This window comes from Rhinatrema bivittatum, chromosome 1 (genome assembly GCF_901001135.1).
Source record: "Rhinatrema bivittatum chromosome 1, aRhiBiv1.1, whole genome shotgun sequence".
Taxonomy (NCBI): domain Eukaryota; kingdom Metazoa; phylum Chordata; class Amphibia; order Gymnophiona; family Rhinatrematidae; genus Rhinatrema; species Rhinatrema bivittatum.
In genome coordinates this window covers 456,701,424-456,845,602 of record NC_042615.1, presented here as the reverse complement: position 1 = coordinate 456,845,602, position 144,179 = coordinate 456,701,424, and the positions used below count along the sequence as shown (strand labels likewise).

At 43.3% G+C, this 144,179-nt stretch overlaps 1 protein-coding gene across 1 annotated transcript; it reads right to left on the bottom strand.

The window, feature by feature from the left end:
• Window positions 1-54,315: 54,315 nt before the first annotated feature.
• LURAP1L (leucine rich adaptor protein 1 like) lies at window positions 54,316-134,087 on the bottom strand. Its single transcript, XM_029605494.1, has 3 exons — window positions 133,905-134,087; window positions 133,277-133,552; window positions 54,316-55,170 (listed from the first exon to the last, which is right to left on the bottom strand). The coding sequence occupies exons 2-3, from the start codon at window positions 133,496-133,498 to the stop codon at window positions 54,784-54,786; spliced, it is 609 nt and encodes a 202-aa protein (XP_029461354.1). The 5' UTR covers window positions 133,499-133,552; window positions 133,905-134,087; the 3' UTR covers window positions 54,316-54,783.
• Window positions 134,088-144,179: the final 10,092 nt, after the last annotated feature.

Sequence of the window (144,179 nt, the reverse complement as noted above, 5' to 3'; positions counted from 1 at the left end):
AAAGCCCTCCATTGCTGCCTGGTTGAGCAGAATGGCATCTCTGCTACAGATAGAGTACATGGACTTTTGCATTAGTAGGAGGAAACCAGATAAGATATATTGTGCTTGTTGGAATGCTTGCTATGCACTATTTCCCAATGCTGTTCAAACCGAGCTAAGCAATAATGACTATAAGCCGATTTGGTCTTAACTGAGGTCCGGGAGGTGGGGTGTGCGTGTAGAGGAGGTATGTGGTTTGTATGTGGTATGTATGTGGTGTGACTGGTGTTTGCTTAAGAGTCAGTTCTTAGATAAGGGGTGTGGGAAGGGTGTGGGAGGGAGGAAGGGGGGGGGGGGTAGTGAACAAATGCAAAAAGGGGAACATGCTTACAGTGGGATCACTCGCTGTGTAGTTAAACTTATGTTATGGTTCATATTGAGCACTGTTTGCTCTTTGTATTGTGTTATCATGGATCCCATGTTTGTATGTCGTTTTCCTGGCAATAAAAATTATTTTGACAAAAAAAATAAAATAAAAACAAATTAATTAATTAAATAATGTTATATGGTCCCTTAATGTGCACCCTGAAATACATTTTGGACTATCTCCATTCCCGGGAAACATTTCACAGGGAGTCTCAGGTGATAATGGATAAGTTAATGCAATCTTGGATTTACCTGCCTACATGCATACAATTATAATTCCAATTTTCAGTGATATACTTGATGGAGCTCTCAGGGGCTCCTGGGAACTCCTTGTTAAACTATTTTATATTAGTAAAGAGTATCTGAGTGAGTAGAGCAGAGCTGGTGAGAATCCCTTGATGAGAAATTAGTAGCGTATCACTGAGTTCCCAGGAAAATTAGAACTATAAAGGGCCAACAATTTTGGCAGGTTACCACCAGCGACTTACCAAAATGGATGTGATCAATCCAAAAAAAAAAAAAAAGGACCAATATCATGTGAGGTAATAAGATAACAAAATGTAAAAATCTTTGCAGTATTTTTAATGTGCTGCAAATCACTATAAGTGTTATCATGAAGTAAAAAGATTGTGGTATTTTTAATGAAAGGATTTCCTAGGAATCGTTTTTCAGAAAACACCACTCCCACAAGGAAAGTATTAAAACCAAGCCTTCACTGCCACTCAGTGTTAATATTGCAAGGAGGGTTATGGTGCACAACTGGAGGCAGGAGAGAAGGAGGGAAGATGAGGAGGAGGTAGAAGAAATAGAAGAGTAGGTGGAACAGATGGAGGAGAACAGGAAAGGAGATGTGAGAGAAGGAGGGAGGAATGCAGTAGAAGAGATTAGAAATGAGAGGGAACAGAGAAAAGAAGAAGAAGAAGGTGGCTGAAGAGGAAGGTGGTCCCTTAGCAACCTGAACCACACGATGTGAAAGTGGTATCCCAGACTAAAAGGAGCCCTGTTATACCCCAGCCTGGATCCAGGAAATGTAATATTCAATTCAGAGCAGAAAAGAATGACCTTCTTTTCATCAAGGTCCTGAAGCGCTATCCAGTACACCAGAGAAGAGCCCAGCAGGAGGTCCATGATGTCAAAGGACAAGTGGTGGAAGGCACTTGCCATGGCTACCAGCAATTTTGGGGTGTTCTGGCATGCAGTGGAACCACTGTGCGATGTGATATGGAGACTACAATTGACTACTTCAGAAGAAGGTAGCCAAAACCATGGGCTCATCAAAATAAAATTAGAAGAGGGAGGCCATGTTCCATCCGGCACAGAACCATGGAGGAAAAAGTAAAGGCTGTCCTGGGACCTGAAGGGGTCAAAGGCCCGGTAGTGTGGTCTAGGCCATAAAAATCCAGACCCTGTATGGCCTAGGTGAAGGGTTCCCTATGTTATCTTTTCCAAAAGCTGGATAAGTGGTATGCCCCAGAACAATCTGTTAGAACACCCTATTATTTTATTACCATACCACTGGTGGGAGGCATCATGTTGAAAAAAGAGAGGAATCAGACCTTTTGGATCTGCTACTGAAAAGTAGTCCCAGATTCTGGTTGAAATAAATTAGCTGGAAAAGGGAGATTATCTCCAAGTTTCTAACATGCCATTGAAATCTATCTGGCAGGAGTTATGCCTAGAGTCTCTGCAGACTGGGAAACAAAATTAACAACTGCAGCCTGTTTTCATTGTAAGCGCCACCCAATGGGATCCGTAAATAGAATCCCTCTGTGAGCGAGAGTTAAAGTTCTGTCTATGACTGTTCTGACATGAGATGAAGATGAAAGCATCCTAGAATCCTATGGGGTAATGTGGTTATGACTTAAGTGTTGGAGGTAGCCTGGAGTAGGCCACCTTCAGTTCTTGTGGACACCAAACCGCTCGAGAGAAGATGCATGACAGATATTCATCTTCAGTTGTATGAAAGTTTATCTCGTGCATCTTCATTAGGAATATCCTGAAAACCTAAGCAGATTGGTGTCCATGAGGATTGGACATCGCTTACCCCCTGGAGGTAACCGCTTAGATTGGAGCGATGGCAATTTCTCATACATCCATGTGTCAAGCATATTAATTCTGTCTACATATTGTTGTAACCCCTGAGATCTGAGACTGTATAAAGACTTTGTGCTGCAGTGATTAAACTGTAGTCTTTCATTCATAAGTATCTTTCAAAAAGAATAAAACAAACCCTAGGAGAGAGCAGTAATCGTGTGGGCAGCAGTTGCTCACCACAGCAGTGACACCCGCATAGTGAAGTGAGTTAACAGATAAATTTATGTAACATTGGTAGGTTGGAAACTCAGCCTAGAGAAACCAAATGACACCTGTGGGGCCTTCTTACAGTGTTGCTTGCAAAGGCTTCTCTTGCTGTCTCCCTTGTTGTTTCTGGGCTCCCTTTCTCTCTCTCTCTTCATTCTCTTTCTTTTTCTTTCTTGTTCCTCCCGTAAGCCTCTTCTGCTACCGCTGTAGCACAGTGAAAGTTACAACAGTTAGTGAAACAAGGTGCACTGACAATGTAAGGTATTCTCTATTTAATGCTACCCTCTAAGTCAGGGCATCCTAAACCTTGGGGGCCCCATCGACAGTTGAGTTTTCAGGATATCCACAATGAATATGCCCGAGATAAGTTTGCATATACTGAGTCTCCATAGTATGCACATTTATCTCATGCATATTCAGTGTGGCTTTCCTGAAAACCCAACTGGCTGTGGGTTCCCCAGGACAGGTTTGGGAAGCCCTGCTCTAAGTGGCAAGTGCCTCAGCTTGTCCATAATAATCTGGAGTCCTCTGATAACCTTCTTAATGCTTTTCACTTCCCAGAAAAATACCATTCTGTGACATATCACTTTAAATCCCAATGTCAATTGACCAAACTAATTCAGTGCATGCAAACAGAATGCAGTCTACTAGGACAACACTACTAGCCTCCTAGTGAAATGAAAACTTGTTTAAAATTTGATAAAATAAGAACAATGGTAAAGATTCATCCAATAAGGTTGACAAACCTTTTTTTTTTTTTTTTTTTTAAGAAAAAGTACAAAGCAAGTTGTACTTCACTGAACTGGCATATTTTTCAAAGATCCAAGGAAGCCTTTTTTTTTTTTTTTACTTTGCTTTATATTTGTGGCTTGTTAATTTGTCTTGTGCTATCTGAAAAGAGATTCTAGAGTTGGACTGTATATTTTGTTCAGTACTTCATAGAGCAGGGGTGGCTAACTCTGATATTTAAATACACTGGGGCACTACATGCAAATGTATCTCATGCATATTCATTGTGGATATCCTGAAAACCAGACCTGTTCATGGCTCTTGAGGACCAGAGTTGGCCACCTCTTTAATAGAGGGTCTTATTTACTAAACTGCACCGCCTTATGGCTGAATGCACATTAAAGCAAAGTTATTACACGCTATTTCATTAACACAAATGTTAACATTAAATGTTAATGAACTGATTAAATTAGAAAATTATGCTAATCAATTCATTTAAATGTAATGCAGACGTTGTTAATGCAAAACTCTGCTTTTATACCACCATTAATTAATGCAAAACTTCAACTATGTCTATAGAAGTATAATTAAGGTTTTTGTGTTACATGCACATAATAATGTGGGTTTTTTTTCATGTATTATTACTGCGCCTTAGCATGCTATTCACTAAAGCAGGGGTGCTCCAACTGGTCCTATGGGCCACCCCAGCCAGTCAGGTTTTCAGGATATCCCTAACGAAGATGCATGGGATTTATTTGCATACTCTACCTCCTGTGCATGCACATTTTTCTCATGCATATTCGTTAGGAATATCCTGAAAACCCGACTGGCTGGGGTGGCCCATAGGACCAATTTGAGCACCCCTGAATCAAAGAACAGAAATCCTTTAGTGAACAGTGCATTAAACATGCTGTAATGTGCATTACTGCATGTTTTCAACACAATTAAGCAACTGGGCCCTAGAGTCTCTCTTAAGCAAACTATTGCGGAATCGCTATAATATTTCCTGAGAGCAACAGTCTCAGATTTTGTGATGCCCTTTTGACCTGCTGGTCTGTAAAACTCCATGCTTCTTATAAGCTTGGAACTTATGCGCTGCTTTTCCCCGTAATTGTTAAAAACGTTCAATAACGAAATGATTTACAAAGAATAACATACTCCAGGCATCTGCAAAAAAAAAGTCTCTTGTTTGTCGGTTATGGATTCCCCCCTCTTTTCAATGGAAGACTCACGGAAATCTGAGGCAGGACATTAAAAATAAGTACAGATAGATAGATAGATAGACTGACAGAGCCATTTGGGACTTTATATCTATAGATATCTGTGAGTTGTTTACTCTTTAGTGCAGATCAGGGAAGACCCTACAGCACTTCTTTAAAATGAAGAAGGAATTCTTGTCTGAAATGGCTTCCTTCGTGTGATTTCATTCATGGCAATAGATCACTCACCCGACTGAGATTAGCGAGATCATTTTTCCCCAATAACAGGCTATTACAAATAAGAGATTAATGTGTCTCATGGTATCTTTGCCCAGACCTGTACGAGTAATTCTCTTGTCTGACAGACAGTACTGCTAGCAGTGTTTACAGACTTACAACACACTGTATTTACTACAAGGGATACAGCTCCTGGACAGGGCGTGCATATGGGAATGTTTAAAGCCTGGCTTTCTTCCCGCAGCTTTCATATCATTTACCTCAACTGGCATGTGATTTTTTTTTTCCACAACAACATGCAGTGACATGTGGATAAGTGGTGTCTCATACCTTCCAGACTATGTTCCCTCATCCTTGGATTTTCTCCAAAGACATATCTGCCTGCCCTCACATTCATACTCATTAGCCTTGGAATACCTCAAATGTATATTCCTGCTGTATCTTCATAATTGGCTTAAAGTTCTGATTAGTTGTAGAGAATGCTGAGCCATTTTAAATGTAACAATGAAAGGTGAGGGTAAATCTAACTATAATAAAGAGAAAGGTTGCACTGCACCTGCAAGCCGGTATGCAAACTGAGCTCTGCACCTCTCCCTCGCTCTATTCTCCAGCTCTGTCCCTCTCTCTCTATTGTCCAATCCACTCTCTACTACCCCATATGGAAACTGAGCTCCACTCCTCTCTCTGGCTGTACTCTCCAGCCCCCCCTCCCATCTCTGAATAATCAATCCATTCTCTACCATCACACAGTACACCCGAGCTTAGCATGCACTCTCTACTACTACATATCTCAATTATGCACTTTCTATGCACTTCACAGTATTTCCCCATCTTTGGATGAGCTTCTACTACTAATATTTAGAAAAATTATTTTATTTGGGATGCATGTGCATAGTTAGGATAGAAAGCAACACATACTTTTTTGTTTTACATCACTGTATGTAGGGTGTTACGCGCCCCGCCCGCAGCCGTCCCGTGCACGGGCCTGCTCTCCTTCATGGTTCCACGACGACCTCTCTCGTGGTAGTTGCCAGCCCTGCCAGGCCCCAGCATCCCGTGGCGGTGGTCGCTGGGCCTTCCACTGCGCGCCAGGCCTCACGCCGAGGCTCGACGTCCTCTGCCATGTTAGCCAAGCCCCTATGCGCGCGCGGACCGCCCGGACTCATGTAGGGCCAAGGGCAAGTCTTATCTCTGCAGCGCGCCCTGATTGATCCCTCGATATAAGGAAGTTCCTGTCTCTGCTTCCTTGCCTTTGCAATTGGGTCGTTTTGTTCTAAGATTGCCTCTGCGTTTGTTCTTGCTCTTGCCTGTTGATAGTCTCGTTCCAGGATCCTTCTGTTCCAGTTCTGTTCCTGACTTGTTCCTGCATCCTTGTTCCTTTATCCTGCTTGTTCCTGTGTTCGTCTATCTTTCTACCCAGGTAGTACCCTCGGACTGTCTTACTGGTACTGACCTCAGCTTGCTCCTGATCTGCCTGCCTACCTGCCGCCTGCCTCAAAGACCTCAGCTTGCTCCTGACCTGCCTGCCTGCCACCTGCCTCAAGACCTCAGTCTGCCTTTGACCTCGTCTGACCTCCGGTACCTGACCCTTGCTTTACTGACCATCCCTCGGACTGACCTCTGGATCTTGACCTTTGCCTGCCTGACCTCGTCTCCAGATTCTGACTCTGTTCCTCGCCTTGTCATCACCAACTCTGTCCTGGTTCTCCGTGTTCCAACTTCAAACCCGATCGTGCTCCCCCTGTGTCCGTGGGCACAACGGACTTTCATTCTCTCAGGAGACCCTGCGAGGCCCACCTAAGTCTAAGCAGCCTGAGTCCCTACGGGCTCCTCCCCGGGGGACCTCGGGCTTCCAGTGATGAAGCTTCACAGCCTCTGTCTCCTCCAGTGCTCTGCCCCCTGGGGGCTGTTACCTCCTGTTCCCTTTCAGGAGACGTTCCTTCACTGTCCCAGGACAAGGGTCCACCCCCGAGCGCAACATAGGGATATTAAATGTAGTATATGCATTTTTTTCAGCCAGCATACAGTACTGTTTTCTTTTGGTTATTTCATACCCTAAAATATGGCGCAACAGTGTTCCTCAGCACACATTCCCTGTAGAGCCCTACCTGCCACCTTATTCCATTTAAAACAATCACCACTAAATGTAACACTTTGCAGCCTCTCCTTCAGACATGTCCTAACCCACCTGCAAGTTCTAATAGCTGCACTGACACTGGGAAAAAAACCAAAACTAGAATCTTGGCTGTGGTACTTTTTTTTGAACTAACATGAATAATCAAAGATGTAATACATGAGCTTTTGAGAGCACAGGAGGCTCATCATTACATGTTTTCTAGTATTTTCAAATGTAATTAAAAAAAAACATTACAAAACAAGGCTGTTAGCCTTTTGGGTTTATTAACATGCATTTTTGGACACCCATATAGTCAAATATTTGCAGTGTGGTGCAGTGATTATGTAAGACTGCTTTCCTGCGCCTGACTGCATATTTTGTAAACAGGATGAATTACCTTTGCATGGCTATAAAAATAATGTGCCTTTTGGAGGAAGTTTGTTTTCTAAATACAAGCTTGGTTATTCATTAAGTCTCTTGTTCCCAGCATGAAGATTTACTGCTGATTAATAGTGATTCAACTAAAAAAAAGGATACGCATCCTTTAATTTCTGTAGTGCAGGGGTTCCCAGCCCTGTCCTGCAGCAGCACCTGACCTTGCTTTTCAGGATATCCAGAGTTAATAAGCAGAAGATGGATCTGTATACGTTAGATATCCACTGTATGCAAATTCATATAATGGTGCTTGGGTTTTTTTCTTATTATATTGAAATGAATGTATTATGGGCATTTTTAGTGTAACTCACTTTATACCTGATTCACTACGAGATTTTCCCATAGACACAAAATGGGAGAAAAACCTTAATGGGAGAAATCCAAATGAATAAATGAGGTGTGGGGGGAGGGAATATTGGGTGCTGCAGTGGGACAATGATTAAAAAACAAAAGAAACAGGAACTGAAAGGGAGGATCAGATACTTGGCATGTTTTTTGTTTGTTTCTTTTTTTTATGTCTGGAGCTTGAATGGCTGGCCAGATTTGGGACTGGTTTTGCAAAGCCATATTTGGCCAGTTAGCACTGAATACTGTGCTAGCTGAAGAAATACTGGAGCATGCCTCCATCATGCCCATTATTCCATCCTCTTTTTGCATGGCTAAATCTGTGCACCCAGTGATTTTTGAGAGCACAGATTTCTAACTGAACAAATTTGACCGTCTAAGGGGATTATTTTCCAAGCCGTGTTATGGGCTTTTCAAATGCGTAAAACACCATAATGCATGGTGCGATGCTAATTTGGAAAAGGGGGGGGGGGGGGTTTGGGGGCGGAATTTCTGTCCAAGTGGGCAGGCTTTGCAAATTGTGAAGCCATAGCGCACAGTTGTAGCGCCAGAAATAACTACACCTTTTTCATTTGCATTAAGCTGTGCAATATGGCACTTTGTGATCTTTTCACAAATAGTGTTTTCAGTATTTTAAACTGTTGGGGAGAGAGAGAGAGAGAGAGCACCGAGCTATAAAAGTGCACTCTTGTGAAGATTTGATGTCCTTCGGAGTGAGGAAACTCACACAAAGATGAGATTTGTACAATGTTCTCTCAACCTAGCTTGATGTTACCCAGGTAGAGAGTCCATCAAATCTTCACAAGAGTGTACTGTTCTGTTCATATGTCGCACTCTGAATGTCAAAGTGGCCCCTAACCACTACACTACTACCTAAACCTCACCTTGAGTAACTAGGTGGGCCTCATATAGAGGTATAAATAGCTAACTGCTATAAGGACCTTATAGCTAGGTTCTCTCTCTCTCTCTCTCTCTCTCTCTCTGTCTCTCTCTCTCTCTCTCTCTCTCTCTCTCTCTCTCTCTCTCTCTCAGCTAAGATAGCACACTTTGCAATAACTATCATATGTGATAGTTTGATGAATCCTGGCCTAAGCACCAAAGATAGCTAGTTAAATCTTTTATAAATTGGATGGTTTTGGCTGAATCAGGATCCTAGTAAATCAATTCTAATAGGCACAAAATAAGGGAACCTTATTTAACCAATCATTTTCTCATAAGTTGTGCCTGTTGCGTTTAAGGAACGGCACAAGCAAAAGTCTGTTTAGCTGTGCTGAATTCTAGACATTCACTGTATCCTCCTCAACTATTTTTGTTGTGGGATGATATATTCAGCAAATGAATGAAATCTTTTCTTTTACTAAATAGCACAAATAACTGAAACTTAAGATAGTTAGGATGCCTATTTCCTTTGTATGTGGCAGTTTTGTTGACACATTAGCTTATTGTGAGCAAAATAAGAAAACAAAAACTCCTTGAGAATCTAAATATTCGGTTGCCAAACTGAGACTCTGTACTTATTGTTGTGTACTATGTTCCCAGGAGAAGTTGCTGGAACTTCCAGCAGTGAGAAATTTAAAACTAGTTAGAACTGGGAAGCAAATTTCTTCATGGCCATTCCTCACTTATGGAACTTACTGCCACAGGAAATCAGGTTCACAGTTTCCTTGATGGGCTTTTAGACCTGCCCTTAGTACCTGGTTATTTTACATTTCTTGGGGTGGTTATTGTTTAAACATGAGGTGTCATAAAGGTTGGCTGACCTTTTGTGTTGTTAAATGTTTTTTAGACTTCCTTATTTTAGTTGATGTGGTTTAGGTGGTTTGTTCTTTTAAATCCTCCCAGTTATTGGGGAGGAAGGGGTATGTTTTGTTGTTTTTGATATTGTATGGTATATTTATAGTTACTGTATGACATTGTGAGCTGCCTTGATTGTTTTTAGAAAAACAGCATAACAAATATGGTTAAATAAATTTAAAAAATCAATAAAATGTTTACTTTTTAAAGTGAAATTCCACACTTTGGATCTTTTGAACACATGGCAATGCACAGAAAAGGGATTACAAATTTTGCAGATATGAAACCTCTGTATGAGGTATACTAAGACACAATTGATCACTCAATTTCAAGCAATGTGAATATAATCTAGTGAATAGAAATAAATAAATAAATAGAGCCATCAGAATTGTACCACAGCAGCATTCATAACTTCCTATGTTGTTATGTCTGGTGCATGGCAAATTCAATCACTTGGTCTTCATATGTGCATTATTCTTGGATACCCATTTTGTCACATCTTCATTCAGATGCTGAATTTTATTGTACATTGGGAAGTCTGGACATGTGTAAAAAAATTCCAAACTCATTGCTCTGAAAGAAAAGAAAAATGTTGATTTTGTCATATAGATCAGGTGCTATAATTGCAATTATTTTTGTTTCTTATTTTGTAAAATATGGTACTTAGGGATGTGCAGACAAAAAGTTTTCGTTGATAAGTTGATAAGTTGAAGTTGAGGGTCGATTTCGTTCAATATGGACATATGGAGAATTCCATAAGTTGAGGGTCTGTCCATATGTTCACCGGTACCTTAAATAAAAATTTAAACCCCTCACCCTCCTTAATCCCCCCCCCCAAGACTTACCAAAACTCCCTGGTGGTCCAGCGGGGAGTTAGGCAGCCATCCCTGCACTCGTCTGCGATTTCCTCATGGCGCCGATAGCCTGTGTCACAGGGGCTGCCGTGCCATTGGTCAGCCCCTGTCACATGGTCACCGGCGCCATCTTGTACTCCTACCACGTGACAGGTAGGTCATGTGGCAGGAGGTCGCTCCGGGACCCCCGTTGGACCCAACTGGAACTTTTGGCCAGCTTGGGGGGGCCTCCTGACCCCCCCAAGCTGGCCAAAAGTCACGTCGGAGTGGGTCAGGAGGCCCCCCCCAAGCTGGCCAAAAGTTCCGGTTGGGTCCAACAGGGGTCCCGGAGCGGAGGCGCGGAGGAGCACGTGACGTCGGCGTCACTCGACGTGACACCGACTTCACGTGCTCCTCGCAAAGGAATACAGGGATGGCTTCCTGACTCCCCGCTGGACCACCAGCGAGTTTTGGTAAGTCTTGGGGGGGTCAGGAGGGTGGGGGATTTAAGTGTTTATTTAGGTTCAAAGTATTCAACATAGCTATGTTGAATACGTTGGAACTCGCGATGCGTTTCTCCTCAAACCTTTTTTTTCTCTTTTAAAAATATAAGTTGCGTTTTACATATGCGTTCAAAACGAATGCACACCCCTAATGGTACTAGCGTCCTCTGAGATGAGGTAATGTTATATTTACTATGTAGAAATTACATTAAACAATTTTTGGAAATACAATAAAAATATATGAAATTATCTTGATGCAATTTTGTTTCAAAATCAATTAAAAGTAAAAATATATGAAAACAGAGGGGCGGATTTTCAGAGCCCTGCTCGCCTAAATCCGCCCAAAACTGGGCGGATTTAGGCGAGCAGGGCCCTGCGCGCCGGTGAGCCTATTTTACATAGGCCTACTGGCGCGCGCAGAGCCCCGGGACTCGCGTAAGTCCCGGGGTTCTCCGAGGGGGGCGTGTCAGGGCGTGTCGGGGGGCGGGCCCGGTCGTCGCGGCATTTAGGGGGCGTGTCGGCAGCGTTTTGGGGGCGGGTACGGGGGCATGGCTACGGCCCGGGGCGGTCCGGGGGCGTGGCCGCGCCCTCCGTACCCGCCCCCAGGTCGCGTCCTGGCGCGCAACAGGCCCGCTGGCGCGCGGGGATTTACTTCTCCCTCCGGGAGGCGTAAATCCCCGGAGAAAGGTAAGGGGGGGGGGGGGTAGACAGGGCCGGGCGGGTGGGTTAGGTAGAGGAAGGGAGGGGAAGGTGAGGGGAGGGCGTTAGAGGATTCCCTCCAAGGCCGCTCCGATTTCGGAGCGGCCTTGGAGGGAACGGGGGTAGGCTGCGCGGCTCGGCGCGCGCCGGCTATACAGAATTCATAGCCTTGCGCGCGCCGATCCAGGATTTTAGTGGATACGCGCGGCTCCGTGCGTATCTACTAAAATCCAGCGTACTTTTGCTTGCGCCTGATGCGCCAGCAAAAGTACGCCTATTCGCGTTTTTTGAAAATCTACCCCAGAATGCTGACATCTTGGCTGAGAGAATAGATTAGGTCAAAGAAGAAAATGTATCAATCAAATGGGCAAGGAATTGAGGAAAAAGGAAAACTGAATAAAGAAAGGCCAGAAAATAAGAAATATAAAAGAATACAGGTAAGAAAGTGAACAAGGACCATTAAAGAAACAACGGAAGAAAATAAGGAGACTAGAAATGTAATGATGTATGTCCATTTTAGAGACTCAGTATATGTAAATTTATCTCATGCATATTCAGTGTGGCTATCCTGAAAACCTGACTGGCTGTGGGGTCCCCAGGACAGGTTTGGGAAGCCCTGTCGTAGAGCCTGTGACTGGAAATACGTCATTATAAATATAATAAATAAATAAATACAAACAAGCTAATTTTTAAACAAGCAGATGGGTGTCTATATGCTGGAATTTTAAATCATGCGCATACTTGCTTGCGTACTTTATTATAGATTATCCGTTCACTTTATTCGATATGTTCCATGTTCCATGTATGTTCCATGTAAACCGCCTTCCCGGCGATAGTTATCTCTGTTAATTGTGAACCGGAGTGATATGTATTGTAAACAGGAACTTCCGGTATATAAAAACCAAAAATAAATAAATAAATAAATAAATGTGCTCCTAATTTTAAGACATTACTCAAGCAAACGAACTTTGCCTATTTTCCTTAGGACTCTGTATCGCTCCATGGTGAGACCGCACCTTGAATACTGTGTACAATTCTGGTCGCCGCATCTCAAAAAAGATATAATTGCGATGGAGAAGGTACAGAGAAGGGCTACCAAAATGATAAGGGGAATGGAACAACTCCCCTATGAGGAAAGACTAAAGAGGTTAGGACTTTTTAGCTTGGAGAAGAGACGACTGAGGGGGGATATGATAGAGGTGTTTAAAATCATGAGAGGTCTAGAACGGGTAGATGTGAATCGGTTATTTACTCTTTCGGATAGTAGAAAGACTAGGGGGCACTCCATGAAGTTAGCATGGGGCACATTTAAAACTAATCGGAGAAAGTTCTTTTTTACTCAACGCACAATTAAACTCTGGAATTTGTTGCCAGAGAATGTGGTTCGTGCAGTTAGTATAGCTGTGTTTAAAAAAGGATTGGATAAGTTCTTGGAGGAGAAGTCCATTACCTGCTATTAAGTTCACTTAGAGAATAGCCACTGCCATTAGCAATGGTTACATGGAATAGACTTAGTTTTTGGGTACTTGCCAGGTTCTTATGGCCTGGATTGGCCACTGTTGGAAACAGGATGCTGGGCTTGATGGACCCTTGGTCTGACCCAGTATGGCATTTTCTTATGTTCTTATGTTCTTATGTAGGTAAGTGGATTTTAAAACATGCTTGGACGAAGAAAATTCCCAGTTTTTCCAATTACTCCACCAGTTTGCCCAGTCCATCTTGAGTCCAGACCTCTCTGGTTCTTCATCCTGCATGCCTCCCAGTTGGCCCGGACTCTTCACCCTGTCATGCAAGGCCTAAAACGTGATTTTTGTAGACTTACACCTCATCAGGACCGGCGGGAAATATGCACGGCTAACAAGTTGTCACACACTGTGGTCTCTCTCTCTTCCCCCAATGGCATGTGCGATAAAAAATCTTTTCCTGGTAGCGCACCCGCGGTGTATTAATCAGTGCATGAAGCGAAAAATAGAGCAGGTGCGATACATTTATTGCCCCTTGCAGATTTTACCTGTGCGATGTGGGAACAGGGAAATTAGCCTAACCACGACCCCTTTTTATTGTGGGCATTATTTCTGCTATATTTATAGCATTTTGATAAATCTAAGGGTATGTTTGTTATTTTGTTAACTGCTTTGTACCTGGCCTTGAGCGGCATAAATAAATTACTAAAGGATTAGACGAATAAAAGACAGCACCCTCAAAATCTGAAACATTCCTCTCCCTCTCCAAGAAGAATTGTATCCTCCACATGGGTCCAATGGGTCACCTCTACGTCCTTCCATATGTAGTTTTGAAAGTCTGGCTTTTATACTTTTCTTGCAAGGTTGTGGTTTTCAGTGATGCTTCTCAGATCTTGTCTGGTCAAAATACCATGCGGTAATTTTTACGCCATGCAATATATAGTTATCATATCTTATAGCCCAGTAATTTTGATATCGCAATGCAAAAAAATATTAACCAGTAATTTTGCATAAATAATCTTTGCATTCAAGGCAAAAATGGCATATCTTTGTCATGCAATAAGTTTAGTACGTCACCTGCAGAAACTTACCAGAATTATTGTAGTTTAGTGCATTTGCTCTCATTCGTTCTCATTATCTCAGATATCCATTTAAAGGTGAATTTTCAAAGCGGTTCCATGCATAAAAATAGCATGAATGCATAGAAGTAGCACATACACACATATATGCTGTTTTATAAATATAAAAAAGTGAATCTTAAAAGGGTTGCATGCATACAAATTAGCATAGACCTGCACAAATAGCACATATTCCCAAAAGTGATATTTTATAAATCTCGAATATACAAACACGAGTAATGGTGTGTGAATAAATTTGCTCGTATAAAAAAGGTTTGGCCCAGGGGCATTCCAGGGTGGGGCCAACATTTACACGTATAAGTCACAATTTTACTGACTGTGAAATGACTCACGCACAGCTATTACGTCTGCATATTTACACCGGCTCATTTTCTGGTAGAAGAATATAATTACTTTATAGCCAAATGCTGACTGGGTGAGGGGGTCTGGGTAAACCTGGGGGGAGTTCAGGCTGAAGAACCAGGGCACTCTTGATGACCTAGAGATAGACTGGGCAAACTGGTAGACTATTTGGTAAAACTGGTAATGTCCTTCACGTTACAAAATGTGATGATTTACACGCGTAAAAGCCAAGTGCTAAGGAAAATATGAGTTAAATCTTCTCATGTAAATGATGAAAATTTGGGGTACAAACGTGCATAAAACTTTGCCTCCACTTATCTGTATTTTATATACCATGGCGCTCCTGCAGCGCATTTTATAAAAGACTCGCATTAATTTCTGCACGTCCACTCGTGCATGCAAATGCTGTTCGCAGATAGGTTTGAAAGTTGGGACTCTAAGGGGATACGTTTCAAAAAGATTTACACCTGTAAATGTAACTACTGTTATGGCAGTTTTCAAAAGCCTTTTAACCATGTAAAGTGCATTTACACATGTAAAAGTGAATTTTAAGCATGTAAATGCTTTTCAGATCAGGCCCTAGACTGTAATCTCTGTAGGGAAGGCAGTCATTGTACCTGGGGCTTAATTTGTAGACAAACAGGAAGTGGACCTCCGGAGGGGGTGAGATGGGCAGGGTCAGGGCCTGGGGTGACCTGTGCAATGGGGCAGAGCCAGGGCTGGATATGAAATCTCTGTCTCAAGCAAACATCCCCAAACATACTCCTCATCCTCTTAACATGCTCGATAAGCACTGCAAGGTGGAGGACGGCTGTGGGCTGGGGATGCAGGATTACTGAGGTAAGGAGGAGAAGGTGGATAGAGAGAATGGGACTCTCTCTCTCTAACCTCCTCCTCCTCTCTCCCCTAATGATTCTGATGCTGCATTCCCAGCCCCCCCCCCCCTAATAAATTTCCCAGTGGTTCTAAAGATCCTCTCCCGCCTATCCCTGGAGATCCTCGAGACCACCCTCTCCCTGCAAAATAATCCTCTCCAGCAACTCTCCTTCTCTCCATCCTCGGCCAGGAAGGTACAGGCCCCTCTCTTCAAGCCAGAATCAGCTGGCTCAGCTCTGCTTGGAGAATCGGGAGCAGACTGGTATGTGCACCGTCCGCTGCTCCCCCCCCCCCCCCAGTCTCCTTGGACAGGGGTGTGGGGCCTGGAATTCAAAAGCATGGCCTACTCTGCCTCCTTGGAAGTGGAAGTGAGCGAGGCCGCTTGTTCTCTTCTCCACATCACCCCCCACCACACTCAATCCTGTCCTCTCCTCTCCTCCACTTTCTCCACGCCCTCCGATCACTTCACTCACAGGCTGTCCTCCGCCTCGATCATCTCACTCACATCCCGCAGCACCTTTGATCCCCTGGCTCACTCTTCCCCCTCCTCCTCCCCCCACACAACTCACATCCTCTCCAATTCCTTTCCTCACTCTCCTGCCCTCCCGCCTACCACCCCACTCATCCTCCTTTCCCTTCGTCTGATCCTTTCACTCGCTCCCCCCCCCCCCCCCCCCCGTTCACATCCCCTCATTCGCTCTCACCAGTTATCACCAGTGTGGTCACCAGCGGCAGGACCTGGGATGAGGGTGTGATAAGCGGAAAGCCTGTGCACCCAGGAATGGTAGAAGCAGTGGGGGGTGATGGGCCATTCATCCCAGCCTCTTAAATTGTGCTGAGAAATTGCACAAAAACCAAAGCCAGGACCTTTGTCTCAGGATAAGCAGATCCAAACCTTTCTTTTCTTCTCTGCTTCCTTCAAGAGCTGGTGGGGGAGGGGACATAAATATGATCCATGCAATAATTTGCTTTATTCTGGTTTTCACAGGGTAGCCAGGATTGATATACGCTGCTGGGTCTCCGCTTTCTCGGGTCCCGGAAAGAAGGTCGCAGAACGCCGTTTTGGGGTGTTCTGCCTGAAATTGAGCCCATGGTAATGGACACAAAAAAGGGACTGAATTAGCAGGCTTGAAAGTTGTGAGCAGAAGCGGCACTCATCACGGCCAGGTTGATCACTGTCATTACTGCTCAAAAGTTTCAAACTTGTGCTAATTCAAACCTTTTTTTTTTTTGTGTCTTTTCTTTGCTCTGCAGTTTCAACCCCTTACTCTTCTGTTCCCTGCAATATAGGAGGATCAGGGAGCGGAATGGCTGTTATTCTCTGTGCTCCAGGCTCACCCCCCCCCCGCTCCTTCTCTTCCCTGCCTGAGGCTGCTCTGCCTCTTAAGCCTGAAAAGAAGTGCCAGAATTGTGTTCCTAGCTGTTCCTCCACAAATTAAGCCCTGATTATATCAGTATATAATTTGTTGTCAAGCTCTTTGGTTAGGGTACTCTATAAATGCTGAAATAATAATATGGTACCTGGCTAGTAATTAGACTGAGTTATAAGAGAGTTTGCAATGTGATGCAACCACCGTTGTACTATATATTATATGTATGATGTTGATGGTGGAGGAAGAGACGAGGGGTGGACAACACAGGCATCATATTTGGAGGGGCACATTGCTCCCTGCATAAGAAGCCTTCCTCAAGTGAGAAATCCTTGTGGTTCACATGGGTAACCAATGTACTCGCTGTGGATAAAAGCCAGAGTTTGTAAGGGCTACAAGTCAGGTAAGATCGTATAATAAGAAAACATTTGTAATGTGCCAGAAAAAAAATGTTATAGACTTTTTCCCTCTAATTGCTGTTCCAGTAGATTATAAAAGGCACAACATGTGCTCTGCTCATTCTATAGAGTTATAGTCACATCGCTGAATAATTCAAACATTTTTAGTCAAACACAGTGAGTTAAATTGATACTTTAGAATATATACTATGAGCAGAAAGTACCATGTGGTTCAGTCCACACCCCTTTACAGACTTTTTATCCTAAAGGGACATTCAGCATAATTTCAGTGCTAACTTGGCATACAGTATCTTTGATTAAAAAAAGAACAAGACTTTATTTAGTGGTTTCCTTAACATCACAGGCCTAGAAAATTAGCAGACAGAATTGGCAGGCTTTCTGGATCCACTGAAATATCCAAGTTAATGAATGTGGAGTTTTGTCATTAGTTAGTGGTTTCCTATACAATGCAATTTATTCATAAACTTCTACAGCCAATACCACTCCATCTCTGAACGTGTTCCACCATGTTCATGGGAAAAAAGGATTTTAATGTAAGCTACATGCATGCATGACTTTCATTGTACTGAATTATTTCTAGCAAATGCATGCAAGGCCCCATTGCCTATACAAGTCCTTGTGTGAGCACTTTATTTTGGATGCCTAAGAACTGATTCCCTTGGGCCTAGAAGTAGTGCTCCCACCCATTAGAAAAACTTTACCCTGGAGCTACAGCACATTTTTCACCATGATGCATTCCCTTATATTAATTTGTGGACAGTATATTTGGGAGCCTGGGAGGCTGCGCTGGAGTTAGTTACTAGAGTCTTTGTTGTCTCACTGTGGTGTATTCCTTGGAATTACTTGCTGGACTTTTGTTAGAAATCATCAGTTCATTCCTTGCAGTTGCTTACTATGGGGGGTCATTTATCAAATCGTGTTATGGTGTTTTCGCATGCGTTAAGTGCCCCTCTCCCTCTCTCTCTCTCTCTCTCATATAGCTAGGCTGACTCTCTGGGAGCTTCAAAACTACTAAAAATAGTCCACCCAGTGCAATAATTTTTGCATTTTGATAAATCCAGGCCTATGTTAGCAATCTTGTCATTTGATACTTGCACCTTGTTTTCTGTAGCAGTGATTTCCTGTAGTAGGTCACAATGTTTGTCTCTAAATTGATTAAAATAGGAGAGGTATACAAGACAGGAAAAGAAAAAAACAGAGGAACTCAGAAAAAGACAGGAGAGAGGAATATGGGAGGGGAGGAGGGAGATAGGGAGACTCCCTCCAGCCAACCCATCTTACATAAGTGGCCCAACAAGCACACTCTAGCACTAACCCAACTGCGTCAAGAACTTGGATATTCCAACAGAGGTTCAAAGATGAGAAGAATGATGTGGTGCTGGAAAAAGTGATGGAGATAGTATCATCTTTGCACAAATGTCTGCATGGAAGGCACTGCCACCAGTCTTAAGATTTGGAATTCCATATTAGTGGAGATCAGAAGCTTGGGGATCTGTTCCAGAACAGCAGATGCACTGAAATATCATCACTACTGCAATGCAAAAAGAAAGTTTTAAACAAAGCTGTTGATGATCAAGGCAGACAAGAAGATGGCATCCATGCTCTATTCATCTCTCCATCCTGGAGGAGTAGCTTGTGGCATTCACAGGGCTAGATGCCTTTGTGGGCCGTTTCAGGGACCCAGGCATGGCTGAAGACCAGAGTTGTGAGAGATAAGTACATACATGTCAGTCCTCTATGAAGTAGTTATTCACTGAAGAGGAATCCTCCCAACATCTAAGAGGTTTAGAGGAGGAGAACTAGTTCCAGGGTGAAGGAACACAAGTCCTGGTGGGGGAGGGAGGGGTGGAATGAAGCTGCAGTAGGGGGAAGGTAGCATAGATTTTTTCCTAGGGATTTGGTGTGTGTAGACTATAAGGGAATTGAATGTCTGGAAGAGAAGGAAAGCCTACATATAGAAGGTGATGGTGGAAAGACTGTTGTATCTGGTTGTTTGTGGGATATATGTGAGTACAGCCCAATACTTACCTGCTCTTCCTCTTGGTTTCACAGGTTACAGGCATCAGGAGCCCTCATGGACTGCTCCATCTGTCCCCATACTTTCAAATGTACCATAGACTATAGACTTCAGCCTTGGGGAATCTACAAAGTAAAAGGAAAAATAAATTGTGTCAGACAGCTATAGCTCTCTAATGAGGTAGACATGGAGTTGGAAGTTGAGGCAGTTATGATACAAAGATATTCTTAAAGCTTGTTATTATAAGTTTATTGAAACCTGGAAGTTCACTACCACTGGTTGTTGAGAGTCAGCCTGCCATACCTAATCCAATCACCCTTTCTCGTTGTACAAGAAAGATGGAAACAACATTGCTCATGAAGAATTGAAGGCTTCAGCATCATGTCATCCAGTATTTTGGTAAGAGAATGAGCAATCTGAAAATGTCACATTTCAAGTTTAAGACAGTAACTTTCAAGGTGCACATGGGCACACATTGACGCGTGTGCGTCAGCATGTGCCCAAATAATTGGCCATTTTATAACTTGCGTGCACATATGCACACGTTACAAAATAGCCAGGGAGCGCACACATGTACACACAATTATAAGTGTATATGAACCCAGTCACATCAAATGGGTTTCTAACATATAAGTCAAGGTATTTTAAAATGGGCTTGCATCCACGCCATAACCAGTTTCAGCAGTTCACCCAGTCTATAGTTAGGTCACCCACACCACCTTGGTTTAATAGCCTGCACTCCCCCTAGTTACCCCAGGACCCTTAAATCCCTCCAAAACAATGTTTTTGTTTTTTAAACTTAAACCTCCTCCATAGCAGAAGTAAAATTATGTAGCAGTGGACCTGAGCGTGCACCAGGGTACACATATCTTGGCCATGCCACGAAATGTCCATAACCCTTCCAGACCACACCTAGATCATGATCCGTTTTGAAATCAAGTGAGAGGTACACACTGTGGGAGATAAGCGTGCATTTGGACGGTTTTTAAAATTTGGTCGGGGCACACAAGCCTGACTTGTGCATGCATTCCCCAATTGATGTGTGTGCCAGGCTTCTAAAATCAAACTCTTAGAATGTAACAACAGAACTGGACAAAGTAACTGCCATTCTGATGGACCTGGGGTGTTCTTTATTACAGGGGATAAAGGACCTCTGACCACACGGACACCCTGTTCCCCATGTCCACCAAGTCTACCCTAACATTGACCACATCCCACAGGGGCAAATGACTGAAGATGCAGTAGAACAGAGATGAAAGGATCAAACCTGAAAGGAGCCATTGTTAGTGGGGATAAAGCTACTGGCAACATCTCTCCAATCAGCAACCAGGATTGGATGAGTGAAGTTCCCCATGCTGTTTATTTGCTGTCCCAAGGCTGAAGATCATTAGATGACAAGAAAGCCTCTCAGCCATCCAATGGCTTAAGATTCTGCCTGGTCCTCCTGTCAGGCCTGAAGATGAAGGGTTTTTTTTAGATGGCAAATGCAGAATAAATGGGGACTGACTATTCCTCTAGATTTCTCCATGCTGCTACCAGCTTTCTTCTTCATCATTTTGTTTCTCTTTATCCTACCTATACTTTTCCATACTTATTTCCCCTCGTTCCCTTCTCTCTCACATACACACACACATTTTATTCCTTCCCTTCTCACACTCATCCCTTCTACACACTCTCACCCTGTTTTCCTCTCAAATACTGCTCTACTCCTGCTTCTACACACAATCTTTATCTCTTTCCATTTTCATTTTCTCTACCCCTCCTTCCTTCCTTTATCTATCACACTCTCCCTTTTTATCTCCCATCTCTCTTCTTCCTTCATCTCTTCTCACCTCCTTACCTCCCTCTTGTCACTCATCCTCCTTCCTTTTTCCTTCCTTCTCCTTTAACTCTCCCTCCTCATTTCTCGCCTTTTCCCCCCCCTTCACGTCCTCTATCTCCCTCTTTTTTCAACTTCTCAGTCTTCCTAATTAAGCTCTGGAATTCATTGCCAGAGGATGTGGTGACAGCTATTAGTGTAGTTGGGTTTATAAAAGGTTTGGACAAGTTCCTGGAGGAGAAGTACAATAACAATTACTAAGGTAGAGTTGCAGAAATCCTCTGCTTATTCTTGGGATAAGCATCTTGGAATCTATCTACCCCCTTGGGATCCTGCCAGGTACTTGTGATCTGGCTTGGCTACTGTTGGAAACAGGATACCGGGTTTGATGGACCTTTTGGTTTGACCCAGTAAGGCAAGTCTTCTGTTCTTTCTCTCATGCTTGCACCCACCAACTCTACTACCTTCCTCCCTTTTCACTCCATCCCATCTCTCTTCTCTCTCATCCCTCTTCTCTTAGTTATTTCCCTCCTACTTCCCCCTCCCCTTCTTCCCTCTCTTTCCCCAGCACCCATTCAGTGTTCCATCACTCTCCTTTTCATCATTCTCCTTCTCCTCCTCCTCCATTTTTCCTTCTCTCTTGCCTTCCTGCAGAACCAGCAGCATAAACTGTGAGGACTCTTATGCACAGTACTGCCAGTCCCTGTACTAACTCCTCCTCCTTCTACATGGACACTTCTGCTTTGATACAGGAAGCACAATTATAGATGGAGGAAGAGGGATGATGTAATCGTCCCTAAGTCTGATGTCACCATTCCTGGAAACTTTAGAGTTCTGATTACCTGAAATTGATATAGATTAGCTGGGGATGGGTGTGGATGGTGAGAGGAAAGAGTGTGCAAAGTTTCTCTCTCACCCTTAAAAACAAACACATACTCCCTTCCCTTGTCTGACCTCAACCCTGTCCCCTTCTCCATTCTCCCAACCCCAGTGCTTTCCCCTGCCTTGCACTCTCCCCTTTTCCTACCCCACCTGTTCAGCTGCTTTCTACAGATGCCACCTGTGGGATTCGACTCAGGTCATCTCCTTCCAGTCACATGACTTGAGGCAGACTGCTTCCTTCTTCTGGCCTTGGCGGCTGATTTAGCTGAACTTGCCCCCAGAAATAATGACAACATATTCAAAATCTGACATCTCAAAGTGACATAACGGGAAACATTTGAGTTCTCTCCCACACCCTTACTCTCACATTTTTGCTCTTCCTCCATTCTTGATCTCCCCCTAAAGCTCTCACACACACACACAATCTCGTGCTCTCTCTTCTCTGTGACCTCCTCACTCACTCGCTTTCTTGCTCTCCACCTACCTACTCTCACCTTATTAAACCCCACCCCTCTTTTGCCTCTGCAAGAGCTAGAGAAATTGCTTCCCTATCCGCCGGTGCTGATTGGTTCTGGCCAGCAGAAAGAGCCAATCAGAGGTGCGAAGTGGAGCTTTAATAGCAGTAGTAAGCTGAGAGTTTCCACCCAGCTCCTGCCTCAGCCTCTGACCTAGTGCCTGCCTACTTCTCAGCCTACATGTATACTCTTCCAGAAATCTGAAGACCCTGGGTCAAACCCAGAGAGTTCCCAGGTATGCCAAGTGAAACCCAGAGCGTTCTCATGTCCATGCTTTCCACAGACCGAAAGAGCAGGCAGCAGGGAGTGCTGCAGTTCCTGCCTCTCCAAGCTTCTTACACGAGGTTCCTATACCTTTACTGTTTCCCTTCCTTTTGGCCTGTGTTTATCTGTTTGAATGTGCAAATGTTTCTGTTGGTTTGTCTTTTTCTTTTGTTGCTTTTGTTTTACTAGTGTTTGAGTTAAGTGTGTGTATGTGTCTGGTGCGCGACTGTGTGAAGTCGTGGAAGAGAGGAGCATAGGAGTGAGGAAAGAGGAAGGGGAAGAGGAGAATGGGGAGATAGAGGAAAAGACAGGAAGAGAGAGACCACCTTCTCTGTTATGAACCACTTGATATGAAGTGACAGATAGCAGTGTCAGAACATCCCAACCCAGATCCAGAATCTGCAACATCTGCTTCAGTGAAGAAGAAAATTAGCATCTTCTTGACAAGATCCTGGAGCATTATCCACACTGTTTGGCACATAATTCAGCACGAGATCCATGGTGAACATAGGTTGTAAAAGGGGATTGTCATGATTCTCTGAAGCTTGGAAGTCTGCCAGTGAACTGTGGATTATAATAAAATAAAGTAGAGGTAGTGAACAGTAATAGTCTGGGAAAAAGGTAGTCAATATATGAGCCTATCGAGCAATGACCAGAAGAGAGAGGCTATGCTCTGTGCAGCTCAGCATTATGATCAAAGGCATCTTTTGAGACTGAGACATGGCCACAGCCCAAGCTGCAGAGAAAAAAGTGAGAACATTCACTGTACCTACAAACCACCATTTCCACGAGACAGAAGTCTTCTACCTTACAAGAAGGGGGCAGTGGTGTGGACCGCAGTCATGTCAGGCATCACCCTTTCAATTTGGGTTGGTTAGCAAATGTGACAGCATTAGCATGGTCACACTGTCTTTAGTCATGGCAACATTGCCACGTTCCACAACTCATTAGTTTCAAGCAACAGGCATTAAAGCTCAGTGTGCTGGATAAGTGTTAAAACCAGCAGGTAACTGTTTTTTAGAAATCAATGTTACCAACTACAGGCAAAGGATTTTGATAACCTATAACTAATTCTCCTTCTCCATATTCCTGTTATATCCATCCACTCGCAATGTTTCTAAAATCTTTTTTTTCCATTTGAATATTTTAATAAGATGGCACTGCCAAATTATGCTGTCTAGAAATGAAAGGTGATTGCCAAACATTGTCGAGCAAATTTTCAAAGGGTCGCGTGCATAAAAATCGGGACTTACGTGCATGGCTGGACCCTGTGCGTGCCGTGCGCATTTTCAAAAGAGCCCAGTCACACATGAAAGTCCCGATATGCGCACAAGTGCTGGGCCCTGAAAAAGGGGTGAGCTGGGGGTGCAGGGTCGGAACTATGAGTAGGGCTTCCCCAGTTTGCTCCTTGACCCTGCATTCCTGGTCCTTGTCTCATCAGTGCTGGTCTGTGCTCCTGAGTTCCTCGCCTTCTGTTCTTCTTGTTCCTTCGTAGTCAGTTGGGAAGTTGAAGTAAATAGAAAAAGAAAAAAAAACAAACTAATAGGTAGGGATTAGGGGTCGGGGAGAAGAGGGGAAATGGTGGAAGGTTAGATAGGGGTATAGGGAATTCCCTCCTAGACCGCACATGTGCAGGCGGTGAATTTTCATGAATTATGCATGGCGACATGAGTAGGGCTTCCCCAGTTCCCTCCCAGTCTTCTCCCTAATTTTAAAATCTGGCGCAGATGTGCAAGTGGCCACCGGATTTTATAACCTGTGCGTGCCAGCGTGCGCATGTTACAAAATCGGTGCATCCATTGCGCACTCCTTTTAAAATCTACCCCTGTTTGTTTACTATGCTGTGCTGACTGTGCAAATAGGTTTGTGTACCTATATGCTGAACGTGAGGATCTGTGAAATGTTCACCACATTTCAGCATATGAACATTTAATGAAATGGAGCTGAAGTGGCTCTGTTCTCTAAATATTGCCTGCATATAGCAATGCAATCATGCTCTTATAGCAGTGGCAGTACTATCCCTTCCTTCAGAGTCTGTTGAAAACTCACAAGTGAGATTTAGCAGTGACAGTAAGGAAGTATTTTAGTCTCTCACTGAAATGAATAGTGAGATCCTGAAGAAAAAAAAGAATGCTTATCCTATATATATATATATAGATAGATAGATAGAGAGAGAGATATATTGTATATACTAGCAGTAAAAGACTATCCAAAAATGAGGAAATACAGTGACATGTAAGAAATACAGAATTCAGATATGTGGTAGTAGAGTGCAGACCGAGCTCAGGTGAAATGTGTGGTAGTAGATAGTGGATTTTCTATTCAGAGAGAGGAAGAGGGAGAGTACAGCCAGACAGAGGGGGTGGAGCTCAATTTTAATATTTGTAGTAGAGAGTGGATTGGACAATACAGCGAAACAAGAGCTGATGAGTACAGGGAAAGAGGGGGGCAGAGCTCAGTTCTCATACAGAGACAGAAGGGGTGGAGCTGGAAAGTACAGGGAGGGAGGGGTGGAGCTGAATTAGCATACCAGCTGTGGCACTCCGCAGTCTGTGGGCAGCTACCATGGATCGCCTCTCTTACCTCCGGGTTCAGTAATAGTCTGGCTAGGACTCCTTGGGATAATAGTGTGGCCTGCTGCCACACTCCAACGAGACCGATGCCACCTGCGGCGGGACATCGCTGACTCTACCGGATGCTGCTTAGGTGCATGTGTGCACATCTGTTACAAATTTAAAGGGCTTGAGGCGGTAATCTCTAATGGCACCCATTGATGATGTACTACCTCCAGCTCTTTAAAGGGCCGTGCTTCCTTCAGTTCAGTGCCTTGGCAATAGGTCAGCTACGTCCTGATAGGGCTAGTTGCCTCTACGTGCTCCTGTGGTCTTGGTTTGCTCCTTGACCCTGCATTCCTGGTCCTTGTCTCATCAGTGCTCCTGAGTTCCTCGTCTTCTGTTCTTCTTGTTCCTTCGTAGTCAGTCTTCAGTTCTTCATCATCTTCTTGTGGTCAGTCTTCAGTCCTTTGTCTTTAATGTCTTCCTCTGCCTGTGCTGATCCTCGCCTCCCTGCCTGCCTTTCTGCCCTGCGTTTCCTTCAGGCGGATCTCTGGCTTCACCTTAGCTTGGAACCTTGACTCTGACTGAAATCTGCCCGCCACTGACCACTGCCAGAACGATGACTCTGTTGATCATTGTCTGCCCCGACCACTGCCTAACTGTGTCTTCATCTGTATCTCCCTGCCTGGAACCCTGGCCTGTGTCTTGAATTCCTCTACGGATATTCATCTCAAAAGTAGAGGCCTGCGCCTAAGTCCTGCTGACCCTGGCCGATGAGGGCTCAACCTAAATGGAACGTGGGCTGGTATAGGTAAAGCTCCAGTTGGGCCTCTGCCACAGCCAGTTTTGCCAGCCAAAAGTGGGAACCTGCAGGGCTCCTCCCTGCAGATTGCACCAACTCCATCTTGGCCCAAAGGTCCACACCTGCAACACCAGCTAAGCAGGTGCAGGGCACCTTTCTTCTTTATTATAGTTTGATAGATAGAAAGAGATAGAGTGATTTTGTCATTATATATTGTGAGGAGAACAAAGGTTAATAAATCAGTGAGTTAGGATTCATAAGGCATAGATGAGTTTCATAGTTTCCCATAAGAGGACATAACCTGGATAGATGAAAACAAGCTATGGCGAAGTATGGAGCAACAAAGCTGATGGATAAACCAGGCCATGAGGAATTGAAGGCAACATGGGTGTAATATGGCAGCTGATGGATAATAAGACGTGTTATGCATATTTTATTTTAAATTAAATGTTTGAGTTGTTTTACTTATGTCAATATTAAAACACATGGTTTTAATTGTTTAGACACTTAATGTAGTTTTTTTATTCTTTTTTTTTTATTTTCATGTTTGTTTTAATATTAATGTTAGAGTTGTTTGTATACTTTTATTATTTTAGTCCTAAGTAACATATTTTACATGATTTTGTACGTAAAGATTGTTAGTCACCTAGGAATGGTTGACAGGCAATTTATAAATTCTGCAAATAAATAAATAAGATTCAGTGGAAGAAGAAAGGTTTGGGAGAGATAATTCAGAACACAGAATAGAAGCTAAAGGAAAGGGGGATAAGAGCACCCCAACTTTCAATCCCTCAGGAGCAAGATCAAAGGAAGTAGTGATGAGGAGTAAACAAAGGGTAAATATAGAAGCACAACCAAGTGACACAGCAGACCATGAGCTAGCCAGGCTGGAACTAAGAAAACACAACTCCCTAGAAACTAGCTGGGTCAAGGCCAGAAGGTTGGTGGTGGTCAGGTACCATTCAGCAAGGCAATGGAAACCCAACCATCTAAATGTTTGGATACCAGCCACATTAGTTTTCTGGCAACACCCTCACTGGTTTTATTAGCTCTACAGATTATTACAAAGCTTGGTAGTAAGACATAGAGGGGTGAGGGGCAAATAATAAATGTTTGCTATAGCTGGAATGGACTGATTCGGCATTTTCAAAATATGCAGTAAATATTCCTTAAACATTTCCCTAGGTGGAATCAGTTTCTGAAAGATTTTCTAAGTATTCTAACTTCTTAAAGTTAGATAACCCAGACTTAGCAAAATGTTTCCGGAAAGTCTCTACTTTTTCCAACCTTTCATCGTTAACTACCTCCCCCACAGGGCCTTCTTTCAGTTGAAGTCATCACAAATAGTTGGTTTATGCAGCTGACAACAGATCATCAACTAGTATACTTGCTGACATTGGGGATACAGTTGATAATCAAGAGGAGGAGGGTATTATTTGGTTTGGAGCTCAGTATAACAGTAAATTTGCAGCACATCTATTGAAGTCATTCAATAGATGTGTGTCAGTAGCCAGGTATGCCTGCTCCTGGAGAGCATCAGTCAATTGGTTGAGCCAAACTATATTGAAAAGGAGAAAAATAGCTAAAAATATTGCCTTTTAATGATTCTTATCCTCTTTTTAACTGCAGAAAGAATAAGAGTTAGCTACAGAAGCAGGTATTTTCTGTTATCCATTTGGCTTTGTCTGTAGCTCTGTGATCCATTCCCCTCAACCTCCATACAAACAAAATTTAATTTATTTTGCTTTATTTGGAATATCGCTGCCATAGCCAAACTATTAAAAAAAATCTCTGGGTCTGGTTTTTGGTCTCTCCTCTTGCCCACTAAACCCCACTTAAGAAAAGGATTCCTTCAACCCTAAGGACCTCCCGCACCAACTTCCTCCCACATCAGACTTTATCACATTGCGGATCTGTGGGTGTTTCAGTGGCAGGATTAATGTTGCGGGCGTGGACCCTTGGACCAAGGTAGAGCTGACGCAACCTGCAGGTCTCCATCATTGGCTGGCGGAGTTAGATGAGGCAGAGGGCCCAACTGGAGCTTCACCTATACCAGTTCATGTTCCCTTTAAGCGGAGCCCTTGGGTACTGGGGCCAGCAGGTTTTAGGTGGGGGCCTATACTGATGAGCTAGAGCTCTGTAGAGAAAGTTGAGAATCAGACAGTGTTCAGTGGCAGGAAGAGTTTAAGTGGAGTCTGAGGAGCAAGCTGAACTCAGATAGGTCCAAGGGAAGGCAGGATGGATAGGCAGGCAAGGAGGCAAAGAGAACCGCATAGATGGGCAGACAAGGAGACAGAGGACAGAGAATAACTGAACACTGACCACACAATGGAAGACAAAGACTGCTAGAACAGAAGACAAAGGAGATCAGAAACTGAAGACACAAAGATCAGGAACTGAAGCCACAGAGACCAGGCACTGAAGACACATAGACCAGGAACACTGGCAGGAACAGTGAGACAACTCCAGTCAAGTTCTGTCACCAGAGTCTGGAATTCGAAGGTGTATTCCACAAGGGACTGGGTGCTCTGACACAGGTGCAGAGGTTCTGAGTCAATAGTGGCCACCCAGCCTGGCTCTTCAAAGACAATCTTGAACGCAGTAGTGAACTGCTTTAGGTTGTGTAGTATTGGATCTGAGCACTCCTAGAGGGGAAAGGCCCAAGCCAGGGCCTTGCCGTCCAGGAGGGAGAGGATATATATATCATCTGGGAAAATTGTTGCTTGTAATGTAAAGTACATGTAGGACTGATTTAGGAACCCATGGCATTCTAGGGGTTACCAGAATACCAGGGTGGAGCTGGCAGCTGCGGAATGGGTTTCAGTGCTGAGGGTAATGGAGTTACAGGCAGTGAAGTCTCCGGGATGGTCAAAGCTGTGGCTGCATCTAGCCAGTTGGTGAGTCACTCCATGGAGGCTGCCTAAAGTTCTAGGAACCTCTGCTGTTCTTGCAGCTTGTGTGCAAGACCCAGAATGGCCTGTAGCGCTGTGACATCTGCCAAGTCCATGGCCTCGGCAATCTGTTGCGGGCATGGATCCTTGGACCGAGGTGGAATAGGCGCAAATTGCAGGGTGGGATCCCGCAGGTCCCCATCATCGGCTGGTGGACATGCAGGTAGGAAGGCAAGGAACAGTATAGATGGGCAGACAAGGAGACAGAGGACACCGAAAACTGAAGACTGACTACACAACAGAAGACCACTGGAACAGAAGACATGGAGAACAGGAACACAGGTAGGAATGCTGAGGCAACTCTCTCTACAAAAATGTAGTGGACCTATTGCTGAGGCAAGGACTGCAGGGTGGATGGGCTTTATATAGGCCAAGGCTCCTGATGCCATCTGGGGAAGCTGTGAGAGATTTCCCACCGTGGGCCCTTTAATTAACAGCAGGTCGGGCACACACATGCCATCTTGGATGCTGGCAGCCTCTCATCTAGTGTTGTGTCAGGATCTGGTTAAGCATGGCCACCCACTGCATGTCTACATGGGGGCATCCCCCAGCATCGAGACTTGCTGGTGATCGCTTGGTAATGGAGGTAAGCATGGCAGTTTGTGGGGTAGATTCACAGCCAGCCAGATGCAACAATTAATTCCAAGTCAATCCTGCCCCACTGCTATGGAGTTCCAAAATGGCTACTGGTCAACCTGAGGCAGGTTCCATTAAGTTGAGTGGCAGATTCTAACCTTCAGTTAGCTAGCAGCCATTTTGAAAGTTCAGAACAATGAGACAGATTTGACCGTCCAGGAGGGAGAAACCCTCCTGGACGGTCAAAACCCATAATCCTACAATAGGCTAGAAGTTGGGATGAGGGAAGGTTGGGGAGAGTCTTGGAGGCCAGGGAAGACTTTGCTTAAGTGAGTTGGGTAGACAGGGGGAGGGAGTTTATTGTCATTTCATTTTCATGCTTTTTTTTGTTTATTTTGAGTAAATTTAACCAAGCGCACTTGGTTTGTTTATAAGTTGCCTAGGCGGAACCATGTCAAAGGCCTTACTGAAATCTAAATACACTACACCTGATCTAACCCTCTGGTGACCCAGTCAAAGAAACTGATTAAATTTGTCAGACAAGCCTTACCTCTGGTAAATCCATGCTACTTCAGATCTTGTAATCCATTGGATTTGAGAAACTGCTCTATCCTCTCTTTTAGCAGCACTTCCTTTAATTTGCTCAACTCAAAGATCAGACTTAAGAGACTATAGTTCCCAGTATCCTCCTTATTTCCACTTTTGTGAAAAGGAAGCACATCTGCCTGTCTCCAGCACCCCAGAACTACTCCTGACTCTAAAAAAGTTCCCTTAATACTCTTGCATTATCCCATCTGACCCCATCACTTTATCTATTTTTAGTTTATGAAGAGCTAATTAGTCTTCTGAAAATCATTTGAGGTTTGCCTCACTTCTAATTGTATTTGTGTCCATTTCTGTGTTCCTAATCCTGGCCCTTCCTTAGTGAACAGAAATATTTGTTAAGCAGTTTGACTTTTTCCTCATTAGCCTTTGCATATTCCTCCTTTTCACCTCAGAGAAACACAATGCCACTTTTGCACTTCCTCCTTTCATTAACATATCTAAAAATATCTTGTTCCTTCGTTTTCTTTTCTTCCATTTGTACTTTCCCAGTTTCTCTAAGCTTTTACAGATATTATCAGCTGTCTTCCCTCGTTTTGTCATTAGCTGTAGTTTAAGAAAACCAACCTTTTTCTCTTATCTTTTTAGCCACTCCTTTAGAAAATCTTAAAAGACTCTCTTTCTTCTTGCCTTATTAGGTTTTGTACATCGCTTGGAGCAAAGGACAACGCCGCGCGGTTCGGACCCGCCCCCGACACGCCCCCTCCGAAAACCCCGGGACTTACGCGAGTCCCGGGGTTCTGCGCGCGCCGGTAGGCCTATGTAAAATAGGCTTACCGGCGCGCAGGGCCCTGCTCGCGTAAATCCGCCCGGTTTTGGGCGGATTTACGCGAGCAGGGCTCTGAAAATCCGCCCCAGAGTATATATTGCCTGTTGGACCTGGTAAGTCAGTTCAATATCTTCAGGTCTGCAGCTGAGGAGGCAAGTAAGTAAGGAAGTGAAAATAGAATATGAAGAGTTTAGATGTTTTTTTTGTTGTTTTAACTAAGATTCTGCATGTCAAAAAGAGAAAAGGCTCATATTACAGATGTTTGGAATCCTAAGCAATATATATCTGCTTTCCATATTATTACTATAAAGAATCCATGTCATTAAAGTTGACAAACAGGGACAAGAGACCAATCACATGACAAACATAATTTGATACTTCAAACTGTAATTTGCAGTGGTTTGTTCATCAAATCACAGGTTTCCACATTCCACAAAATGAACATATAACCTTCCAGAGGTCCATATTCAGAAGCATTTAGCCAGATAATTCATGTTAGCCATTTAAATGAATATTTGAGCCCTTATCTGGCTATATTCGAGCTGGATAACTTATTATCTTACTAAAATTTGGCCAGGTAAATTATGGATATTCCAGGGGCATAAATGGGCGGGGGGGGGGGGGAGGGAATCTGTTCGCTGGATACTTTATACAGCTAAATCTGTTCATCCCTTAGACCTGTCCTAAAGTTAGCCTGAAAGACTCATCCAGCTAATTTTGCAATAGCTGGATATATTTAGTGCTGCTGCTGATTATGCAAGCTAAGTTAGCAATTTTTTTATCTGGCAAATTAGCTGAGCCTGTGGGTAAATATAAACCCCTAAACATACACCAAAACTAGGGGCATAGGAAACCTGCTCAAGCAGAAAGGTTATATTTTTGTTTCACAATTTATTCTGCATTCAACATTCCAAAGGTGTGTGGGGGGGGGGGTGCTTAAATTAAGACTTCCCTGAGCTGTTTATTTCCCATGTAAAGGGGATTTATAAGATTAGACAAGTCAGTAAAAGATAATGGCATATATGGGTTTTTCTTGGCTACTAAAGCCTCTTCTTCACATTAAGACAGATAGAATGGGAACGATCTCTAGGTTTTAGATAATGGATCTTAGTTCAAAATCAAGATACATGTATTGCAAAGGTCACTGTCTGGATAGCCAAATTGGCTGGATAAGCTTATCTGGCTAACTTTGGAGGTATGTTCAATAGTACAAACCACACTCCTGCACATAGCCTGGTATCTTAAAGTTATCTGGCTAACTTTATCTGGCTAACTTTAGGTCAGCTCTTTGGCATAATCAGATTTAGTCAGATAAATTATCTTTAGCTTATGGAACAACAATTGCATGTCACCAGCATATAAAACACAAATCCAACGAGAGAATAATATTCCCCAGAGGACTAAAAAAAAGATGTGAAAATTGGTGAAAGTGATAATTGGGGAACTCTGCACTTGCTGAGTCTAATTGTAAAAGTAGCACCATTCATACACACCTATTGTTGTTGGTCTCCCAGAAAAGAGGAGATCCAGTTTTTCCTCACAGGCCAAGGGACTGTCATCTCTCCAGCAATATGACATAACTGACAAGAGCAAAGAGAGAGATCTAAAAGTACTATCAGGGAAAACCCATCCCAGTCAATCATCTTAATGCATTATCCAGTAGGGATGTGAATCGTTTTAGGACGATTAAAATTATCGTCCGATAATTTTAATATCGTCTTAAACCGTTATGGAACACAATACAATAGAGATTCTAACGATTTATCGTTATAAATCGTTAGAATCGTGAGCCGGCACACTAAAACCCCCTAAAACCCACCCCCGACCCTTTAAATTAAATCTCCCACCCTCCCGAACCCCCCCCAAATGACTTAAATAACCTGCGGGTCCAGCGGCGGTCCGGAACGGCAGCGGTCCGGAACGGGCTCCTGCTCCTCAATCTTGTTGTCTTCAGCCGGCGCCATTTTCCAAAATGGCGCCGAAAAATGGCGGCGGCCATAGACGAACACGATTGGACGGCAGGAGGTCCTTCCGGGCCCCCGCTGGACTTTTGGCAAGTCTCGTGGGGGTCAGGAGGCCCCCCACAAGCTGGCCAAAAGTTCCTGGAGGTCCAGCGGGGGTCAGGAAGCGATTTCCCGCCGCGAATCGTTTCCGTACGGAAAATGGCGCCGGCAGGAGATCGACTGCAGGAGGTTGTTCAGCGAGGCGCCGGAACCCTCGCTGAACGACCTCCTGCAGTCGATCTCCTGCCGGCGCCATTTTCCATACGAAAACGATTCGCGGCGGGAAATCGCTCCCTGACCCCCGCTGGACCTCCAGGAACTTTTGGCCAGCTTGTGGGGGGCCTCCTGACCCCCACGAGACTTGCCAAAAGTCCAGCGGGGGTCCGGAAGGACCTCCTGCCGTCCAATCGTGTTCGTCTATGGCCGCCGCCATTTTTCGGCGCCATTTTGGAAAATGGCGCCGGCTGAAGACAACAAGATTGAGGAGCAGGAGCCCGTTCCGGACCGCTGCCGTTCCGGACCGCCGCTGGACCCGCAGGTTATTTAAGTCATTTGGGGGGGGTTCGGGAGGGTGGGGGATTTAATTTAAAGGGTCGGGGGTGGGTTTTAGGGGGTTTTAATGTGCCGGTTTTGCGATTTTTCGATTTTTCACGATTTTTCACGATATTTTACCCCCCCAAACGGCAACAATACGATTCCCTCCCCCTCCCAGCTGAAATCGATCGTTAAGACGATCGAGGACACGATTCACATCCCTATTATCCAGCATGGATACCTAAACAGTCTTCGTATTGTGCCCCCATTTAAAACTTGACCAAGATTCTCAAGTCAGTCCTCAGGACTCACATAGACAGCCAGGATTTCAGAACATCCACAATGAATATGTATGAGATTGATTTGCAAAGGCAGTACATGCAAATCTATCTCATGCACATTCATTGCAAATATCTTGAAAATCTGACTGGCGAGGTGTGACCTGAGGAATGGGTTCAAAACCACTGGTCTAGACCATGTAACTCTTCAAGAAATGAGATGTGTTTAAGTGCTAACTTCTCTAACTGTTCTGCTAAAAAGGGAATGTTAACAGACTGGTTGATAATTCATTCATATTGTAGGGTCCAACTTAAAACATTTTCAAAACTGGAGTACCAAAACATCTCTTCAAAGAAATTGGATATATCCCTTCCCTCACCGACACCTTAACAATTTCAGTAATACACAGTAAAATATAATCTGGGAGAAGCTTCATAACCTTAGCTGGACAAATATTAGGGATGTGCATTTGTTTGAAATGAATGGGTAAAACACAATGAATGAGTCTATTTTTGTTTTATGCATGCCCCCCAAAATGAATAGCGGGAGTCTCACAAATGAGATTAGAAGTTTTGACTCATTTGTTTATGTTTCTCATTCAGATTTTTGCCCATTGAACTCTATAGCTGTGTACTGCTGATCAAAAAATCCCCCAAAGGTAACTATAGCAACCAACTCTTGCCTATGTGATCTCACAGCTTTGTCAGATCCAAAGTAGGACAAGTTGGCAAGGAAACCTCACAAAGGTCAAATCATAGTGCAGCATTTTTTTTTATCTAGCCTGTAGCTGCTATCTGGATCAAATTATGCTGACCTACTCCCACTATAAAATTTAGGCATGTGCAAAAAACTATATTTCCTTTCTAGCATTTGATAAAGAACATGCTTGGAGAAGATTTCTCGGAGTTTTAAAATAAAGCTAGAAACTTTGGGCTTTGGCATTGGTAAAGGGTTGGTTCTGATCTTCTATGTGTTGTAATGGACAAAAGCAGTGTCACTGTTGCTGTTTTTTTTATTTTTCTCTTCACTGGGGAGGGGCAGGGTAGGAAAGTGTGGAGATAGTAGCAGTATAGTGATTTTTCTGTCTCTGTATGACACCTGTGAGATGAAAGCACATTGGCAGATTAAAAAGAAGAGTCCTCCCAAGCCTCCCGTCTTTTTGACTCTGTTATTTTTTATTAGTTATTTTGTGTATGGAATGGAAAAGAAGTCAGCACTGAGTGCACACAGCACACACTGTGTATGTGTGTGTGTGTGTGAGACAGACAATTCTCCACATTGTGAGTGTGGGTACAGTTAGTTACAGTATCAATAAATAAATTCCTTTGTAATATCCAAACCCCAAGTAGGTAAGGCCCTTCAACAAATTATATCATGTCAGGAAAAGGAAGAGTAAGGAATGGCAGGCTTGGCAGCTTTGGAAGAGACAGAGGAGATGTGGAGAGCCAGCCCAGCCTAGCAGCAGGAATAAAAAAAGGCCCCTAAAATACAGAATTTTTTAAAGTGCAGAATGGCAGGAGAGAAAGGCATCTGAAGGCAGAAGCAATTGAAATTTGGAGAATATGTGCTACCGCTGTCTGTTCATCTCCCTCTTGTTTTAGAGCAGGGGCAAAAGGTGGGAGAACCATCTAGGGCAGGGGCATGGACAAGGGCAGCAAAAGGGCAACAGCCAAAATCAGCAGCATTCTCCTCTATATTAGTTACTGCTTATGTATTTTCAATAACTGATTTTGAGGAAGAATCTTGTCTGTGATTCCCTGAATGAGAAATTCAAAAGTCAGTAGCTGAAGAAAATTGGGAGAACTGGTCAGTAGCAGTTTTGCCTCAAGCCAGTGTAGTAATGGCAGAGATTCAGTATATGATGATATTGATGATGAGGAAAGCAACCCCTAGGAAGATCAGGCAGCACAGGTACAGAGTGCAATTGATACCCCTGGTATTTTTCCTCAGGGTCCATCCTCTATCTCTAACTCATGTCAGCATCAGCCCCAATGGATGTAGAGAATAAATTGTGGAAGACATCCCTGATCTGGAGGCACTTTAAAGTGAATGACAACCCACATTTCCTCAGTGTATTCAATGCAGTAAGGATAACAGTCGAGAGAAGCATGTGAGGCATCTGACAAATTCTGGTACACATCATCTGCAGAAGCAGCTAATGCTAATATTGCATCAAAAGAGAGAGAGAGAGAGAGTATTAGCTAGTCAAAGTAAAATCCAGATGTTGAAAAGAGTTAAGATTTTCCCCCACAGCCACTTCCAGCATCAGGGGGCAGGCTAGCAACCTTCTGCCAAGTATCCAAAATAACAACCCACTATACAGGAATTGGGGTGGTCCTTAGTATTGTCCTAGGTCAGGAGACAGGCAGCATCCAAAGTAGCAATGAGAAGCTTCAAGGAAATTATGCCCTGGATGAGCAGCCTTTACCGGAATGGAGAATGTGGACTTTAAGCATCTGCTGTATGTCTTAGCCCCCAATTATAAAATCCCATCCAGGACTACATTTAGTAGGCAGGCTATCTCCACCTTATAGAACCAGTGCAATAGTTGCATGCAGGCACAATTGGCTGAGGCAGAGGGGATTATTTCACCAGTGATATCTGGTGAGGCAGAGGGTGTGTATTTCACCAGTGATATCTGGACCAATGCGAACACTATACATTTACCTCTCCCTACTGGTACACTGGTGAGACCTGGCAAAGGCATGGGTGGGCAGTAGCTCTATCAGGAACCAAGCATCAGGGTGCAGGCAGGTGGACTGTGCTTCATACTCAGCTGATGGATACCCGCCCTACCTCATAACAATACCCTATCAGTTATAAAAAAGATGTTACAGGATTGGCAGCTAGACCAGAGAGGTAGGAGTGTTCAGGCAGGTTTCTTTGTGATATACAGTGGTGCAAATATGAGAAAGGCAGTAAAATATGGGGGCTTTAAGGTATCCATTTTTTTGCACACTTGCTGCACCTGGTAGTGAGATATGTGCTGAGGCTGGGGTCTAAGGACAACAGGAATCTATTCCTGAAGGACCTAATAGGGAGGTGTATGAAAATAGCAGGGTATTTCCATTAAAGCATGAAGGGTGGGCAGCTTTTCTGTGAGAAGCAAATATAATTCAGGTTGCTTCATAAGCATCTGGAACTCCACTTATATGGTGCTTGATCGGTAAGTGGAGCAGAAAACAAACATCCCTTCATGATCTGTCTCTAGAGTGCCCCATAAGGCACCATGATTATATAGTGATGAGGCAGCTGATTGAAATCCTGAAGCCCTTCAAGGATGGCACAGAGAATCAGCTCCAGCAGTGACACCATGGGTAGGGGTCATCCCTATATTAAATATTCTGGAGAAAAAATGAGAGGGTTTCAATGAGCAAGAGAGAATAGAAGCAGAGGTGTTGCAGTTTCTGGTCTCCTTATATCAGCAAGAACAAGAGAGACTGAAACCTCTTGACACAAAAGAATACATATATGCTATAGGGGTGTGCATTCGTTTTGAACTTAAATGTAAAACGCAACTTTTTTTTTTTTTAACTTAAAAAAGTGATGAGGCGAAAACGATCGGATTTCCAACTTATTCAACATAACTATGTTGAATACGTTGGAAATCGCGATTGTTGATCCTAAATAAAAATTTAAACCCCTCACCCTCCTTAATCCCTCCCCCCCCAAGACTTACCACAACTCCCTGGTGATCCAGCGGGGAGTCAGGACGCCATTTCTGAACTCCTTTGCGAGGAGCACGTGACGTCGGCGCCACGTCGGAGTGACGCGGCGTCACGTGATTCCCCGCGGGTTCGCTCCGGACCCTCGTTGGGCCCAAAAGGAACTTTTGGCCAGCTTGGGGGGGTCAGGAGGGTGAGGGGTTTAAATTTTTATTTGCACGTATGGACATAGACTCAACTTATGAAATTCTCCATATTGACCACAAATGGGACCCCCTTTCGACTTATGGACTTATGAACATAAACTTTTGCTCTGCACATCCCTAATATGCTATGCTTTATGAGTCACAGGTGAAAGCAAATCTTGTCCTCCAGATGCAGCATCTCAAATGCATGAAGCAGATGGTGGAAGCTAGGTTGTGTGAACAGAAACACCAGAGACACAGTGGAGATGTAGCACAGGAATGAGTGGCTACCTCAGATAGTAGTGCCGGCATAAACAGCATCTTGTCAATTATCACTTCCTCTCCCACCTCAATACTCCAAAGCTACATTGCCCACTAAGATGCATCTCTCTTGCACAAGTCATAACTAAAGCAGCTAGCAAGAGAGAGCCTTGGTTCACGCCAGGAAATGAGACCCCAGGAGAAATTTCCTTAATATGCTATTTTTCAAAGTCTATAGAGGACATGGGCACAAATGTGTTGGCATATTGGGCACACAGGTCAGCAGTCTGGCCAAATCTAGCCAAGGTAGCGCAGCAATTTCTTTCCTATCCACTGCCCAGCATGCCCAGTGAAAGTGTCTTCTCATGAACACTGTTCACTCAAAGCTGGCACCAGGGTGAATGGAAAAGTTGTTTTTTTTGAAAAATTAATCTGCCTTTGTCAGGCTTTCCAGAATTTCTATGTGAGTGGCAAGATGACTGAAAGTACCTTGAATGTCTCATTACTGTTCAGCCTAGCTGCCATGCTTTTGCTATAACAATTTAAGGATCTTGCTACCACTCTGCCTACCTGTCATGCCACCTTAGGGATTTTACTGGTACTCTGCTTATCTGCCCTGCCATAGATATACCACCTTAGATGTCATGCTATTAATATGCCTATCTGCCTTGCCTATGATGTTCCAGCAAGGGAGGTGCTGCCATGTTTGCTATTTGGATCTTAGCAGTTTTCCCACCCTGTTTCTTTGTTGGTTATGCTGGGGTTTGTGTCCCCAGAAAAAGGGATGCTAGCATTGCTAGGCTACACAATACACATACGTACAAGAATATCTGCTCTGCATCAGCAGCTAGATGACTGAGTGTATATGATGGCATGTGGTAATATAAATCATTTATAAAGAACATTAGAAAAAGATAGCGTCAACTGGTTAAGTTTAAATAAGTTGATAATATTTAAGTTAATTACAATTAAGATAATAAGATTTGAATACATAAAAACCGAAATGAGTAAAGGTGTTAAATGCAAGAGAACAGCTACATCATTTAAATCCGAATGGCTAGATGAGACTGTTGAAACTAATACCGCGAAGTCGCACGGCGTAACTCATGTAGCCCTGCGCGAACTTTTTTTCGTATGATGAAGATAAAGGAGTCATTTGTCTGATCTGCGCTGAAGTGAAAGCTGTAGGAGATTTTTCTACAGGTAAAAATTAGAAAGAGGTCTGGAAACTGGATTTCCTCAAAAGATATCTAGTAAGTAAATCTCACATTGAAAGTGTAATAAAATTGAAAAATATGAATCCACTATTTTGCGGTGGGTTGAAGAACCTGTTACTAGAGACTCCAGAAGAAAAGCAAAGGAGGCAAATTGTTGTAGAACGGAAGCGTTCAAATCCAGATGAGATAAAGGTCCTGATTCACAGCATCTTGCTAGCCATCAAATTGAACTCCTCTATGCTGGCTGTTACAGATATAAATGAACACATGGCCAAATTTGTAAAGCTGCCAGATAGTTGGAGAAGTAAAAATTACGCATTTGAATTTCTTGAAGTCATCAACAGCGTTGTTCAAAATGATATAATGCAAGAAATTTCTTCGGCATTGTTCCACACTTTAACTGTTGATGAAACCACTGACATATCTTTGACTAAATGCTTAATTCTTTACTTTAAGTATCGGCCTAGCAATGCTTTGGATTACAAAGTATCATTTGGTGGCATTTTGCGATTAGAACATTGCAATGCTACTTTAATCTTATCTGCCATCAAACTCTTTTATACAGCAAACAAGCTTGATTTAAGGAAGATAGTTATCTTTACATCGAACGGAGCCTCTGTTATGTTAGGAAGAAAAAATGGAGTAGCAGCACAGTTGAAAAAAGAAATCCTACACCTAACTCAGCAACACTGTGCAGCACATCGTGAAGATTTAGGAATAACCGATACATGGAAAGAAGTCAAACTGATGCAAGACATTGAAACTCTTATCAGAACTGTGTACTCAATGTTTAGTAGATCTATTTCAAAAAGAGTTAAATTTCAAGAAATCATTGACACCTCAGAGCATGATTCAGTGGCATTCAGACCTTTAAATGAAGTGCAATGGCTGTCGAGGCATTTTGCTGTACAAGCTATAGTTTGAAACTATGCTGTTTTGTTACAATATTTCGAGGAAGAGTGGGGAAAAGACCCAATTGCCAAATACTGTTTCAAGAAGCTGATCACTTCTGAGTTTAGGGTAGCTCTGGAAATTTTGAATGATGTTATATCAGATTTGGCTTCATTGTCTCTTCTTCTTCAGAAGGGTTTAACAACTCTAGAAGCTCACCATCTAGCTTGAGGCAAACTGAACAAGATCAGAAGTCAATATCTAACAAGCTCACCTCAGTGGAGTCAAAGTGTTAAAGCACTATTACAGGTACCAACCAATAGTGCAGTCGACACAAGCTCACTGATCACATTTATCAATCTCTTGTGTGTCCATCTGGATGAAAGGTTGCCAGAAGAGGAAGTATAGGCATAGGCTGCATTTGATATTGGGTTACTTGTCAATTGTGACTTTGATTTCGGAATTGATAACATAAAATCACTTTGTGCTCAATATAAAGAGTTTCTGCCTGAGGAGAAAACAGTAGTTGATCAATACAAATTCAAATTCGTTGTTGCTGAGAAAATCAAAGACAAATTTGTTTCAAATTTGTCATCCATATTGTCGTTTGTAACTCAAAATGAACAATTCAAAGACCTCGCTGTGTTGATGGATATTGGAGGAACATTCATGGCATCCAGTGTAGACTGTGAACGTGGCTTCAGTTTAATGAATGCTACGAAAACCAAATTGTGGAATCGGTTACAGACGGAGCATTTGGATATGATCATGCATGTGAAGAACTATCAACTAGGTGGCGGAAATATAGATCTTGACAGAATCTATAATGAATGGACAAATGTCAAAGACCGCAGGGAAAAAATGTAAATATTATGGACTGTGAAGTTGTGAACTGAGTAGTGAGTCGCTGTCACCCAGTATATATGGTATAAAACAAATAAACTGTTACACTTTCTACTTGCTATACCTTAGTAGCCTCTTTAGTTAAGAAGTATATAAACATGTTAACATTTCACTTGGTCTTCTCTTCTTTTTTAACTCCAGTAGGCTGAGTTGTAAATTTGGACACACAACATTAAGTTAAGTTTCAGAAAAGTTGCACACAACAAACTTTTTGTGCACATAACATGTCAGAAATTAGAGGGAACATTGACTCCAAGCCAGTCTTGGTACCTTAGGGTGCTTCTTCTGCTGCTCCAGCTGGCTTCTTTCAAAAGACACAGATGTAGACTTGACTAGGTTCCTTTAAACAAAGAGCTGAAAAATTCCAAATTAGGCTTATCAACTGATTAGCAGGTGGTTAATACAAATATTATACTTTGAATAACTATATACAAATGCTAGAAGTCTAAAAATATAAGATAAGAGAGCATGTATAGCACTGAATGAAGAGGTACATAAAACTGGCATCTCAGAAACTTGGTGGAATGAGGATAACCAATGAGACATTGTGATATCAGGATATAAATTATATTGACATGATAGGATGGATCAAATTGGTGGAGAGATGGTGCTCTATGCTAATGGGCATAGAGAAAGTTCTACAATAAACAAAATGGACTGGTACAACGTTTATGGATATTAATTCCAGGTGTGAAGGGGAATAGAATAGCAGTAGGGGTATATTACCATCCATCTTGTATGAACAGATGATGAAATGTTTGCTTCCCTAATTTCTGTTAACAAAATTAGCAATATAGTAATAATGAGTGATTTCATTTACCCCAATATTGACTAGGAGGTAAAGTTTCTAGCTAAAATCAAATTCTTCAGGGAGCAGATAGTATGAACCGACAAGAGGAGTTATTTTAAACATAATCCTTAGTGGAATACATGATTTGTTGTGAGAAGGAATGGTGCTGGGGCAACTTGCAATATCATAAGATGATCATATTTGACCTGATAACTGAAAGGAGAACAATAAGGAAACCTACTGTGATAGCATTTAACGTTTTAAAAGGAAATTCTGATACAATGATGAAAAAACTGAAAGATACAACTGCAAAGGTTAACCGTTACATCAACAAGGACTTTGTTTAAAAATTCTCTCTTAGAAGTCCCGACTCGATGTACTTCTTGCCTTAAAATAGGTAGAAGGTAGGCCAAATGACTAAGCTTCTTTTCAAATTCTGTCTTTGCCTTCTTTCTTTGCCTCTATTTTGTTAGTGCATATGTTATATCCTTTTTGGATCTCTTTTCCATTTTTTGAAAGAAATTCATTTGGCTAGAATAACCTCTCTCACCTTACCTTTTGTAAGTCCTGTAACTAGAAGATCATTGTTTTGTTGGTTAAAAAAAATATATCATTTTTTGGCAAATATTTTATTCACATCACTTAAAATTAGCAATAGTTTTTGCACTGTACTTTTTTGAACAGATATTCTGGTTTTAATGAACTTATGTTAATAATTAAGCAGTTCTCTGCCAACACTGAAAGAGAAAATTAAGGACCATAAGGCCTATCTAGTATGTTCAACTTAGTTCCTAGTGCAGTGATGGCCAACCTTTTGAGCTCAGTGTGTCAAAATTCATAAAAAAACCGAGCATAACTCGGGTGGTGTGTCACTTCTAGAAAAATCCATAATTGTGATATTCATAGCTCTAATTAATAACAAAGTTATAATTTTAATATATGTACTGTATTTATTAATAAAGCAAAAACAAATAATTCTCTACCTTACCTGCTTAGTGACTTTTTTGTTGCTGAATTTCATCGGCTAAATCTTCAATTAAAACACTCTCTCCCCCCCCCCCCCCCCCCCCAAACTCTTACTCCCCTGGATTTTCTCATACACACTCATGCTCTCACACTCACTGGCTACCTCACATACACACAAACACACACACCCAGGCAGGCTCCCATTCATTTTCACACCACTCCCGCTCCATCCTCCAGGCAGGCACCAATTCATTCTCACACACACAGACCCCCAGGCAGGCACCCATGCAGTCACACACACACACATACCCCCAGGTAGAGTCCCATTCATACACATGTACACACTAAAGGCAGACCCCCCTCTCTTTTGCCAGCAACCTCGGAACCTCTCTCATTCCTCTGCTGCCACTGTCACTGCTGCCACATGACTATTGGGGATGTTGCTATTCTTGCACATTCCCAAAGATTACATGTGCCAATCACTAAAAAGAATTTTTTTTTTACCTTTGCTGTCTGATCTTAGTTTTCTAATTGGTTAGTCACAGGCTTTTTTTTTTTTCCCACCTTCCCTTTCTTATTTTTTTTTTTTGCCAATTCCTTTTATATTGTCTTTTTTTCTGTTTCTTTTATCTCCATCTTCTTCCCTCAAACACACAGTCAGGTTCTCATTCTCACATGCATTTCTCTCTCTCACACACAGGCTCTCACTGTCACATGCTCTCTCTCATACAATCATTCATACACACAGTCTCTCAATAGCACTTGCTGTCTGACTCACACACACAGGCTCTCACATGCTGTCTCTGCAAACATTCAGGTCCTCACACACAATCTCTCAACTCATCTCATACACGCACACATACCCTCTACAGACCCTCAGCCTCTCTCTCACCTCTGGGCCTCCTCTTCGCGGGTCGCCGCAGGATGGACTCTGCAGCGGCCCTGCTACCGGGCCTCTTCCTCTTCTCGGGCCGCTGCGACTTGGGATTCGCGGCGGCCCGTAAGCGCAAGCGATGCTCCTCTTCTGCACGCGCTGATGCTTCCCCTTCTTCCTGCCCACGCGGCACCGGCAACATTTACTTCCGGGGCCGCACAGGCAGGAAGGAGGAGGAGCATCAGTGCATTGAAACACGATCTTTTTCTTTGGGCTGTGGTGACGTGAGCCTCACCACGGTCCTGCCTATCTGCCTGTTGCTGCGCCTCCCTGCGCCCGGGGGCATTGGGGAGGGGGTGGAGGGATACTAAAAAACTAATTTTAAAGGGTTGGCGCAGCGATAAAAAAAAGGCTCGGCACAGCTGATAAAAAAATTCGATAGTCCCGAAACGCTACGCGTGTCAGCAAAAACGGCTCGGCGTGTCATAGGTTAGCCATCACTGTCCTAGTGCAATGTCATCAACCTCAACTGATCTCTGGTTTTCCCTTCATAAGTAAGTATCCTCTTTGCTTGATCCATACATTCTAAAATTATGTTACTGTTTTTGCCTCTTCCATCTCCATTGGAAGGCAACTGTATATATATCCATTAGCCTTTCCACAAAATAATATTTTCTGATGTTATTCCTGAGTCTACCCTTTTCAGAGCTTTAACCCATAATCTCTAATTTTCAAAACTTTTTCTACAGTGAAAAAAAGATGTACTTCTTGTGCATTATTTACCAGAGAGATATTTGAATGTCTCTGTTCCATCCCTCTATCTCTCCTCGTCTCTATGATATATAAACTTAGAGGTAGATCTTAAAAAAGTACTCGTGCGCGAACAAAAGTATGCCGGATTTTATAAGATAAAATCCGGGGTCAGCGCGCGCAAGGCTGAGCAAAAAATCGGCATCCTGCGCGTGCTGAGCCGCGCAGCCTGCCTCGGAAATCAGAGCGGCCTCGGAGGGAACTTTCCTTCCCCGTCCCCCCACCTTCCCCTCCCTTCCCCTATCTACCCCACCCCCCAGCCCTACCTAAATCCCCCCTACCTTTTGTTTCCCGCACTGCCCCGGCATCCCCCGGCACAGACCGCCCTCCCGACCCACCCCCGACCCATCGCCACACCCCTGGACCTGCCCCGGACCGCCCCCTGACCCCAGACACACCCCCAGACTCCCGACATGCCCCCCCCCCCAGACATGCCCCCTCTCGCCCCTTTTACAAAGCCCCGGGACTTGCGCGCGCCTGGCTTTTAAAATCTAGCCCTTAGATTCTTGGCCCATCTCATAGAACTTTTGCTGCACACACTCCACCATTTTAGTAGTCTCTCTCTCTTTAACTTTTGTTGTTCTGATTCATTGCATTTCATAGATTTTACTATATGAACAACTTCTGTGTGTAAGATCTAAATTTTCATGCATGTGAACAAGTATTGCACTGTCAAAGAAATATTCCGTGGCCATCCCTAAACAAAAACAGGATGAAACAAAACAAGATAAGCAAAGAGATTCCATAATGGTGAATGGCAAAATATTTGAAAATTTTACAATAGCAAATTTGCTTAATGGGGACAATTTTTAAGGGATTCTCCATGGTTAAACAAGTGTTTACTAGCAGAGGAAGCCTGATTGAGAATTGCCTCTCCCACCTAAGGAGAAAGGGGCAGAGCTAGGGGCAGGGATAAGGCAGGACTCCACAATAACTCAATGAGATTTCATTTTGAAATCCTGGTGCATTCTTTATCCTGCATATTATACACTATGCAAAATACAAGGAGGTAAAGAATCACCACCAGATCAGCTGCTACTGGAATTTTCAAAGATAAACTCCATGGGGAGTTTCCCTCTGAAAATCAGCTTGCATGCCCATGACTACAAGATACCCCAGGGCCTGCAGGCACCAAGGCCACATTCAAAACTGGCCTCAATATTCTCACACTACAGTAAGGTAAATTTTCACATTCTGTGCATAAGAAAATAGTTACAATGTTCAGAGATTCTCAGAACACATTCCAAACAAACTTTTCAACAGTTTCACACAGCTTAGTCATTAATAACACCATCATTCAAAGTTTTGAATACTCAGGCTATTTCCATGTGACAATATTCAGATTGGAGCGTATATTATGTGCGTAACCCCGAAACCCCGCTCCTGCACACGCAGAACTAATTTTGATTAGGCCCCGGGACGCGTGTAAGTCCATGGGCTTGAAAAATAGGCAGGGCATGGCCAGAGGCCTCTCCACTGCCGCTGGGCCTGGGGATCACGCGGGCACTTGACCGGGACAGGCAGGCATAAATTTAAAAAATGAAGGTGAGGGGGGGTTTAGGTAGGGCTGGGGGGGGCGGAAGGAAAGTTTCCTCCGATGCCGCTCCGATTTTGGAGCGGCCTCGGAGGGAACGGGGAAAGCCATCGGGGCTCCCCTGGGGCTCGGTGCACGTAAAGTGCACGCGCATGTTATAAAATCGGGAGTAGATACGAATATCTGGCCCATTATTTCAAACTGTGATCCAGAATTTTCTTTTACTCATACATTTTAATAGTTGCTTAACTACAGTTGATGATGGGCTTAAATTGTTGAAACTCAAGGTCAAACTTGACAGATCCAAAACAAGCTGGACCTTATGGAAATATATTGCTGTTGCTGGTGATATCATTCAGACAACAGATGTTATTACCATACTAGGCACTGAAGTTGACTCATTAAAATGTACCAATAATATCACTTCCCAATGCAAATTAATTTTTCTCTTTGTTTATTCGTGGACTCAGCTGACCTCACGACACTCACTCGTTCTTTCTAGATTAGGCTACTGTAATGTCCTATTCTATTGGCTCACTTCTACACAATTGACATATTCAAATGGTTCAAAACATAACAGCCAAGTTGATCTTTGGGAAATCTAAATTCAATCATATTTCCTTTCCTTTTTGAATCACATTGTCTACCTATATCCCTGTGTATTCAATTTAAGATCAGTTTGAGTTTCAAAGGTGAAACCATGTCATGCACAGGTAGCAATCTTCCAAAGGTCTGACACACTAAGTGTGCTATAAGCCAGTCATAAGAGGCACTACCGGCAATATTTGCTTCTTTTTTGCCTTATAATTAATCAGCTTTTTATACACCACTCATATATACGTTTTTTAAATATATTTTTTTATGCAAGTAAAAACATATCTTAAAGGTCCTTCTATATATTTGACTACTTCTTAATTGCATCAAAACGCTCCAACACTGGCCGTGTTTCAAATGAACTGCTTCAGGGGGCCGACAAGACCTTCATCATAATGGTTCTTTGCCCTTCTTAATATTGCACAATACTCCATCTAAAAGAATATGTGCAAGTGAACATCTCTGCAAAATCTAACAATAGTGCACCACTATTTCCACTTCATCTCAGGCACATCCTAAATTGTTACTACTAGATAAAGACTTTCATGGATTTGGTCCTTACAGATATCAAAAAAATGGAGAAGAAAAAAATCTTGAGAGACATACAATTTATCTAAAACAGAAATAGAGGCTCTGAAATGTCTACGTAAAAACAATTTAATAATAAGACTAGCTGATAAGGGTAGTGCGATCGTTGTCTTACATCGAGATTAATATATTAATTAAGTCAATACACAATTGAACAACTCATTTCTATAAACCATTATCAATTGATCCAATAGTACAATTAAGTGATTCTATCAACAATATCCTTGAAGAAAAGGAATCTCAGCGGTTTTTGACCAGATGTGAAATACAGTTTTTCAAACCTTATTTTCCAAAAATAGTCTTTTACACTGTACCTAAAGTTCATAAAGATGCCCAAACCCCCCCCCCCAGTAGACGTATAGCTTTGTCAATGAAGTCAGTATTAGAAGTACTGTCTATATTTGAAGACCAATTTTTGAAAGAAAAGTTTCATTAGCCAAGTTTTATGTGAAAAACACCACTCATTTTCTGAACATTTTGATGAATTTACCACATATTTCATCTTCTACATTATTAGTGACATTAGATATTAGTGTGGAACTTGTGAGACTGGAAAATTGGGAATCCAAATGGCAGATGAAATTTAATGGGGATAAGTGCAAGGTCATGCACATAGGGAAAAATAACTCATGCTGTAGTTACACGATATTAGTTTCCATATTAAGAGCTGCCACCCAGGAAAGAGATCTAGGCATCATAGTGGATAATACATTGAAATTGTTGGCTCAGTGTGCTGTAGCAGTCAAAAAAGTAAAAGAAATATTAGTAATTATTAGGAAGTAGAGATGTGAACCGGAATCGGTTCGGTTCCGATTCAAATCATGCAATTTCTTTCATGCGGCCCGATCGCGGTTTTGTTTATCGGCTGTGCCCGATCCGATAAACAAAAAACCCACCCCGACCCTTTAAAACCGCTCCATTAGCCTCCACCACCCTCCCGATCCCCCCAAAAAATGTTTAAAATTACCTGGTGGTCCAGCGGGGGTCCCAGGAGCGTTCTCTCGCACTCGGGCTGTCGGCCAATAAACAAAAACCCCACCCCCGACCCTTTAAAACCGCTCCCTTAGCCTCTACCACCCTCCTGACCCCCCCAAAAAACGTTTTAAAATTACTTGGTGGTCCAGTGGGCCCCGGGAGCGACCTCCCACTCTCGGGCCGTCGGCTGCCACTAATAAAAATGGCGCCGATGGCCCTTACCATGTGACAGGGTAACCGTGCCATTGGCCAGCCCCTGTCACATAGTAGGAGCACTGGATGGCCGGCGCCATTTTTAAAGATGGTGCCGGCCGTCCACTGGATGGCCCACACCATTTATAAAGATGGCCCGTGCCATTTTTAAAGATGGCGCCGGCTGTCCAGTGCTCCTACCATGTCACAGGGGCAGGCCAATGGCACGGTTACCCTGTCACATGGTAAGGGCAAAGGGCCATCGGCACCATTTTTATTAGGGATGTGAATCGTTTTAGGACGATTAAAATTATCGTCCGATAATTTTAATATCGTCTTAAACCGTTATGGAACATAATACAATAGAGATTCTAACGATTTATCGTTATAAATCGTTAGAATCGTGAGCCGGCACACTAAAACCCCCTAAAACCCACCCCCGACCCTTTAAATTAAATCCCCCACCCTCCCGAACCCCCCCCAAATGAGTTAAATAACCTGCGGGTCCAGCGGCGGTCCGGAACGGCAGCGGTCCGGAACGGGCTCCTGCTCCTGAATCTTGTTGTCTTCAGCCGGCGCCATTTTCCAAAATGGCGCCGAAAAATGGCGGCGGCCATAGAAGAACACGATTGGACGGCAGGAGGTCCTTCCGGACCCCCGCTGGACTTTTGGCAAGTCTCGTGGGGGTCAGGAGGCCCCCCACAAGCTGGCCAAAAGTTCCTGGAGGTCCAGCGGGGGTCAGGGAGCGATTTCCCGCCGCGAATCGTTTTCGTACGGAAAATGGCGCCGGCAGGAGATCGACTGCAGGAGGTTGTTCAGCGAGGCGCCGGAACCCTCGCTGAACGACCTCCTGCAGTCGATCTCCTGCCGGCGCCATTTTCCGTACGAAAACGATTCGCGGCGGGAAATCGCTCCCTGACCCCCGCTGGACCTCCAGGAACTTTTGGCCAGCTTGTGGGGGGCCTCCTGACCCCCACGAGACTTGCCAAAAGTCCAGCGGGGGTCCGGAAGGACCTCCTGCCGTCCAATCGTGTTCGTCTATGGCCGCCGCCATTTTTCGGCGCCATTTTGGAAAATGGCGCCGGCTGAAGACAACAAGATTCAGGAGCAGGAGCCCGTTCCGGACCGCCGCTGGACCCGCAGGTTATTTAACTCATTTGGGGGGGGGGGTTCGGGAGGGTGGGGGATTTAATTTAAAGGGTCGGGGGTGGGTTTTAATGTGCCGGTTTTGCGATTTTTTGATTTTTCACGATTTTTCACGATATTTTACCCCCCCAAACGGCAACAATACGATTCCCTCCCCCTCCCAGCCGAAATCGATCGTTAAGACGATCGAGGACACGATTCACATCCCTAATTTTTATTAGTGGCAGCAGACGGCCCGAGAGCGGGAGGTTGCTCCCGGGGCCACTGGACCACCAGGTAATTTTAAAACTTTTTTTTTGGGGGGGGGGGGGGGTCGGGAGGGTGGTAGAGGCTAAGGGAGCGGTTTTAAAGGGTCAGGGTGGGTTTTTAGGTTGTGTCCTAACTCCCATTAGTGTGCACTAACCCGATTAATGATTTTTTCACGATAAATCGATGGAATTTCTATTGTATTGCACTCTTTAACGATTAATGACGATTTAAAAAAATATCGGACGATATTTTAAATCGTCAAAAAACGAGTCACATCCCTATTAGGAAGGGAATGGTGAATAAAATGGAAAGTGTCATAATGGCCCTGGGGCAGATCTTAAAACCTGCGCATGGGCGTAGATTTGTTCACGCAACCCGGCGCAAACAAATCTACACCTGATTTTATAACGTGCGTGCGCAGCCACGCATGTTATAAAATCCAGGATCAGTGCGCGCAAGGGGGTGCACAACTGTGCAACTTGTGTGCGCCAAGCCGCGCAGCCTTCCTCCATCCCCTCTGAGACGCTCCAAAATTGGGGCAGCCTCGGAGGGAACTTTCCTTCCACCTCCCCCCAGCCCTACCTAAATCCCCCCCCCCCCCCCACCTTGTGTTGTCAAAGTTATGCTTGCGCAAGGCAGGCGTAACTTGCGTGCGCCAGCCAGATGCCGACGAGCGAACCTCCGGCACGGCCTCTGCGCTGGAGGTCTTGGGAACACCCCCGGACCGCCCATTTTTGAAAGCCCTGGGAGATACGTGTATCTCGGGGCTTGCGAGCGCGCTGCCAAGCCTATACAAAATAGGCTCGGGGTAAGACCGCACCTTGAGTACTGTGTAGAATTCTGGTCACCGCATCTCAGAAAAGATATAGTTGTGATGGAGAAGGTACAGAGAAGGGTGACCAAAATGATAAAGGGAATGGAACAGCTCCCCTATGAGGAAAGGCTGAAGAGGGTAGGGCTGTTCAGCTTGGAGACGAGACAGCTGAGGGGGGATATGATAGAGGTCTTTAAAATCATGAGAGGTCTAGAACAGGTAAATGTGAATTGGTTATTTACTCTTTCAGATAATAGAAGGACCAGGGGGCACTCCATGAAGTTAGCATGTGGCACATTTAAAACTAATCGGAGAACGTTCTTTTTCACTCAACACACAATTAAACTCTGGAATTTGATGCCACAGGATGTGGTTAGTGCAGTTGGTACAGCTGGGTTTAAAAACGTTTTGGATAAGTTCTTAGATGAGAAGTCTATTACCTGCTATTAATCAAGTTGACTTAGAAAATAGCCACTACTCTTACTAGCAAGCATCAGTAGCATGAGATTTAGTTTTTGGGTACTTGCCAGGTTCTTATGGCCTGGATTGGCCACTGTTGAAAACAGGATGCTGGGCGTGATGGACCCTTGCTCTGACCCAGTATGGCAATTTCTTATGTTCTTATGTAGTGTGCTTTACACAAATATCCGCCACGATCAGACACTCCAAATAATGCAAAAGACCTTAGAAAAGCATCCAGTACACCTTCCGATTTCATAATGTGACTGGCTACCATAGTTTAAAAAATTATTATGTTTCATTCATGGACAAATTTTATTTACAACAAGGAGCAGCAAAGGGAGCCACCATGGCCCCAAGTATAGCCAGTTTGTATAAAACTTGCTTTGAAGATACTTACTTGTACAAATCACAAATTTTTAAACATATTGTTATATGGCTTCAATATATTGACAACATTTTTTCTTATGGACTTTGACTGTAGAACATCTTGAACAATTCTTTGTCTGGCTCAACATTCTTCATCCTCATTTATAATTCACTCATAACTTCAATTTTCACCAGATGTCTTACCTGGATATCCTAATTACAAAACACTAACATATTACACAGCACTAAGCCATGGAGAAAGACCTCTCTGCAAAAATGTCACTTAATAAATGAAGACTGTGTTGATCTCAAGTTTGATTTATTGAATACTTTAAAATTGGATCCATGAACCTTTACCCGACTATACCCTCTCCTATGGTGTTTACCTAACTGTATACCGCTCATCTCCTCCACTCTTTATTAGCTCGAGAAACACATTGTTACATTTTATTAGTTTCCATCCCTTTTATCTATGACATAATTTGCCAATAGGACAATTTCTCAGATTACGTCGCATTTGTTCCACTAAAGAGGAATTTAATAAGCAAGCCCAAGATCTGAGTGTCAGATTTCTTTGCAGAGGGTATCCTTTTTGCAGCATTAGGAAAGCATATAATCGGGCTTAAAACACTGAACGCACATGGCTTCTACGCGTTTCAACACACACTGAAGAAAATAAATTAACATGTGCTACTTTACTCTCATCTGGCTTCTACCGTTTCTTCCATTATCTTCAGACATTGGAACATTTTACAGCTGCACCATTTTTTGAAGCACTACCAGTTGTAGTGTACACTAGGGGGAAAAATAGTCGGGACTGGATAGTGAAATCTGATGTCTCAATTCCAAATAAACAAATTTTAAATATTTCACAAATGGGACTTTTTTCTGGTGATGCTTGTGCTATTTGTTCACTTGCCATCACAGGACAAGACATCAGGATTCCAGGTTACAACCGAGCTATTCATCTGTTCTCAAGAAAAGATTGCCAAACTACGGTTGTAGTATATTACCTCATTTGTCCGTGCCAGAAGCTTTATGTTGGAAAGCCTAAGAGGAAAATTAAAACCAGACTTATAGAACATAAAACTGCATTAAAAATCAAAGGATTCAAGCCCTTTTGGTGGCAGACTGTATTGAACATAATCATGCTTTTCAGGATCTCAGATGGGGTATTTTATAATATTTCCCCCCACCGGGACGTGCTCATGAGCTCTATCTCCTTACTCAAGAACAATTTGGATTTTTACTTCAAGTACAGAAGCCCCACAAGGTCTAAATCTTGAGCTTGAACGGTATTCTATTATTTAAAATGCTAAAATCTAAAAACCTAAATACCTAAATTGTTTAGGAATTCATTTCTGGTTCATTATATATTTGATGTCACAGGTCTTGAACTTCCGGTTGCATTATGGCACCAAATACTCGATGTCGCCACAGCACGTAAGCCTAAGAAGGTTGTGCTTTGTGGTGCGCTACTGTATAGATTTTGCAGAGATGTTCATGTGCACATATTCTTTTAGATGGATTATTGCGCAATACTAAGAAGTGCAAAGAACCATTATGATGAAGGTCTTGTCGGCCCCCTGAAGCAGTTCGTTTGAAATACACCCAGTATGAGATTTTGATGGACTTTAAGAAGTACTCAAATATACAGAAGGACTTTAAGATAAGTTTTTACTTGCATAAAAAAATATATAAAAAATGTATATATAAAAGAGTGGTGTATAAAAAGCCGATGATTAATTATAAGGCAAAAGAAGGCAAATATTGCCGGTAGTACCTATTATGACTGGCTTATAGCACACTTAGATGTGTCAGACTTTTGGAAGAGGACTACCTGTGCATGACAAGGTTTAACACTTAACCCTCTATTTCACCATATTAGATTTTTGTATCCAATGCTTTCAAAGGTCTACATTGGGGAGCATATTCCTCTCTCTCCATGCTCATGTCCCTTAGTTATCAACTCTCTTTCTACAATTGTCCCAGAAAGAATTTTTAGTGCTGGCTTCACTGAGGGAGATATGTTTTGAGAATACGAGGGAGATTTTTTTTTTTTTGAGCCCCTAGTTTTTTTGAACTCACTGCTGCTATACATAAGAATTGAGAAAAATTATTTAAAATAGCAAAAGGCTCTCAAGACATCTCTCTCTCAAAGCTTTTCACTTAATTTATCTAATCTTAGGAATTCTATCAAAGCTTTATCTAGTTAATTCATTTTAATTTAGTAATTTTATTTCTCCCGTTTTGTTGCCATTTACTTGCTTTTTACTAGGATTTCTGATTTCACAACTTGTTTTTTTCATGTTTAGCCATTTGTTTAGTTTTATCATGATATGTTTTAGCTGTCAATGTTAGCACATTTTTATTGTATATTTAGTTCTCTTGTTTATTATGGTATAATATAATTAATGTTAGCATATTTGGTTTTTTTTTTTTTTTTTTACTTGTACATCGCTGTTTTACAAATGTGATTAATCAAGAAATTGAAAAAAAACAAAACATTCCAAGAAAGACCTTATTCATTGTCTGCCACTAAAAGGCCTGCCTGTTGACATTTGCTTTAGTAACATAGATCTGAAATAGAATTGGTCTACTATATGTGGCACATTACCAAAACACGGGTTCAGTATGGACAGGGTACAGATAACTTGACTTTCACCATTTATAAATTCATTTTCCATTATTCTTGATCAGTGTCTTTGGTTTATACAAAGGTCAAAGTCACACTTTATATTGTATCTACAATTCTTTATACAGTATAATACAATTGTTAGCTCATCTGCCCATTTTCACCTATTTTAATGCCATATCTTTTATTACAACATAAAATATAATAAAAAAAATGCAATCATCGAAACCTTTAGGTTGGTTTCTCCTTAGCAAGAATATCTAAGATACTATTATATATAATACTATGCATTTGACAGTACACAAGGTTCACACATTGAGATACAACATAGAAAAATGCCCATTCCAATTCTGTTCATCCAAGTGGCTTTCTGAATATGACAAATATTTATGTTAAAGGTTGTTAAAGAATGAGAACTGCAAGATACAGGGATTATAGGCAGTTTTATTGTCAAACAGGAAAATGACAATTACTTGTAAATGAATCCCTGATGATTTAGAAATGATGCTTGTTTTCTTAATCTGGGAACTGCAGTGTGGCATTTTAAAATAAAGAAAATAATTACAGCAATAAATTAAGAAAACATACAGAAGAAAAATACTCAGAGTAAGAAACAGAAAGGACAATAGTTAGGTTCAGAATACCTTCTTCTCAGAGCTGCATTCTTTTGATCTTATATTTGTCCACAAAGTAGAGTTTCAATTAATATTTTTCAAGCAATATATAAAAACCTCCTAATGCCAGTTAAAGTATTTAACTTCCAAAAGGTTTTCCTTTTTTCCTTACCAACTTAAAGTTCAAATGAATTCAAGCCACAAAGCATAAGATAGCAGCAAGAAAGGGAATAAGTACAAATTATGTGCCCACAAGTTCCATTTTTAACAACTTTTTGTTAACCAAAACAGTAGTACTCGTCTGAATCATTTTTATTACGCTTGTGAAAGGACTGGCTATCTATGGAATTTCCTATAAGATGTGCATCGCTAAACTGGTCCAAATCAGAAGGGGTGCAATGACCGGGGACATCATCTGCCAAGGTATCCAGATAACTCCCCACCGATATTCCATCCATTCCATCACTGCAGTCCTGTAAGCTGTTGTAACTCCCCCGAAACGATGTGTCTTGACTCTCCAACAAGCTGCACAGGCTGCCGCTTAAACTGCTGCCCCTGCTAGTTATGATGCCTTTCTCTTCAATTATCCACTTGATGGACTCAATGCTTTCATTGATGATGAGCAGCTGGTGCATCAGTTTGACGTCAGTGGCTCTCAGAAGAACCTGTGTACGAGACAATGATGTTTGAGCTTCATTATAATTTGCAAGTGAACAATGATTGCAAAAATAGCAATAGTATGGATATGGCCATTGACTATCAGAATAAAACAAATAGGAGTTTCAAAGCTATACAGAGAATCCTCATTTGTTTTCAGGCAAATTAATTCATGAGATTATGGACATTCCAGTAAATACTCTAGGTATCACTTATTCAACAGAAGAGTTTCCATTGTCTTTCACTTTCCCTGAATGTTCTAGCGTATTATATAATATCAACAGAAAAGAGCCACCAAGCCCTATTTAAAATTAAACCTTACACTCTAAATAATAGATCAAGTTTTACTTCCTTCTCCCTCCCCCCCACCATAAAAAAAAAATGTTGCTTTGTCTCATTACAGGCCTTGAGTGTCATTCTCTTTGATAATGTATCATTGCCTTAGAAGCACACGCTGAAGTTTATAATTGTTTACCTAGACAGTACATGGTAAGTTTGTTGACTTTTTCACGTAACTGTTTTAGGAATGCAAGAATTCCAAAAAATGCATGTTGTTTGAACTGTTTAATGAAATCACATCCTAACATCAGATCGCAAAAAAAAAAAAAAAAAAAAATAATCACAATTTTGTCCAGTATTACATAAAAAGGTTGGATGCTATTTTATATTTCTGTTGTGATTCACCAAGAGAAACAAATGATAGGATCAGTGGAATATAAATATTCACAAATAAACAAACAAACATGGGCAGCTGTAACTTTTTGGCTCTCCTCTTCCCTTCACTCTTTCATATAATTTACGACAATATGATAAATTATCAAAAAAACTACAAATCAAGCAATCTTGGATAACAGAAGCTGCAATTTTATCTAATAATGAAAGAACAGATGACAGAAAATATCATGGGGGGGGGGCAAAAACTGGGGGAGTGTCATACAAACCCCTCCTTTATACTCTGCAATACAAAAGCAGCATCACATCAATTAATTTGTTTTGTAAAACAGCACATTTAAAAAAAAAAAAAGTATTCCTACAAGAAGGATCAACTTGACTACATGGAAAACTGAACCAAAGACCCACATCCAACTGTCCTGCACTTCCTGTGACTTACTCTTGCAATGGTAACATCCAAACCCTCAAGTTGCTTTAAGCAATAAAACAAATTAAACAATGATATAGGTAAAGCAAAATTTTACTAGATAGACAGCTTATTAAAACACAGGAAACAAAATCCAACTCCAACTTGGCTCAGAGTCGGTACCAGAGTATTAGGTGCCCTAGGCAAACCTTCAGCCCCTCTTCCTCCCACACACAAACTCACTCACTCAGGCACCTCTTAATCGCTCCCCACAGAATAAAATATATAACCATTTTAATTCTGTCCCATTAAACCATACACATGGTGTAATGGGACACAATGAAAAGGTTTAAGCATGGAGAAATAAAAGATTTTGATAAAGGCTTGTGATGAGACTACGTGTTGAAACAATTAATTTCGTGTGTGTGTTAACCGGAGAAAACAGTGATGCGAGATTTGCTTGAGAAGGGGATGATGAGCGTGCTCATTAGAAGGTTAAGTGACTGAAGCTAAGATTGGGAAAGTAAGACCACCACACCAGAACAGGTGTATGTTAGGTGGACCCATGCGAATAACAGGACTCATTGAAAGTATTCGCTGCCATCAACTCCTTACTTACCAACCTCCACCTTGCTCTAAACACTGCCAAAACTGAACTCCTCCTCATATCCCATCACCCTCCTACCAATCCCGCACTCACAATTGACTCTATCAAGATTCCTCATGTACAGCCCTGCGCAAGGAACCTGGGGGTCCTAATTGACCAACAACTGAACTTCAAAAAACATATCAGTGCCATACTCAAAGAGGGTTTCTTCAAACTTAAAGTCTTAAAAAACATGAAACCTCTCCTTCACGCTAGTGACATCCGCACTGTCGTCCAGTACTGTAACTCCCCAAGAGGGAGTTACAGTAATCCATCCAAGATGGATTACTGTAACTCCCTCTTACTTGGCCTACCCTACTCCTCCTTAAAGCCCCTCCAAATGCTACAGAACACTGTAGCTAGAACCCTCTCCAACGCTCACAAATATGACCATATTTCCCCTATACTGAAGGACCTACACTGGCTCCCTATTCCCTCCCGCATCCTCTTTAAATCCCTGACCATTATCCATAAAGCCTTATATTCCCATCACTCCAACTGGCTGGTAGATCCCCTCCAATTTGCCTGCTCGAATCGACCGACAAGGACCACTAACAAAGGGTTCCTCCATGTGCCATCTCTAAAGAAAGCACACCTCACAGCTACAAGGGATCGGGCGCTCTCCATTGCTGGACCTATGCACTGGAACTCACTCCCAACCCACCTCAGACTTGAACCTTGCATCACCAAATTCAGAGCCCAGCTCAAAACCTGGCTATTCAAACAAGCCTTTCCCCAACACCCTTGATGAATATTGAATTGTGATGGATCACGACCTGAATTTGACTATGTCCTTGTTCTTATGACATTATAGTTCACTTGTTGTTTGTTCCCATGCTTCTCTGCTCTCCTATTGGGTTTTTGTACCCCTTACCCTTCCCCTGTTACTTGTAATTTCCATTGCTTTTGTTCCATGTAAACCGAGGTGATGTTTCGACTAACATCGGTATAGAAGACTCTTTAAATAAATAAATAAGGAAATGTTTATTGAAAGCGTTTGGAGAAGTTAAGGAGGCATAGGGATTTATCTTTGGTTGTATGAATGAAAAAGGATTTGTGTTATCCCTGATGACGCCCCGAGGTGAGGGGTGAAACGAGGTTCTCATCAGACTACAGTATATAATCTTCAGTGTTAAGCACATTATGTTCAGGAAACATGTTTTAATATGTGATGGGGTTATTGGTTTTAGATGATATTTTGTGGAGAATGTGTGAGGTTTGAAGTATGTGTGGTATGAATGTGGGGTAAGGTATGAATGGGTATGAGGGTTTAAGGTTTCATATCTTTTATTGATATGCTTGTATGATCTATGACACATTGTTCAAAAGATGTTAATGGTCCGTGGGTTATATAAAAGTTGTTCTATGATAATTTTTATGTAGAATACAGTATAAATATTGCTGGAGACAGTGTGCACATTAAAGTATAAGTAAAGTTGAAAACAGTTTGTATAATAAAGTATAATGTAAAATTGCTAGATAGTTTATTCCTATTCCAAGAGCATAATTTCACTAAAAAGCGAGACCCAGACACTCTCCACATTGCTTTTATGCATGTACTTTCGGCATGGATTATTGGCGCGAATGCAGCCACTTATTACATAGGGCCTCACCACACATATGTGCACTCGTTTCTTCATGAGTGCGCTGATTTGTGCGCACAAATCATTTGCATAATTTTTTTTTTTTTTTTTTACATCCTGCGAAGGCACCGGCTTTAGCTGCACATGGTGATCAAAACCCCATGCTCACAACTAGCGCCCGTTTCGCTGCAGATCTTATTACATCGGCCCCATAGAAAGGAAACAGTAGAGTGGTTCCAACTCCAGTAGAGCAGCCCTTGTGCTGCTTTGGAAGAGCAAGGTCGCCTGGCAGAAGACCATCACCTTGCTGTTGCTAGACGTGATCTCGTAATTAGGGTCAGCCCTCCAAATGATGCTTTACCCTCTTGTGCCAAAAATGTATCTCCAGGGGTCCATGTCCAGGAAGGAAGGGTTAGGGCAGTCAGCGTAGTAGGCAATTTGAAATAATTTGCCTGCCTGGTGCAAAGGTAGCAGACATCACGCACAAGATTTGAGCGAGCACTGGGGAGGAACTGTTTGTTGTGGTACATGAGTGTGCCAATGGCACAGGAAGGTGCAGGAGGGAGGTTCTGGAGGCTAAATTTAAGTTTAAGTAATTGAAATCCAGAACCTCCAGGGTTGCACTCTCAGAAATGCTCCCTGTTCCACGCCCAGGACCCCAGAAGCAGGCTGCGCTCCAGAGTCTCAATGTGTGAAGATGGCGATAGTGCAGGGAAGAGGGTTTTAGATTGGTTAGGTAATGGCGAATATTCTGGGGAAGGGGAAGCCTATTCCAAATGGGAGGGGCTCCTTCCTCAACCAGGGTGGAATCAGACTGATGGTGCTAACAAAAAAAAAAAAAAAAGGAGAAAAAGCAGCTTTTAAACTAGAATATGGGGGAAAGCAGGCAGTCACTCAGCAGTGCATGGTCCGGAGGAAGGTTTCTGCAAAGGATACAGGCAAACTAAGTTAGAATGTCACAATAGAGAGGTGGTTGTAAAAGCTGAAAAAGTCCAGGTGCATTTAAATATACAATGTACAGCTACAAATGTTTCCAAGCTGCCTGATTCATCTGATAATAAGAAGATTGTGGGTACATATAAAAATAGAAATACCTTCTTTAAAATGTTTGTAGGAAAATGACAGAAGTTTGAAAAATAAGACTAGAGGGTTAGACTATATGGCGTAAAGGAAGATTACAGACATAACAGGCATCTCGGAGACCTGGTGGAAGGAACAAACAATGGGAAACTAACACCAGGGTACAAATTATAGCAAGATGACAGGACAGATAAAATTGGTGATGGGTCAGTTCTATATGCAAAGGATGGCATAGAGTCAAGCAGGATAAAAGTTGTGTAAGAAAAAAAACTGCACTCTGGAATCCTTATGGTCAGAAAGTGTACAGAGGAATCACATAGTAGTGGGCATATACTGTATTACTGCCTGCCTGGCCAGGATGAGGAAAAGGACTATGACATGCTAGCAGGGATTAGACTAGCTAGTAAAATGGGTAACACAATTATCTGAGCACTGATTGGGTAAAGGTCACATCAGGGCATGAAGGGAGGTAAAACATGCATGGAACCAATGGTGGGGGGAACCATAGAAGATCTCGTTCTCAATGGCATGTGGTGCAAGAGATAAAGGTGGTGAATCCGCATAGCCACAAGCGATCATAATGTAATAATATCTGGCATCATCAGTGGAGGCAAATACTACTTCCGTAGCATTTAAGTATAAAAATGGAGACTATGCTAAATATGTTAGAAAAAAAAAAAAGACCTAAAACGAGAAATTCACAAGGTTAAAAACTTGCAGAAGGTGAGGACAGTTTTTAAAATTACCACCCGTGAGGCCCAGACAAAACATATTCCATGCATTAAAAAAAAAGGTCGAAGGAAACCCAATTGACTGCTGGTGTAGTTTCATACTGAAGTGAAAGAGGCAATAAAAGGCAAAAGGGCATCATTCAAAAATGGAAAGTAGACCCAACTGAGGAAAACAGGGAACAGCATAAGCACTAGAAATCAGATGTTTTAAAAAAAGTAATCAGACAGGCTAAGGAGGTAACTTTCAGAGGAACGACGCGCAAAAATGTCACACACTATCGCAGCAATTTTCAAAAGCCATTTACTCGTTTAAGGTGCGCTTACATGAGAAAATCCTATGGACAAATTCAAAGGCATATATTGTAGCAATTTTGAAAAGTCCACTTTCGAGTAAAATGCATTTATAGGTGTAAAACCTAATTTTAAAAAGTGTGTAAATGCTTTTTGAAAGCAGGTCCTTAGAGAATTTGAAAAGATGCTTACCACCGAAGTACAAACTAATAAAAACTTTTCAAGTACATCCGAAGCAAAAAATCCTGTGAGGGAGTCAGTTGGCAGCTAGAAGACTGAGGGGTAAAGTAGGGTGCAGTTTTTGCATAGGGCATCCGCTAGCCTAGAGCCAGCTCCATGCACACATTTACACCTGCCAATGTGTGTGCATACCTTTTTTTTTTTTTTTTTTTTCAGAAAACTAAGCACATAATTTCAAACTCTGCCCCCAACCCTGCCCATAAAAACTCCTCTCCATATGTTGAGGGTAAAAAGCACATGCACATAGGCCTTGCATGCATAATTTTGACAGCATATTGGGTGGGTAATGTTGAAGAAGCCCATTTCTGTTTTATTTAAGGAAATGGCTTTGAAAAATACCCCCTCCCCCCAGGGCAATTTTCAAAAGAGTTTAGTTGGACAACTATCTGAGTAAAATTAGGGGCTGAAATTTGCCCTCCTCCTTTGAGGGTAGCAGTACCCCATGCTGTTTCACAGTGGGGATGTTTCTTAACTCTGCCTCAGAGGGGGTAGGGATGGGCACGGGGGTGGGAGGAGGGTAGAGCCAACAGACATCACAGGGAGATTTCACTGCCTGGTGCAAAGCAGGGGAAAAAAAAAATCTGTGAGCACTTTATATCCGTGGTGCTGCTGCGCATCTTGAAAGGGAAACTCTGTGGGGAGTTTCCTTCTGACAATGCGTTTTTCAGCCCAGGGGTGCCAGCTTAATACCCAGGGAACAGAGTCGTGACTTCCTTTCCTATCTGCTGTGCATCACACACACACGTGTTTTCTCAAGAACGTTCTCCAATACTTGTAAGAAACATAATGAAATATTCTTATTGTCTTTAAACGAGAGAAAGAGAGATCTATTTCACCTTGGTCTACTGACGCAAGTGTCTGGCTTACAATATGTAAACAAAATGTCTGAAGACATAACAAAAGTGCACCTGAACTGGCCTCCTTTCAGTCAGGAAGCTCAACAATCATCGTAGCCTGCACTTATAATGCCAGCCCTTCCAGACTTTAACAAATCTGAGGCATCTTGTGGATTTTACTGCGGGCTGTTGCGGCAACCTTCAACTGGCTCCGCTGAAGTCTACACATTGCTGGTAGTCTAAAAACATAGTTTCCCCAACCAGTGTGCCATGGCACGCGCCGCTCCGCTGTCAGGTGATGCCACGGAAAAGAAAAAAAAAAAAGTCACCACCGGCAGGTACTCAGGTGCAGACCAGAACCTGGGCTCTACTCTCAGCACCCTGCAACAAGGGACGCCTGCAATGGCCCTTACACATGCAGAAACTGCTTTCTGAGCACACGGCTGTCTCCGGAGGGTGGGAATTAACGGGCAGAATGAACAGCAGTTGCAACCGAGTCACCTAGTGCAGATTCTGGCAATTCTAACTCTATCTGCAGTGTCCAACACTCTTTGGCATCCTCCATACCAAACAGCAGGCAGACAGTGTCACAACTGCAAGGGCTGGTGATAATCCCACACCACCCCCCGTCCCCCTCCACAATTAGATTGGCACGCAACAACGTGGAAACTATGCATTCTGGTTTCACAGTGGGGCTGCTTGTCTCTTTCCAAAGGCGCTGAAACACCTTTTTTTTGAGGGAGCAATGCAAAATCTATAAACAAACCCAGGGAACCACCAAACCAAAAGATTCTACCAGGAAACTTTCCCTAGGGCTAACGGCAAGCCCGTCCCCAGAGAAGCCATTCATCATTATTAGAGTTCCTTTGGGCACTGTGCCAAAGAAAGAGTCAGGCAACATTTATTCCATTCACAAACTATCATACCCTGAAGGGGCATCGGTCAATGATTTTATTTCCCCTTAATTGTGCTCAGTGCAGTAAGCATCCGGAAGCAATTCTTGCAAAGGCTGATACTGAATCCGCCTTCAATGTCAGTCAGCCTTTGCCCGTCCAGCCTTCTTATATCTGGTTATTGGGTTTTGCATGCGACAAAAAAACCCCCGTAAAACTGAAACGCATGGCCAAGAGCTGTTCTGTGTGTACTTCCACATGCTCTGCACATTTGTCCACTGTACACCAAACTGTACTCAAAGTCCAAAAACACAAAAATCTCAGTCTCTTTCACACACTCCTTCCCAAAAAGGTAAGCTCTTTGGGACAGGAACCCTTCCACTCTGGGCCCTCCCAGTTCCTTATTTGTATTGCGGATCTTCACAGTTCCTTTCTTTGCTGAGCTTCTGGCCGAATTGCTTGATCAGCCAATACCCTGCATTTTCCCAGGCGGACTGTTCTCCCTTGGGTACCCTTCATCCTTTTCTCTAAGGCATTCCGCGGACCCTAAAACTTTCTCTGAAACACTTTTTCCCAATCACTCTGGTGAATCAGCTTGATCTTCCTCGGCTCTGGATCATCTTGCCCCTTTCAGGCATTCCTTCCCCAAAAGGATATCACAACTTCTTCAGGCCCTGTGACAGGTACAGACCACCCAAGTGTCCTCCGCAAGCAGAGACACCTGCTCCCTCAGCCTTGTGCTAAAGGCTGATTCCAGACTCCTCCTGCCCGCCCATATCACATGTAACATCTCAAAGTACTCCCAGCATTAACACGCCTACAGAGTGCCGACCTCACACTTCAGGGGCAGGATCTGGACGAAGGCCTCGGACTCACGCTGCTGGTAGGTGACCTGTTGAGGCCACAGATGCCGTGTCACTAAAAGGGCAAACACCGCTCATAAGAAGCAGAATTTGGGGGCCCCCTGCACTGAGGAGGTGCAGAGTAAAATGTTTGCTTACTATGTCGTTTCATATCCACACACGTCTTACTACTGCCACTCAAGCGTTATTAGCACAGTAAATGAGGGCAGGTAAAGATCGATCATTCAATAACATCATTTAATCCATCATAAGTGCGTGATCTCTTGTTAACCCCAAACTATACGAAACAGAACAGAACCCCTAGAGCAGGGCCTCCCAAACCTGTCCTGGGGACCCCCACAGCCAGCCGGGTTTTCAGGATATCCACCTTGAATATGCACAAGGTACGTTTACATACCATGGAGACGCGGCATATGTAAATTTACCTCATGCATATTCATGGTGGATATCCTGAAAACCCAGCTGGCTGTGGGGTCCCGAGGACTGGTGAGGGAAGCCCCACCCTATAGAAATCCTGCATCTCTGGTTCTGTAAACAATTACTCTGTGTTCACAGAAACACCCTAGGTGCAGAGCAGAAGGAAGATATTTCACCTTACTACTCACCATACAAAGATGAATATTCAAATTTTGGCATCATCTCAGAAACAAACTCCGTCCTGTACCAGGCCCTCTGGGAAGCAACACAAAACCCAATAAAAAGCACACTAAGTACCAATGTAGCAAATTTGCCATCCCCAAAGAGCACTAATATACCGAGAGCTCAAAGCAACAACCCTACCTCTGAAAAGGAGGCACTGCAAATACTGCAAACATTCCTCCAACTGGGAAAACAGAAGAAAAAACTATCAATCCCTGCACACTAGCAGTATACCTCATCTCAGCTACACATGCAGAACACAGACGGAACCCCACCAAATACAGAATACGTGACCCAGAAATTAGAAACGTGGAGACAAAACCTGAAATGGAAATCCTGAGAAGCCAGACTCCACATGTATTGCAACACTGAAGAAACAGAAATGTATTTCCCTCCTCTGCTGAGCAAAGTGAAAGGATATATATTTCTAATACAGACATATTCCAACCAATAAACAAAAAATAAAATGCTTTCTACTTTTATTATCTGGACATCTTGAGGTAGATATTAAGCCGTTGTGTGGCTGAGCTAGTTAGCTGGATAAACTTATTACTGCTGAACACACCCAGCTATCCTAAAGTCGGCCTGATAAGTTTATCCAACTAACTTTAGGATAGGTCTATTGGCCGACCAAATTATCTGGCTAACTCTGAATATGGGAGTTAGTTGGATAATTCAGCTCCTCCCCAGAATGCTCTCACCCCACCCACCATTTATCCAGCTAAGTCACTCAGAATATTGCCCTCCTTATTTTTCTAGGTTAAGCCGTCTGTTTTCTGCTTCTCTTACAGCCTTATGCAGGGTATCCTTTCATTTCTTCTCTCCTATCGTGTCTTCATTTCCTCCTGTACATATGTCTGACTTTTCACTTTCATCTCTTTTCTTCATTTCTTTTTTTCTGCCTCTAACTACTCATAGCTAATCTCACCCCTCATTCTCTCTCCTCACCTTTCAATCCTCAATCTTTATTTTCAACTCTCACCTATCCACCAGCTTTCCATCTCTTGCTCCCATCAACTTCCCAGTCCATCCTCTCACATTCTCCTTTCTTTCCCAGTCTATTTCCCCCAATCTCCAGTCATCTACTTCCACCCTTTACTCATTTCCTCTCCCATCCTCACTTTCCTCCTTTTCTAGTCCTCTCATCAGCACTCTCTCTACCTCTGTTTTTCCACATCTTACCCTGCCTCCAGCCCCTTTCTTCTGTCCTTTACCCTCCTACCTTCTTTTGCCATCTCCTCAACCCCATTCCTGCTATCTCACCCCTTCTTGCCCCATCCTTTTTCACTGCCTTTCACCCTCTCCCTAGTCTTCCAGGTCATTCACACCTCTTCTAAACCCCTCTCCCCCACACTCATTCATCCATGCATGCTCTCTATTCCCTCTCCCCACACGCATTCACCCACGTATGCTCTCTCTCCCCTCTCCCCACACGTATTCATACATGTTCTATCAGCCCTCCCCCACATGTACATGCATACTCTTCCCCCTCCCTCCACGCATGCATTTTCTCTCCCCATTCCTTGGCAGCACAGGCCTGGTGGCCACTGCTCTGTCTCTTCTGACTGGGTGAGAATAGAGGAGCCTGGCCACCACTGCTCTGTCTCTTCTGACTGGGTGAGAATAGAGGAGCCTGGCCACCACTGCTCTGTCTCTTCTGACTGGGTGAGAATAGAGGAGCCTGGCCACCACTGCTCTGTCTCTTCTGACTGGGTGAGAATAGAGGAGCCTGGCCACCACTGCTCTGTCTCTTCTGACTGGGTGAGAATAGAGGAGCCTGGCCACCACTGCTCTGTCTCTTCTGACTGGGTGAGAATAGAGGAGCCTGGCCACCACTGCTCTGTCTCTTCTGACTGGGTGAGAATAGAGGAGCCTGGCCACCACTGCTCTGTTTCTCCTCTTTGACTGGCAGAGGGGAGCCAGCTGTTGCTGCTGCTGCTCTGATTCTTCTCTTTAGCTGGAAGTGGGCCCACAAAAGTTTTCTTCCCAAGCTAATACTATCTAGGGATGTGAGCAGGTAAGAAGTTCCACGTGCTGGCCCGGCCGGCCTCACCCCCAGCCTGCGCCTTTCACAGACCCCAGCACTTCTGCGCATACCAGGAGATAAGCGCGTGGCTGGGCCGTTTCGGAAATGCGCTGGGCGTGCTCACGGCCCGGCCACGTGCGTATGTCCTGGTATTTGTGCGCGCCGGGCTTTAAAAACTTTGATGATAATTTCCCCGCAGTGGGATGAAGCGTTCCAGTGCACAGGGCTGGGAAAGCTTTGCGCACACGTGCATACGTTTGAATTTTCAGAAGTAGGTGCGTATTTCTCCATGCCAAAAAACAACCCCTCCACCCCCCATCACCACAAATTAGCAGGTGGAAATATGTGCGGGTGGTTTCCCTGAGATAATTTTCAAAGTGAACTCACACATGGAAATTCTGTTTGAGAACTGGCATAAATTCCTTGGATGAATATAGTCCAACAATGCAGGCAATGTTTCAAAGCCATTTAGGGGGATAAACAGTCCCTTTACCTGTCTACAAATTGCCCTCATCCAAGTAGCTGAAAAGTCCATGTGGGTTAATGCATGGCCCTATAAGCCGTGGTAGAAAGGAGCGGGTTTGGACTGGGAGTAAGTCGGCAGGCACGCTTGGCGATTTCATAAAGTGCACACAATATTTTACCGCCCCCCCCCAAACACACAAACAGGTGCAGAGCACCCAGGTGCTTTTGGGAGGGGTAATTCTGCAACTACTCAGATTCAAAGGCACTTACCCGTCAGCGTTACACCGATTTTCACAGGGGAATGTGCATGCGTCCATTCCCTTTGAAAAGGAGCTTTATCAAGAGACCCGCGCTCAATTACACCCACAAAAACTTGGGCACATACAAGTACACTTTTAAATGCCGGCGCACGCCAATACCATGAGATATGCGCGTGGCTGGGCCGTGCAACTTACTAGTGTTTGGGAGAGCAGGTAAGTTGAGAAAAAAAAAAAAAGGGTAGTTAGGGGAGTTTTTAAGAGTTGGGGGTGGGGAAAGCAGGCAGGTTAGTTAGGGGGTTAGGAAGGAGTGGGCTGGGAGGGACCTGGGGAAAACACCCGGTCGCGTCAGCGCGCGTTTCTTAAAAAGTCGTCCCCCCCGCCCTTGTGCGTGCGAGTCTGCACATCCACGTGCAGATATAAAATCGGGCGCACGTGCTATAAAACCGGCACGTCAATGTGCGCGTGCTGGGAACCTCGCGCGCATGGACCCCCCGCAAGCGGCTTTTAACATTTACCCTGGATTTTTCGAATGGCCAAATGCATAAGTGCAAGCTCTCCCCCAGACCCGCCTTCCCGGTGTGGGAGATGACACGCAGCTAATTCCACTACTCGAGCAAGCTTACCCGCACGCCTGGCACATTAAAGTCCCTTTCCATGCTCATTTTTGCCGGAAGAAATGGCTTTGAAAATGACCTTCTCTGGAGGGAAATTTTATGCTTCCCAGGGTAGTTTTCCCTTCGAAAATTACCTACCATATATGCCTGGTAAAATTACCCACATACTTACTCTCTAAAAACAGAGTCTACTATATTTTCATTTTAGACCAAGATGTCTATCTTTCAGTCATATTTGTTTTACATAAACACTTATGTCCAATGAGAAATAAGAATTGAGATCAACAAAAATACACTGCGTATAGAATGTCCTATTTAAACAGTGCTGCGAGGGATGCCGGCAAAAGTCAACCTAAAAGTTGAAAAAAAAGGTTCCTAGCTTGCAATCGAGGCCCTTCAAGGGTCATGCTCAATTATTTCTGGATGAACATTACATTTATTTCACTCAGGTGCTGACAGCAGTGAAATCAGTAAAACAAAAACATTTGCAGATGAATCAAGTGTAAAAAAAAAAAAGAAAAAAAATGGCCACAAGGCGAAAGCTGCTTAGCACCGTGGCTTCATGCATAATTTAATCCCATGACTTCCCAAGAGCGCCGAATAATTAGTATTTTATGAAAACAAAAAGGGTCTCAACAGCAAGTGGCCTGCGGCTGGCCAGAGTCCCTGGATAGGAAATTGGTAACCCATCCCTGGGCATTAGGGAGGAAAACATTCAGCAGTTCCTGGCCTTGCGACTGGACGGTGGCTTCCATTTAACGTGCTGGGCAATAAACGATACCCGTCCTTGCAGAAGGTCAAGCAAAATGTTTGCAGATTTTCAAATTATGTACCCTTTGTTTTAAACACTATTTTCAGCAAGCAGCCTCATATGGTTAGGAGGCCCCTCCCCTTGGACAATGAAGGGGGGGGGTGACAGTTGTGCCATGCTGTTTGTTTTTTTTCCCTCCTCCGGGCTGTAATTACAGTTAAACAATAAACGCTGGAGCAGTGAATGAGAGGCAGATTACCGTCATAGCCGACAAGGAATACAATTGTATACTGTGCTTTCTTAAACAGTCTATATTTGATCTTTTGGCATAACATACTATTGTTTTTGGCTTGGCTGTGTCCTCCCGCTCCACCGGGCTTCCAGCTCAGTCAGAACCAGCCTATTGGATCATGACCCCTCCCCCGGAGCCTTCATTCATACCTGCCAGAGATCCAGCCCAGTCCCTGCAGCGTTGGTCACTGGCCAGGGAAGTGTCACTGAGCTGTGAATGCTACCTCCACAGTGCCCCCCCCCCCCCCCCCTCGACCCAGTCGGTCCAACAGTACTTATTTATTTATTTAGAAATTTTTATATACCGGTATTAGTGGGGACATCATACCGGTTACTCTAGTTTAAAATCATTGCTCCTGATTAAAGGGGGGGAGGGGGCGTTATTTTGTAACTTTGAAATTTACAGAACCAAAAAGTTACCCACACACATTTACCCCTGCTAATTAGCGGACGGAATTTCTTTCTAGAAAATGCATGCTCGTGCTTTTGAAAATACAAAAGCTTAAGGGCAAGCGCAAATCCTCCCCCACCCAATCCTCGGGAGCACCTCTACTTACTGCAGGGCGAGCTACGCTCATGCAGGCTGCACCCAGGTGCATGCAAGTTTACCTGGATAGCGGGTGGGCTATTTTATAGCACGTCACTTCTGCAGGTAAAGCACTAATTTACCCTGGGGAAATGCTTTTGAGAATGACTCTCCCCGATTTCTGATTCTGCTTGTACTCTTTACTGTGAAAATGGAAAGATTAAGAAGGGAATAATAAAAATTGCAGTACTTTCCCCATATATGGTATATCTCTATTATATATCACACACTTGATTTATTTTTTTTTTTTTTTTAATAACATAAAAGTAAGAAAACTATGGTACTTTCACTGCTGACAGAATAAAAAAAAATCATAATCAAACAAAAATAGCTATAGATTACGTTACAAGAAGTAATTCAGCTGGCCAAAGCCTTGTTTGAAAAGCGTAACACGAAGCTGCTAATTTGCACATGCAGATCAGAAACACCAAATAGGATTTCAGTAGGAGGAAGACATATGCCTAGCATATATGTAGCAAAGAAGCCGCAGAAAATTCAGATGTCTGCCAATTAGTCTTACAATAAAACGCAGAAAATATAAATCAAGGGCGGGATTGGGTTTCAAAGTAATCCCAACTTCAAAAAGAAAACAGCCGTGACGTGCTGTGTTTCATACGCACATGGTTATTATAAAATACATTTATTGTTTTAGCAGCAATATCTCATATCATACTGACGTGGATATCACTGCCAAGCATGTGATTCCATGATTTGCTGGCAAACATGATAATGCCAAGTGTAAACACTTAGGTCGATATCCAGTGGCGAGAAATGGCTACTGGTGTCAAAAAGCATCACAGCAGATGATGCATGACTAAGCCATTAGAACAGGTTCTGGACATTTGACTAAACAGTAGTGTTCAATTCTACCCCTTTTTATATCATAAAATCAGTTTTTAGAACATCTACTTTGCTTGAGTGAGTGGAGTTTCTTGACTGACAAGCAAGGACAGGCAGGGCCCAGAAGCATCGACGGCTTTGCCAGCCTCACTGGGGCTTGAAGTGGCTTTAAGCAAGTGAGGCCTGGGAGGCAGCAGCAGAGCCATGGAAAGAAGAGTGGAGAGTAGGAAGGCTGCCTAGGGGTAGAGGAAGGGGGAGGGAGCGACAAGGTTGAAAGAGAGAGTTGAAGATGGCACAGTGTAAGTGCCTTTCTACCTCAGTGAGCAATTCTTGGATGAATTAAATCCCTAATCATAAGGCACTAGGATCCACTAAAAAAAGCATCTGTGTCCTCTAATAGATTTTTGCACATAGGGATCAAGTCACATTATTTGTAGGGACACATCACTTGGTTACCTCATTTCACAATATGCATTTAAGACTGAGTTTGTTTCCGTATAGCACAATATGCAGTTTGATATTTTAATCACTGAGGCAGCTCAAAGCAATCTGTTGCCTGACGGGAGGGAGGAGATGGCACTTCCCACACCCCCACCCTCCAAGGCGCAGCCCAGGTCAAATCATTTAGAGGGACAGGGGTCTGGCGTTTTTGGAATATTTTAAATGCTGGGGGAGGGGGAGATAGAGGCCAGGAGTGAAAGTGACAGGAAGCCAGAAGCCCTGCCACACTCCTGGGAACCCTACACCATCTCCTTCCCATCGTTCCCCCTGTATTTGCCCCTGGAAAGTAGGAAATAGGGTATATGGTGAAGGTCTGTACGTGGCGCACTCTCTCAGGGTATTACGTGCACTAAGCGAACTTTACAACGTTGCGCCACTCCTTCTCCCACCACACACGATTAAAAATTACATGAAAAAGGATATCTAAAAGTAGTCTTCTAAAGTAAAAATATCACTTACAATGATATGTGCATTATATTTACATGCAAGGTTGCAGTGCCAATGAGGAAACCCAGGAAGAATGATACTTGGAGCCCATATGGTATTAGGCCTATTGTAAAGGCATTGGAGTTTGGTTCAGCCTTCAGAAAGAAATGAGTAAACAGAACTACAATTACAATACAGTAAACCTCTCATACTAAAACAGCACTAACTGCTAGCACTCAAACAGCAACAACCCTCCCTTTGAAAATGCAGTACTGCAAATATTACACCAGGCCCTTAAACAACAATACACTTCCTATTAGGAAAACAGAACAAGCTATAGATCCCTATGCAGAAACAACACAGTACAGAATACTTTACACTTTGGTCATACCCCAGAACACAGATCTTCACCAAATACAGAATAAAGTGATAATAAAAGTATAAATAGAAACATGCAGATAAAAACTGAACTAGAAACCTCAAAAAAGCTGGAATCTGTATGTCGTGCAACACTGGAAAAACAAAAACATCACTTTTCCTTATTAATCAATAATATAATCAGGAAATACAACACATCAGTGATAACAGTAAAACCATACTAATAAAAAGAATAAATATTTAAAAACTGTTGATGAATACTATAATATTCTATTATTAAACTCAGAGGTTCATATTCAATCGACATGCGGCTCAGCAAGTTAGCCGAATAAACTTATCCAGCTAACTTAGCATATATATTCAGCATGTGAGCAATGCTGGATCTTTAATCTTAATTGGGTGGAGCATAAAGGAATGAAGTGAAGTGAAATGGTTCAGTCTAATTAATATATATACATTTTGATTCATCCAGTTAAGTGTTGATACCTGTCACTGGTTGAGATGTGCCCTACAGGAGGGAATAAAATGGTACCTCACATGAAGTGCTGAGAAAGAGTGAAATGTCACTGCCAGCTGATGTGCAGCAAGGCCATGATTAAGTGGTGCAAATAAATGGGGAATATATTTGGTACATATCTATATGTTTGGAAATTTTTATTTGATAAAACATGTGCTTTCTTTCCATATAGGTTTATGTGGATAATCAAGGTGCTAAAGTTGTTTTTATAAAATTGGCTGCTCATGCAAATGGCATATTCAACATGATTTTCAATAACTGAGTGACTCAGTGAAAGGATTTAAGTCTGCAAAGAAAGATTTTGAAGAAGGTGAATATTTTGAGAATGGAACAATCTGGTTCATCTGAAGACAGAGTTTAGGAAAGTATCATATACCATTTGGGAATATGCTTCCTGAGTTCTTCAGATATGAGTCTCACTTTATTCCTAATTGTTTTACATTTTTTCAAGTTTATTGCCATATTAAAATTGTTTTATGTTCAGAGGGGCGGGGGAGGGGAGGGGGGAGATAAGCAAGATGGCTGTTTGCACCTAGACGGTGAAGTTTTCCTGTGCCTGTTAATTTCTTCTCTCTCTCTATGGCTCCTAAACGTGAAGTCCTCACAGAACAGACTCACCTTCCAGGCCAACAAGTGATTACATCCTTCTTGTCTGCAATTTCTGTTTTACCCAGATGTGGGATCCCTGTTTTAGGTGAAGAGGTGCCAGCCCAGCCAGGGAAGGAGGTTTCCCTCAGCCCCCAGGATCAAGGCTACCCTATAGGGACTCCTATGGGCTGCAGATTCACTGAATCCTTTTAAGGCCCTGACCCCACACCAGCGCTAAAGTACAAACACCGCCCTTAGAAAACAATGCTAAATTCACAAAGTAAATCCAGTTTTGGAATAGAGCCAAGTCCCCTTTTGAACAATAAAGTGTTCACCGTTTAGTACAAATAATTCAAGAAACTGAAGCTGAACTTCAGTCTGAAGCTGCACAATCTAGTATGCCAGGTTCTTATGGCCTGGATTGTCCTCTGTTGGAAACAGGATGCTGGGCTTGATGGATCCTTGGTCTGACCCAGTATGGCATGTTCTTATAATGTGAATTGATCAGGACTTAACTTGTGACTTTTAACTCAATCTCTTGAGCAATGAGAATAACGACTGGTTTGGATGATCACTTTGGGCTCCATTCTGTAAAATTCTTCAGCCACATAAATGACTGATCATCAAGAGACAGTCAACATCTGGCATGTTTTTCTTTACCTTGCTCTGTATGCCTCTCACAAAAGAGCAGCCAGAGCACTGGAGATTCACTGCTGCTGGAGCCAAGTCAGAGCTTCAAAACAAGGCCTGCTTTAGCCTGCCATTGCATCATAGGACTGCACCATGCCTCAGGACATCTGAATCTAGGAGCCAATGGAGAAGGAGAAAAAAAAACAAACTTTGAAACAGCCAGGCTTGCTGGGAGTGACAAAGAGGATGACGACAGAAAAAACAGGCTGCTCTGTCTGAACTGGGGATCAGGTCAGTGAGTTTCCTGCTTAGTTACACAGAGAACAAACAGCATATTACTGAGTCTAAGGTGCTACGCTGAAAGCTGTTGTAGCTGTACCTTCAACAGAAGAGCTGGATTAAGGCTCAAAACAAAACAAGCAATATGAAACAGCTGCAGAAGAGAGAGTTACTGGATCTCGGAGAGCTATGCTGAATGTTGCTTCTGCAGTGTCTTCAGGCAGAAAGTTTGGTTAAAGACTATCTGATCCAGTAGTGGGAAGCGTGAGTTCTTTTGGGACCCGGGGACAGGGAATAAACTCTAGCACAAGATACTTTTAATTTCTGAGCTGTCTCCCTATTGTGACTTTCCTCATTATGTAACAGAAATTTAATTATCTGCCACGCCTATAAACCCTTGCATTACAAGCAAATCCAAGTCTGAGTTGTTTAACTGTTAACCCTTTATTCCCCAGCCTCATCTCTGTACCCCAAAATGCAGGGACACTTCCTCTTTCCGCATCTCATTTGGAATAGCATTATTCTACCATATTGCCTTCCACGTCCAGAAAATCAAGGGCACTTTATGTGGCTGCTAACCAGGGGCGGATTGCACGAAAATATCAACCTGGAGGATTTTTTCAAAAATCTGACTCCCTCATGCACTTTCCCTGCAACACATGAGTCAGTTCCCAAAAGCCCGCCAAGTCCATCCTGGCACCTGGCAGAACTGACCCAAAATATCTCCAAAATAAACTTCATCTTTCCTAAATAACTAAGAAGATGAGCACATTCTAGACCAGTCGTGAGCAGAGCTGCAGCTCCCGTTCTTATCCATGCAAATTGGTTGGGCCCCCTACACATCTGCTTATATTTCTTATAGCAATAACCTGGATTTCTGGACTGGCTCTTGAACCAGTTGCAAATGGCGACACTACCAGCCAGTGTCAGACACACACACACACACACACACCTCAATCACAAATAGATTTTTAGATTGCAGAAAATTCATTTTGACACATACACACTGAAAAAGACTTATCTATTTATTTATTTGTTTAAAGGCGCTTATTGCCCACCCTTCCTATGTTCAGAGCGGGGTACAATGTGGAACATATACAGACAATACAGATGAGGGAAGGTAATGCAAATTCTTGGGGGGGGGGGGGGTGAGGAGGAGGAGAGGCATCAATGGATTGAGATCAGATGGGACAAGATATTCTCTCTAGGACACAAAGACACACCCACATGCAGAGTGTAGGTGTGTGTCTGTGCCAGAAAGACCCCCCCCCTCCCCCACACACAAAGTGCATATGGGGGTGTGTCTCTCAGTCTCTCCGACATGCTACTGTTGTGCTGCTGCTTATGTGCTCACGTAACGAGTGCCCCCAGTCCAGCACTGCTGCATCATGGTGCAAAAGGTCTTGCTTGCTGCCAGCCCTTCCCCATTCTGCAGCAGACCAGTCCCTTTCCCAATCCCATTCTCTAGGAGACTCGCTGGTTCCACAGCCAGCTGCTTCTCTCAGAGCTCAATAGTCACCTCAGACAGAAGCCTCCCCAGCACTGCATTAGGCACTTCTTCCTGGTTTACCCCCTTCCTTCTTGTGCCTGTAGCTTGCCTTCACTTCTCCGCCACCCTCCCACCACTATAAACCGGAGATACTTTCTGTGAGCTTGGAATATCTCGATATGGGTGTAGGCATCTTTTAGGTCAAGGGAGCAAAGCCAATCACCTCTTTGAAGGAGAGGAATCAGGGAGCCCAGAGATACCATCTTGAACTTTTCTCTTTTTAGAAATGTGTTCAAGGCTCTCAAGTCTAGGATAGAGTCCCCATGTTCTCTTTGGAAACAGGAAATATCGGGAGTAGAACCCCCGCCCCTGCTGTTCCAGTGGAACAGGTTTGACAGCCCTGGCCATTACAAGGGTGCCGAACCTCTGGCTAGAATGTTGGTTACAGGGGCAACTGTAAACACAGCCTCAGATGTAACGATTGCCCTGAACAGCAAGATTTTAATAGAACAAAGGATTATCTAGAGTGTGATGGTAAATGGGCCCCAACCTGGAGAACTGGTCAGGGTAGTTTAGGGATACTGTTGACATGACAACCTATGTAAATGATACTCCGAGTGGTCACACAATTTAAGAATTTCTGACCTAGTACTGTATTGTATTTTACCTATAAAAGAAGGATCAGTTCATGTATACAAGAAGATGCTGGTAGTCAGTTTGTCAGAGAAATGGCATCCAGCATCTCCCAAGAATACTTATATTGCTCAAAAGAAAATTATACTTTCTACAAAATCTAAGTGTTCTTGTATCCATGGAGAAGCGTCATAAGCATGTTTGGCGCTTAACAACTCCTCCAAAAGTATTTCCTGATGAGAGGACTGACCCCAAGAAGGGCATGGGGAGAATCTGGAGGGATACCAAGCTAGTTCAGCCGGTACCCTTGACAAATGGACAGAACTCACCAGTGCAAGGTAACTGTGGGCAACGGTCCTGAAAGAACCGCAGCCGGCCCTTGATATGGGTGGTTGGCTTATGCTCCCTTGCAGCCAGTCAAAACCCCATAGTGGGGCTTGTCTGGAGCACTGATTGAGGCCTGGGGGCCCGCCTCTGTCTAGGGTGGGCCCTAGAGCTCACCCGCTGGAACCGGGTGCGAGAAGCTGGAGGATACTTTTCCTCTGGTGGTAAAAGGACCTCCTTGTGCCCTAATGCAAGGACTTTCTGGCCAAGGATGATGGGTCCGATATACACTGGCAGAGAGATGTTTCAGGGTCTCATGATGATCCTTTAACTGAGCAATGGCATCTCTCACCTTATCACCAAAGAGCTTTTTGCCAGTACACAGCAGGTCCACAAGCCTCTCGTGCACATCTGGGTGGAGATCAGACACCTGAAGCCAGTACTAACTGCTAGCACTCAAACAGTAATAACCTTAGCTATGAAAAGGCAACACTGTAAATATTACACCAGGCCCTAAAACACCAATACACCTGATATCAGAATAACAGAACAAGTCAAGCTGTTATAGATCCCTATACAGAAACTGCATGCTAACAGAATACCTCACCTCATTCACACATGAAGAGCACACAGATCTTTACCAAATGCAGAATAAAGACAAAGTATATCTAGAAGCATGCAGACAAAAACTGAATTGGAAACCACAAGACAGAATTGTATGCAGTGCAACAATGAAAAACAAATCATTCATTAAACATTAAGCAATAAAGTCAAGAGATATAATACATCATTCATAACATTAAAACCACTGTCAGCAGACAACAGCCAACAAACACCCAGTAATTAAAATAACACAATTTTTTCTAATATTTACCAAACATGAAATATTTCAAACAGCAGACATATGAAATAATATTCCAAAATTTAAAATAGGATTCAAAATCTCCAGCTCTCCATACCTGGGATCTTCTGTTTTCCAGTCACCCACTGATTGTTGTGGATTAGGGGTGGGAGGCCTCACACACAGTCTCTCTCTTACATACACCCACAGTCTGTTTCACTCTCAGAGACATAAGCAGGCTCTCTCGCTTTGTCATACATACGCAGTCTCTCAGACACACACCCAGGTTCGCTCGCTCTCGCATACATACAAGCATACACACAAAGCTTTCAGGCCTTCCCCTTTCTTCTAGCCTTGTTGTCCTTGGCCACTGTGGGATGGACGCGCTGCTTCTCATTGCTGAAAGGGAGGTAGAAGGAGACCACTGCTACGACCACTGCTACCTGCTGCTCCTGTAAGTGGGGGTGGGAAGGCCACGGCTGCACAAATGTAAAAGGGGTACCCAAAGAATAAATAAATAAAAATAAAAAGTTCCTGGGGCAGTGATGAGAAGGAAGTCTATCCCACAAAGAAGCTGACTTGAGGAGGCAGTAGGCTGCAGCAAGAAAGAGGGACACGATTAAGGGAAGGCCCACCTCGAGTGATGAGCGCTGGCAAGCCCCCTCGTGAAAGAAGATAGTGCAGAGGGAAGGCCGCACCAGTGAAGGCGATGGAGTGAGTGGAGCAGGAGGAAGGAGTCTTGCCTAAGCATTCAGTGAGGGTGGCGGACTTAAGCTGCAATGGCCAAGATTGGCGGCAGTAAACCAGGAAGGGAGAGAGAAGCCACAAAGGGTAGGCCGCGATTGAAAGAAATGGCAGGTGATTTTTAGGGAGAGAACCAAGGCAGCAAAAGAGGGCATTGGTCTGGTCTGAATAAAGAGGCTGAGTGTCACGGCAGGAGGTAATGAAAAGGCTGTGGGAGAGAGCATTAGGCTCCCCACAGCAGAAGGCAGCATCAGACAGTAATGAGCGTCAATGATAGGAGCGGCGGCAGCATAGGCCGTGATCACAGAGTGAGTCGCGAGGGATGCAAAGAGGTGCTAGAACAGCTCCGAAGGAAGGGCCTCTGTGATGCCTGATCGCTGTGATGATGACCACATTTGTGTGGGGCACACATCAGAAGGAGATAATCAGCAGTGAAGGAAATGACACCTAGTCGGGCCAGGAAGATGAATAAAAAAAAAAAAAGCACATGATTGGAGCGACCAGCCCACTGGGGGACGTCTGATCCCCCGATTGACCAATCCACCTCTGCTGCTAAATCTTGGAGTCGAGGAACATTATATTCTGCAGTGCATACCTGTGGAAAAGAGGGGAAGAGGCAAGAGTCTTTGCTTATGCATGAATAATACTGGGCTCAGTGAAAGAATTCAAAGGGGCATGGGATAAACCCTGTGGACTCCTAAAGGCTAGAGGATGGAAATGAAGAAAAGAGAGCATGGGGGTAACTTGCTGGTGTGGCGGTTACTACCCTTAATCAATAAGCCTTCATACTGTTGATGCAACTCCATCATTCTCTCTGCTTCAACGACGGAGGGAAAAGAGGAATTGGATTCAGACAGCAACCACCAAGGACCCTGACGTTTAAGTTCTGCGGAAGCAAATAAGCACAGGGGTAACTTGCTGATGCGGTTGTTCCTACCCTTTACTAATAAGCTTGATAGTTTTGATCCAACTCCAACATTGCTCTCTCTCTGCTTCAACGGTAAGAGGTAATGGGGAACTGGACTCAGACAGCAATAAATGAGGGCCCCATCGACGATCTGGGAAACTGGTAAGTAGAGATTCACATCTATAGAGATGTGAATCGGAACTGAAATCCGAACCGATTCTGGTTCCGATTCACATCTCTACTGGTAAGTATAAGAGTGATTTGTATGGTGCAACGGATACTACTATAAGCTTGCTGGGCAGACTGGATGAACTGTTTGGTCCTTTTCTGCTGACATTTCTATGTTTCTATATAGCAATTTCAAGTGAGGAACACTGCTCTCTAAAACGGTTTCTATTGTTTATGGTTGCGGGTATTTCTATCTGTGGTTTATGCATTGCTTTTAATACATTTTGCTCTTGCTGTAATAAAAACTGAATTGCTTATTTCAGTGTGTTTACTGATGCACAGGGAAACGGTTCTCCTCAGCAATCTATTCACAGAGGGGGGGGGGGGGAATCCACCCAGGCCACTCCCTTGGGTGGGGCTACAAATGCATAAAATATATTTGGGATGGCTGGAAGAATATCTATCAGTGTCCCACAGAAATGGTTTCAAGGGCATAATTCTCTCAGCACTTTACTTCTATTTTGTTGAACAAAGCAATCAGATCACAGCTAGCATGTACATCTAACAAAGTCATAGGTTTAGCTAAGAAGTTGATTATAGGCCCAAGACATCTTTCCTGCCCATGCCCTATATCAGGCTTGCCAGGCAAACTTGAGCAGAATTGCATTTACTGTGCATCATCTCAAAACAAAATGAAGTCAAGCCACGTTGGTCATAAAAATGTGGTCTCAGTTCTGTTCTGGCCAGAGAAAAGCCATAATAATAATAGTACTGGTAATAACTATGTTAACCTAGACCCTGAAATGTGTGTACAAATCCAAGATATGAGGAGCCCATTTGAGTCATAATGCAGCCAGCGTGCTCACCTCTAGCTAGAAGCACTGCCCCAGGCAAGAAACCAGTAGCAGGCTCACCTCCAGACAGCACTGCTCTTCTTGTTTGCTGTGCCCATGATGTACTTTAGCTGCTCGTTCTCTGTTTGTTTTGTGTGTAACTAACACACAGTGATACAAATGCCAATTTTATTTGCGCAAAAAAAAATCCTTGACATTTTTCCTGTTAACGTTACTTTCTAATCTTGCCACAAGACTGGTTTTTAGAGTTATATGACACCTACTGATGCAGTCTGTGCAGATGAGTTAAACATGTGCATAACACTTTTTAATATCATGATATAAAGCTAATTGTAAAAATCCAGTTTCTCACATGATGCTGACAAAATCTTTCCCATCTTTCTTTTGAAACATGGAACACGTTTATTATCTGTGAGCCCTTCTTTGATTCTTTTTAAGATACGTATAAAGATAGTTCTCCAGTACAAGAAATTAAGAAATGGAATTACTGCAATAGGTCTTTCAGATATTTGCCAATATAAGAAAACCTGGAACATGATTTTTCTCCACCAAATCAGAAACCATCCCCTTATCCTAGGTAATATTCAACTAAACTTTAGTACTCAGGATATCACATGGAAAAAAAAACCCAAGTAAAATGAAAATGTACTAGCAAAAATATGAAAAGAATTATGATTTGCATATATGCTTAATCTTTGCCTTTTTAGCCAAAAATTATTGAAACTATTTTCTAGCTCAGCTCACTGATTATGTCGAAGAAAACACCATCATTGACCATTTCCAATTTGGGTTCCGCAGGGCCCATAGTACAGAAACCTTACTTTTATCCAATCTTGACACTAACAATGATGCTCAATACATGCTAGTGTTACTGTATATTTCCGCAGCCTGTAACATCTTGGGCCAGAAGATTCTGTTATCAAGACTTTCATCCCTTGGTATCTCTAGCCTCGTTCTCCAATGGTTTACTTCTTTTTCTGTCAAACAGATCACAGCAAATCCAGTTAGGTGATGTACACTCTGACTGGAATGATACTGTCATAGGCGTCCCACAGGATTTAGCACTTTCTGCATTGCTTTCAATATTTACCTGGCTCTGATGTGCAAAACTGTTTCATGTCTTGTTGTAAATTATTGTATCTATGCCGACAACATTCAATTGTTTTGTCCAATATTCATCCTCTTGTAAAAATGTGTTGGAGATATGCCAATCATAAAACTACTGTTTCATAAACTACTGTTGAATATTTCCAAGACAGAGGTTATCTTAAGTACATTTTCATTGCATGATGCACCTTCAACTCTGATATTTAAAAAACACATCATTCCAATCAGCTACCACACTAGAAATTTAGGGCTTGTCGTTGACTCGGCGTTATCTTTCTCAGCACACAAGACCATAGTTAAATCTTCTTTTGTTCAAGTTGCGCATGATTAGGCACTTACGTTCTTTGGAATCTGACACTTTTCGTAACTTAATACGATCTCTTGTTTTAAGCAGCACTGATTACTGTAATTCACTTTATATAGGTCTTCCACATTACAGACTACAACTCTTACAGCTAGTTCAAAATGCCACGGCCTAAGTTCTTTGTATTATATCATCACCTGGACATAATTCTCCCGTTTTCAATTTTGTTGATTTGGCCTCCATATGAGATGGTGGATCAGATATAAAATCTTGAATTTAATTCATAAGATGGTGCATGACGACACAAAATGCTTGGACTAGCTCTGAATTGAGAATCTGTAGACCTGCATATTCCCCTCAGATCAGAAGGAAAATGCTCGTTGGAAATTCCATCAGTCAAAATGGCAAGATGAGAATTAACTAGAGACAGCTTGGGTGGCTTACTAATACATAGTCTCGATTTTGTATGTTTGTTGGTTAATAACATTTCGCTGTATTATATTAGTTATTACATCTTGGTATACCAACTCAGCTGTATGGTAAACTATGGGATAATGGAGTCCTTAAAGATGTCTTGGCCATTTTCCTGGAGTAACCCTATTGATTTATATGGAAATGTACCATTTGTTTTATTTGGCAATTTCTCTCGGGAGTGTGGAGGAATAGAATCTAACTAAGAAAGCAGGGGACCATCTCTATGTTGTCTTTAGGACAGCAGTATGTTTTCTATTTTGGTTTCAAAAATTTAGTGTATCTTTCATTTTGTAAACCATGTTTGAGATGGTGCTGTACTAGCACTGCCTTATATGTACTGTTATCTTAGATACAATAAAAGTGTTGATTACAAAAAACAAAAAGAAAAAAAACAAACCAAAGAGACAGCACTTTCCCTAGCAGGTCCATCCCTTTGAAACTCTCTATTGGACAGCATTAGAACAATGAGCAATACAAATCAGTTTAAAAAGGCATTAAAACCGTATTTATTTAAGCAGCCTTATTTGGATTCTCCAGCTAACTAAATATCAAGCCAATCTGAACAGAATATTATTAAACTTTACAATTTTAAAGATCTTCAACTGCACCCCATCTACTGTATAATTTGCTTTGAAATTGCCTGCATTTTGTTTTTATTATGAATGCTGACATGTAAGCTACCTTGAAACGGTTCACTTGTGAAAGTACAGCATATAAGCTTTTAGTAAATTCAAATTTCTAATATCTTCTGGGCTGGGAAAAATTCCATATCCCAGGTCGCCCAGGCACTTGAAATTTGGCACCTGGTACCGGACAGGAAAAGATGCCACCAACATTGGTGGCTTTAAAGAAATAAGAGGCTGCTGCCACCAGCAAAGTCTGGAGAGAGCTGAAACTATTGTTGCCGCTGGTAATCCCCACAGGACGGGCCGAAGCAAAGCTTCTGCCACCACCAACGGGCCCAGGCTCAGAGAGAGACGCTGTGGCCTGGAGCTGCCCCGTGTTGCTGGGCTGCATAGAAAGAGAGAGATGGGAAGGAGGGAAAGAAGCTGAAAGGGAAGAGAGCATCGAGAGTTGGAAGGGAAAACAGGATGGGCAGGAGACTGAAGGGGGAACCGTTCCTGGATGCATGGGTAAAAGAGTAGGAGGGAAGAAGGGAGGGATGGAAGGATTGTGAAACCCCTGGGTGGGAAATCCGAATAGTGGACCCAAAGGCTCACAGCTCAGTTCAGGTATTAAATTGCTCAGTCCTAAAAAAGGTGCCAACTCTCCTCTGATAGTCCAGGATTCCCTGCGAGGGGATGATTAACTTCTAGGCCTTTTCCACATTGCTTAGCCTTTAACTGTTCTTTTATGTCTTTTATAAACAGCACTGATAATCTCAGAATTAAATAGTGACAATAATAACTTTGGAAACTGTGTGGATTTATCATCAGTTTTACTGATAAGTTGTAAAATGAATGAATGGTTCTTTACAGGTCTTGATGAAATGTAGTCTAAGTCTTACAAGCTGAAATTTTATAAGTTTTGTGACCTTAACTCTTTCCACAAAAGTCTTCAGAATAATTAAGCCAATTTAAGTAATTTAGCTCTCATTTATTAGGTAAATAGATCTTCAATTTTTCCCAATAGGTAATGGCTGCAAATTTGATCCCAGGCAATTACCAGAATAAAACGTCCTAGATATCACACTTCTCCTGAAGTCTTCCTTATTCTCCTTTCCCTTGGCAGTGCCGAGTCAGTACTTCACTCCTCGAAATCCCAGGCGCTGCTCACCTGGGTCAGTAGTAAATTTCTCTTGAACGATATTCTAAATTCCTCCTTTCTGGTAATGAATGTGAACTCATTCCTCCTTGATGATACAGCTACTTTGGGGGGTTTTCCTACGTGAAAGGCACCTCTTTTTCTAAATGAGACAGAATCTGAGTCCCTGGAACCTAGGGCACTCAGTAAAAGCAATAAAGCAATTCTTATTCAAAAGGGAAAGCAAGAAGAGTGGAATAAACTTCCTCCTCAGATAAGAAAGTCTAAAAAAAAAAACTGGACCAAAAATAGGGGTCTCTAATTTCTTTACCCAGGTCTCTGTCAGCGAGAACCCCACAGTCCTTTTCCCAGGCAAAATAATCAGAAGTGGGGACTGCACAGAAAAGCTGTCCCACAGCAGGATAACTCAGGGCAAATCAAACTAAGAATGAAGCTTTGAAATGGTAGGGAGTATATATACACAGTCAGAGCATACCAACTGCTGGGGGAGTCTGAACCCCAACCACCACTCACTAATATCGCTATACCTCCCCAGACTTTTGGTTTAAACCTTTGGTTCCTTAAAATTGCGGGGGAGGGAAGTTTATTTGAAAGGAATGGAGAAGCTAGAAGAGACTGAGAGTACCTGGAGGAGACGGAATGGAACAGCCAATGTAACTGGATCGCAAAACTGCCCCTTTACTAGAGTAGTATCCATGCCTTCATACCCATTGCACGAGGTATATGATGTCAAAGTAGAGTAGGCAGTAATAGAAAAAGTTGACGCATCATGAGTGTCACAAAAATTTCTGTTCCCTTGTAGTTCAGCGTTCTTCTTTGGAGTATCTCACTCATGAGAGAGGTACTTGAGGATGCCTTCTATCCTAGAAAGATGGCTGGGGCCCCAAGGTCAGCATGCCCAGGCCTTCAAAATTAAGGACGTCTTGGCTTGGGATCCAAGAGTGGATTCCGGAGGCGTTCTGAAGATAAGGATAGATCTCTAAGAGGGAATTTAAGCTCTAATAGGGTCATTTCCCAAGGTGTGATAGCCCATTATCACGTACGATAATGGGCTTATCGCGGCGGTACAATTAAAATTAGGGGAAGGGGGTGGCAGCACTGCTGCCGGCGAAAATGTTTTGGACGTTATCGCCGGCAGTAGAGCGGGAAACAGCACCACCTTTTAGCGTGGCGCTATGAGGACGATAGTGTTCGGCACGGCCACACTGCAGCAGTTGAAACCGCACCGCCATGATGCGGCCGGCTGCACATTAGCGCCCCCCCACCCACTTTACCGCGGCAGCTCATCATTCCGCAGGGATTGATGAATCTAGCCCTAAGAGAGATGTCTTTAGAGGTTGGAGAAAGAGGATTGTCCTTTGTGGGAGTCCAAGGGAAGACTGCTTAACAGGGGAAGGTCCTAAGAGTTACTAACGAAAACATCAGTCAGAGACTCATCTACTGTTGGAGAGGGGGGGGGGGGGAGAGAGAGAGAGAGAGAGAGAAATGCATCCGGAGCAGCAGGTACAAGGGAGGGTGTGCCTGGCCCAGACTACCTACATGCCACACTTTGCAGCATCTGATATTGCTTAAGACTGATTTCTTTGAGGAATTTGTTTTCTGTACCTAATGTGCACTAAGTCTTAGTGTACCTGGTATGGATTTTTGTTTCCTGCAATCAAATGACCAATAAAGGCTTTTATTTTATTTATTTTAACAGCTATAGTGTGGCGTGTTTTCTTTCTTTGCTGGATTGATTATAGAGAGCTCCCAGAAATTTAAAAAAAAAAAAAAAAAACTCCTTAAGGACCTTAAAAGACTGACTCTTTCCTCCCTGTGCAGGAAGAACCCGGGTCTGTTCTGGTCCACGACTCCCCATGTAAACCCCAGCATGCCGGAACAAGCTGGGGCAGGGGTTACACAAAGAAAAGCAAAAAGCAAAAGAAAAGAAGCAATAAAGAAAAAACCCTAAAAAAATACAAGAGAGACAAAAATCTGAAAAATAAGAATAAAATCAAACAAAACAAGCAAACTATCCCCAGTCATCTATCCTCCCCCACCATTAAAAAAAAAAAAAAGAAATAAAATTGAGGACAATTAGTAACATCTGGCTTCTAAATATTTTGGGCTGGCGCCCACATTTTCTAAATATTTTTCAACCTTTGCATATATGAATTATGCATCAATCTTTAGTATGTTGGTGGATAAGACAGAAAGCAGTAGTTACTCACAGAAAAACAATTCCTTGGTAAGTGCAGATGTGAGATATGGTAAGAATACCAAGGATATAAAATAGTTCAAATTAGATGCTTATGGTTACATGGAATATGATAATCAGCTACTTTTTTAAATTGTCAGTCTGGTTCTATAATATGTTGCCTTAGATGTTTTACCTATTAAAATGTCAGCATGAAAACAAAGCCTTTGAAATACAGAAAGTAAACATCAGGGGTCAAAAAAAAAAATAGCCAATGCCAAAACAATTTGTGAATTGAATAATGGAAATGTGAACTTGCTGAGATTTAAAAGAATTGACTGGTTTGCCCTTCCAAACAGAGAAGATGATATTGCCAACATATTAAAACATTCATATCAGCGCGGACCTTAATGTCCACTCAAAAAGCTTGTATGAGAGACGGGTCAAGAGAAAGAGCCTTTTCCTACATGGCACTCTAACTTTGGGATGCATTTTAGAATCCAAGGAGGTAATTTTAAAAAAGATTTTATGCGCATAAAGGGCTTTTGAAAATTGCAACATTATATGCTACTTTTATGCACCTCCTTTGAAGATTTACTCCTAAATGCTTGGCATTTCAATCCCTAAGTCCTAGCTTTTTTAGTTCATTTACAATGTAAACGAGTGAACACCTAAAGGCTTGATCGTCTCTGTCTGTGACCCTATTTCAGCTACAAAACCTGAGGATAGACTGACTTGATATTAGAGATTTCAGAAGTGAAGAGCTAATACAGTCAAACCTGACATCAATTTTTCTTTTTTGTTGTAGGGAGAGAGGTTGTGTTACATTTGAGTCTGTTCCATTTTGGGAGCACTGACAGGTTTTAACATGTGCTGCTGAACTGTTCTGCATGTTTCATCCTCTTTTGGATGGAAGATAAAAAGGTATGTATGCCAGTTGCACCTCTTCCTGCAGAAACAAACACCAATCCTACATATGTACAGCCCAGGAGAGTATATCCTTTAGTCTTTTTAAACAACCCTTTGGTTATTAGTTTCCCATGATTCGCTAGGATTTCAATTAACTTTATCTGTTTTATTCTCATTGCTCTTAAGGGGTTTATATAAACTTTGGCACTCTGCTCTGTTAATGTGAATGCTGCTTATTATGAGGGTGATTTTCAAAGGTCTGTAACAAAAATTGCCTGCACATTAAGCAGGTAAACTTATATTCGTACTGCCTCTCCGCATCCAAAGCTTAGCTGGACTGAGCGGAGACATTCCTGGGGACAGAGTTGGGGGAAGGGTTTGGACTTGCGCACATAGGGCCAGATTTTAGTACCTACGCGCGGGCGTAGATTTGTGCGTGTAACTCGGCGCGCACAAATCTATGCCAAATTTTATAACATGTGCGCATGTTATAAAATCCGGGGTCGGCGCGCGCAAGGGGGTGCACACTTTTGCACCTTGCGCGCCAAGCCCTAGGGGAGCTCCGATTGCTTTCCCTGTTCCCGCCCCCCAGCCCTACCTAAAACCCCCCCTGACCTTTATTTTAGAAGTTGTGCCTGCCTCCGGGCAGGCATAGGTTGCTCCCGCAGGGCGAATGCTGGTGCGCGATCCCCCGGCTTAGCGGCCCTACGAAGGCCTCTGGCCACGCCCCTGCCCCGGACCGCCCACACCCTGCCCCTTTTTTTCAAGCCCTGGGACATGTGCGCGTCCAGACGACTTCAGAATAGTCCTGCAACTACTCATCTTTTCCAACCTGGATTATTGTAATATCCCATTTGGATTACTACTCTCCACCATCCGCCCACTACAAATCTTACAAAACACAGCCACCAGAATCCTCACAGGAACCAAAAAAAGCACAAACATATTACGCCAGTTCTCATAGCTCTACATTGATTCCCAATACAATTTCGATAGATTACAAAATACTGACCCTACTGCACAAAATATTATAATATACGAAGAACGAACCAACTGGTTAAGTTCAACAATAAAAATACACACACCTCAACAAAACCTCCGCTCAATCAACAAAGGCCATCTGAAAATCCCACCTGTGCGCTCCAAACAAATAACCTCAACTCGTGAAAGAGCCATATCCCTCGGCAGCCCCAAACTCTGGAACACCCTCCCAATGGAACTAAGAACTCAACCAAACCTAAAAACCTTCAAAAAGGAACTTAAAACCTGGATGTTCACCAAAGCCTACCAAAACACCCAATGACTCATACATATCCTTCCCAAAATATAACACAAATCTGGACTGAAACCTCCTCGCCCCTTGCTACATTAAGAACATCACTCTCAATCTTAATAATGCTATAAATGAACGCTGTATATCAATGCATCTAACCTAACACTTTATCTATCGAATACTTGTTAACCATTATGAAAACAATGTTAATGCCCCTCCTAACATCTTATCCGTCAAAACTTGTAAACCATTGTTATTGGCGAAACCGAATGACTGTATATAAAACTCAATAAATAAATAAAAAATAGGCTCGGCGCACATAGGGCTTTTTTGCATTTTCAAAAGTATGAGGCAGATATTCAGTGCCACTCAGCCAGATAAGTGGAGACTTAACTGATTAAGTGGTGGTGGCTGAATATCTGGCTCCATTCAGTGGCCGGCACTTAGTTAAGTTGTGGGTGGGAAATGGGCGATTCGGGGAGGAGCTACTTATCCAGTTAAAGCTGGATAAGTAGCCTGACATTCCTTTCTAGGCAGATCTCAGGATTGGTTTCCAAGAAAACAGTCACACTGCAGGGCAGCTAAATAGTTAACAGCTTTGGAAGCTCCTAAGCCAGTTGAACATGCGTGACTTCAATTTTAGCATCAGTTTTAGGGTTACCAAATAGCTCCAGAATTTCAAGTTAGGCTGATCCAGTTCTGGGTTTACTCCACTGCCTGCAGAGATTTAAAAAGACTGGCTTTATTTAGGGAACTAAATATATAGGGAGATCAGAACTACAGTTCCCTGGAGACAAAGGATAAAACCAAGACTGGATCAACCTACTCTGAAAAAAAAAAATTGGACCCAGTTGGCAACCTTAGAGCAAATAGAACCAATGTGATTGCATAAAGTCACACAGGCAGCTAGTGAAGAGAGGGGGTTTGAATGCATGTGTCTCAGTTTATTTATTTTGATTGATATATTCTGCCTTTCAGGCACTGGAGTAGCTCTGACTTAATGTTCACTGCTATAATCTCTAATCATCACTGCTCCTTCATGCTTGCCATTGAGCCTAAGAACATAAGAAACTGCCATACTGGGTCAGACCAAGGATCCATCAACCCCAGCATCCTGTTTCCAACAATAGCCAATCCAGGTTACAAGTACCTGGCAAGTCTCCAAGCATTAAGTAGATCCCATGCTACTGATGCAATTAATAGCAGTGGCTATTCCCTAAGTCAACTTGATTAATAGCAGGTAAGGGACTTCTCCACCAAGAACTTATCCAAACCTTTTTTAAACCCAACTACACTAACTGCACTAACCACATCCTCTGGCAAATAATTCCAGAGCTTAGCTGTGCATTGAGTGAAAGAATTTTCTACAATTAGTTTTAAATGTGCTACATGCTAACTTCATGGAGTGCCTCCTGGTCCTTCTAGTATCCAAAAGAGTAAATAACCAATGCATATTTACCCGCTCTATTTATTTATTTATTTTTGGGTTTTTTTTTATATACCGATCTTCTTGCATTGGATACAAATCAAATCGGTTTACATTGAAACAATTAAACTTGCCTGAGAGCATTAAATAGAACGAAGAACATATAAGAACTCTTATCAGTTCTTACCAGTTTTGACACGTTACTCCCCATGCTTAAGCTGTATCCAAGTTTTTCTCTCCCCCTGTTCTATGTAAGACAACTTTGTCACTGTTTTTCTTATGGTTGCAATGTAAACCGGAGTGATAATTAACTCTGTTATTTGAACTTCGGTATAGAAAAGTTATAAATAAATAAGAACATTAAAATAACATGGTAATTGAAGTATTCATCTTATACAGATGCCTTGCAAAAAGCCATTGAAAATTAACATTAAAAAAGTTAACTAACAGATGAATGCATCGAATGAAATTGGGCTAGAGTGCAAGGGGAGGACAGGCAGAGGGAGGATGCGGGGATGAGGGATAGGGGAAACAGAGGATCCAAAAATTGGTGGATTTAAAAGGAGGGTTAGAGGGTGGATTTATACCATAAGCAAAACAAATCATAGTTGCCAAGGGAAGTAGTCTGTGAGCAATCAGGGAAACGCTAGGCTGAATAGCCAAGTTTTCAGTTTTTTCTTGAAGGAATGCTGACAGGGGTCTTGTCTGAGGTCTGGTGGGAGCTCTAGACCTCTCATGATTTTAAATACCTCTATTATATCCCCCCTCAGCTGTCTCTTCTCCAAGTTCAACAGCCATAACCTCTTTAGCCTTTCCTCATAGGGGAGCTGTTCCATCCCCTTTATCATTTTGGCCACCCTTCTCTATACCTTCTCCATCACAACTATATCTTTTTTAAGATGTGGTGACCAAAACTGTACACAGTACTCAAGGTGCAGTCTTACCATGGAACGATACAGAGGCATTATGACATTTTCTGTTTTATTCACCATTCCCTGCCTAATAATTCCTAACATTCTGTTTGCTTTTCTGACTGCCACAGCACACTGAGTTGACAATTTCAATGTATCATCTACTATGACACCTAGATCTTTTTCCTGGGTGGTAGTTCCTAATATGGTACTACAGCATGAATTATTTTTCCCTATATGCATCACCTTGCACTGGTCCATGTTAAATTTCATCTGCCATTTGGATGCCCAATCTTCCAGTCTCACAAGGTCCTCTTGCAATTTATCACAATCCATTTGTGATTTAAATACTTGGAATAATTTTGTATCTGCAAATCCGATATCCTCACTCATCAAATTCCTTTCCAGATCATTTCTAAATATATTGAAAAGCACTGGTCCAAGTACAGATCCCTGAGGCACTCCACTGTTTACCCTTTTCCACTGAGAAAATTGACCATTTAATCCTACTCTGTTTCCGTATCACACAAGAAAACACAATTATAACACCAGCGGCAGAGCCAAGGAGCTCTAGTGTGCTCACTGCAATAATGTACAAAGTGCAACCATTAACCACATTCCTTAAACAAACATGCTATTTAGCGTTTCACACTCCGATTAATGATACACTATATTATTCACTTGTAACCTCTCAGAATCATTTACAGCTTTAATCGGTTTCCTCATCCTATGGTTCCCACACATCTGAATGGTAGTTTCAAGCAACCAGAAAAGTTACTGCCTTCATAATAACCTAGAGGCACCGCCTACAAGGAAATCACATTTTGCTTCACCAGACTCCTAAAACCTCTTGTGATTGCTCTTTGCCTCGTCTGCCTAATCCTTGCAATGCTTTTACTGTGTACCCAACCCTACGTTCCCAGGACCATTCATTAGTGTGGAAAGCCTATTGGAAATGACAAGGGAGGGACATCAGGATGCATGCAATACAATCATCTTAAGGCTCCACATCCATCACCTGGCTGAATGTCTACTACAAGTCCAGAAGCATTATTCCGGGGATTAATTTAATAGGATTCTTGTTAAAGTGATATACTTGGTCCCTATAAGCAAACAGTCATTGAAAGTCACTGTACTTAAAACATGGATACATGGTAGCCCACAAAGAAAAGTGGCTGACCGGGTGCTACTGTACTGAACTTAAGGAAGCCGATCATGTTAGAGGGCCATGTCCTTCCAGTTAATGGGGATTCTGTTAATTAGCACACCGTGCTGCAGTGCCCCGACCAACGTATAAGAAATACATCAAATGCCATTTCTAGGCAATAAAATAACCAAGTGGAATAGAAATTGCTCAGTCCACATGTTTTCCATGATCTCAGCAGTACAGTGCACATTCAGGCAGGCAAACCAGAAGGCAGCTACTGTTGAGGCACTTGTACCAACTGCTGGATCCAGTCAGGGTGCTTGGTTTTTTAATTCGTATGTTTTTCCAGAAACAAAAAAAAAAAAAAAAAGAGAAGCTACAGTTGCCAAAAGAATAACTTTTTTTAATGGTAAAAATGTCTTTAAAATCCTGCATAGAAATTCAGTAAGAATGTATGTATCCAAGTATTGGTATGGTTAAAAAAAAAAAAAAAAAAATCAAAGCGGGTCTGCGACTTTAAAATATACCACTTTTTTGCTTTCTAGATAATGCTTATAATAAATATTTTCCAGGTATGCATAAAACTACCAAAACTTACCTGAAGTGATATTGCAAAAGGCAGCAAAGAAATATTGGGTGGGGGGAGGGGGGAAATGGGTATTCAGTCACCCATTTCAAAGCTGAAAAGGAGGATCAGGTGCATGTCTTAACCGTTATCCTCAGGAACCCGAATAGAAGAAGTGACTAGGATAATGCACATAAGATGAGGGATTTTGGGCTGGCCCCTCTTCTCAGCACAGAGTGCTATTATCTGCCTCATTAAAATAAGCATTCCTTTTCAGGCATGTAAACTCACTTACTCAGCTCTGTTCACGGATATCGCATGTCATTAGGCATCTAATTAATCATGCCATGCACAAAGAAACTGACACCTCTGGAGACAGAAGAGTGAATGTTACACAGTACTAACATACAGGCCGATACAGTACAGTGCGCTCCGACGGAACACACAGTTAAACTGCCCTTGGACGCACATTTTCCCTTACCCCTTATTCAGTAAGGGGCGGAAAACGCGCGTCTAACCCGCGGCACCTATTAGCGCCCTCAACATGCAAATGCATGTTGATGGCCCTATTAGGTATGCTCGCGCGATACAGAAAGTAAAATGTGCAGCCAAGCCGCACATTTTACTTTAAGAAATTAGCGCCTACCTAAAGGTAGGCGTTAGTTTCTGCCGGCACAGAAAAGCAGTAAAAACTGCTTTTCTGTGCACACTCAGACTTAATATCATGGCGATATTAAGTCGGAGGTCCCGAAGAGTAAAAAAAAAAAAAAAGAAAAAAATTTCAAATGGGGTGGCGGCTGTCAGGCCGAAAACTGGACGCTCAATTTTGCCGGCATCCGGTTTCCGAGCCCATGGCTGTCAGCGGGCTCGAGAACAGACGCCAGCAAAATTGAGCGTCGGCTGTCAAACCCGCTGACAGCCACCGCTCTGGGTCAAAAGGAGGTGCTAGGTTTCTACCGCAGCACCTAATTTAAATACAGAATCGCACGCACAGGCGAGTGGCCTGTGTGTGCGCCGGGAGAGCGGGCGTTCGTCCATTCTAGGGATTCTTTGCATTTATCCCATGTTTTTTTTTTAATTCCGACACCGTTTTTGTCTCCATCACCTCTACTGGAAGAATATTCTAGAAATCCCCCCCCCCCCCCCTTTCCATGAAAAATTTTTTTTTTCTGATGCTGGTCCCGAGCTTATCCTCTTAGAGCTTTATATCAAGTCCCTAGAACTTTCTTCCCATAGAAAAAGGTTGGCTCTCATGCATTATCTTTCATGGGTTTAACAATCTGTATTGTATGCCCCAGCTCTAGGGTACACTTTTTAGATCCTCAAGTCTGAGGAAGAACCCCACACTATTTTGGTGGCCTCTCTCTGGACTGCTTCTAACTTCTCTCTGTCCTTTCTGAGATGCGGTCTCCAGAGCTGAACACAGTACTCCAGGTAAGTGCCATGATCACTTCTTTTTATTTCTGCTTTGTCACACAGTTTCACTACCTTTAGATCATCAGACACTATCACCCCGGGGTGTCTCTCTCCTGGTCGGTGCACCTCAGCTTCTCATTCACCATCTCATACAGTTCCTTCACTTTTTTTTGCATTGAATTTTAACTACCAAGTATTTGACCACTCCTATTTTCTTAGATCACTTCTCATTTTGGCTACTCCCTCAAGCATGTCCACTTTGATGCAGGTTTTAGTGTCATCTGTAAAAGACACACTTTCCCTTCTAATCTTCCACATCACTTACAAAAATACTGAGCATAACCAGCCCCAGGACTGAAGTACTCCACAAGTCACTGCTTCCCCTTCATTTACCACCATCATTCAACCAGATTCTGCTACAGTCCTCCACCTTGAGATCTACCCCTAGGCTGCTTAGTTATTCATGAGTCTCCTATGAGGGACTGCCTCTAAAGCAATGCCAAAATCAAAGTTACCCATATTCAGTGCATGCCATTGTTCTAATTCTTTGCTCACCCAACTGAAGAAATTAGTTAGGTTCTTCTGGTACGATCCACCTCTAGTGAAAAAAACTAAGCGGCCTTGAATCCTGCAACCCATTGGATTGCAGGTGGTTCACAATCCTTTACTTCAGGAGTCTCCCCAATAATCTTCCCACTACTGAGGTAAGACTAGCAAGTCTGTAGATTCCAACTACCTCTCTGGTACCACTTTTATGCTACTACTCACTCTTCCTTTCTGTTTCCAACAAGCTGCTGGTGATGCTCACAAAGAGGTAGAAGAGGTCTTTCAGCTCTTTAGTACTGCCTTGGCAGTTGTGCTGGTCACAACAGTGCAGATAAGAACATAAGAAATTGCCATGCTGGGTCAGACCAAGGGTCCATCAAGCCCAGCATCCTGACTGAGACCAATCACCTGGCAAGTGCTCTCACAGTAGCCAGTCCCCGGACTGCCTGCCTGCTTTCCTGAAGCTGGTTTTCCCACACCAGTTCTGGGACACAGACTATCACTGGTTGGGACCTTCTACCAGCTCCAAAAATTATCAGTTCCTTCCCTGTATTATTATTATGTATGTGGAACTTAAGGTTCTCAACACTTTATTGATGAGTCCAGTGTATAATGCACAGATGAAAGTAAACAGCGAAGGTTGACCTGAGGTTTTCTGTGACTGTCTAGGCTGTGACCTAAATGATACTCTTTTTTTTCATAAGGACCCAGACGCCATCACCATTATTCTACTTATCTCAGGTTTAGAATAGGGGAACTCCTCTTCCTGGTGATCAGGAGAATCAAATGGTAGACATGCAAGTGCTCCAATGGCTTAAGAAGGAAACCAGTGGCACAAGGAAGCATGAGACCAACTGTGGTTGGTAATGGCAAAGCCTCCATGAGTAATTTTCTTCATGTCTCTTGCTGTCCAGCATGAGGCTTGAGTGTGGCTACTCTTGCACGCATATTTGTGAGAACTTGTGCATGTCTATATATCTGTGGCTATGCCTACCTGTTCCTGTGTATGTAAGCATGAGAAATGTCTTCCCAGACAGCATATTAGTGGACACCAGGTTTACTTGGGTTGTCTGATCAATAACAGCTTGTATTTGTGCATTTGGAGGAGCCTGTGTATATGTCTTCAGGTGTGTGTGTGTGTGTGTGTGTGTGCACTGGTATGTGCTTGTGAAAGTGCTTTGCAGACAGAGCATAGTGTCTTTGCACATTGTACCTTCCACTGTTCTGGTGGCCACAGACAGAGCAGTGAGACAGAAACAACCAACTGACCAACAAAAGCCTTTTATAGATAGATAGCTGTATATATTTTAATGCTGTAACCTGCCTAGAATGCATTGTGGCAGTTTAGGTGGGATATAAAAACTTTAAAATGTCTTGTCTGTCTTGAATAGACCGCTCCAAAGACTGTCCATTTGTGTCTCTGTACAGCGCTGTATACATCTAGTATGCTCTATACAATTCATTAATAATGGTGATGGTGACTGTCTGGTATGCTGGAACGCTGTTGAGATGTCTTATTGTGTCTGCCAGAGATACAGATTTTACACACTGTATGTTTGCTGCTTCTTTGTCTACCCATTGTATCTGTTTCACTTATGTCTTTTTTTTTTCTGTGCATTAGGCATTGTTGCTCTTTTCATAAAAAGGAAAGGAACGTGCCCATCAGGGTGTACAAAAGAATTCAAAGGGCATGGTATAAACACTGAGCATCCCTAAAGGCTAGAGGATGGAAAGGAACTAAAGGGTTCATGGGGGTAACTTGCTGGTATAGTGGTTTCCACACTTAACAGAATGCATGAACATTATTACCCTTAACCAATAAGCCTGGATGCTTTGATTCAACTGCAACACTGCTCTCTGCTTCCATGGCAAGAGGAAAAGGGGAATTGGAATCTGACACAACCAACGAGGGCCCCCGACTTCTACGCTCTGAGGAACTGATAAGCATGGGGGGTAACCTGCATGGAGCAGCAGTTATTACCCTTAACAGAAGGCATGGGATTTCTACCCTTAACTAATAAACCTTGATGCCTTTGATACAAATGTAACATTACTCTCTGCCTTGATTGGGGAGGGGGGCAGGGAGGAGCAGGAGGACGAATTGGATTCAGATGACAACCAACACGGGCCTCGACTTTTACGGTCTGGTGTATCGATATGCAGACATAAAGCAAAAAGCACAGGACTGCTTCTATGGCAAAGTCCAAAAGGAAAGCACATCAAGCAGCACTGCCTGAATTTTCAAGAAAGCTCATCACTCAGTAAAAATGACGCTAGCAGTAAATTTTTTATGGGAACCATAAGGCTTGGGGATAACTGCACGGGGTGGCAGATACTACCATAAGAAGCTTGCCGGGTAGACTGGATGGACCATTTGCTCCTTTTCTGCCTTCGTTACTACGAGCAGCATTTATCATATGGCTACCCTATCCTGTATGATTTAAGTTTTCTGTATATTGTAGCATTCAATTTCTTGTCCACTGATATGTGTGTACTTATTTTGACCTTGTACATTCATTTTACCCTCTTTTACACTTCCTTTTCCCCCCAAGTGAGCAGATCAGGTAGTCCAGGTATACCATGACTGAATGAGCTGAAGACACAACTGTCATTTAATTTACCCTGGAATGGGGCCTCTCGATGTACTGCCTTCCGCCTTGTTCTGCACGCCCTGCGATCTGCCGTGTCTACGGAGTATCCTTTTCTGTTTCCACCCCACCCCAGACTCCACTGCTAGGACTAGCTGAAAGCAGAAAAAAAAATACCGTGGAGAAGGAGGTGGCCGCCACTTATCCCCCGAGGAAATGTCAAGTGCAGGGCAGCTAAGGAACAAGAAGTGTTTGTCCCCTTGGAACTCCAGGGGCAAGAAAATATCAAGCACAAGACAAATATTATACCATTGAGAATGCAGACACCTAATCTCACATATATAATTTGGTCTGCTTTGTCTTTTCTGTTAGATTTAATGGTGTGTAAACATGATTGAAAGAGTGTGTTTGCCTGTGTACAATGTTGGTACAGGAAGTGCATGCATGTAAGGTGAATCAGGGTGTAAGTTCAGTGGACTTAAAGGATCCTCTATTAGAAAGACTGATCCAGTCCTTTGGGAGGGGAGCAGAGTGATGGGGAGTCAAAATTATTACTAACTACGACTCCCCAAGTGGGAGAAGCAGGTGGTTTGCTCCGATTTTATATAAACCCCTGCCACACTCTTAGTTTGATTTTCCTGAGTTACCCTGCTGTGCAGTCCCTATTTCAGATTAAATGTTTTCAGGGAAGACTACTCTGGGGTTCCTGTGTTCAGAGACCTGGGGAAAGCTGTATTATCAAGGAGGAGATAATTCACATTCACTACCAGAGAGAAGGCGTTGACAGTGACAGATTCTCATATACAGAAAATATAAGCTCTGCTAGGAGGCAGACTGGACTTACTCTTGCTCTAGGCAGGAATAAATGTATTTGGGGTAGAAGCTTCTAGGAGGTGACTAAGCCCTTATGAGTGGAAGGAATTAATGGAGCATCGATGCATAACCCAAGGATATTTTGCCAGTAGGTGTTTTACAGCCTCAAATATCTCCTGAATAGGCCCCTTTAAGAAAATTGTTCTTCAGGATAACAGAAATATATGCTGCTATACACCTGAGGCTGAAAATAATAGGGGTGAATCGCCCCATGGATTGTTATGCAAGAGAGAGGTAAAAGAAAAAAAAAAAGTTATAAAAAAATGTTTCACCAAGACAGGGATATCCAAGACACATGTAGTGAGAGAGCATGTGTGTGCGCGAGGGGATGAGAGAAAGCATGTGTGTGTGAGAGTTAATGACAAAGCATATGAAGGTGGTAGGTGAGAGAAATTGCACATGCGTGTACAGCAATCCCTCTTCCTCTCTCCCTGCTAATCCATGAAAATTTCAGTGCATCTAGAAATCAAATTCCCAGATATAGTGCATGGGGAATTTTAAAAAATCATTACTAGTTTTAATTATTGGGTATTATTCAATGTATTTGTTTTGAAATATTTTATGGGTATATGGAACTTTTATACAAGTTTAATTCTTTGATGCTATTCTATTCATTAACTGTTTTGAATTATTCTTATTATTGGTATGATTGCTGGTTGGACCAGCTAATTAAAGAACCCTACAACCAATAAAAACAACCTCCCCCTAGGTAACCAGTTCATGAAGGCTGAGACAGGCCAGGGCAATATCAACATTTACCACCCTACTTCTAGTTTTGAACTGCAGACAAAAAATAAGCTTGCATACTATTTCTTTGTCTTCAGTTACCAAAGTATATCCCTGTGCCCTCAATTTTCTCTCTCTGTGTCAAAAAGTCTAAAGTTAGGGGAGTCCAAAATGGCCAAGACCAGCTCTTCCACCCCTTGACGGATACATTTTATTTCTCCTGTTTTGGTTACCTGTAAATGGGCCAGGAGAGAAAGGCTAAATTGGGACTATGTTCTGCTGCCGCAAAGCTACTTCCATCTGCCAAGCCGATGGATCACCACATTGTTCGTGGCCTGTGAGTACAACCAGGGAGAGGAGCCATTGAAGAGTATGGGTGGGGAAGCTGAGCTCATCAGCATTGCTGAGTCGGGTGCTGGAATGCCTCCATGGGAACCTGCTGCTCATCATGCCTCTCTCCAGTACCAGGGAGAGTTGATTAACGAGGAGGCGACTGCGTGAAACCCAGGGCCAGGATTTGCAGAGAGACGTGCTGGAGCAGAACTGTCTGGCTAAGTCATTGCTGTGGACCTCTGGTTGGATTGATTTCCAAGTGAGGAGGCTGGAATGGATGAAGTTCAAACTGTTGCACATAGAACTTCTGCCAGCTCTCCCCAGTTTGTCTCAAAAAACTTCCTACCAGTAAGACCATCTCAATTTACTTTGGAATCCATATTAGATGTTAGAGAAAAATTGTGTAATACCATTATTTCCCAAATAACCCTTCTGGTGGAAAAAAAGTTTAAATGTAGAGGAACAAATTCAGTTTTTGAGAAATTACAGTAGTCATATAATGTTCCAAACTGTTGAGAAGAAAAACTCAAAAATGGAATAGTTTAAATTGGTATAAGAATCTTCGGTAAAGGGAAATTCTTTTGCTCAGATTATACTGGAAAATTTGGAAGATATGGTTAGAAGTAGAAATTTAAGGTTTATTAATGTTCCTAAGCTATCACTGTTTTTTCCAAAAGATCTGTTTAAGAAATACTTAATTGAAATTTTGCAAGTTCCTGAATAGCCTATGCTACCTGCGTCTACCTTCCTCCATTTAAAAGAAGAGAAGATTTGGTAGAAGGACAAGAATTAGATCTTGTGGTTGAAGGGGAAAATCTTAATTTAACAATGATTTTGGAGACTTCTGACAGTTCTATGGCTATGCCCTCTACTATGATTGTTTCTTTGACTCTTGAACCAGACAGATTGGTTTTTGAGACTTTAGACACCAGAATGAAAATTTTTGATATCTTAAGTTGAAGGTGTTTCCATACATTTCCAAACAAACTCAGAAAAAGCGAAGACCGTTTCTTTCAATGAGACCTAGGGCATTTCAGATTTGTAGTATTTTTTTCTTTAAATTTCCCTGCAACTGTCTTATTAAATATAATAATGTTTCATATTTTTTTGAACCTGGTCAACTGTCTCACTTTTTAAGTGATAAGTTACAAGAGCACAATAAGATCAGATCTTTCTGATCTAGTTTAACTCACACTGCGTATTAGGTTACTCTTAAATCAGGCCATGATGCAGTATTTATTGCCTATTGTAATTTTCTTTTGGGTTATGTAATTGTATTCCCCTTTTTGGAGGACTTGAAACAAGAATTTAACATTTTTTTCTCTATTTTATTTCATTTCCTCTCTCTATGCTTAATTCTTGATTTTTCTTTCATGATTATATAGCTTGGATTTTATTTGAAAATCATAAATAAAGAGTTTTAAAAAGTCTAGAGCTATGACAAAGCTAAAAGGTCTCTACATTCTCTGTTATAATTTGATCTCTCTCACATTCAGAATACCAAACGTGAATTCTTCAAGTGCCTATCCCTTTTATTATGTCACAGCAAGTAGAGAGAAATAGAGCAGAACTTGACTCTTGTTTGGAAAACTGCCAAACCTTGTTAGAACAGGCCTACCATATATAAACAAATATCTGAAAAAATAAATTTCTGGGCAGAAAGATCACCATCCAAGAAAGGCGTATCTCCCAACTCTTCCCTAAATAACACTATTAATGCTCTTCAATGTGACCAGAAGCCTCTAGTCCACTTCCCCTGCTTGCTTTAATTCTTACAAACCTACTTTCCCTCCATCTTTACCACTGCCAAGACTCATCTGTGCTTCCCCACTTTGTGATATAGTTTATGCCTCTATTATCTTGACTGGAAGATTGTTCCATGCATCCAGCACCCTTCCTGTGAAGACATGCATTCTTATTCCTGATTTTATTTCTTTTAGCCCCATGTAATACCACATTGTTCTAGAACTTCCTTTCTTCCACCTAGATTAATTTTATTTATTTTTTTACTTTTCGCTTTTATATACCAACATTTTTTTTCACATCACATCAGTTTACAGTGTAACAAGTGGAAAGGGAAAGGAAATTACATCTGAAAATTATTTAAAAAGACTAAACCATAATACAGGGCAGGAGAGTTAATGAAAAGAAATAGAGGAATGGAGGAGAATAAGGGTAACTCGAGAACAAGGACAACAGAAACCATAATTCTAACAGGTATAGTCTAACATAATAGGAACAAGTAACAGTAAATCTGAATGATTATTTATACGAATATATCTCTTTATTACTGTCATTGCATTCAAACAAAATAAGGGGTAGGGAAAAGTAAAATTGTTCATGCCTTGATTCCTGCTAGGGATTTCCCGGTTCCTCAGCTGTCAGACTGATGGCATTACCTCACATCTGGTTATATAACGGTGAGTGGTCATAGGCTCTTGCCAGTAGCATCCTACCAAAGCAACCGGACAAGGATCCATTTTTTTCCTTCTATTTATTTTTTTAATTCTCTCATTACATTTTATTTTTGGTCCCTCAAGGTCACCCTTCCTCAGGGGAAAATGAAGACAGGATGGAAAGGAGGAAAAGAGAGAGAGAGTCTAGTCACTATGTATGACCCTGCTGTAGCCCCCTGTATTCCTAGGTAGAGTCTGGACTGGTCTAGCAGAACTCATGGAGAGAAAAGTATTAGGCAAGAACAATTTTACCTTCCTTTCATCTGCTAGACCAGTCCATTAGTTTTGGGAGATACAAAAGCTACCCCTTACGCCAGGTAGGAGTAAGCCAGGACTGCTTTAAAGGATCCTAGTCCTGAAGCCACTACCTGTAGTGCTTGGAAAGTTAGTGCAGGGATGACCAAGTGGTTATCCTGCAATTCCTCCTGGGGAGATTGACTATGTTTCTGCACAAGAAGATGCTTGTGTTTGTGTAGAGTGGACATGGAGTACTGCCAATGTTTGCCTTCTGTTCAACATATAGTCTAAAATGATGGCCTCTTTGATCCATCTCGCAATCATGGCCTTGGAGGCCACTTCTCAGTTTCAAAATCCATTGAACACCACGAACAGCTTATCACATTTCCTGACAGAAATCTTCACCTTCAAGCATCTTAGCATCACCCAATGTACATACACTAGGTAAAGACTTACTGTCTTCTGCTTTACTTTATTCTTTCTGAAAGCTGGCTGCACTATTGCCTGATTCAGATGGAAGGCAGACATTACCTTTGGAAGGAACAAGGGCATCAGCTTAAAGGAGATTGAATGAAGAGAAATTACTAAATAGGGATCTCCACATGAGACGGCCGGCAACTTTGAGATGCATCTGGCCAAGCAGACTGCTACCAAGAAAGTAGGCTTTAATGCCAGATCTTTGAGAGATGCTTGCTTCAAAGGCTCAAAGTACCAAGTTAAGGAACCTTAAGGAACATTCTGAAGGGTCATTGTATCCACTTTGCCCCCTCAAAAAACACAACAGATCCAGCTGGACAGCTACCTGGGTGCCTTTAATGAGATCCCTGTAGCAGGATATGGCCGCCACTTGTACCCTCAGAGTTCAGAGTTAAGCCCTTATCCAGACTTTTTTGTAAAAAGCTTAAGATTCATGAGATATCTACCTTGAATGGAGAAGTTCCATTTTCCTAGCAGTAGGGCTTGAACCATCTCCAGAGCCTAATATAGGAAATGAGGTTGAGTTTTTATGAGCTATCAGTAACTTGCCACTACTGTCTGTAGAGTGTCCTCTGCTTCCCAGGTGAACACTTTCAAAAGTCAGGCCGTAAAACAAACTAGAGTTCTTCCATGGGTTTGGTCCTTGCCAGAGCAATCCCTGGTCTCTGGGAAGCTGCAGAGCCCTGCTACTGACTGCTTTCCTCTCTAACCTGAGCAGGAAGGCTTGGCATGTCAATCTGGTTATCCTTCAACTCTAATCTATTGGCTACTGAGCTTTCACTTCTGTTCAGTTCCCTTGGCCCATCTGGCCCTGGCAATGTGCTGCCTATCCAAACATACTAGGGTCTGATAGAACCATCCAGCTAGGTCGTGCTAAGTGTACTCTTTTTGAGATGTCGCAAGGTTTCTGCTACCAGTCCAAGCTCTCTTCTGCCATCTGAGGGATCTGTAGGAGATGGTCATAGATCTGAGAAGCTGGCTACCAGCATGCCAGTAGATCCTGTTGCAACAGGCGCATTTGTGCATTGCCCATGGAACTAAATCTATCAGGCTGGAGGCCTCTAGGGTATGAAACATCCCCATTTGTTCTAATATCTTGGAGATTCTGAAGGGTGGCAGGTACACATACCTTTGTAGCAAAAAGCACATCTGAGAACTCTAGGGGCTGAGAAGACTCAGAGTTACTCTTTGCATAATTCACTACCCAATCTTCTCCTGGGCAGAATTTGCTCCGATGAGCTAGTCACCCCAGAAGGGATAACCTGTTATCCTTTGCATGCATAGAGCTGCTGCTATGACCATCATTTCCTTGATGAAAGTTCTTTATGCGATCACAAATCTAAAGGGCAGAGCCAGAAAATGAAAGTGTTGGCCTAAAACATAAAAATGAAGGAGCCCTTGAAATAACTATCTCATGGAAATATGAAGATGGGCCTCGGCCAAATCCAATGACACCAGAAATTCTCCTCTTCTTACTGCTGACATTACTGAGTAGAGGGTCTCCATCCCTTCAAACATCTGCTGACCTCTTTAAGGTACTAAAAAAAATAAATTGAATACCCCTTTGCTTGGGACGGCACTGGGACTATAGCCTTCAAGTTACATAGTCTTTTCAGAATCATTTTTACTGCATCCCTTTTGATCTGCAACATGAAGGGAGAACCCATAAATATGTCTGGTACTGGAGATGCATATCCCTTTGAAATTATATCCATGACTAATTGGTCCAGCGTGATCTCTGCACACTCCATGTAATGCCACACCATGCTGCCACCTACTGGTATTACCAGTGGAGGGGCCAGTCTAACATCATTGTGGAGAGTGACCGTTACCTGCAGTTGCAGTCTTGTCTGTCCTTGGCATTTTGGCCCTGTGAAAGGACTGGGTTTTACCTCTTGCTATGTATATTGCTATTATGTCTGATGTCTTACCTTTGCATTAGTATTTGAACTATTGTCTTTTAAAGCGGCATCTACTAGTGCACTTTCTGTCCTCTTCAGAGTCTTTAGGGCTTGGTTCTGCCCAAGTCCTTTACTAATTTCTCCAAGTTTTCCCTGATTAGGGGACCTTCCACAAAGAGATTAGACAGGTGCGACTTGGAAGCTGAGTTTGCTGTCCAGTCAGAATCGAAGAAACCTTCTGTTTGCCACCCAGGAGGTAATTGTCCTGAAGGCCAGTTTAACCAGATCATACTAGGTATCTGCTAAAATAAGGGCCAATGCTGATTCCAGTGCAGAGTTTCCTGACTCTCAGGCAATTGTTGAAGCCAGCGTATGGCTGCTCATGCCATGTAACCCCTGTAAATCGAGGCCTGAGGGTCCCTTAATGCATTACTTCCTTTTTCCAGGATGTTAGTTCTATAGGCTATCAGTGTGTCCAACTTAGGGACCCGTAATAGCTTACTCCTTTCCTCTGCAAGGAGGGGGTTAATTTCCCCATTATTCTGTTACCTCTTAGCACCCCACCCCCCAAGGGAGACCCTTTTTGCTAGAACAATCCATTTTAGGTCTTCATGCAAAAGAAAGGATCTGGACCACTTCCTTATTACTTGAAAGATAGGATAGGATAGGATTCCCCCCTCCATCTGTTGAATCGTCTGCCATGGAGCTTGAAGTTTTCAAGGCTGCCTGGAAATGAAGGCTGCAAGTTTTTCTTTTCAGAATAGCTTGGCTATCAAGGAATCCTCCTCTTCTGATGAGCGCTCCCCTTCCTCCTGGGAGCTTAGGGGTGCACTCAGCCCTGACTCATCTGCTAATCACTCTTCCTCACCTGAATCTGGTATTGTAATCACAGTGGGAGAAGCGCATCTTCCGTCAGCATTAAAGCTTTCCACTTATCTTCCAAGGAACTATGGCTCTGGAAATGTGGATACCTCAGGGAATTTGATTTCTGCATTGCACAAAAAGCACTGTATTACCAGGATAAAATCTGATGAAAAACCCCTAGCATTGACCCCTGCTGGACCCTTAGCGGGATCTAGAGAAAGACTCTGCTACGGGCCCCCCATCATAACCCCTGTGACATTCCCAGAGCCTCCTTCCTTCAGGAAGGGCACTCGCCCTAGTTGTCCTGGAGGCAATCTTATGGGTAAGGGATCAATGTTGACCACCAGTCCTACCGCCTCCTGTAGACCACCTTTCATGTATAGAAGATTCGATCTGGACCCCTCTGAAGGGTCCAGCTCTGGGCTGCCATCACAGGTGGGGCAGAAGTTGGCAGTCACACTGGGAACATTTTGGCCCCGCAGGAGCAGCACCTTCACCCTCGGATTATTCCCCTATATGCTCTAGCAGAGCTGTTGCAAGGTTTGCAGAGGTTGCTTAACTAATGGGGGGGCTGAAACACTGCTTCATCCCTTTTTTTTTTTGCTTAAAAATGCCCCACAATCAAGCTCCCTTCCTCCTGCACTTTTCCTACCCCCTCCCATACCTCTCCAGAATACTCACTACTGAACACTGGCAGCTGCAGCCATGTTACTTTATCTTTATTTATCTATATCTTAAATTTGTTTATTGCTTAAGCAATATGCCTTAAGCGATGTACAATAAAACAGCCATAATATTATAGCCCAAAATAAACACAAGCTAACGGACAAGTCTGAAGTGTTTGCTGCAGCCTGCCCCTCCTCCCTCTGAAAAGTTTTTTTTTTTCCAAGCTTTATTGTGGCTGCTCCAGAGGTGCACAATGTTCCTAGGACCAGGAGAGAGAGAAAGAGAGAGAAAGAGAAACAAGGAGAGAAAATAGAAAAAAAGAGAACAAACAAGAAACAGAAAAAAAAGAGAGACCTTAGGCCCCAAAAAAGATTTTCTGCCCTTTTGGGGTTTTTTTTTGTTTTGTTTTTAAGTAGGCCTAAGTTTTCTAGATATTTCCCAATGACTTATCTTTATAGTGTGGAGGTAAACATAACTTAAGTTGTTAGCTCCTCCCCTTTGGCTGTTCAATTGTTTTAAATTAGTACCACCACGCATGTGACCTCATGCACCATTTTTCAAGTTCAAGTGCTGCAGCTATCATTGTTGTGAAGGATAAATCAAGTTATTTTAGGGCAGAAAATATTGATACTAACCAGCAACTATGCACTGGGACTGAATCCAAACTCTAACTTATCACTACTGATAGATATAAAAACCCTTTGAAATATTGTAAAAATTAATATGATGAACATTGCTTATTTTGTATATTACTAATTACAAAAGAATTTTCTTGTTTCTCCCTTCTCAAACTCTTTAGGAGATGTTTAGAAAAGCATCAATATGATTTCTGCTTATGGAAAATACAAAATATGAAATCAAAAACACCAAACCTAACATTTCCAATCAATACTGTAGTTTAATATGTATTTTCAATGTGCTTGTAATCCTTTTATAAGGGATGGGGGGAGGAGGGTTAAGAGCATTCAGGCGAAAAACATAGCAGCCTAAATGCAAAGCATAAAGGGCCAAAAATCTGGCCCAAACTCCCCCTGTGCGCGCCGAGCCTATGTTGAGTAGGCTCGGCGACACGCGCAAGTCCCGAGGCTTTCCGGGGGGGGGGGGGGTGGCGTGTCGGGGCCAGCGCATCATCCGCAGCCTCCGGACCAGCCCCCAGACCGGACCATGGCGCGCCGGCGGTCGGTCCGGCGCGCACAAGTTACACCTGCCTCGAGCAGGCGTAACTTGTGCAACAAAGGTAGGGGGGGGAGGGGAAGGTGCAGGGGGGCGGAAGGAAAGTTCCCTCCGAGGCCGCTCCGATTTCGGAGCGGTCTCGGAGGGAACGGAGGCAGGCTGCGCGGCTCAGCGCATGCAGGCTGCCGATTTTGGGCAGCCTTGCGCACGCCGACCCCAGATTTTAGCGGCTACGCGCGTATCTATTAAAATCCCGCGTACTCGTTTGCGCCTGGTGCGTGAACAAAAGTACGCGCGGGCGCAGATTTATAAAGTCTACCCCAAAGTTTGCAAAACTTTGTTAGATATTCCTACTACAAAACTGGCACAGCCTGAAGACTCATTTATTCAAGCAGACTTACAAACACCACCCAGAGTCGGGCAGCGTTTCAGACTGTTCTTTTGTTTAAAGTGCTGGCCATTGTGTGAAATTTTATTTTGTTTTATTTTATGTATGTTTTAATCTGTACGCTGCATTTTCCATTTATTAATTTGCTAATAAATAAAACATTCAGTATAATATTTGACTTATAGAAAAAATTCCACTGGTGAAACTGCTTGGATTTATGGAAAATAAGTTACAAAACTATTTCAATGTTTTCATACTATTGTACCTAATACCAGTCAAACTGTTGCTTCCATTCCTGACTGGTGTCACAGTCCACTCTTTAAAAAGATGAGTGAATTCTGGTTGTTCATATACTAATTAGTCTCTGCTCTCCCCAAAAAGAATGACTGTAAAAATCCATAACCAACATCACCACAAAAAGGTCCATATTACTGTTATTGACAAAACGATTTAAAAGCCATCTCAGGAATGGTTATATTACATGTCCATAACTAAAATTCTTAATATAAAATACCTTAAACAGCAACAGCTGCTTTATCAAAAACATGAATTTGTAACATTATAAGTTCTATCACATATTTAGTGCTGTGTCTATAAATACAACATATTTATATAGCCCCTCTAAAAGCTCAAAGCAGTTTGCAACATGATAATCAAAATATAATAAAATAGCATATCACAAAATATCAACAAAATACAAAAAAAACCCCCAGATACAACAGTGAATATATAGAATGAATAACAGAATGTAAAAAAAAAAAAAAAAGAAGACATGGATGTCTCGTGTTGAATAAATTATCTCAGCTGATATAAAATAATCAACTTAAGTAGGTGAAATCACTATTTAATACTATCACCCATATAATACTAAAAACAAACCATACTGATTATTTCTAACTCAGGAATTATCATCACATGGAACAGGGAACATTCACATTTAGACTACCAGTGTAATGATTTTAACCAATAAGACAGTCTCATCATAGTTACCCTTTATGTAAGCAAACATTTTTAATGTTTTTATCTATGCATTTATAAAAATGTCTCTTCCTTTACATGTGCGTTTAAAAACTATCTTTTCAAAAGTTTGGCCCAAATTTTTATTTGGGCATTACTGGACATCAGCTAGAAGCGTCAGAATCCGTTTTGCTTAGACCAGTGCTTCTCAACATCGGGGCACCCCTGGCCATTCAGGTTTCAGTGTATCTGCAATGAATATGTATTAGACAGATTTGCATGCACTGCTTCCACTGTATGCAGAACTATTTCATGCATAATCACTATGAGTATCCTGAAACCTGACTGGGTAGGTGTGCCCAGAGGACTGGGTTGAGAAGCACTTGCCTAGAGCACCGTGACCAAGCTCAGCCAGCGATACCATCAAAAACGTTTGAAAGATAAGTTTTTACGAGCAGTCTTTTTAAAAAAGCGTTGTCCCCAGGAAACGTACATCTTTGTTATGCAGAGTTATTACTACTGCTTTGAAAGATGCGGATCTGCCCCTAGAATGTAACGACAGATGGAACAGAAATCTTTATTTGCATCTGGGCAGGGACGACTGGAAGCATATTGACAAAGAACACATTGCTTATCTATTTGATTTAATGTTTAAATTGCTTCACCGGATGTATAGACACCTTCTCTATTATGCCACTTTTTCTCCTGGGGCGTCTCGTTTATGCTGGCTGGGTTGTGGGTTGAAAGGATCTTATGTACCTTTTTGGTGACAATGTCCCTTGACTGATTTTTTTTATTTGGAGGGGGGGGGGGGGTGGAGGTTGGTTTCTACCATCTTTCAAGAGAACATTGGCAGATCATTTAATACATGCTGGGAGATTTACTATAGCCCTGATGTGGAAGACGACTCCTACTTTGGCAGCGAGGAAGCGAAAGGTGCATGAAATTGCTTTGATTGAACAGTTAACATAAGTTAAAGCATAAGGAGGTGCTTTATGACAAAATATGGAAAGACTACTGGGTCTGTCGTGTTGCAGCTCTTTTGTAATTGTATTAAGGAGCAGATATCCCTTAGTGATGTCTAATGCTCACGTGAAATGAAAAGTTTTATATTGGGGGATTCTGTACTGTCTCAATATTTTCTAATGTAACATTTGGGGATATGAGAGATCTGGGTGCCCACACTACGCGTGTTTGCATGTTATTCAATGGTCGTGTTTTTCTATGCCTTAAAGTCTATGGATGCTGTGTTGACATATAAAGGAATAGACATTTTCAAATGTATAGATAAAAACATTTAAACATTTTGGTTGCCAGAAAACATGGTACATGGGGTAACTACGATAAGACTGAAGCTTACCAGTTAAAATCACTACATTGGTAGACAAAACTTGAATGTTCCTTGGTACATGATAATTATTCCTGAGTTAGACATATTCAGTGTGGTTTGTTTTTAGTATAATATAGGTGATATATTAAACAAAACTTAATACTATTTGTGCCAAATTTATGGTATTAGGAACACTTCTTGAGTGTGATAATATGACTCATTAATGAGGCAACAATAAAATAGCAATACCCCCCCCATACGTTGCTACCCAATGTACATTATGGGAGCAATATTCAGCCACTGAGCAGCTCAGTTATTAGCCAGATAAACATATCTGACTAACTAGCAGGATATATTCAGCAGTTTGGTTGCACTGCTAAATATACCAGGCTATCTTAGTTAGCTGCATGTGTTTATCTGGCTAATTTTAGGGCATGTCAGTGGCACAACCAGAGTTAGTCACATAAATTAACCGACTAACTCAGGATATCGGAGTTAGCGGGATAATTTATGCAGGTAATCCAGCTCCTCCCAGAAACACTTTCCGCCTGCCCCCGGAACACCCCCAACTTATGTGGATAAATTCTGTTTAGCCGGATTAAGTCTCTCAATATGTCAGTTTTGCCATTTGGAGAACTGAAAAATTATCCATCTATCTGTATGACCTTTTGAATATCTATGTGTTACTTATATGGCCATCCTGACTGAACAAACTGGAAAAGGATGTACAACCCAGCCTATATTTAACTTTTCTCCAATGGGTTTGAATGGAACTCAATTTAAATTTCAAATATGTTTGGGTAAATGCATTTCAAACTCATTGCAGCAAAATTGAAAAAAAAAAAAAAGGACTGTATTATGGGAATTCTATAATACAAGGGAATTTTTCTCTATTTGTGTTGCTCTAGGAACCATCTTCAATAAGGAATTTTGACACACACAAACCGGGAGACTTTCTTTGTGAATATACTCACAGGGAGGATAATTTCATAACTGTGCATGTTGCAGTAATGTCTGTGCTTAGGGGCGGATTTTAAAAGCCCTGCACGTGTAAATCCTTCCGGATTTACGCACGCAGGGCACTCGCGCGCCGGCGCACCTATTTTGCATAGGCCGCCGGCACGCGTAAAGCCCTGGGGCGGCGTCGCGGGCGTGGTTTCGGCCCGGGGGTGTTCCAGGGGCGTGGCCGCGGCCTCCAGACCAGCACACGGAGCGGGGCTGCCGGCTGGCGCGCGCAAAGTTACCTTTGCCAACAAAGGTAGGGGAGGGGGGGGTGAAGGAAAGTTCCCTCCGAGGCCGCTCCGAAATCGGGTGGCCTCGGAGGGAACAGGCAGCACGCACTGGGCTCGGCGCGCGCAGGTTGCACAAATGTGCACGCCCCTTGCGCGCGCCGACCCCAGATTTTATAAGATACGCGCGTATCTTATAAAATCCAGCATACTTTTCTTCGCGCCTGGTGCGCGAACAAAAGTACACGATCGCGCAATTTTTTAAAATCTACCCCTTAGCTTTTACCCAAAATTTTCAAAATAAACTTATATGCACAATTGGCACATAATTGGTTTGGAACATGCCCAAATACACCCACAGAAAACCATTCCTGCTCTATCAAGGCCATAAATTTTGTGAGTGAACTTACATGCATGCATAATTTTTATAACACAAAAGTATTCATGTTAGATCCCAACTCCAACCCACTAGAATGCCTCTCCCCAGTGCATGTAAAGTGCACACACAGTCAGGTTCCATGCATCTTTCTACATGCAGTGAGTCCCAGGCTATTTTATAGCAGCTATTCGTGTGCATAAAACAGTGTTTTATATGCATGAATGGCTCTGAAAATCTGACCTCCGTGAGTAATGAAAGGCCCTTGAAGAGCACATGAGCACTTTCAACATCTGAACAGGCTGCCAACTTATGTCGATGTCATATTGAGATTGATACATTTTTAGTTTTTTCTCCTACCTTACAACACTAAGATGAAAATTAGTTTTCTAAAACTGAAACAAACTCTCATGATGGCAGCATAGGATTCCATTTATCATATTAAGACTTGCTCAATAAACTGAGATATTTCAGCTGTAATGTTCTATTTCTGTTACATGCTTTACAAGACGGCATTTTTCTCTTACCACAGGGTTTTTGAAAACCCATGTACCCTAGGTCTTTAACTTGGCAAGCAATTCCTGGGCAAATTTTCAAAGCCCTGTCACACCTAGCATTTTCTATGTAGAGTTTTCCAAGAAAGAAGGAGGGAGTAGGAAGGAATGGGTGATAGAGACAGATTCTAAATTTTTATTTTTTGACAAGTTGATGCATCATTAAGGATGGTTTTTCATCCAGGACACACCACACCTCAAAACTCCAGATTCTGATTTGCTAGTCGTCATGTCCCGGTATAGTTACAGTGGTGTAACCAGCAGAGTGGTATGCATTTCTAGCAATAGATACCACTGCCCTGGGTGAAAATATCATGAATACAGTTTCAGAGGAGAACTCTGTATAGAAGATCTTGTTCAAACACGATCATGGAAATTCACCAAAATCTTTCCTCCCGCCTTTAATGAGCTGCAGATGGGCAGCTGAGAAAAAAGTTCACTCTTAATGCTATCAGAAAGTACACAGTTAATACGAAATGCTGGAAACAGAATAGTAAAATTGTTCTCACCTGATAGTTTTATTTCCTTCCCAAATGTAAGGACTGGTCTAGCAGGAGTGATCTCCCTGCTCCTCAGGTGCCAGAAACACTCCCTTCTTGACCTCATTCCTGGCCATAAAAGGGGGCGTGGTTATAGGCCCTTGCCAGTAGACTGTCAAAGCAACCGCACAGGGACCCCCATTTCAGCCTCTTTCTCCCTTATATTTAATTATATTTCTCCCTTTTTTTTTTTTTTTTTTTTAATCTCTCAAGGCTATTCTCCCTCTCAGGGAGAGTGAAGGGGAGAAAAAGAGAGGAAGAGAGCCAGATTACCTTGGACATCTCTGCATGTGGCCCCTGTGTTCCTGGGTGGGGTCTGGATTGGATTAGCAGGACTCAAGGACTGAAAATGATCAGGCAAGAACAATTTTCCTTTCCTTTTCCTCCTGCTAGAGCAATCCTTCTGGGAGATACAAAAGCTACTCCTAGGCTAGGTGGGAAGACAGGGCTGCAATTCCAAGACAGGGCAGATTGCTACCAAAAAGGTATTTTTTTTAATGGCAGATTCTTAATGGATACTTGCTTCAAAGGGTTCTCCTATTAATCCTCTAAGAACCAGGTTAAGGTTCCACTGAGGAAAAACTGGTCTGAAGGGTAGTCATATATACATCAACCCTTTTAAAAAGTGCACCGCATCCATGTATGCAGCCACCTAGATACCGTTAAATGCCACCCCTGTAGCAGGATATGGCTGCCACTAGCACTCACAGTGAATTGAGTACCAAGCTTCTTGTCAGACTCCTCTGCAGGAAGTCTAGAATTTGTGGAAAATCTGACTTCCATAGGGAAGTTTTATACACCCAGTAGTAAGTTTTGAATAAACTCCAAACTCAAATGCAGGCTAACAAAATTGACCCCTTATGTGCATTGTTGCCACTGCTGACTGGGAGTACCCTGTGCCTTACAGCTATGCCCTTTCAAGGGCCTGGCTGTAAGACAAAATGGAGATGGGTCTTTCACTGGTACTGGGCCCTGCCATAGCAACCTCTGACTTCTAGGGAGTTACATGGGGGAGGGGGGGGGGGTGTCTCCACCATGATCCTTATTAGGTTTGCATTCCAAGGGCTACCAGTATCACCTTTGAGGTTGATCCTCTATCCTCTTTATCAAGTTTTCCTATCAGGGGCCAAGGTGGAAATACAGAGAAGGGCAACCAAAATGATAAAGGGAATGGAACAGCTCTCCTATGAGGAAAAGCTAAAGAGGATAGGGCTGATCAGCTTGGAGAAGAGACGGCTGAGGGGGGATATGATAGAGGTCTTTAAAATCATGAGAGGTCTAGAATGGGTAAAAGTGAATCGGTTATTTACTCTTTCGGATAATAGAAGGACTAGGGGACACTCCATGAAATTAGCATGTAGCACATTTAAAACTAATCGGAGAAAGTTCTTTTTCACTCAATGCAAAATTAAACTTTGGAATTTGTTGCCAGGGGATGTGGTTAGAACAGTTAGTGCTGTAAGTTTAAAAAATGTTTGGATAAGTTCTTGGAGGAGAAGTCCATAACCAGCTATTAATCAAGTTGAATTAGAAAATAGCCTCTGATATTACTAGCATTAGTAGTGTGGGATATACTTAGTGTTTGGGTACTTGCCAGGTACTTATAGCCTGGATTGGCCTCTGTTGGAAACAGGATGCTGGGATTGTTGGACCCTTGGTCTGACCCAGCATGGCAATTTCATGTGTTTCATTACAGGAGCCTGCTCTTTGGCCAGGGACAGATTAAGGTATGTATACCCTGGATCCTCTTTCCTTCTGCCAGCTGAAGAACCTGTCTTCTTTGGCATTTGCTCAGGCTGCCATTAAGGCCACAGCTGGCGGTTCTCATTGTTCTACTATCATCTGGAAGCTGTCCTGGCTGAGTTCCCATTCTCCTGGGTCCAGCCTGTTTCTGCTGAGAAAATCTGCTTGAACATTTTCTTTCGGCAATGTGAGTTGCTGAGAACTGGGGCAGATTCCTGTCTGTCTAGCTGAGTATCCCACTCACTTCCTCCACAAGCCTGGTGCTGCGAGTGCTCCCGGCTTGTTCACATATGCCACTGTCCGAGAGCTCTGACTGCCTTCCCCTTTATTTTTTGCTGGAAGGCCTGAAGTGCTAATTTGATGGTCCTTATCTCTAAACTGTTTATTGGCCAAAGAGCTTCCTCCTCCAACCAACTCCCTTAGAGCCAGACAGCCCTGGGAAACAGCTCCCCACCTGATCATGCTGGCAGCGGTGGTTAGGACAACCCAGTCCAGTGGTTCTAAGTCTACCCTTTTATAAGGTAAGAGGGATCCAGGCACCAGACGGTCCTCCGCCGCCTGCGTTGTCCTGAGAAGTTGGAGACCAGTGGGCTGGCAGCAGCTGCTGCAAAGGGTGCATGTGTCCTGGCCCAGGAAATTACATCTCTAGTGGTTGCCATTCGCTCCAATAGCTGGAGATAATCCAATAACTTGAGACAACTTAGGGTGCGAAAAACCCCTACTTGCTCTATTATTTTGGTGATCGTCTTGGGTGTGAGGGTCACATGTCCTTCCATCATGTCAAAGGTAGAACCTTAGAATTCTAGCGGCTGAGCGGGTTCTAAATTACTCTTCCCATAGTTCACCAATCAGTATTTCTAGAAGCCAGACTACCATGGCTGAAGCCTGTTGGGTTTTCTCTCTGATAAGCCAGTCATCAAATAAGGATGTACCACTATCCCCTGCTTGTGTAGAGCTGCTGCCACTACTACCATGACCTTGGTAAAGGTCCGCGGGGCAGCTGCAAGCCTGCAAATAGCAGCCTAGGATGCAAAAATGAAAGAGACTTTGGAAAGAAGGTCTGATGGGTATGGAAGTAGACCTCTGCCATATCTTTTCTTACTGTTGCCATGACAAAGCAGAGGGTCTCCATTTTGAAGTGGGGTATACTCAAGCTTGTGTTGACCCCTTTTAAATCTAAGGCAGGACAAGATATACCATCCTTCTTAGGATCTACAAGATAAATTGAGTGTTTTCCTTGCCCCTTTTCCTGGGAAGGGACTGGGACTATGGCCTTTAAGTCCTGTAACTTTTGCAGGGTTATTCTTACTGCCTCTTGATTTGCAACATGCAAGGGTAAATCATAAAGATATTTGGTACTGGGGAGACACATTTAAGTGTGTATCCCCTTAAAATTATATCCAGGAACCATTGATCTACAGTAACCTGGGCCCACCCTGCATAATACCACTATAGGTGTCGTGACTGCTTCCTACAACTGTGTTACTATCCTCTCTTTCTGGTTTTTTTTTGCAGGCTCCTTTTTCCTCTCATACAAAACCCGAGAGGAGCAGAGGCAGACTGTTAAGGTACAGAGAGAGAGAGAGAGAGAGAGAGAGAGAGCGAGCGCGAGCCCTACAGTTCCCTTAATATATATATGTTTTTTTGATAGGGCCAGGTCCTCTAGGATCCTCCTAGGATAGATCCTCAGTCCCTAGACAAAAACACGGATCCTCTCCTAAGTGCCTACTGCCAGGAACCTTCCTAGAGGCAGCTCCACTGGGGACAAGCAGCCCCAAAGAACTATTGTCCCAGGAGCTTCGAAGGCTCTATCAGCTGGGGCCACACCCTGCCTCTGGGACAAAATCCATCTACTCTTATCCACAGCTTGCAGGAGACAGAGATTACTGGCAAGGGCCTATGACCACTCCCCCTTTTATGGCCAAGAATGAGGTCATTAAGGGGGTGTGCCCTCTTTCTTCAGCAGTTGAGAAGCAGGGAGATCCCAAGTGTAAGGACTGATCTAGCAGGAGGAAAAGGAATGTATTGATTAAAGTTCAAGGTGAGGAGCAAACTTCCTGCCTGCCTTCAGTGCCACTTTGACCTTGACGAGGGGAGAGCATAGTTGAGGAAAAAATATAGGGGGAAAGAGAAAGAAGAGAGAATTAGAATTAAGAAAGGAAAGAAAGAATTAAAAAAAAATAAAAGCAGAAATAGCAAAAAGGGGGAGATATTTAAAATAACATTTAAAACCTACAGGGGCCTGATCTTCATCCCTGGCCAGGTAAGTAACTTAGCTGTATATGACTTATCTGGCTAAGTTACAAGGTATATTCAGTGGCATGGCTATGCTGTCAAATATCCGCAGTCAGGGCGCTACTTGGCCGGATAAATTCAATCTGGCTAAGTTAGATCAGCTCTAAAATTAATCAGATAAGAACGAATACCGCTACTTATCCGGTGAAGTTAACTAGATACATAGCGCTGCCCAGATTCACCCACTGCCTGCCCACAAATTGTCTAGTTCAAAAGACAGCCAGATAAGAGACTGCGGATTTTCAGCAGACCGCTAGATAGCCGGATAAGTTCTACATATCTGGCTATCCAGTGCTAAACATGCTTTCAATATCCAGCCCTAGCTATTTAGTTTTTCCAAAAGTAGGTATGGTATTTTAGATATTAAAAATAAGGAAGTGGAAATCATGGTGGGCCTGGACTTCAGAGCACTTTCAAAAGTTACCCTAATTTCATGCCTCTACACAGAATTTACCAACAGCAGTCTGGTATTATGCCAGCCACTGAGGAGTGCTTATTCCAATTGGCAGAGCAAGCATTTTCAAATGTTGTAGGCTGTCTGGCTGTGTTAATCTCACTAGATTAGCAAAGCCAGCCATCCCTCAAAATTTAAGAATGCTCATTGTGCCAAGGGGAACAAACACCTCCGTTGGAGGCTAAAACAGTATAGCACAGATTCTCTTACCTTTGGCTAACAGCAGGATAGGCTCCACCAGCCATCCCAGGATAACTCTCTCCTATTCAGCAAATGGCTAGCTGGACTCCACCAACTATTCTAAGCAGACTCTTCGTCAACATAGCAGGATGGGCTCTGCCAGCTGTTTCAGCACAAGTTAATTTACCCCTCCACATGTCCATCTTTCGGCTCAATCAAGACCATGAAGACCATTGCCCCGGGAGCTTTGTAAGGCACGTTCACGTCCTAATGATCCTGGGGGAAGTTAGCTACAATTGATGAGATGTAACTAACTTTGAGTCAAATAACGTGGCTTGCAGGTCGAGTTGTTTGATTTACAACAGGCTAGTAATGAGTTGATTAGCAGGTATTTGCATACTATAATACGATGGGTTAAAAAAAATGCTCTCAGAACAAAAACATTATGCTGTCCTGTCACTTTTTAAGCTGGGGACTTGTTTTTTTTAAGCAAAAAGCTGTATCAGCAGGGCTTACACAAGTGGTTGTGGGGGAGAGTAGCTTGTCTGTGCCTGGGACCTGATTCAACAGGAGGAGGAATGCCTGGCCAGCAGCCCTACAGAAAGGTTCCCAGACCCAGTGCTGGCTCATCTACGTACACACACTTGTTTACAAAGCCCTATAAAAGTTCAGGGTCCTCCGGTGGGAACTTGGAGCCTCAGCTGTGCACTGACGAGTGGCGCAGGATCTTTCCCGTTGAAGCTGCCCGTTGAAGCTGCGTGCTCCTGTTTTTCGGTCGCACTGGGGTTCCCCGACCTGATGAGTGGCAGGATGCTGATTTGGTATGTATTATAGTCACAGGAAATGAAGTATGTGTGCTGTAAATAAAGCTATATATTCATTACTGTATATCTCGTATCTTGTATCATAGTGTATGTGTGTGTGTTTAGTACTGTGTAGGTCTGCCTACCTCCCATTTGGGCATCTTGTTTCACATACAAATCATCTCATTAACATACTTGCCATACCAGGAACAGAATAACGCCTAATGCAGTTTTTTTAAATAGAAACCCGAAACAATGTGGGGTGAATTGATTTGTCGTAGGTCACAAAGAGTCGGACTTAAAACATTCAATAGTTAACACCATATTAAAAATATAAAACCCCAAGCTTGTCCTCTCAACTTCAGGTTGCATTAAGTAATTAACATAATGTTGTAATAGGTAGCTAAAACAGCTCCTCCTATTTGTACTGCATCCAACAAAAAGAGTTCAGGCTTAGCCTAATCTCTTGATCAGTGGAAAATTGTAGAAGTTGAATTCAGGGCATGGTCTCACTTCTGAGAAAATCAGTTAGAGACCAGATAACATCTGTAAAGTTCCTGTCACCCTACCTGTCTGGGGAGCTACAGAACACACTGCATGAGCCAACAATTACTATTCCTTAAATAAGTTAGGGGTATTTTTTTTCCTAGCACCACTCTATAATCTGTGGTATAAGAGCTACTATATGGGCACCAACATATGGTTCAATATCTTTGTGAGCCACACTGTAAGGAAGGGATAGAAGGTAAAGTCTGTTTATGGATCATACTAAGATCTGCAACAGAGTGGACACTCCTGAATGAATAGAGAATGAAAATTAATTTAAGAAAGCTTGGTCAAAGATTTGGCAGCTGGGATTCAAATCCAAGAAGTGCAGAGTCATTCATCTGGAGTGCGGTAATCCAAAAGACCTCTATGTGATTGGAGGTGAAAGACTGACGGGCACGGACCAAGAGAGGGATCTTGGGGTACAAGTGTCTGGCAATCTGAAGATAGAGAGAGGAATAACCAGTAAGAAAAAGGAGGTGATAATGCATTTGTACAGATTCTTGGTGACACCTCTCAGTTCTGGAGCAGATATCTCAAAAGGATAGAGACAGGTTGGAGGTGGTCCAGAGAAGGGCGATCAAAATGGTGTGGGGGTCTCCATCGGAAGACTTATGAGGAGAGGCTGAAGGACCTAAATATGTACACCCTGGAAGAGAGGAGGTGCAGGTGGGGATATGATACAGACCTTCTGATACCTGAAAGGTTTTAATGATGCAGGAGGTTCAAATCTTTTCTGTTGGAAAGAAATCAGTAGTACTAGGTCATGAAATGAAACTCGGGGGGGGGGGGGGGGGGCAACTCAGAACCACGTCAGGAAATATTTCTTCAAGAAGAGGGTGGCCGATGCCTGGAATTTAAAAAAAGCTTTAAAAACCTTCTTATGTTTCTCTGTCTATAACTCCACATCTCCTAAAACAAAATCCCAAGTTCTACTATCCTTTTAATTTTTTTTTTATTAATTTTTATAATTTACTGCTTTTATTATTTTGTTTGCCTGATTTTTATACAAAAAGCAAGCTTATAACTCTCCTTTTCCTTTAAACTACTGTTATTTTATTTGGATTAATGATTTTCTATATTCTTATTGTAAACCAGTCAGATCTTATAAATGTTTGCATAGGCGGTATAAAAACAATTTGGGTGTTCTAAAGAAGTCTCAGTTTCTGGCCTTCTCCTGAAGTTCTTGTTTCCAAGAAAAATGGTACTAAATCCTTTGGTGTAGACTATAGAAAACCCAGTGAATGCACCGCATCTAACGCACATCTGATATCCCTGGATGGATAAATTGCCAGCCTGCTTAGCTGGGGCCCAGTACCTAACCACTATGGATCTTAGGCATGGGTACTGGCACATCCTCCCATCAACTGCTGCTCAGGAGTGATCTGCATTTACTACCCCATTGGTTTCTATGAATCTACTGTAATTCATTTTGGCATGAAAAATGCCTCTGGTACATTCCAGCACTTGGGAAACAGACTGCTAGACAGACTCCAGGCACATCTGGATGTCACGTACAGTCAGACACGGGAATGGCCATCTGACCCATTTAGCTGGGGGTATTTTGACCAGATCTGGGAGGTAGACCAGACTATCAAACCCCAGCAAATGTCAAGTGAGAATTGCAGACATGCACTGCTTAGGGCACAGAATGGGAGGAGGTTCGTTAAAGCCTGAATCAGCTAAAGTAGAAGCAATACAAACCTAGCCCAATCGCCAGACTAAAAACGCAGGCTCTAATGTTCTTAGGGACAACAAGGTATTACAGAAAGTTTGTGCCCAGGACAGCGCAATGGCCAAACCCCGACTGACCTGATTATAAAACAGCTGTCCCAAACCTGGTCACCAGAATATGAAGCGGCCTTCCAAGCATCAAAGGATTACATCTGCTGCTACTCCATTACTGGCTGCACCAGGCTACAGCCAAAGATTTGTAGTACAGACTGGATACATCACCTTACAGCACGGGACCTGTGCTCAGTCAAGAGGAAAGGTAAGAAAAGACGCAATCCCACTGTGTATCTGAGCCAAAAGCTCCTGGACAGAGAGGAGAACATAAGACTTGCCATTCTGGGTCAGAGCAAAGTCCATCGAGCTCAGCATCCCTGGTCTCCAACAGTGACCAGCCCAGGTTACGAGTAACTGACAGATCCTACAAAAGTGGATCTTCTCCTTGCTGCTCACTCCCCGGATTAGCAATAGTGTTCTTTAGTCTACCTGGCTAATACTAACTGTTACGAATCCTGCCGCGGGTCTCCAGGGCCGGGCTCTCACCTCCTCTCCTGCCGGCTCCTGGCATATTGTGGTGTTCCCCGCTCTTCGCTGGGCCTCTCCGCGGCGGCATCTTCACGAGGGAGATGCCGCCGAGCTCCTCTGGCATACCCTGCCCCTTAGTCGCGCGCAAGGGGCTGAGATTTAAAGGGGCCGCGTCGGGAAACCTCGGCCCGACCCCTTGCATGACGTCTGATGCCAATGGATATTTAAACCCAGCATCAGCTTTCATTCCTTGCCTTGCAACAGGGTTCACTCTCCGGAGTTGCTAGTTGCTGTTCTTCGGTTCATGCATTCTTGCCTCCGTGTTCCTGATCCAGTTCCTGCTCCGTACCCGCTCTCCAGCTCCAGCTCCTGCTTCCTCCTCGCCTTGGCTCCTGGTATCCCGCTGGTCTGCTGCCTGTCCTGACTATTGGTCCGCTTCCTCGATTTGCGCCACTGCTGCCTGCCACGACCTCTGGACTTCCTCTGGCTCCGTTCCACCTCCGCCTGGACAGTTCGTCTAACTCTCCGTCACCACGAGACCCCTGCTTAGCCCTCTGGTCCCCAGACTCTGATCCACCTCCCTGCTACGGACTCTGCTGCAGGCCTTCCTTCAGCGGTCTCTTTCCATCACTAGCCAGCTCAACATACCACTACACTAGCATTTTATGGAAGTTGTTCAAGGGTCTCCTATACCCCGCTTTGCTGGTTGCCTTTACCCTGCCCTGTGGCAACAGATTCTAGAGCATGATTCTGCGTTGAGTAAAAAAAGTGCTTCCTACAGTTTGTTCTAAATCTGCCGATTCTTAGCTTCATGGAGCATCCCCTTGTTTTAGTATTATATGAAAGGGTAAATAACCTTCCTTTTTTTTTTTTTTTACCCGTTCTAGCACGAGAAGCCACTCCACCAGCCTGTTCCCCCAGATTGGCAAAATAAATCTTGAAGCCCCCCTTCTCAAGCCCACCCTAAACCCTCCCAGCCTATCCAGCACCCCCCCCCCCTAATCTTAAACGGCCATCAGGAGCACCGTACACGCATCAATCTTCTGACGGCATCCAGCATTTGTAACCAGAGAGGGCTTGGGAGGAGGGGAGAGGAGGTCGGGTGCTATGGTTCACATTAGTTGGAATGCTTTAGCAGGATGGGATGGGGAAGAAAAAAAAAAAAAAAAAAAAAAAAAAAATTGGGTCTACAGGCCCATAATATTTATTTTTTTCCTGGTCAGCCCTTAAACTGGTTATAAAACATTTCAATATAGCCAATTAAGTTTGAGAGTTACCTGGAAAACGTTACCCGGATATCTTTCTAGATGTATATTCAACAAGGCGCTTAGCCTGATGAAGATCCCCGATAACGTATCCAGCTAGCTTTAGGTAGACAAGTTCTGTACTCTGTTTTTCTGAATATTGGCCTCAAGTGATCTGCCTACCTGCTCACTGGAAGGAGAGACTCAGCCCTGCTTTTCTGTTAACCAACGCAACGCTATGAAACCCCCAACATGTAAGAAAAACACAAACACCAATAATGATCTCACTCTGAAAATATAGGTGTGTGACCAAAGGCTCATATATATCACAGAATTTGAATGGCCATCATAAAGCACAGGTAGAAGGACACTAAGGGATGCTTTATAACCTCAACTTTGTGCTGGAAGTTTTAATCATCAGTGATTCATGATTTGGATATAGGTATGCCCATACCCTTTGCTTATTTTTTAAGATTTTTTTGAGCTGCAAATAAAAACATCAAGACATTTTTTTGACCAGTTTTGTGCTCAGCCCCTTATTGCATCAGGAGTTATTCTAGCTCGTCCAACCGTTCGTTAAGCTGTGCACTAGGCTGAGCGCACCGGACTGCATTGGCCCCCCAGTGCATTACTGGAGAATAATTTTACCTGCCACTTCCCAACAGGCCATCGCAGCCTCTAGGATGTGAAAGGCTGATATGCGATAGCTTAATCAAAATACAGCCCTGTCTGATGACTTAGGGGTGCATTCGGAATCTGTGAGACGAGCAGATACTCCATGCTCCCTTCCTGATAAGGAGGAAAGAAAAAAAAAAAAAAGGCTTTCAGGTTGCTTAGGCCTTGGAGACCTCTGGTCAAGTCCCAGTTCAAAAACAAAATAACCTAATAAAAACACATACAAGTTTGGGGTTGTTCATAAAATAAACCCTTGTACTGGTTAACTTGGAGTAAATAAATTAACTAACACACAATGCATTTTCTCCTGGTACAATCCATGCAGGGGAAAAAAAGAACAGGGCAAATAAAAATCCCATAGCAGAACCAATCGATATAACACCAGCAGTAGGATATACCCCTCCTTAGATACGAGGTATTCCTAGGAGAACAGTCCCTCCCCGGGCTTCATCTGTTTAGTACATAATAGCACAGGCCTCCTGCATCAGTAGGAGAAAGAAAACTCCTCCTGAGAAACTTCCGATGACTCCTCCAACTCTGTAGATGTCCTCCTTGAAGGGCAGTCGCCCTCTAAGTCCCAAGAGAAGATAAATCCACTTGTTAAGCACTTCTTGAATGAAAGCAAAAAGAGTATGGCACTAACTCCTGTTTCACCGACTTTATAGCCTCTTGCTCTTCTCAGCTTTTTAGATCCCCTTGGACTTCAGGAGACTCCCAATCAGGATGTCAGAGTGCTCCTTCCTTAAGCAATGACACACTCCTAGGACAGGACAGGAGAGAAGAGCAAGCCAAAATGGGCTCACGAGCTTTTTAAGTCATACTCTTTGACAAAAACACTTCCTATTGCTGGGCATAACCTCCTATTGGGAAATGTCAGTGAAAAACACTCTCTCTGATCTCATCACATCAGAGTCACTGGAGACACTGATTCAACTAGTAAGGGGCATTTGGGTGACATCCCTATACCTATTTAAAATATTCTAGCAATTAGTATCCCAGAGAAGAGGAGTTAATTAAGTTTCAAAGTTTCTTTTTGAAAATGCAAGTCACCATGCTGTGATCAGAGATGGCCGGAGAAATCTGGCTTGCACTACTGGAAATTTAAATGATGATTAGAAATACATCACTGCCTCGTGAGCACATATCAGATACTGTTTTGTGTTTGGGCTCCATAATCGACACAAATAAGGTGGACATTAAAACTTGCTTTAGTTTATATAATAGCTAGAATATTGACATCAAATTAATTTCTCTCCATACTGAAAGGGCGTGTACAACTGTAATATTTAAGACTTGTTCTCTCAGATGGGCAATGTGTCCATGTACTTGCTTATTATATGAGGAAAAACACCCTTTTCTTTGTAGGCAAATCATATGGATATAATGCTTTTGACCAACATTATTCTTTACTTTACAGAAACATCCTTTAAGGGCCTACACAAACTTCAGCTTGCACATTAAGGGCCTTTGTTCTTTCTCCACAGGTGCCTTCCTGTTCATTCACTGTTGTCCTGCTTCCACAGCAGCCTGTTTCTGTTGCTAATGCTGTTGTTCATGCTTTACTCTGCATAGTTTCTGTGTTTGCTGTTACACTGAGAAATGATGGTTCATCAGCAACACAACGGTCCTCACAACACTCCTTATGCTGAAAGACCAGACCTTACTGAAGCTAGGCAACAGTAGGTGACGTTTCCACTGAGAGTAGGCAAGCCAGAGAGTGGTGATGCTTTCACTATCAGTGTGCTAGAAAATGGACGTATATCACTTCGCAACTATGTCCTAATCACTTTTTCATTAAGGAAATGCCAGGATACAAAGAACAACCAGGACATGCTGCACAGACCTACTTGAATACTTTCACAGAGGATTGTGATGAGGATTTTGGAAGCTCAATGTTCCAGATCACAAGAGATGACAAAGAAGACATGGAAGACCAAAAAATTCCTGAAGATAATGAATAAGGAAATTCTTCAAAGATGAGTCAAACAGCTGGGTGGCACCACATCCATTCAATACACCGAGGCCTTGACTTCCCAATGACAGAGAGCAGGCTTGCTTCCTTGCATCGACACTGGAGAGAAAGCAGAATTGCTTATCTGTAACAGATGTTCTCAGAGGACAGCAGGATGTTAGCCCTCACACATGGGTGACATCATCAGATGGAGCCCTGATGTGGAAAATTTATGTCAAAGTTTCTAGAACTTTGACTAGGTACAATGAACAAGCTCAGCATGCCCTATACCACGCATCCACGCAGGGTCCCTCTTCAGTGTCATAACATAGAATTATGATTAAAATAAAAAATAGGAGAAACCCAATTCCATGGGGTGGTGGGTGGGTTTCATGAGGACTAGCATCCTGATGTCCTCGGAGAACACCTGTTATAGGTAAGCAACTCTGCCTTCTCTGAGGACAAGCAGGATGGTAGTCCTCACACATGGGTGAATCCCTAGCTACAGGATGTTCCCCCAATACAAAAAAGGGGACCAACAGACACCTAACCAGGTGCCAACAGGCACAAGAACACCGGTGCTGTTGGTAATAGAGGGGGAGACAGCCTGAACGCAAATAATGGGCCCTAGTTTGGGAGAGTTGGGTTCTACTCCTCAAATAAAGTTCCAAAAAGGCAGACTGGCCGAACCTACTGTCATGTCTGTCATCCCTACCCAGACAGTAATGGGATATGACTGTGTGGAGAGAACTCCACTTCACAGCCTTGCAGATCTCCTCCATGGGAATTGCTTGCAAGTGGGCTACAGATGCTGCCATGTCTCTCACAGAGTAAACCTTGACATGGCCTGCAAGATGCAGTCCTGCCTGGGCATAACAGTAGGACATGCAATCTGCTAGCCAACTGAATATTGTCTGTTTGGCAACAGCAAAGCCCAACCTATTCTTCTCAAAAGAAACAAAAAAGGTGGGTGGACTGTCTATGGGTTTCTGTCCACTCCAGATAGAAGGCTAAGGCTTGCTTGCAGTCCAAACTGTGCAGTGCGAATGGGGCCTGGGAAAGAATACTGGCAGGACAATTGACTGTTTAAGATGGAAATCCAGCACCACCTTAGGCATACCCAACACCACCCTGTTGTGATAAAATGTAATATAAGGTGGATATGTCATGAAAGTATGGAGCTCGTTGACTCAGAGCACTGAATTGACCACCACCAAAAATATGACCTTCCAGGTCAGGTACTTCAGGTCACAGGTGCGCAGCGGCTCAAAAGGAGTTTCATCAGCTCAGCTAACACCACGTTGAGGTCCCAAGACACAGAGGGAGGTCTTTTTGGAGGCTTCAACTGAAGCAGGCCTTGCATGAAACGTACACAGATTGGCTACTATCTACACCATGGTAGTATGCACCAATTGCACTCAGAAGTGGGAATGCCCATATCTTCAGCAAAACCTCCTTAAGGATTTTGTGTACCAGGATCACCGTGATCTCCTTAGGAGGCTCCATGAACTGGAGGATCTCAAGCATTTTGAGCCTGGAATACACCTCTGTCAAAAGTTGAAATTGGATGGCCTCCGCCCTCACCAACCCTCTTCAGGCGGAGACTTCTTTGGCTCATCTGGAGAAAGCTCTGAAGGGGAGACCAGAGTTCTCAGAGGACTCCATCGGATCATCCACCCAGGGGTCATAGGGACCCTCATCCTCACTGTATGCTACAGGGGATGGGGCCCTAGTTGCAGGCACCGTGAGGGGGATCGGTTACTGGCACCAGGACCGGTGAAGATCATCACAGACCTGCGGCACCGATAGAGGTTGGGCTCTCCTCACCATGGGGTTGTTTCAGGGGCATCGCTGCAAAAACCGGTGCATCCCCATGCCCAGCACCATGCATTCAGGCCGATACAGTAAGGAGCGGTAGGAAGAGCTGCGTTAGTGCCGGGCGCACCCGCGGTTGCCGCACGCACAGTCCAGCTCACCTACCGCTCGATACTGTATTTAAATAGCTTGCAAATGCAAGCTGCGTCCAAGAAGCATCCGTGAAGCGTTAGGCCCGCGCAACCCATTTTACTGTATAGAGCGCTATACAGTATCCTGGGTGCGCTTGCCTAACGCTTCACGGACACGCTGGTATCTGTCATTTCAAATGTCAGGTACCAGGAAGTGGATGGTTCTCCTACGCCCGGGATTGCAAGTCCTCTCTCTCCTCCTCCCGAAGCAAGGCACGTAAAGCAGCCCTGCTTCGGGAGGAGGGGAGAGAGGACTGGCAGTGTAAAGCAATGAAGCGACTTACTCTTCTTGCAGCCCCCCTCTGGAGATGGACATCGGCGGAGACGGACATCGGCTCCCCTGCCTCCCGGAGGCAGCTGCCGGCGAAGATGGATGCCTGCACGGGCGAAAGCGGCCCCTGTGCGTGCAATTGGGCCGCTCAAGGCGTGACGTCATGACCACTTCGTTGCTACTTTTTTTTTTTTTTTTTGCTTTTTCGATTTTTTCCGCTTTCGTTGCTTTGGGAGGAGGGGAGAGGACTGGGGCTGCCCCAGAGACCAGCACCCATGGACGCGGCCAGGGTAGGTGAGTGGGGGCTGGGGGAAAGTTTGCCGCCTACCCTTACTCCTGCCTCTAACGCAGGGGTAAGGGTAGGCGGTAAGTTAGCAGGTTAAAAGCGCGGCAAAATGGCAGGTTAAAAAAGAGATAGTCGAGGTGCGCGTTACTGTATGGGAGGGAATAGCTAATTCGATGGTTTACATCTAGTATACATACCGCGGGCGGAAGGGGTTACCCGGTGATTTAAAGAGGCAGTAAGAATGGGTTAAAGGGGATAGTGTATCGCGGGTTGGACTAACGCGGCCGAAAAGTGAGTAGAAAGCGGGTTAGGAGCAGGGTAACCACGGCCACACTTTACTGTATTGACCTGCTTGACAGGGACCAGTGCCAATGCTTCTTAGGCTTCTGTCTATGCTCAGACTGGTCTTTTCCTGGTGCAGAGGTTGAAGACTACAAACCTGGCATCCTCGGCCCAGAGGAGATTGACAACAGGCTGTCTCTGGCGCTCCTATCCACTGGCATCGACGGAACCGATGGTCTTGGCAATGTTGACAGCTCGGTGTGGCTCCAATGTCTAGAACTTGCTTGACCCTAAGAGAGTAGTCATCTCTTTGGAGTTATTTAGGTGCATAAGCGCAACCCCGAAATTCATGCAATGCCCCCAGGCAGAGGATACATTCCTCATGAGGATCAGTGATAGACATGGTCCTCAGGCTCATGGGGCATCATGGAGGTGGCCATGATGGGGCGAAACAAAAGGGCTGCAAAATCAAAAGCAATGGCTGCAGGTGTCAAAGGCCAATGTGGAATCGCTGGCGAAAGGAAACTTACCTGAACCACCGAAAACCCTCACTAGAGTCACTATGGGAAGGCAACGAGAGGTATCCAGCGATGGAATCAAGGAAAAAAAAACCATGAAAAACTTGAAGAGCAAAGATTTTCTACAAGGCTAAAATCTGCCAAAGTGAGCTCAATCGCACTGTGAGGCTTACAGCTCCACAGAAAAGAAGAGACTGAAGAGGGACCCTGCGTGGACACGTGGTATAGGGCATGCTGAGCATGTTCATCGTGCCTAGTCAAAGTTCTAGAAACTTGGACATAGGTTTTCCGCATCAGGGCTCCATCTGATGATGTCACCCATGTGCGAGGACTACCATCCTGCTTGTCCTCGGAGAAAACCCAGATACAATGGAGAACTTTGTGATCTTAATGAAAAATATATTTGGCAACGGTCAAGCAAAGACAGCTCCACTTCGGAAAGAAAGAGAAGAGTGCTGGTATCTTCCTATTTTTAGTGGATACCATCCTCAGAAACCTGGCCAAATTAGGATTGTATCTGATTCAAGTGTGCAGTTTCAAGGAGTTTCTGTGAATGATGTGCTTCTTACTGGACCAGCCTTAACAGTCTTTTAGGAGTGTTGATCCATTTCAGAAAAGTCTGTTGTAGCAGACATCCAGCAAGATGTTCTACTGTTTTGTTTTGTTTTGTTGACAGAGCCAGAATTTCTTTGGAGCTGTGGCGAGACAGCACCAAACTCAGTCTGCTTAGAACTAGTAAATCCTGATCTGGATGCAGAGATCCATCCTCAAGTGACTCCTCTGGTTACCAATGCTCCAAGTAAAAAGCAATTAGGGACACACTGCTTCAAATCAGGGGTCAAGATAGGCAATATTCATTCTGACCACTCTGATGATTGTATCAGCCATCATTAATGCCAGACCCTTGGCTCCTGCACCTACAGACCCAGCCTCCAACCATCCTGACTCAAAAGGCTCGTACGAATCTGGCACCACTCATACAGCGCATAACCAAGTTGATGCCCAGTGGAGATGAGAAAATCCACAAAGCTGAAATAAGGACTGCCAGGAACTGTAAAGAACTTCCTTCAGACCAATCACTGGAACAGAGCTTCTCTTGGCTCACGGAAAAGAGTGCACACTTTGGATTCCCTACATTGAATACAATATTGTTAGCTTTTAATTAAAGAAAGTTAATAGTGAAATCTTAGATTTCAGGTGGAGTCTCCACAGGTGCATTCCTGTTTATTCACTATTGTTTTGCTTTCATAGCACCTTATTTGTTTCTGTTACTAAATACTGTTACTCTTTTTTTTTTTCCAGTTTCTGTGTTTGCTTTTATACTGCTAGCTAGAGGTCAGTTGCACACTCACAGCTTTTGCTGTACTCCGTGCACTTGGATCTAAAGAGTTAACTTCTGACTGGAAGCAAGAGTGCCTAAGAGTTTTCTGCCTCCAGATTCTCTGTGTGATTCAGCAGCAAAATCTGGCTACCCCTGCATAATTATTTTCATTTTACCTGTCCTTGTTTCTGTGGCTGATTACTGTAATCTTTGGTTTATGCACAGTAAGACTGATTTGTTTTGCATGTTAATAAAAAGTTTGGAGTTGAAGAAGCAGCCTCCTCTATCTGCCAGTAAAGACCGAGTTACACTATCTGTTTAAGTTGTGCATGGGAAACGCACAGCGGAGACAAAAATAGTGTGCTCCAGCAAAGCCTTACCATGCAGATTTAAAAGGTCCGGAAAGACATGAACATGCTAAACTTTGTGTGTCCCTGCATGCAATTGAAAGACCTTTGTATGCTAATGAGTATTTAACATGTGCTTGGTAAATAACATGGTATGCTCATCTTCTACACTGTTTATCAAAGTGTTCAGTAACTGAATGCTATTTAATATCTGCCTCAAGCAGGTGATAATTTACTAACATGCATGCTATTGAGAGGGCACATTGTTTCCACACCAGCATGAAACCTAACAGGCTATAAAATATAGGCATCATTCTCAGTATCACTGCTAGTTGTGTGTATGTGTGTGTGTGTGTGTGTGTGAGATGGGACCCAGCCCCACCGCCTGGCTAGCAAAAAAAGCAAGGGGAGTCTCCCGCCAGGGACACGTAACTAGACAGTGGGCCCCATATTAATGTGAAAAGAACGTTTTCACAGGGTACCAGCAAGACGGGGAGACCAGGAGAAGGAGAGAATGATGGAAAGAAGAAGGTAAAAAGAGGAGACATCAACACACACTTGAGCGCTCAAAAAAAAAAATCCACCCTTCTTTATACAAGGGAAAAGTATTTTCAAGGAGTAGATTATTGGAGGGCAAATGTCTTTGCTGTCACTGACATTATTATTGTGGCCAAAGACCACTGTAGGTGTTCAGAGGCTTGAAGTTAAACAATAAACTGTAGTCTGAGCCTCAAAAGCTTTTCTTAGCTGACCAATTGTTTTGGTTTGAATGGAGAGCTAATTTCTGTGAGTTCTGAGGTAGTAGCAGAATCTGTAGTACAGCCATTACAGTGCCTGCGCTGCAATGTGGTTGAAGAGGGAGGGGGAATGGCGAGGTGATGGAGCCTTTCTGATCAGGGTAGCAGATTCCTCCCTGGGTCAGTCCACCTTGCATGCTCCATTCTGACCCCAGACAAATCCTCTCACAATGGGGCCGAAGCTATACTGTGCGCTGGCCACTGCGCACGGCTGAACACGCGTCCATAACCCCTGATCCAATATGGGGATTAGCGCATCCAAATCACCGCGCAGCAAATAGTGCTCATCACGTGTAAATTCACATCGATGAGGCTTTTAGCTACTCCCAATAAAGGTGTGTCACGCTCAAGGGAGCATTGAAAACAAAAAATAAAGAAAAATCCTGCTTTCTAGGATTCCTCCTAACAGTATCGTCACGATACTAAGTAGAAGGAACCAAATAAAGCGGTATTTAGTTTAAAAAAAAAAAACGTTTTTGAAAAAAAAAAAAATCTGAAACCTCAATGTACCCACAAGATACATGGCCTGGACTGTGTTTCTTGTATGCGTATATGCCGGTAGCGGGAGAAAATGGATACTCGTAGACTGAGCGTCCATTTTCCTTAATCCGCTTGACAGCCACCTCTCCTGTGCGTCCGATGCAGAGGAGGCTCTGGAGCCCCTCCCATTTGTCCCTAGCGCCTTCTTTTTAATGAGATCCCTCATTTCAATATTGGGTCGCGAGCCCAGGAGAGGTGGTTGGGCGCGCGTTAGGAAAACGGGCGCTCAACACCGAGCGCCCGTTTTCTGCACACAATTATTGCATCGACCCTATTCTTTGCAGATCCTCATAAGAACATAAGAAAATGCCATACTGGGTCAGACTAAGGGTCCATCAAGCCCAGCATCCTGTTTCCAACAGTGACAAATCCAGGCCATAAGAACCTGGCAAGTACCCAAAAACTAAGTCTATTCCATGTTACCATTGCTAATGGCAGTGGCTATTCTCTAAGTGAACTTAATAGCAGGTAATGGACTTCTCCAAGAACATATCCAATCCTTTTTTTAAACACAGCTATACTAACTGCAGTAACCACATCCTCTGGCAACAAATTCCAGAGTTTAATTGTGCGTTGAGTAAAAAAGAACTTTCTCCGATTAGTTTTAAATGTGCCCCATGCTAACTTCACCGATGCAGAAGCCATATGGTTCCAAACACAAATTCATGCCAGTTTTCCGCTCTCATGGAACTCACCATACTCCTTCGACCTCCTCACCTGCAGGGTACTAGCTCTCCCATGTCTTCCCTCTGCACTGACAAGCAACCTCCATGTGTTAGGCTTAATTTTAAATCCTTTGGAAGCCAGCAGGAGAAACCGAGTGTGAGCATGCTAAACTGACTATTTAGCTAGCTTCCCCCTTGATAAGTAACATGCTCACGTTATTCAGGTTTTGGTGTGTGAGAATCTCATGACCACATTACTGGGAACTTTTTTTTTTTTTTTTTTTTTTTTACCATGCCCATGACAAATTTTTGCCTCATTTGTTACGTTGCTTTTTAACATGCAAGTTCAATTTTTCTTTAAGAGACCATGAACAAAAACTTGTGCATAATTTTTATTGCAATAGACCCCTTAACAGTCTTAAATGCATCGTCACGGAGTCAATATTAAAATGCCCAGAGAGGAGAACGCATGCATCCTATGCATTTAATTTGGTCCTAGAGCTTACCCAAGGATCTCCCTTCTAGAATTCAAACCTGTCAGGTAAGATTTTCTCTTCAGTGTGCCTCTCTTGCAAAAAAAAAAAAAAAAAAAAAGACAATTTTTCTTTTTCTGAGACAGGTAGTCAAATAAAGCTGCTCTTAACATTCTGTGTAGCACAGGTCAGCACCTACACCCTGTCAGTTATTATAAAGGATGACAGCCAAATAGGAACAGAATGGGAACAATACAAACACAAGGTTAAAATAAAAGCAGTTTGGTAAGTCTCTGTGACTATTTGGAAGGCTTTCAACACCTTGCTCACCTTAAGTCTGTGTACGTTCTGCTTTAGCAACACAGAGAACAAGGAACCCCTCAGGATTACTGCAAGGCGGCTAAAAGCAGATGAGACTCTAGATAAAACACTAAGGCCCATTCTTTTCCCCCCAAATCCATGTTTTTCATGGTGTCTGTGTCTATACCCCTCCTCTGAGCTGGAAGATCAAAAGACTATAAACCTGTGATATCTCCCTCCCCTCTCACAGAGCAACTCACTAAAGCAAACTGAGCAGGAGACTGTAGGAACAGGACCCCCCCCCCCCCCCCCCCCAGTCAGTGGATCCAATAAGTCGGGAACTTGACAAAGCACTCCCGGACCTGATTCACTAAGCTTCATCCCCATTGCCACAGAAAGGGGGAAAAGCTTTAGTTATTCCGCCCCTCTGTGTGCTTACAATTATGCCACTGCTTGCAGGACGCCTGCACAAACTCCCTCCATAACAGCTGAATCACCCCAGGCAAGGTTCATTTTTATCAGAACTGTTATCTGTTTGCTCAGTAGAGGCTGGATTTGGTCTTGTAACTTTTGCTTCATGGATTAGGGCTACCTCCAAACCTGAAAGGCCTTTATTCCCAGTAGTCTTTGAAACTGTTTTTTCTTCTTCTTTTCTTTTATAGTATGGGACCTTATTTTCTGAGGAAACTGCATTCTCAACCAGTAGATTCCATTTCAGTCTCAGACTCTCCATTACACAATTCAATTGCTTTCTTAATTCCATATCATTTTCACCATTTCTTACGGGGGTTTTTTTGTTGGGTTTTTTTTTTTTAAGCAGCCTCAGTCTTAGCTTCTGCCCTTCTTTGCATGGGACTCAGTCACAGAATACTGTCCTGCACAGACCTCCACACACTGCTCCTTCACAGGGCTCATCCGGCATCCTCCACTTCTGCACAGAACTCATCAACAACCTCCCTGAGGCTCATTAAGAGTATCCTAACCCCTCCAGCCCTTCACAGGGTTCACTCAAAATCCTCTCTACCGCTACGGAGGAGTCATGTTTAGTGTCCAGCCCCTCTCTGCACAGCACTCACTCACAGCAGCCTCACTTTTGTCCTCCTGGGTTTCTGGACAGTTTTTAAACTGAGAAAAAGCAGGCTGACACAACCACACAACAGTGGAGGAAAAAATAGGTATAAAACTTGGGTGCCAGCCTAGAATTTATAGGCGCCAGGAAATGTTATGCCCTTGTGTTTAAAAAAAAAATATATATATATAATTTTTTTTGTTCTTTTTTTAGTTTATTTTTTTATATTTGTTTTACTTTTTTGTAATGCCATTATCTTTTATTGTTATTGTTGACCGTTTTACCTTTAGCCCCCTACTTTGGGCTCTGATTTCCCCTTCCTCTAATTGCTCTCATCCAGTCTCTCTACCTGCAGCTGCGATGGCTCCTTTGGTCAGGCCCAACTACAGAAGCAAGTCACCTCCTCCTGGGTCAACTGCACTGGTGGCTCTTCCGTCAGGGCAGGCATCAAATTTCAGGCAGCCCAGGATATTACAGCCCTGTGAAACTATTTCATTTCCACTATGGAAACAGGCACAATGTACCTGCAGCTATCTATATCCCACACACTAGGTCAAGGGCATTAAAAAATGGTAGTGTCACAGAACTGTAAATACCTGCCTTCTAAGAAACAGAACATACCTCATCTGTGGAGTTCTGGATCCCAAGGGCCATTGTTCCAAACTGAGAAACTCTGAGTTAAACCAAGTTTGCTTCTACACTGCTCACTTCCAAAGAAAGTTGGCACATTAGAAACAACTTGGAGAGATGGAAAACAGCTACGAAAGCATCATTTCTTCTACACCAGCCCCCAGAAAAGTAGTCACAGCTCTGTTCAGTAGTGACCAGGTAAAGTCAGTATTGGCACATTCTACCACCTCTCCTAAGGTTAACACTCAGATGTCCACAGACACTTTTTCCAGAGGTAACAGGTTTTACCTCCATTATAGCAAATCAACGTTTCTGGAGTTGTTTTTTGTGACCTTGCAAGCAGAGAGACTGCTTGACAAAAGTCAGCTTTCTTGTCCGAAACAGCAGTTCACTTCCAAACCAATTTCAGTGCTAAAAATAAAAAAACTAAGCAAGGAAAAATAAAACCCCATTTAAAGCTGTAGCACAGGAATTCACACGAACTCTTTTATATTCGCCCATACTACCTTAGGGCAAAACTTCTCCCTGGCCACAGTGGCACTCTTACAGCAAGCCCAGAGCCTTTACCCCAGAGACACAGAGGGTTAGCTGTACTAAAACGTTTGCCCATTTTAGGTCTCTGGGAAAAAGGTTTGGTACATCTAACCCAAAATGGGGAGTAAAAAAGTAAAATATATAAATAACCACCTCTTTAGTACCTCTGGACCAGAAAGCGGAACACGACCCTGCAGAATTCCCTCGCCTCCCCCCTTTACCTGTCTTGTCTCTGCTCTGCTGTTACTCACCATCTCCTGTTTTAAGAGGTGGATTTTCGTCTCCAGCCTCTCCAGTGCACTGGAGCGCTGCAAAGCGCCGGGCCCCTGGGCAAACGCGGGCCGATCCTCCCTGCCGGCTTCCTTCAGGCGGCCGCAGGGCTCCTCCCGCAGGGACCGCAGCAGGCTCTCGGGGACCTTGCGCCCCAGCTTGATCTCGATGTCCCTCAGGTCCGGCAAGGAAGCCTCTTCCATTCTCTCCTCACCCGGCGGGGGGGGGGGGGGGAGGCCCCAAAAGTAACAAGGCAGCTAATAAATAAATAATCGGGGAAAGGTTTACCACGAAGCAGTATCGCGCTCCATGCAATCGGCTCCGGCGACTTCAGTCCCTGGCGGCATGTGTCAGCCGGCAGCCGGCAAAAACGATCTGTTAACTTTCCGGCTGTTGCAAACAGCCCTGCACCGGGAAACGCCGCTTACTTTTGTTTTTTTGCTTTTTATGTATTATTAATAATAATGTTGTTCTTCTTTAACAGCGACGTCAAAGGATGGCAAACAAGTTCTCGCGTCCATGCCTTGACGAGGGGCAACTGTCAGTTCGTCCGGGAGCGTGCATGGAGACTGGAAATGCAAGAAACAAAAAAAACACAAACAAACTAACCCTCTAGACCCCCGGCAGGGTGCCCCGGGCTCTGCGACTCCCGTACCGCGCTCCTGCATGCAGCGCGATGCCAGGGCAGCGACACTGGCCGGACCCCGGCCGTGATGTAACCGCTCTGCGCGGCTGCGGCTGCTGCTGCTCGTTAGACACTCGGGAGCCAAGTCCTTGGGTTTCCTGATCTGCTGTAACTTTACACCCCGCCCTCCCCAGCAGGTGGAGAGGAGGGCCGGCCCTTCTACCGTAATTGCCAGAGCAGGGGAGCAGAGCTTTGCCCTGCACAACTCCCCTCCCTCGGCATGGCAATGCACAGTTGGAATTTCTGCTGCAGCTCTGCTGCTTTTTTCCGTTTTTCTGTTTGTTGTCATGCTTGGTTAAGTTGCTATTTGTTTTCATTATGTGTCTTTTTATGTACTTCACCTTGAACGATGGATAAGGCGGGAATTAAATTATTTTAAAGAAATAAACGCATGCATATTAAAGTTTTTCTTTCTTGCTAGGTTGTGTTCAAAATAATAAAACAACCTCCAGAAGATAAAGATAAAGATTAGCACTGAGAGGAGAGGATCACCATGCTGGTGGCTGAAAGGAATCAGTAAGTTTTTGCTTGGGATATTGTCTTTTTCAAAAGTATTGGGGCAAAGTTAACTATTTGGGAATATTATTTAGTGTGTTTGTGTGTTTGTGCTTTTAATAGTAAGGCAGCGAATAAACAAGTTAGACTGTGTTTTTAAATGGTCAGTTAGTAAGGCAGCTAGTAAGCAGTAGTGTATTTATTTTTAAAAGTCTGTAAGGCAACTAGTAAGCAGAACCGAGTGTTTGTATTTAAAAAAAAAAAAAAAAAAGTAGCCAAAAGCTAGAAATAAGCTAGGAGCAGTGTATACCTAAGTAAAAAGGTTGAAAAGTTCAGTTCAGTTACTCACCTTGGAAAGGTGTTGAGGTAGTGTGATTTGGTTTGATTAGGTACCAACATTTGATAATCAAGAGAGCAGTGAGTCACTCTGGCACCTCTTTTTTGACAGGAGCGATGGCTGTCAGTGAGTTTGACAGCTGACGCTCAATTTTGCTAGCGTTGGTTCTCAAACCCGCTGCCAGCCACGGGTTCGGAAATCAGACGCTGGCAAAATTGAGCGTCCGGTTTTCGAGCCACGGGCCAATTTTAAATATTTTTTTTTATTATTTTTAACTTTTGGGACCTCCAACTTAATATCATCATGATATTAAGTCGGAGGGTGTACAGAAAAGCAGTTTTCTCGGTGCCAGCAGAAATTAACGCTTACCTTTGGGTAGGCGCTAATTTCTGAAAGTAAAATGTGCAGCTTGGCTGCATATTTTACTTAATCGCATGGGAAGGGCCATCAACATACATTTACAGGTTGCGGGCACTATTAGTTTCAGGGGGGTTGGACGCGCATTTTCGACGCGCTATTATCCTTTACTGAATAAGGGGTAAAGCTAGCGCGTCGAAAACGCGCGTCCAAAAGCGGGTTAACAGTGCGCTCCACTGGAGCGCACTGTACTGTATCGACCTGATTGTCAGGAAATACTTCTTTAACAGGTGCAAATTAGATTGTGAACCCTATGGGAATAGGGAAATACAGTACCTGAATGTAATCACTTTGAAGAGCTAAAAAGCAGAACATCAATAAAATAAATAAAAACAAATAAACAGCACAGTACCGCACAACTATTAAAATATGAACCAATTAATCCAAGGATGCATGAAAACCAGCCCAAATTGCAACTTAATTTTTATACCAAATATTTATATCAGTGCTGATATGCATCAAGCACACACCGACGTACCTGCCTCAGGACTTCTCTCTGACAAATTCTATAATATTGTAAACCCCAAAATTTCTTACAACCAGTATAACCAAGTTCAATCTAAACTAAAACCAATTTTAAATCAGGCAACGGCTGTTGTGAATAAGCTGTTTTAGTGGACCCTTGGGCTGGCCTGCGGGAGACTGGAGAGAGATGGGCTATAGTCTCTGCTTGAGGGCAGGCCGGGAGGCGGATACCAGGCAGGAGCTGGACGTGAGCTTCACCCAGGAAGCTGGTAATCCCCCGGGAGGAGCCCGTAGGAACCCAGCCACTTGGGACTTAGGGGATTCACCCTGGAAGCCGGTGCTCCCCCGGGAGGAGCCCGTAGGAGCCCGGCCGCTGGGACTTAGGAGATCACGAGGCTGGAGCTGAAGCAGACGGGCAGGGATCCAGAATTAGGCAGGATCTGAAGCAGGAAAGGTTACTGGAACCAAGCAGGAACTGAAGCAGGACAGGTACTGGATCCAAGCTGGAACTGAAGCAGGACAGGTACTGGAACCAAGCAGGAACTGAAGCAGGACAGGTACTGGATCCAAGCTGGAACTGAACAAGACAGGTTACTGGAACCAGGCAGGAACTGAAGCAGGACAGGTACTGGATCCAAGCTGGGACTGAACAAGACAGGTTACTGGAACCAAGCAGGAACTGAAGCAGGACAGGTACTGGATCCAAGCTGGAATTGAACAAGACAGGTTAGTGGAACCAGGCAGGAGCAAAGATAGGACTTGGACACAGAAGCGTAGCAAGACTAGGCAGGAACGGAGCTGCTAATGCAATAGCACGCTCCGGGGCTCGGAGCAACTGGGAACCGCAAGGAACCCCGTTGCAAGGCAAAGTTCTGGGCTCCGCGGTGGCCTTACATAGGCCACCGCATCTGACATCAAGGGTAAGGCGGAGCCTTCCGTGGCAGGAAAAGGCCTTCATAAGTGCGGCTCCTGCGCGCGCCTAAGGAGATGGCATCCAGGAAGGCGAAACAGGCCACAGGCTCTCGGAGACGGAACGGGACCAAGGAGATGAGGGCCGGGTCGCGACCGGGACCGTAACAACGGCATCTAACCCACACTCAAACATGGCTTAACAACTCACCCTGACTCGACATTACCTCACTGTTTAAATACTTTTGAGTAAAAATGAAGCTCCTTCCATTTCTGGCATAATTAGCGTAACCACAAATGTACCATACCGTTCCAGGTCGAGGTCTCTTTACATTTAAAATTATTTTTTTTGGGGGGGGGGGGGAATCAGCAAAAAGATAGCATTAATGATGGATCAATAATTTCAAAACCCTCAAAGCGGGTCCCGTCGGGCCCAGTTGATCTGCTAATTCAAATGTTTCATCAGATGGTAAGACGTGATCTACATTCCATGCATATAAGTGGTTCGAAATTTTTCTAGCAATTTATCTGAGCCTGAATGAAAAGCTTTGATTGAATTAAGTTCAAAGAATATTATTATAAAGCCCACCAATAAAGGTGGGCAGTTCTATTAATGGATCATACTGCCTATACTACTGAAGTTTAGTGTTAACTTACTGACTCGACATTTTATCAGCCCCTTTCTACTGATCCCACCCAGTCTTTAAAATAACATATAGATTCCATATTACATGATACAAAAATAATTAGGTTTTTTGCAGGGAGCTATGCTGATTATTTACCAGTTTTTTACATCTTGCCAAAAATTCACAAATCTTTAGAATGTCCTCCTGGATGAAGGATGGTCTCTTCCACTCTTGGAGCCTTTATCTATTTATGTTGACAGGTTCCTGACGCTTTTTGTTCCTAAATTACTATCTTATGTAAGAGACTTGGTGGATATTATAGGAGTGTTAGAGACATATGATAGCCCTTTTCAAGATTTGTGTTTGGTCACTATGGATGTTTTGTCACTGTACACCAATATTCTTCTGGAAAAGGTCATTCAGCTATTATTTGATACTTTGGAGGCTCAGTCTGGTAATAATGGAATCCCTTCTCTTTTTTCTGTGTGAATTGTCTAAACTTGTTCTGACAAAAATTGTTTTTATGCTTGATAGGCAATATTTCCAGCAGACTAAAGTCACCACAATAAGAGCCATGAGGGTGATTTTGAAAAACAATAGCTCCCCAACTGTCATTTTAAGCAATACATTATGTTATGGAGGAGATTCATAGATGCTATGGACAGGGGTACTAGAATTATTGCCTTCATTTTTTTTAATAGTTGAATGGCTGTGACATTAACCTGCATCTTTTTTTTAAGTTGTATGAACATTTCTTTGTTGGATATTTCTATTATTCCAGTTGCCATCCTCATAGATGTCAATGAGGCTGAGAAATCATTCTATGTCGCTCAGCTCCACGCAGCAGACGGCAGTCCTCCAGAGCATTTTAGGATAGCCCGTAATCTGACTACACCTCCTGATGGTTCCACTATAAATCAATTCATTAATCCACATGTTGTCAGGATTGTATGCGGTTTTTTTTAACATAAAAAATATTAAGGATAGTAACCATGGTAACATAGTAAATGTCAGCAGAAAAAGACCCAAGTGGTTCAGTCTGCCCTGCAATCTATTTTTTTATCATTATTATTATTTTTTATTTTAGTCTTAGGGTAATTATTGTTTTGTGTAGGTTGCCCCAGTCAACATGGGTTTTCCTTTTCTTTACCTCCATTGTTTAGCCACTAGGAATCCTCTGTGTTCATCCTATGCCCTTTGAATTCAATGATCTCCTCTGGGAGGGCATTCCAAGCATTCATCATCACCCTTTTCATGAAAAAATACCTTACTTCCTCACATTGGTCCAGTCTTGACCCACTTGGAGCTCCATATTATGGCCCCTTGTTCTATAATTTTCTTTCCATAAAAAAGGTTTGAATCCTGTACGTTATTAATATCTTTCAGATAAAAGTTTGTATCATATCTCTGCTGCCCCTCCTCTCCTCCTGCATGTACATATGTAGGTCCTTTAATCTCATCTCATAAATCTTTTGGTGCAAACTCCACATCATTTTGGTGCCCTCTCCCTGGGCCGCTTCCATCCTATCTCTATCCTTTTTGAGAATCATTCTCCAAAAAACACAGTGCTCCAGATGAGGCCTCAACAATGACCTATACAGGGGCATTATCATGTCCTTTTTCCTGCTGGCTATGCCTCTCTCTAGGCATCCGGGCATCCTTCTGGCCTTAGCTACTACCTTGTCATACTGCTTTGCCACCTTCACATCACCAGGCATTATCACTCCGAATCTCTCTCCCAGTCCGTGCACATTAGCCTTTTAGCCCCCATCACATAGAGCTTCATGGAGTGCCCCCTAGAAGGACTAGGGGGCACTCCATGAAGTTAGCATGTGACTCATTTAAAACTAATCGGAGAAAGTTATTTTTCACTCAATGCACAATTAAACTCTGGAATTTGTTGCCAGAGGATGTGGTTAGTGCAGTTAGTGTAGCTGAGTTTAAAGAAGGATTGGATAAGTTCTTGGAGGAGAAGTCCGTTACCTGCTATTAATTAAGTTGACTTAGAAAATAGCCACTGCTACTACTAGCAACAGTAACATGGAATAGACTTAGTTTTTGGGTACTTGCCAGGTTCTTATGGCCTGGTTTGGCCACTGTTGGAAACAGGAACCTGGACTTGATGGACCCTTGGTCTGACCCAGTATGGCATGTTCTTATGTTCATCTTTCTATCTAAGAGCCTACGTTTGGTTTCCAGAACTTCCCTCCCTCATTTTCCTATGTCATTGGTGCCCACATGTACCACGACAGCTGGCTCCCCCAGCACTGTCTAAAATGCTATATAGGTGACGTGTGAGGTCCGCCACCTTCACACCAGGCAGGCATGTTACCGGGCGATTCTCATGCCCACTAGCCACCCAGCTATCTACATTCCTAATAATCAAATCATCTACTATGATAGCTGACCTGACCCCTCCTTCCTTGGCAGAAACCCTGGGAGACACCACCACCAAGGATTTATTGAACATGTCTTTCAACAGATCCGCCAGCACTTTTAGGAATCTCTTCAGTATCCTGGGATGCATCTCATCCAGCCTTATGGCCTTGTCCACTTCCAGTTTCACTACTTCTATCCAAATATTCTCTTCAGTATATGGAGTGGTATCTACCTCACTCCCATCCATGCTCTTACCAATCAGCAATGGCCCTTCCCCAAGATCTTCTTTAGTGAACACTGAAATGAAGTGTTTCTTTAATGTTTCAGTTTTTATCTAATCTTTCTCCATACAATGACCCTTGTTTCCTTTCAATCTTAAAATACCACCTCTGGCCTTTCTGCTTTCTCTAATGTAACTGAAAAATTATTTTGTCACTTCACTTTACCTCTTTGGCGATCCTAAATAAAGATTTTCTCTCTTTGTTTTCATTTAGCCCACTGTTGATCCACTTCTCCTATCTCCCCCTAGACTTATAGCACCTCCTCAAGGTACCTCCCTATTTTAATAAAATCTGCACTTCTGAAATACATGACTTTGATCTTTGTGTGACTTCTCTCTGTCTTAGCCGTTATATCAGACCATACTGTCTGATGATCTGGCATCTACCCGGATAATAGCAGGTGTATGTACAGACACAGTCCTTATAGCAAAGTTAGCCAGATAAACTTATCCAGCTCACTTTGGAGGTATATTCAATAATGCAAGCACACTATTCAATATAGCTGGCTATCTTTGACCCAAACAGACTTACAAAAAATAACAAAAACGGGGACCCAAACAATTATGCTCTGACTTCTGATGTCTGGTACTGATCTTATGGGTAATAACCATTAGACTGGTTAAAACTCAAACTGTGCACCCGTACTATTTTTACTTTATTTATTACTTAATTGTGGTTTCTAAATATTTGTATATTTTTTTGGCATATCTTTCTTTACAATAAAAATCTCTCATTATATCCAATAAATTCATTTTTTAGTTGCCATAACTCTCCCGATGTGAGCTTGCTTTATTTCTTCTACCGTTAAAGATTTCCAAACTCATCTTAACAAGCACTGCAAGCAGTGGTTATTTCAGACAACAACTTCTTTTAAAATAGTAGCTTATGCCTTCCCGACACTGGCCATGTTTCGACGCTCAGCGCCTGCTTCAGGGGCTGGAGAGTTGGTTATAGCATTGTCTTCATCTTTCAACCACCGCCTTTCTTGTGAACTTTCCCCCACTGGGAGTCCTGGAACTCAGATTATAGATGTCATCCAAGGAGAGACAGAGAGAGTAAAGAGGAGTTGGGTGCAGAAAGAATTCTCTCTCTTTTCCTATGTGCCCCTGGATGCCAGCTAAAGGATTCGTCCCATCAGGGTGTTATGACTTGTAGGTGTGTGGGTCCTGGGCCGAGGTGAGGGATGGTACCACCCACAGGGAGGAGCCCTGTGAGTTTCACCGTCGGAAGGTGCGGTCTCAACGAACGTCAGACACAGCTGTGGAATAGAGTCTTTATTAGATAAGTAGAAAGGCACAGCCCACGGAGCGGGAGGTGCAGGAGAAGTAACAAGGTCTGAGCAGAGGAGTATACCCAGAGGGAATACCTCAGACGTGGAGATCCGGTAGTGGTCTGCAGAGCGGGGTACGCAGAAGAAGTCTCTCCGTAGTGGTGATGCAGTAGTGGCCTGCAGTGCAGGGTACACCGAGGGATTCCTCACTCAGCGATGGTATGGTAGTGGCCCGAGGTACGGGAACACGGGTGAGGGTTCTGTAGTGATGATGCGGTAGTGGCCTGTAGCGCAGGGTACACCGGAATGGTTCCTCACTTAGAGATGACACGGTAGTGGCCCAAGGCACGGGGTACACCAGAGAGGATCCCACAATAAAGCTGGTATAGTAGTGGTCTATGGAGTCAAGATACACACAGAGTGGTAGTTCCAGGAGAGGTCCTGGAGAATGGGAACAGACAGCAGTCCAAGGCAGAAGGCCCTCCAAGGAGCGGATAGCTAGAGACGAGGAAAGGCCCCTGAGGAGCGGGTACTCAGAGCGTCTCACACCGAAATGCAGCGACTGGAACAGGAAGTCCGTGAGAGTGAAGCAGATTCAGCAATGAGGGAACTCCTTGCTAACTCATCAATAGGCAGGGCCAGCCAGCTTAAGTATAGCAGAGTGAAGATGTCATCCGGACGGGTTGCCCCCGAGGTTCTCGCCATGACGTGCTTAAAACTGGCCTGTGCATGCGCGCACCTAAGTGTGTTGGCCACGCCCTTACGCATGTGCACTCGGACCACCCGGCCTCTTGTAGGGCTAGGGGTGGGTCCTAGCTCCGCAGCACGCCCTGATTGATTCCCTGATATAAGGAACTCCCTGCCTGTACTTCCTTGCCTTGGCAATCGGGTTAGTTTCTTGCTAGATTGTCACTGCGTCTGAACCTTGTTCCAGTCTTGTTCCAAGTCTCGTTCCAGGATCCTTCTGTTCCAGTCTTGTTCTTGCCTTGTTCCGGCATCCTAGTTCTCCAGCATCCTTCTGTTCCAGTTCGTCCGTCTGTCTCCCCAGATAGTACCTCCAGACTGTCTCACTGGTACTAACTTCGGCTTGCTCCCCTGACCTGCCTGCCTGCCGCCTGCCTTCTGACTTCAGCCTGCTCCTTGACCTGCATGCTTGCTGCCTGCCTTCTGACCTCGGCCTGCCTGTGACCTCATCTGACCTCCAGAACCTGACTCCTGCTTTGTTGACCACTCCTCGGACTGACCCCCGGATTCTGACCCCTGCCTGCTTGACCACGTCTAGATTCTGGCTCTGTTCCTAGCCTTGTCGTCACCTATGCTGTTCTGGTCCTCCTTGCCTGACTGCACTCCTCTTCTGTCTGTAGCACGCCTGACTTTCATCTCTCCAGGAGACCCTGCGAGGCCCACCTAAGTCCAAATGGCCCGGGTCGCTGAAGGATGAACAACATGTGCCTTCAAGCATCATCTGTGTTGGCCTTGACATAGTCTTGATTAGAATATCTCAAAGATCATCCTAAATTATGAAGGATTAGAGGTTTGGACAAGAATAGGGGCAAATCAGTTTAAAATATCTTCAAATCTAAGCATATCCACAGGGAGGGGAAGGAATAAGTCTCCAAGGCTCTAGGCTCATGGGGGGAACACAGTCTTTCTCTTTGTCGCAGAGTCTTTCTTACAATTAGGATGTCCTTTTCCTGTAGGGGCACCTTGTATTCTCACAAAAGACAAAGGTCATGCTGGTGGGGTGTTCCTAGCAAAAATATTACTGCAACCAAAAATATCTTCAATCCAATTAGCAACTAAAAGTCTCCAATTGATTTTCACAAACTCCAAAAAATGTACTTCATGTCTCAGACCTGTGCAGCTCCGTAGTGTCCCTTTATATGGCAGGCTCTAGGCAGAGTCCTAACCTTTCCTATGATAGAAGGTGGGCTCCTAGTGGGGACTTGGATCTCCTAACTCTTTTTCTGATGTTCCTCTGGACCTCTCGGTTAGAAAGTCCCAAAACAGCCAAAATCAAAATCTTTTCTCCTTCTCAAGGGCATGAACTGGTGGCAATAATTATTCCCAAATAAAAAGGAACACACCTCTGTCCCAAAAATACTCCTCTCTTCTTCTCTGACAAGAAACTGCGTCCCCACTTCTGTTGCAGGCTGGGAATTACAGCACTTGTATCCTAACCTCCTCCAGGCAGGGGGAAAAATCCTCCTGAGAGAGGGCCAGGCTCCATAAGAACAAAGACTCTTCACAAAAACAGACTATCCCCAAAACTCTTCTTCCGCTCCCAGAGCAACTCCCTGCCAGACAGAGGGGGTACAGGTCAGAAATGTGCTTCTTCCCCTGGTATCAGGCTGTTGGGCCTAAAATTTGGAAAACACTGCAAAACCCTCCTTTTACTCCAAAACTATAGGACAAAATGCCATTAGAACTGCCTCACTGCTCCACATGCTCTGCCTGCTTTCATGCAAGCTGCTGACCAATCCAGACAATCTCACAGAAAGTGCCTGGAAGGGATGGTCTGCAAACTACCCTTCTTACCTAACTAATCCTAGTCTAGAAGTAAGCTAGTGACAACTGGATAGTGGGGACTAGTGTTGTTCCAAAAAAGAAAAAAAAACAGAATTTATTGCAAAATACAAAGAACCAAAGTCCAGGAAAGGCAGCAAAAAATCCCAAAGATAGTCCAAACTGCATAAAACTGACATTTGTTTCCTCACTCATCTTCTCATGTTGTTTGAGTCACCAGTCCAAATATGACCTGAAACACTTAGGTCCCACCACAGCTCAGGATTTCCCTCCAGACCAAGAAGAAACCACAGGCAAATATTTGATCCAATACCAAATCCTCTACTCTGGACTCCCCAAAGGAAAATAAAGGGGTCCCAGACAACTGAGGGATCTTTTAACCCAAAGATAGTTCTTCTTTTGGCTAACCTCCCAGAACAGCCAACGTTTAACTTTGCAACCCAGAAATCCTTAAGGCCACTTCACATAACCTAGCCTCAGGACTCCTAGACTTT

Coding starts and splice junctions, on each gene's coding strand:
- LURAP1L (XM_029605494.1), bottom strand. CDS start 133,498: ATGGAAGAGGCTTCCTTGCCGGACCTGAGGGACATCGAGATCAAGCTG. Junction 55,171..133,276: donor ACCTCTTAAAACAGGAGATG/GTGAGTAACAGC, acceptor TCTCGTACACAG/GTTCTTCTGAGAGCCACTGA.